This window comes from Pleurodeles waltl, chromosome 4_2 (assembly GCF_031143425.1).
Source record: "Pleurodeles waltl isolate 20211129_DDA chromosome 4_2, aPleWal1.hap1.20221129, whole genome shotgun sequence".
NCBI classification, from domain to species: Eukaryota; Metazoa; Chordata; class Amphibia; order Caudata; family Salamandridae; genus Pleurodeles; species Pleurodeles waltl.
Window position 1 is genome coordinate 997,763,940 of NC_090443.1, and position 144,179 is coordinate 997,908,118.

Sequence of the window (144,179 nt, forward strand, 5' to 3'; positions counted from 1 at the left end):
AAAATGTGCTATGTACAGTGATGTTATGGTTGGTTGCCCTCACAACCGACTTGGTGGCAGGCCTGTTTGATTTCATAGTTGGGTCCTATTTGTAGTTCTGTACATTATTTAGCCCTCAGCTAAGTGCAGTTTGTAAATTGATGGGTTGGTTGCTTGGCAGTAGCAGCAGTGTCAATTGTTGGTAGGGGGCTTGTTCATAGATGGGTTTCTACTGCCATATCTTGGACTGAGACTACGTTTGGGCGCCTGCTGTGAAGCTACTTGGGGTGACATGGTCGGCCCTTGTGATTCCTGGGAGGGTTTTTCCTGTGCTTTTTCAGCTGCTTGGGACAACTGTTGCTGTTTGTCCAGGGCTGTTGTGGGGGCCTCTTGCCCGGTGTGGGCATCTGAGGGTTTGTTGACCAACTGCAGCAGTGCTCCAGCAATGGTGGCCTTTGTGGCATTGTGTTCTTTCTACTGCTCCATGGCCTGTTGGTGGTGTTCCAGCTCCATCCTCTGACTTTGCTCCAGGGTGGTTACAATCTGTCTTGGGTATGTTGGTACGCCCCCAATACCTCTGCAATGATGTCCTGGGCTGCTGCATCTATCCAGTGCCCTACCCCCGACCCACTTTACCTTGCCCTGGCCCCCTGTGCCTGTGTCCCCTGCGCAGGTCTGGACGTGCCACTAGTACTGGGGCCCTCGTCTTCCTGCATGTTGGGGGTGGGAGACTGTGGCCTCTGTTGCTGTGGTCCACCTGTTTGTGCCCTGGGTCCACTGGTGTGGGCACGCCTCCCCTGGCCTGCTGGTCTTGACTGGGTGTTAGGGGTGACAGTGTTTTCCTGGGTGGAGCTGCTGCAGGGTGAGCATCTAGGGCTGTGTGAGGGGCCTGCCTGCTCATCAGTGTCCAGGGATCCTTCACCAGTGTCCTGTGATGTGCCTCTGTCTCCCTGGAATGCTGTAGCACTCCTTGTTCCCTCCATTATGTTTGCATGGGTGGTGGTGCCTGTTGGGGGTTTGTGTTTGTTACATATGCAGGAGGGTCTGAGGTGGGCAGTACTGTACAATTTAGTGCTAGTGTGCCTTTCAGTGGCCTTCAGGGGTGCCTTTGTGAGGTGGACATAGCATCTAGTGCCATCTAGTGGCGGTGTTACATTGTGGTGGGGGTTATTATTCCATTGTGGGAACGTGCAGGGGTGGGTGGCTGTGCACAGCGGGAGTGATGTGGGCCTGGTAGTGAGTTGTGGGTGTTGCAGGGTGGTGGATGTGGTGGATAATGGCTGGGAGGGGTGTGGGTCTAGGTGGGTGTGGGTGGAGTGGGGTGGTGCATGCATTACAGGTATATGGGGTAAATGTAGACGACTTACCCAAGTCCATTCCGTCAGTGAGTCCCTCTGGGTGCAGGATGGCGAGTACCTTCTCCTCCCAGTCGATGTAGTTGGGTGGTGTTGGTGGTGGCCCTTCCCCAGTCTTCTGCACTGCGATGTGGTGCCTGGATGCCATGGCCCAGACCTTCCCCCGCAGGTCATTCCATCTCTTGGGGATGTCGTCCCTGGTGCGTGGATGGTGTCCCACTGCATTCACCCTGTTGACGATGGTCTGCCACAGCTCCATTTTCCGGGCGATGGGTGTGAGCTGCACCTCGGAGCCGATTTGTGGCTCCACTTTTAGGATTGCGTCCACCATGGTCCTTACCTCCCTTTCGGTGAAGCGTGGATTATTGGGGAAGGACATGGTGAGGGTGGTGGATGGCGTTGGGACTGGGGATGGTGTTTGGGTGCTCCTGTGTGGGTTGCTATGCGTGTCCTGTCTGCTGGCGTTCTCTGTCTGGCTCTGGTGCTCTTCGTCTTCTGGTCCTGGTTTCCTTGCAAAGGATTGTGGGGTGTGTCTGGGGGTGTTTTATGGTGTTCTGGATGTGTGTTGGGTGTGTGGGTGCTAAGCCTAGCCAATGTGTGCAGAGGTTGCTGTTGGGCCCACTTGCTGCCCGTGGCAGTCACAGCCGCCAAAGGTCGTCCGGCCTCCACTGTCTGCCGAGGTGATTTTTGCATCTTTATTTGGAGGGCGGGATGTGGGTGTGCGTGGCGGTGGCAGGGTGGGGTGGGCCGTGATTCCTGCCGACAGGGTCCTGGCCGCGAGTGGTAGTGTGGGAATGTTTGGTGGGGTTGGGTTTTTTGTTCATTATATGCTGGGTTTCCAAACACCGCCGCCGGCAGGATTCTGTTCACCGCCGCCACTGCGGTCAGCGGTCTTTACCGCCATGTTATTTGCATATCTCTGAATTTGTGGGTCCTTATACTACCATGTGAGTTACAGGGCATTTCTCAAATACACTTCTCTCTTACACACTGCCTAACATTTGGAAGGAAAAAATGTAGAGAAAGACAAGGGGCAATAACACTTGTTCTTCTATTCTGTGTTCCTCCAAGACTCCCGATAGAAATAGTATCCACTGCAGGAAACATCCCAAAAAAAAAACATGGACACATCACATTTCTACATTGAAAACTGATGTGTTTTTGGAAAGTGCCTAGCTGTGGATTTTGGCCTCTAGCTCAGCCGCCACCTAGGTAAACCTACCAAACCTGTGCATTTTGGAAAACTAGACACCTAGGGGAACCCAGGATGGGGTAATCTGTGGCACTCGCACCAGGCTCTATTACCCAGAATCCTTTTCAAACCTCAAAATTTAACAAAAAGAAAACACCTTTTCCCCACATTTCGGTGATGGAAAGTTCTTGAATATGAGAGGAGCCACAAATTTCCTTCCACCCAGCATTCCCCTAAGTTTCTGATAAAAATGGTACCTCACTTCTGTGGGTAGGCCTAGTGCCCACGACAGGGAAGGGTCCAAAACACAACATGGACACATCTCATTTTTCTTACAAAAACTGAGCTTTTGTTTGCAAAGAGCCTTGCTTTGCATTTTGGCCTCTAGCTCATCCGGCACCTAGCAAACCTGGGCATTTCTGATAAGTAGGCACCTAGGGAAACCCAGGATAGGGTAACTTGTAGCGCACTCACCGGGTTCTGTTTCCCAGAATCCTTTGCAAACCTCAAAATTTGACCAAAAATAATTTTCCTCACATTTCAGTGCTGCAAAGTTCTGGAATCTGAGGGGAGCCACAAAATTCCTTCTACCCAGCATTCCCCCCCTCTCCCAATAAAAATGGTACCTCACTTGTGTGGATAGGTCTAGTGCCACGACAGGAAATGTCCCAAAACACTATGTGGACACATCAAAACGATCAATTACAAAACTACCTGTTTTTGCAAGGGGTGGCGCCTGCGTTTTTGGTCCTGGGCTCAGCAGTCATCTAGGGAAACCTACTAAACCCAGACACTTCTGAGAACTAGACACCCAAATTGCGATACCGGCCCCCATTTGCATCTATGTGCCTGTAGGCCCATATTTGCGAATTTTTTACATTTCCAAAATTGCGATTTTTTTAACTGGAAATCGCAATTTTGGAAATGCAAAACCCCAGGGTGCTGGGGGCTGCTGCATCCCAAAACATTTTTTAGGACATGTAAGGTGCACACATGCCAAAAGGGCATGTGTGCTTTACATGTACATTGTAAATGCATTTTTAAAATTTGCACATGGTTACCACCAAGTTCAACTTGGTGGTAAATAGCGAGTCCTTAATGCCCAATTTGCATTAAGGAATTGCTTCTCACATGTGCTTAGAAATCGCAAATAAGGAATCCTTATTTGCGATTTCTTATTTAGAGAGTTGTAATTTGCGACTCTCTAAACAGGGTCGCAATTTTAAGGAATCCCTATTTTAGCGATTCCTTAAAATTGCTTTCAGAATGCCTTTAATACATTCTGAAATGGCTTTTTGCATTCGCAAACGGGCATTTGCACCGTTTGCGAATGCAAAAAGCTTTCATACATCTGACCCCAAATGTCTTGTCCTCTTGGATAAGATCTTTTAGTGTGAGGGGGAGAGAAGAAAGACTGTTACCCCCTTCAGTTAGGGTGGGGACATAACCATGCCCATACTTGTTGGTAGCCACTACCCCACAATGTTTTCTTTTTTTTATTCCCTGCCATCTAGCAGGCTTTCTGCACCCCTCCCTGGAGAGTGGCTCGGGGGTAATTGCCCCATCTGCCCACCAGTGGGCAGAACAACTTTGTCACCATTTATTTGGGGTGTGGTATATTCATGGCTCCACCCTCTGTTTTTTTTTTAAGTATTCCCTGGTGTCTAGTGGACTTTCTGTCCCATCTTGGGGGCAGATGGGCCTTACAGAAAGCTGCCACTGGGGCTGCCACTGCATACAAAACACGCACATCAATCCCTGGTGCCTAAGTGGTTTTTACCACCCTTGGGGGCAGATGGGCCTAATAGAAATAGACCAATCTGCCCCCAAGGGGGGCAGAAATGGCCTAAAATAATTTGCCCCCATGGGGAACGGCCCTTGCACAAGGGGCCACTCAGCTTATGTAAAATGGTAAAAGAAAAAATATCTTTGTTGTCTAGTGGTTTCTACCCCCCTTGGGTCAAGTTCGCATAATAAAAGTAGGCTTATCTGCCCCCAAGGGGGGCAGAAATGGCCTAAAATAAAATTGCCCCCTAGGGGAGCGACCCTTGCCTAAGGGGTAGCTCCCCGTGTGTAACAATTGGCACAAAAAAAAATCTCTGGTGTCTAGTGGTTTCTGCCCCCCTCGGAAGCAGATTGGCCTAATAAAAATAGGGCAATCTACCCCCAGGGTGGGTAGAAATGGACTATTGGGAAGGAAAAAAAGGGAAAAAAAGATCCCTGGTGCCTAGTGGTTTCTGCCCCACTCGGGGGCTGATCGGCCAAATTTAAATAGGCCGATCTGCCCCCAAGGTGGACAGAAATGGCTAAAAATAAATTTACCCCCAAGGGGAGAGACCCTTGCCCAAGAGGCCGCTCCCCTCATGTGTTTACAAAATGTAAACACAATCCCTGGTGTCTAGTGGGCATTCCTGCAGCACGATCGCTGTGCGATTGTGCTGCAGGAATGCTCAGAGAGACATGAAAGGAAAGGAAAAGCCTTTCCTTTTATGCTTCTCCAATCTCCCCCACCCCATCAATAGGAAGAGAAACGAAAGCGTTTCTTTTCCGATCGTGCTGGATGCTGTACTTCCAGCACAATGGGGGTGACCTCTGATGAGGTCATCTTGCAATCGCGCGCTGACATCATCAGACGTCACTGGGGGGGATCAGGGGTGGCAGGGGAAGCGCTTCCCCTGCCATCCCTGCTCATTGAAGGGGGTAGGTGACCCACGGTGGTCGTGGATGAGGGCGAGACCAGCTCGTCCTTGGCACCCAAGGGGTTAAATTTTAGAAGTTTATTAATGTTGAAATTATAATGTGAATGCTAAATGTTTTACTGGTATGATTTAATGTGCTGTTTAATTCACTCACATTAGCCTAAGTGAGTCCTGTTAGGCCCTGTATTTTTGACTATGCATGAAAATGTCAAGTCATCTTGCTAACGTGTATCTTTCTTCTAGATCTCGTTTCCATGAGAATACTAGTTTGGTAATAGATGTCTAGTGTTTTACACATAGTTAGTTTAGTAAGTCATCCTTGAGGATGGAACATTTAGGACTGTGGACTGACAATTTATTCAAATGTTGCAATCTTGCATGGAAGAGAACAGACGGACACCGTTCTCATGACAAACCTGGGAAACACACCAATGTTTCAAGTTGGAATTGCATGATCAATTTCTATTGGATGTAACCCCTACATTCAGGTGGACTGATAAATTGACAAATCATCTTTCCTGTGAACTTTAATATACGATTCTCAGCTGCATTTGGTCAGAATCAAGAGAAGAAGAACGAAAGGCAAGGGTGGAACCGTCTTTTCCCAGCTATTTGACCCATCCCATATTGCTTGCTGAGCCCCGTGTACCGCATCTCTCTGCCCTTGCCTCTTTGAAATGCCTTTCTGAGACTTAGAGATTCTTCCCTAACTCAAAGAAGAAACCTCCAGACCGAGCTTCTGAAATGCTGACACCTTCTTTTTCTTTACCTTCTACCATCTGTCAGTAACTTATTGCTCAAGATTACCTTTTTCCAAATTCTTTTGCCCTTTTTTTCCTTTTTATCTTTTGCCTGCATGCTTTCCACCCATCACATGTTAATCCCTGTTTGGCTAATCTGTAGGATCTTCACTTGTTTAAAGTCAGTTGAACCTTGATGGTTTGAATTTCCTTAATTCTTATCAAAACTGAGGAAAGCTTGTTTTCCATTCATCAGATAATTCTGCTGATGTCCTATATTGTATTTGTTGAATGTTTAGTTCTGTTAATATTAGTTTGCCGAACCTATTTCATCGCCTTGGTCATCCCTTGGTAATCCGTTACAACTTTGTCTTGAGTATTTTCTACATGACTTTGAGCTTAAGTTTGTAATAAAACACTCAACCTTATTCCATATTGGAGCTTTCCTTGTATATCCAAATTGGTCATACTGTGTGAATTGGCTAGTATTGAAATGTGTCCACACCCTTATGCAGGGTCCAAAGATCCATTGACCTCGTCGGGCATTGATTCCTGTGAAGGAAGCAAATGCTCCAGCAGCTCTGATCCCCCTTGACCTCTCAGCAGCCTTCGACACCATATCAGATCACACTTTGATCAAAAGACTGTATCACATTGGTATTCAAGAAAATGCCCTCAAGTGGATCGCCTCTTTCTTTACTGGAACAACACAGAAGGTCTGTAATAAAGTGAATCCACACCAGATGAAGATATGTGGTAGGAGGTATTTATTACAGCCTCAACCAACAGCCAGCATATCAACTGTCATGCAGAGAACCCTGCATCACAGAACCTCAGAACAAGCTGGTTCCATGCCCAGTGTTCTGGCATGGAGCCATGTTACATCATTACACTTCTTCCTCTTTACATTAGAACAGAAGTAACATGAGAACAAAAAACACATTTGAACAGAAAGAAAAAGAGGGTAGAAAGAACTACACAAAATCACGCAAATGTAAAGGAAACCTGCGTGTTCTGACCCTCCTACGAGTATTATCAGACCTTAAATCAATGTCAGAGGGAAAACGATAAGAAGTATCATCTCTCCTGTCGGCCACACCACACCCCCCAAAATGTGCTACACGACTATGATTCCAGATGCGACCATCATCCGTCTTGACAGCATTTTTAAACAGCTTAATGATAGTTTTTGGAGAGGTATATTTTGACCAATTTTGACACCCAACAGGAGCTTTGACCTTTACTTTATCTCCAACCTCAAAATTTGTAACTTTCGCATTATTCTTTTATCAACATAAATCTTCCTTTTGCTTTGCAGAGACACTTCTTTGTCTCTCCATTCCCCAATACCATTGTTTTTCAAACCCTTCCCAGCAACCATCCAGCCAGGACACAAACAAGTATTTGGAGACCTTCCCCTAAGCAGTTCAAAAGGAGTCTTCCCCGTTGATGCATGAGGAGTGTACCTGTAAGCTGTTACACGACCCTGCAGTTCTTTTCTCCAATCTAAACAGTTTACCTTTGCTAATTGTATACTCTCTTTTAAAGTCCTGTTAAATCTCTCCAAAGCACCATTCGCCTCTGGATGATATAACGCAATTTTTTTATGTACAATTCCACATTTTACAAAATACTCCTCCATCTGAGCAGAACAGAACTGCGGACCATTGTCAGAAAGAATAGAGTTAGGAAAACTCTCGCGTTTGAACACAGATTCTAAAAAACTGATCACAGATTGAGAAGTGATCTCTCTCACCAAACTCACCTCCACCCATCGTGAATACAAATCCAGCAACACCAACAGGTAAGGAGTCTGATGTTCTCCATGCAATGGCCCCACAATATCGATAGCTAATTCATCCCATGGACTTTTTGGTAAACTTCTACAAACCATAGGTGAACATCTTGGTTTGAGCACCTTATCACTAGCTTGACAAGGTGTACACTCCCTAACAGTACGTTTCACCATCAAATCTAATCCAGGCCACCAGAAATCCTGACGGATGCGCTCTTTGGTTTTAGAAATGCCCATATGCCCTTCATGAGCCATGTTCACGATGACTTCTCTCAAACTCAATGGGGGAATCATTCTTGTGCCCCTCATTAGAACACCATCAACAACGGCTAACTCATTCGCAACTAACAACCAAGGTTTAACCAGACTTCGAGACTTATGCTGTTCCAAAAGAGACATCACAGAACACAATTCACTATCCTTTTGCAACTCATCCCTCCATTCATCTTCCTTTACAGCCCCCAGCGTAACATCACAAACTCTTATGCCACACTCAGCATCACATTGATCATTTTCATCCTGAGATTTATCATTCTCTACCACCTCCACCAATCTCGACAGACAGTCTGCCGTTACATTTGTCTTTCCCGGAATGTATTCAAACATGAAGTTATACTCCTGTAAGGAAATGACCCATCTCCTGATCCTCAAGGAAATTGAGTCCAAACCCTTCTTCTCAAAAATTTCTTTCAGGGGTTTATGATCAGACCTGACTACGAAAGAAGATCCCCACACAAATTTTCTGAACTTGTTTATGGCCCAGAAAATTGCCAACGCTTCCTTCTCTATAACAGAATACCCTATCTCTGCCCCTTTCAAGCATCTTGAAGCACAAGCTATTAGCACCTCTTGGCCCTTCCTGATCTGAAAAAGAAGAGCACCCAGCCCCTTTATACTCGCATCAGTAACAATGAAAGTGGGATTCCCAGGTACAAAAGCTTGTAAGTTTGGTGCATTCCTGAGATCATTTTTTACTTGTTTAAATTCTGTACCACACTCTTCCGTCCAAACAAACTCTGCATTCTTACACATCAACTTCCTTAGATTTACTGTCTTATCTGCAAAATTTCGTATAAATTTGTTATAAAATTCTGCCATACCTAAGAATGAAGAAACCTCATCTTTTGTACACGGTTCTTTTAACATTTCGATAGTGTCCACCAAATCCTTTTTAGGACTCACCCCCTGCCGTGAAATATGATGACCCAAATAGTCCAGTTCAGTGACTCCAAATTTACATTTGCTTCGCCTAAGAGATAACCCAGCATCAAGCATCCTTTTAAGCACAGCATGCACCCTCTCATCATGTTCTCTCACGTCTCTCCCACATATTAATACATCGTCCTGGTAGCACTTTACGCCTGAAATGCCTTTAAAAAGATCTTCCATAATCCTCTGGAATACTGAGGCCGCAGAAACCAGCCCAAACGGCATACGCAAAAACTTGAAGGCCCCCATTGGCGTAATAAAAGCCGTTAATTCTTGACACTCTTTACTCAACGGAACCTGATGGTATGCTGATGCCATATCCAGAGTGGTAAAATAACAAGCACCATCCAACGATGATACTAATTCCTCAATATTGGGAAGTGGGAACTTGTCAACCACCACTTCTTTATTTAAGGCACGAAGATCCACACATAGACGGATTTCATTATTTGGTTTACGTGCCACAACAATGGGAGCTAACCACTCCGTTGCCTCAACAGGCTGTATAACACCAGTGGACAACAATTTATCTATCTCTTTTTGTACAGCGTCTTGGACACAAATGGGAATGCGTCTAACTTTTGCCACAACTGGTACTGCGCCCTGTTTCAACTTAATATGGTGATTGTACCCCTTTAAACACCCCAAGGTGTCACTGAACAATTCACCAAAAGCTCTCACAAACTTGTTTTCGTCACCCTCAATAGATTGTACCTGAACAGAGGGATGTGCATTAGGATTGAGAATGACACCCAAACGTGCTTGATGACTCCAGCTCAACAAATTATCACCCCTCTCAGCAACATAAATCCTAGCATCAGTGAACCTACCATTGTACTCAATGCAGTCATCAAAATAACCTAATAACTTAATTGGCAACCCACCATAACCCGTAGGTTTAATATTAGGTTTGAACAGTTTCTTCCTTCCTTGAAAATTCTTCATAAAAAGATCCTTTGAGAGAAACGTGATGTGAGAGCACGAATCAAATTTCATTTTGACTCTAACATCCCCCACCAAAACCCATTCAGAGGGATGTTCCACCTCACTCTCACTAACTTGAAAACTGACTTCCTTTATTTCTGATCTAGAATCTCTCCTATTCCTCATCCTACAATTTTTCCCAAAATGTCCTCTCTTTCCGCAAACATTACAAGTAATCCTATTAGCAGGACACTCACTTGCATTAGCCATGTGTCCAAATCTTCCACATCTGTAGCAATTTCCTTGAAAAGGTGTTGCAAACCTCCTATTCCCCTGTGTCTTTTCTGCGCTATTTTCTATTACAACACCTTTCTCACGGACACCCTCATACTTTTTTTTCTTCTCATCTTTTTGTATGACTTGACACTCCACTTCTTGTGCTTTTACACTGACCTTGTCTTCTTTATGTGCTTTACTTAGTTCTCCAACACACTTTAACATATGCTCTACCCTTTTTGCAATACTAACAACCTCATCCAACGGTGGCTCGTCCTTTAGCCAGAGTTCTTCCCTCACTTTATCACTGCAACACCTCAGCACAAACTGATCTCTAATCCTTTCTTCTACCAACGCCCCAAATTTACAACTTGAAGCCAACTTCCGTAAAGCCGTAATATATTCTTCAACACTCTCCTCTTTCCCTTGCTCCCGCAAACCAAAATGGTACCTTTCCATAATAGTACTAATCTTTGGCAAGTAATGTAAATCTAGTTGTCTTGCACATATTTCAAATTCATTCAACCCCCTCTGATCAGCTTGCGACAATGGAGGTAGATTTTCCAACACCTCCTGTCCTTCACCCCCTAAACAATGTAACAAAAGTTCCTGCTTCCTTTCACCACTCAAATTCGTACCACACACCCTGGCATAATTCTCAAAAATCTTTTTCCATTTCTTCCACTTAATAACCGGTTCTCCTGGATCTGACAAGAAAAACGGCGGCGCCGTAACATTCTGCATACTCACAAGAGGTGTAAAACACTTCTTCCCCACAATATATTCCAAGCCCTACTTGTTGCTAAAAGTACTTAAAGTCCAAAAGGTGTGCCAGTCACCGTATGTCCCAGCACGATGCCGCTATATCAAACACGGGTCTTCAGGTGTGTTTGTCACCGCAGAGACGACCTTTTCAGTTTAATTCATTTTACAACGCCCAATACTTGTATTCCACAAGTGCAATAAAGTTTCCAAAGAAATGTATATTCCCGTGACCACAAACCAATATAGTGATCCTTATCCAGTCTCCGTCTAAGTTTCAACTTCCAATAGACCGTCGATGTTCTTCTTCGATGTCCTCCAACAATTGCGCTGTAAAAAAAATGTTTAAAAAAAATAATAATAATAATAATTCCTTCTTCCTCATCTAAGATGGCCGCCACGAAACATTTAGTCCGTTTTCTTCAGGCAGTTGGCCTTGCTTTCTCTTTGAGCAATCTCGGATCGTTTTCCTCACTCAAAATGGCCGCAACCAAACATCCAGTCTATTTTCTTCAGTCAATCTGGCTTGTTTTTCTCCTTTCACCACACTCAAGATGGCCGCCAACAATTCCCACAGCTTACAGTCCTTTTTCAATTGCTCACTGACCTTCTGACGTCGTGAAGCATACAGAGACCACTTTGATCCTTAGTAAATGCTCAAACAGCTTTCCACAAAGCCCCTACAACCACAATTTCACACTTTTCTCCGCTAGAACATGCTGCAAGACGCTCGATCCTCTCCCAGCACGTCTCTGTAAGTTATCTCCGTTTTTCTCTTAAATAATCCAAGCTCTTCCTTCTTTGTTGTTGTTGAGGCTGTCCCTTCCTCTGGGTTCCTTTCTCCGCCCACTCGTCGCCAGTGTAATAAAGTGAATCCACACCAGATGAAGATATGTGGTAGGAGGTATTTATTACAGCCTCAACCAACAGCCAGCATATCAACTGTCAGTGTTCTGGCATGGAGCCATGTTACATCATTACAAGGTCCACCTACCACTGTTTACCTACGAACCCAAGGACATCATCTGCAGTGTTCCTCAAGGCTCCTCCCTCTGTCCTACCCTTTTCCACACCTATGTGATCCCCTTGGCTAACATCATTAGAGCCCATTAACTAAATATCATATACTACACAGATGACTCCCAGCTCATCCTCCGGCTCTCAGAAGATTCTGCCAACACCAGAATCCACTTCCTCAGCTGCAAAACAAGAGTCGCCAACTGGATGAAGGACAACCTCCTGAATCTCAACATGGACAAACCTGAAAGTGCTGATCCTTGGCAGCAACTCCACCTCTTGGAACGACTCCTGGTGGCCCTTGCATCTACGACCATCAACCAATCTGACGACCATGCTAGAAACCTCTGCATAATCCTGGACAGCAAACTGACCATGAAGTTCCAGATCAACGCAGTCTCTTCTGCCTGCTTATTCACACTTTGCATGTTACAAAAAGTCTTCAAATGGCTCCCCTTGAACAGCAGATGTACTGCCACTCAGGCCCTAATCGTCAGCTGTCTAAAGTATGGCAAAACCCTCTACTCTGGGATCTCTACACACTTTCTGCAAAGACTTGAGACCATACAGAACTCCATTGCCAGACACATTCTAGAACTACCCAGGAGGACCCACATCACCCCTTATGTCACAAAACTCCAATGGCTCCCTATACAGAAACTACGCTATTTCAAACTGATGGCCCACACCTACAAAGCACTGCAGAACCAAGGACCAGCCTACATCAAACACTGCCTAAACTTCCAGCAACCTACCAGAAAACTACTGTCCACCTCCTTTTCACTTGCCCAGACACCCGTCATACACCAAAGCAACAGTGGAGCACTCTCTTTCTCCTATCTCACAGTGAAAACGTGGAACGACCTCCCCCTGCAGCTATTGACCTGGACCACCGCTATTGAAATTCTGGAGAGCACTCAAGACTTGGCTGTTTAACGGAGTCACCTGAACCCTTGTGACCCTCAAGCACCTGGATGCCTCCTTGGGTGATTAGTCACACTATATAAGTCCACTGATTGCATTGTTTGATTGAAGGGTGCTGTGTCGCTTTCTGCCACGCAAGAGGGCATAAGGGGACACAAAACCTATAATGAGATTTACCAAGCCACACAACATCACCTTGTATGGCTTGGCAAATCTGGAGTGATGGAAGGCAGTGCAAGTCGCTACCTTGTGTTATTCTGCCTCAGGGAGGCGTTCCAACGATGGAGCATGGGTGTTCCCAGCACTGGTAAGACGTGGCAATGCGTCAGAATACTGTCTTCCCAGGGGAGGTGTAACAAGGAGAAATATCTTTATTTCTCCTTGTTTTTTCTTCTTTGTATGTGTGCTGCATTCTGCAGCACACGTGAAAAGAGTAAAAAAGCCTCAGAGGATTACTTTTGTGCAGGAAGGAGTCCCTTCCTGCACAAAAACAATCCTGTCTGTAACGCAGTCACCCTTGCACCATAGTGCAAGGGTGCCTCTGTTGGTGCTAGGCAGCAGTTTGTGTGCCAGCGCAGGCAGAGATCAGGAATGCTTCATATCTTGATAGATATGGTGCATTCCTGCCTTTTTCCTTTCAGGCAGTGCAGCAAGGTGTCTTGGTCTGTTGCATTGTGTGAACTAATACTTAGAACATTGGAATGTTGGGAGCTCCATTGAAAACAATGGAGTGCTGCAGGTTTCTAATGGCCGGTAGAAGCCTGGAGCGCAAACATTCCAATGTTTTTGTTCATAACTGTTGCTGTGAACAAAGGCCTCATGGAGCCCGAGGAAACCGAAATCCCCTCAAGCTGCATGAGGCCTTTGTTTCATTTATTAGAACATTCTGTCCTCTAGTAGATGAATGTTCTAATAGCCTTATAGCCCTCCGTAGCTGGGCTATATTGTCCTTTAAAGTCCCACTCCCTAGCTAAAGGCCCTCGCTTTTAACACTGGAACGGGCCTTTGATAGCTGGTATAGCTCGCTACGGTGGGCTATAAGGCTACAATATGGCTCTGTTCCAGGAACATGTGTAAGGGAGCACCGCAAAGTCCCATAGGTTTAGTCATGCATGCCAATAGATCCTATTCAGGAGGGAGAGCCCTAATGTTGGAAGCCAAAAATTGCTTTATTTTAGCTGTCTCCCGCATGAAATTGCATCTGTTTCACTAGAAGTCAATGTGGATGTCCTGATAATGTTTTAGAAATCTCTCACTTAACTCTTCTAAAATATTGGCATGTATGGTTTACTTAACCACCACACTATACCAGAGAGCAGTACCACAGTCATCACTAGGTGTCCCACTCCAGCCAGACTCTGCATTGCAGAGTGCTAACTACGCCCTCTGCTAGATAAACACTGAGACGTTAATGTACCTGCTTTTTTTAGACCTCTTGTATATACTATTTAGGTCAAGCATTTGAGACCTCTTGTACATACTTTAGTATATACTTCTATACTTATATGTGGGCTGTCAGCTTTATCACTGGCTTGTTTCAATGTCCTTAAAAAATCTTTGCTTGCTAGTGGTCAATCCTTGCTCTTTGTCCCACCTTTTCCAGAGTTGTACACTCCCCTGGAGCATGGCCCCAGTACTTGTACTCTTCCACCTGGCCAATGTAGCATGTGCTTGGGGACTACTTTTTCTGAGGCTAATAGCATTTGACCAGATGTCACGGTCTGCACGATGCTTCTCACCTTCAGGATTTGAAAGGATACCCGGTTTTCTGCTGATTCTGGATAGACCAAGATAGGAGCGACCCTTTCTAATAGCCACGATCCTCTTTGACAGGACAACGCCTAAGCAGACTGTACCCTCCAGAAGGAGTCCCAGAGGGAAAAACCCAAAATGTGGGAAAAATCTCAAAAACAGGAACTCCTGAAATAGAGGAAAAAACAGGAGTGAAAAAAGGAAGAAAAGGAAAAATCTCAATCAGCAACATGAACAGAAAAAAGAAAAAATCTCAATCAGCAACAGGAACAGGAAAAACCTTGATGAACAGGAATGAAAATTACTACCAAGAGGAAGTGTTTGCAACGCAAGGCAGATCAGGACTGAGTGACTTATATACTGGAAGATAGGAAGTGACAACACAGGAAAGAGAAGGAAGCACCATATTGGATTGGGAAAGACACATAGAACAGATTGGGAAAAAGGCAGAAGTATAAAAGAAAAAGGCATGCAGGGAAAAGGAACAGAAAGAAGACAACATGGAAACCAGTAAGAAGACAACATGGAACCCAGGAGAAAGAAAAAACGAAGTGCATAGAAAACAGAAGAAAAAGAAGGAAAAAAGAAATCCACCACCAATAAGTAAGAAGAATGTTAAGGAAACAGGTAAGAACGACGCGACCGGGAGCACAAAATGTGCATCGTGAAACGTGTTGTTAAATGTGTGCAAAAATGCAGAGGACAGTGCTCCACTAATCGGAGTCGCGATCCGACCACGGCTGAAGAAAGAGACACTGCGGTTAAGCGCGGCGTCTCTCCAGAGCATTGGATGTTTCCAGTGGCTCCAGTGTGTTTTTGTTAACAGGGCTCTAAATCTTGTTCTTCTCTGGTTAAATGTGCTGTGCACTTGAAAACCAATGTCAAATGTTAGCGGCTGTTTTATGGGGGCGCCTATTTCTGCCCCCTGCCTTCCTGGTGAAAAGACAATTGATTTTCTTACGCACTGCTGATGTGTAGAGAAAATCACCACCATTACAATATTTAAAGTAAATTTCCCCAATTCAAAGTGGCCACCGCAGATCATGCGCGATGAATTCATTGATGTCATGACGAGGCTGTCTCTTTTCCTTCACCGTTGCTTGTTCTACACTGGGAGATCCAACAAAGAACGTGGGCATCAGAGTTAAGAAAAAAGACTGAGGCTGAATATTTACATTGCTTTGTTGCACCGCAGAGGGTGAGCAGGTTTCAATCCATGTGGACTCTGTTGGAAACGCCCAAAAACAATGCAGTCTTCAAATCCCTTCTCTTTCTTGAATCTCTATTCCTGTGTACCTCTAACCTCTAATTATCCCAACCAGCTCGCAAACATAAATACAAAAGCGCATCAACAAACTGAGACACTAAGGACTAACCTGACTTTTGGCTTTTTGTGATCCACAGCACAAAAATGCTTCACACTCATCATACCAGCTCGGAAGAGCATGTTTCAAAAACCTGCGCTTATCACAATGCAAACGTGTGCAGCTGATGTTTTCAACCACACCCTTTTTTTTATTTCAGAAACCGACTAATTACTTTGATTGCCGCGCTCCGCTAGCAGCATTTGTTTTTCAAACACACACGGCATACACATTTTTTTTATTTATGAAACACACTAGGGCCCGTATTTATACTTCGTTTGCGCCGAATTTGCGTCGTTTTTTTCGACGCAAATTCGGCGCAAAACTAACGCCATATTTATACTTTGGCGTTAGACGCGTCTAGCGCCAAAGTATGGGCAAATTGCGTCATTTTTTGGCGTGAACGTCTTCCTTGCGTTAATGAGATGCAAGGAAGGCGTTCCCGTCTAAAAACAGACGCACATAGCGGTGCGTGGTATTTATGCTCCAGGGCAAAAATCACTCCTGCGCGGCAGGCGGCGCAAAAAAATGGCGCAAAGCACGAATAGCGTGAAATTTTAACGCCTGGGTCAGGGCAGGCGTTAAAATGGGGCAAACACACCTGTACTTAATCAGAACACACAGAACAAACAACAGAGCAGCAGAGCAGCAGAGCAGCAACAGGGAGACATGGAGGTGCTTTTTCTTCAACGTGCACGTAGACGCAGAGCCCTGCAGCAACAACAGCAGCCACAACAACAACAGCAGGGACCCCAAAGACAGCGCAGAAGGCAGGAGAGGATATTCCGCCCAAGAACAACCCTGCATGGCCTCAGGGAACGAGACATCATCCAGAGGTACCGGTTGAACTGGCAGGCCATTCAGCAGCTGCTGACAAATATTGAACAGCAATTGGCCCCCACTTTAGTGACTCCACGCACTATCCCAACAGAAACAAAGCTGCTTGCCGTACTTCACATGCTGGCAAGTGGCTCCTTTCAGACAACTGGTGCCCTGGTTGGTGGAATCTCACAACCATCTTTCTCCGCATTCCTGCCTAAAGTACTGGATGCCATCATTGGACTGACACCCCGCCACATCTGCTTCCCTAACACACTGCAGAAGCAGCAGGAAACAAAACAGGGGTTCTACGCCATCAGTGGCTTTCCGCACGTCCTTGGTGCAATCGACTGCACACACGTACGCCTTGTGCCACCTGCTGCGAGTGAACACCTCTACCGCAACAGGAAGCACACACATTCCATCAACGTGCAGGCCATAGTCGATCACCAAGGACTGATCAGCAACATTGTGGCCAAATATCCTGGGAGTGTACATGACGCATTCATCTTCCGTCACTGCACCATCAACCAACACTTCCAGGATGGACGGTATGGCAATGGACTACTTGTTGGTAAGGAGTAAAATCTACTTATATACTCACTGCACAGAAACCCTCTAGGATAAACAACACATACACCACAATAGCAACACCTAGACAGGGACACACTGAGGTACTCACATCACTAGCCATGTGTCACAAGTCACCATTGAACCTCTCACACATTTGAATTTACTCCACAGCTTAGTGTGAAGACATTCATGTCTGTGGTTGCCTAAATGTCACCTTGCAAATTGGAAGTCTCACAATAACCTGTACACTAATACAATGCATAACTTTTAAGGGATGGGATGGCCTGGCTATGTTCATATGGACGTTTCTAATACCCTTTCATGTTTCAACTCTGCATGGAACTATCATCACACCCCCAGTGAGGACACACGGACACCTGTGTCACAAGTCACAATGCAAGGGAGGGCACACTGTACTGGAGAAACCAATACATCCTGCTGACAAACAGTTAGACAACAAACACTTGCTCAGCCAAGGAAAAAAAACAATGCCAAAGTTTCCACCAACAACCATAGGTTGTCACATTAGTACACAAAATAGTCACAGACAACACAACACAACTACTGCCATCAAAGATACGTACAACAGTGCCTCCTACGTCTAATTGATACCATTCTGTGTTTCTCTTTCAGCTGATCAGGGGTATGGCATCCAGCCTTGGCTAATGACACCATATGGGAACCCAAATACTGCTGCTGAGCGGGCATACAATGACGCCCACAAGAGGACACGCAGCATTGTGGAGAGGACCTTTGGGATCCTAAAGTCAAGGTTCCGCTGCCTTGACATCACTGGCGGAAGCCTACTATACTCCCCAGAGATGGTATGCAAAATCATACTCACTTGTGCCATATTACACAATATTTGTGTACAAAGGAACATTCCCCTCCTTGAACCGGACCCAGACATGCCTGAGGATGATGATGAGGAGGATGCTGGCCTGCAACAGGAGGGGGAACAACCTAACACCGCAGCAGGAGTGCGTAGGCGCCAACAGCTTGTGAACAATTTTTTTACTTAAGTCATTATAATCACTTGTATTCCACACTTGTAAATAAACACAGATCACAAACACCACATCATGCTTTGGCCTATTCATTTCTGACCACCTTTAGTTTGAAATAGCTGAAGATGAATGTCGTCTCATTGATCAAGAATGCCATTAAAATTCATCACACCAAAAATAAACATCACAACTGTATGCACAGAGGGTAGGATGTGACATGTTACATTACCATACACAGAGCCCAACAAGAGTACAAATGTGACAATTAGACATGCCGGATCCAAACAACTGAAACAGTCTCTCATCCAGCCCAAAATTGGAGATCATTTGAAAGTCACATCACACGTGTTCAGAGACAGGGTGGGACCATCCATGTGTACGTGAACATGTCATCAATGGCTTCTCTCAAGTGTATGATGTGAGCAATACACAATTGGAACAACATCAGCTGACACTAACTCAGGAGGAGACCTTGAAGTTACAGTGACAACATACACACAGACAGGTCATACTGGATCCACATTCCCACACACATGTACACATATGTCATACAACCAACCTAATATTTGAAAGTAGACCATCACAGTTGTGTCCCAGTTTGAACCGAGCAGGAAGATTGTAACATGACACTAAACCAGTTTATGCAGAAAGGGACACAGACAAGCAAAACAATCTTCGCATTATCACATCGTGAACGCTGAGAGTCTTGCAAACTTAGGGGGTCATTCTGACCCTGGCGGTAATTCCCACCATGGCGGAGGTCGGCGGTAGCACCGCCAACAGGCTGGCGGTGCACCGATGGGCATCCTGACCGCGGCGGTTCAGCCGCGGCCAGAAACGGACTTCCCGCTGCCCTTGAGAATCCGCCATGGCGGCGGAGCGCGCTCCGCCGCCATGGGGATTCTGACACCCCCTACCGCCATCCTGTTCCTGGCGGGTCTTCCGCCAGGAACAGGATGGCGGTAGGGGGTGCCACGGGGCCCCTGGGGGCCCCTGCAGTGCCCATGCCAATGGCATGGGCACTGCAGGGGCCCCCGTAAGAGGGACCCACAAAGAATTTCAGTGTCTGCTTTGCAGACACATAAATTTGCGACGGGTGCAACTGCACCCGTCGCACCTTCCCACTCCGCCGGCTCCATTCTGAGCCGGCGTCCTCGTGGGAAGGGTGTTTCCCGCTGGGCTGGCGGGCGGACTTTTGGCGGTTGCCCGCCAGCCCAGTGGGAAAGCCAGAATGACCGCGCGGTCTTTCGGCGGGAACCGCTTGGCGGGCGGCGACCGCCGCCCGCCGCGGTCAGAATGACCCCCTTAGTCATATGACAATGGTATGCAACTTAGCTCCAAATCATCAATACTGCAAACGTCAAATGGGCTAATGAGATGAATGAATGGTCAACAGTCATTCATACCATATGGCCTTACATTCGCCCGCTGCTGCAGGTTTGCCAGGATATGATAAAAATACTCCATGGATACAGTAGCTATTCTGGATGGTCAAATCCTAGGGTGCTGGGGGCCTAACTCCACCTCTACCACCCCCAAAACATACAGGAATCATGTACTTGTGAACTAAACACATGCATAAGGCACATATGTGGCCTCCATGTCACAAGTCCTACACAAATATGAAACACAAAATCATAATGGGACATGGTCAGCCCCCTAAAAACTGAAAGTGACTCTCCCACTCCCTGTTAGGACTACAGATAAAAGCATCCCCATCATAAAGGTGGGGACATTTTGGAGACGGAATACATAATGGTATCAAAAACCTCATTTCAAAATAGCCATCAGCAATTACACCAAATATGTTGTCAAATATGGTCAATACATTAGTTAACGTATCCCAAACATCACAGTGTGAAGGCCGTCTATACATAAAAGTAGGGACATTTGTCATATACAAACACAAATGTGTCTCACATCGCACCGTTTTACCATGACAAATCACCTTTCCAAAGCTAAACACATGAAGACATTTGGATAAATTTGCTCCATATTCTACGCATACAGCATGGCCGTCATAATTTGTTTATGTACATGAGTGCACACAATGCAGAGTCAGATACAAATGTATCCAAAAGTGTCTTGATATTTCACCTTCAAATTATTATTTACATCCACAATATTTTTGACTCTGCATCATGTGCACTACTGTACGTGTAATAAAAACCACGCACATGATGTATGCGTGGTCAACATGACGCTATATGCACAATATATTCCTCATTTCATGTACAGTATTAATTATTAATATTCATACCATTTTTTTTCACTCCGCATCATGTGCACCACTGTACGTGTAAAAAAAATGACGCCCATGATGTATGCGTGGTCAAAATGACGCTATATGCACAATATATTGCTCATTTCATGTACAGTATTAATTATTAATATTCATACCATTTTTTTTCACTCCGCATCATGTGCACCACTGTACGTGTAAAAAAAATGACGCCCATGATGTATGCGTGGTCAAAATGACGCTATATGCACAATATATTGCTAATTTCATGTACAGTATTAATTATTAATATTCATACAATTTTTTTTGACTCCGCATCATGTGCACCACTGTACGTGTAAAAAAAACGACGCCCATGATGTATGCGTGGTGAAATTGACGCTACATGCACAATATGTTGGTCATCTCATGTACAATTTGAAATATTAATATTCATAGCATATTTTTACACTCCGCATCATGTGCACTGTAATGCGTCAAAAAAATATGACGCACATCTGTGTATGCGTGAAAATATGACGCATTACGCGAAAATAAAAACGGCGGCCATTTTATGCAGGAAGTGATGTAATAGGATATCCTGTTTACCAAATCTGTACTGGGAGTTGACTTTCACTTTCACTTTGCAGTCTCAGAGTTATCTAGACTGTGTGGTTGTGTGAAAGGTGTTGTCCTGTGTTTTACTGCTTTAGTGTCCTGTGTGCCTTGTATTTTGTCTTTGTGTCAATCTTTTATTGTTGTCAAACATTGTCTCAGTCTGTTTAGTGTTGTTTTGTCTATACCTGTGAGAGTTTGTATTGTCTGTGGGAGTCTGTTGTGGGTAGCATAGTTTGGGGGGTTAGTTGGGCTATTTTTCTCCTTCTTCTTTTTCTTTCACACCTCTACCTTTCCCCATTTCCCACTTTTTCTTTCATTTTTCTTTGGTACTTTTTTTACACCTCGCATCATGTCAGGTAGGCCTCGCCTGTCCAGGATGGGTGAGGACGAATTGGGGGGCTTCATATGGCTCGTAAGCCATTTCCTCCCACTGATGCTGGAGGCTGGGGGCCGTGTGATACAGGGGTATCACACGGAGGCGAGGAAAATCCGTTGGGAGAAGGTGCGCCATCACCTGGTCCGGGTCTACGGGAGTCTGAGGAATATCCATCAACTCAAGCACCGCTGGGCAGATCTGATCAGCAGGGAACAGGACCTGCTGGACCACCTGGGACTCCGGATTGGTGGCTATGTTGGTGAGTAATAATCAATTACATGGGAATAATAGGAATGTGTGCATGAACATGTGATGATTGGTAGCCAATCTGCAAAATAAGTAGCTGACTGCGTGTTATACTAGGGAAACCTAGGCCCATGGGCATACACATAAATCCCCATTTTTGCTACACATGTACACCCAATAACAGCAGTAAAATGCAACATCTATTTGTATTTTGCTAAGTAGCCCCCTCTCTGCGTCACAAAATGATGCAAATGCTGCGCTACAAAGGTATACATATGTGTCCAAATGTGTATTTGTTGCCGGGTGTGTATGAAGACCTATGCTACCAGGCCGATGCCTCATTTTTGCAACACATACCAGATGGCTGTAGCTGCATGGAATGTAGTGTTGCATTTGTGTCTGAAAAGCAACACCTGAACTGCTCTATTTGTACTCTACTGGTCATAATGGCCAGTGAGTACGTCATGTAGAAACAACATACCTACATATGTAGACGCCATAGCTAGACCGAAAATTGCAAACACATGATGATGCAACACCTGTGTGTTGCCTTCACGTCACATGAAGTTAGTCATGTTGTCCACACATATGTCACATGTGTGTCTGGTTGCTGTGTGTTGAACCTGTCCACATAGCCTGTTTGATTGTGAGTGGTCATGCAGTCCTCAGGGAACCAGTTGTGGAATGTTTCTCTCTGGGATGCACATGCTGAGATGTATGGATCACATGATTGTTCGGGCCTACTAATGGAGGAGTAACTTGGACGACACATGACTGTCCTGGCCACTGCATGAGTGTAGTAGGGTGTGTCACTGGAGCAGGAGACTCATCCAATGATAATCTAGAATACAAAGTCAGCCAGGCAGGATGAGCATGTGTGAAAGTGTATCATTACCATGTAATATTCACACACTGTCATTGTAACAGAAATTATTTGTCTGTTCACCCAGTCTGAGAATAATCTTCCTTTCATGCTTTACAGGTGGACCAGCCCCGTACACCGTTGGTGAGGTAGCCCATTTTGACGACCCCGATACCTACAGTGAGTGTTGCCTAAGTGCTATTTACATTGTTTGGAAATGAAGCATGATGGATTACTGTGTGTTCAGGACAATTCATGATATGATGTGCTGGCCGTTCATTGGCTTTGTTGTTTTGGTGTGATATCAAATTGGAATAATGTTTCGGTAAAGCAATACCTAGTCATCTCTCAGATTGAGGGGCAGTAGGTCATTCAATTAGTGCGACAATTGGGAATAGCATGACTCATTTTGAATACACTGGTCAATGTTAGACTTGGTCAGGAACTTGCCATTAACTGAGTCAGCATATCAGACTGACAGTCTCCCAGATAGCTTAGGCACATGGCTTCAATGACAAGTGCTTCTTCCTAGTTGAGGATGGACTGTGTACACTGTAGGTCGGATCTTCCGGGGGCATGTACTTCCACAAGGTGACCTCGAAGTGTGTGTGACTTGAGTGCAATGGCCTAGGTGTTCTGTTGAATCATGTGAATGGGTGTTCTACCTCCTCTGTGTGTGTTGTAAAACATGCCTCACTAATAGTATGTTCTGTTGGGCTAAGTCATATCATTTTGACATGTGTGGACCTGGGATGTGACAAGGTTGGGCTGACTCCAACGTGTTGCTAGCCCTTCATAGGTGTTGTGTGTGAAGGCACATGCTTGTTGAACTTTCTGTACACTCCTGGTTGTGCATTGATCATGGGATTGTTGTTTGTTCTTCCCACACCACCCACAAAGACTGGGATGTTACTGTGAAACAGGGTACCTAGGACTGTAGCAAACAGTATGTTACACGTACTTAACACCTTTTGTGACTTGAGTTTGTACCTAGGTCCAGATGTAGCAAAATGTCTCCACATTGCAAATAGCATAATTTGATGTTAGTGAGTTGCAAACGTCTGTTTCCTAATCCAAAATGTTTTTGGTGGTCATGTACATATTCGCAAAATGCTTTTCTAAAGTAAAAAAATAAAGGAGTTTACCAGCCCTACTTGCAAATCACAGTGTTAGGCAATCCCATTTGCTAACGAGTACGTGGTTGCAAAGTGAGTAGCTGTTATCATCCACTTGAAGTGGCTGCTAACCAACTTGCTGACTGGAAGGGGTCCTCATTGTGAACCTTCACCTTTGTGAGTGGACCAAAATACTCCTGCACAAAACAGCCAGTGGTCTAAGGGAGCAATAATTATTGTGTAAATTACGAACAATCAATTGTTGTGAATTTAAACAAATCGCAGCTCATTTTCCTTTCAGATAAAGGGCCTACACTTGGTGAAAAATAACTTGCTTCATTTAAAAGCAGTCACGTCTATGGAGTTCTGCTGTTCCCAGCAGGCCTCCATCCCCGTGAGTGCCCATAGTTGCTAAGGTGGTGCAAGTTGGAACCACATCATTGATGTTCATGAGGTGGGATTTAGGGACCCCATAGTGACTCGCAGACGGTGTCAGAGACACCGTTCAGCTTTGCAATTTGCTAGTTGATTTCCCATCAATTCCTACATCTGGCCCATAGTGTCGACATATGATTCATGGCCAGGGGTTCAATCTTAGCACACAACTCTTTCGAAATGCCATTGAGTGAGGAGTGTGATTCTTATCACATAGAATGACATATGTAGTGAAGTCAGTATGCGGACGAGCTGGTGCCATAATGTATAATGGCTTAAGTATGAATTGTAGGAGTAGTTTAGGGTGATGTCATCCATCATGTAGAGACATGGATATGCTATATGTGATATGCCCTTCAGTATGCATGATTCACATGTACTTCCTCTGAGCCTTCCCGTGAACTATGTTGTATCAATTGCTGCAACCAATACATTGCTAGTAATGGACAAATTACCCATTGTGGTATTCAACCCACTGTAAATTCTATGCTCAATATTTGCCTTTTCCCTTCACAGCTGCAAACCTGAGTGCCGCAGCTCGCAACCAGTTTGAGCGCCGGGCAATGAGGTACAGACACATCCTGCAGGTGCAGTGTGGGTATCGGAGGATGGCCCGCAGGTACAATTCGGAACGGGCCTCCGGGGCGTGGTATGCCACACCACAGGCTCCCCCAACGGTGCCCCCAACAACCCCCGCCACTACATCCACCAGGTCTGGCCAAGTGGACCCAGCAACGGACCAGGCATCCTCATCCAGACCTGGACCCAGCCGTGTGGTGGGAGCAGGGCAGTCCCGTGCCCACACCACTCCACCAACACAATCCACCTCCACCGGCACCCAGACCTGCATTGACCCTCCGATCAACCCAGCGGACTTCCACGCATTGTCAAGGAAATTGGACAGGTTGATTGCAAAAGTTGACACCCTGACGGAGGACATGGCTGAGGTGAAAAAGAAGGTGCGCTCCATCCGGCGAACAGTACGGAGGCAAAATCCGTAGACATTTTGCCCTCCAGAACTTTTACCCCTCCCCTCTCACCTCTTTCCTATTTCATACTGTTAGTTGGGTTTGGGGGGTTAGTTATAGGATAAGTGTAGGTAATTAGCTTAGTTAGTGTTAGGTAAGAGGGTGGGGGGTCCTTCTTCTTTATATCTTATCTTTTTGTGTGGGTGGGTGGGTGGGGGGCAATGTTGGGATTCCTGTTTAAAAATAAAAAATAAAAAATAAAGTATAAAAACAAAAAAAATACTGCTTGAGCATGACTTTCCTTCATGGTAGTATACGCTGTAAGGGTGATTGATGCAGTGTAATTTGGTTATCATTCCTTTCATTTTACAGCATAATGTATTGTTTTAGTATCGCAAGGTGCCTACATTTCTCATCCACCATTAGTTGTCTCGAATGGCTATGGATGGGGCCTCATTCTGTCCAACACAGCATGATTGTGTGTGCTTAGTCCCTACATCAGTTATTTTCCTCAGTCTAGTAAAGCTATGATGCAATCCTGGCCACTGCACAGATGTTTCAGTATACATGAAATCAGGACAGTAGTATAGAGAATCAACATGGTTGCCACACAGCCACTTTGGAGTTATGTACTGCACAGTTGAAGTGTGAAATGACACAGAGACAGAATAGGTGTGCAAGTGATATTTATTTTTAGGTGGAGTAGTGCAAAAAGTCCATTGACAATGTTAGGTGAGTCCGTTCTGGTGCATTCTTAAATGGTGATCCTATTTACAGGGTGTGGATGATGCTCCTGACATGCTGGGGTGATGTCACAGACGGTGCAGAGTAACAGGAATTGCCAAATGGTAGGAGAGAAACATTTACAGCCAATGTGGAGAAGTTAAACAGTAGATTGCCGAACAGTCATTGAGGGTAGTTTGAGTGAGGCTGGCATGTGTCAAAACGTAGGACCTTGGTCAGAGTGGGGCATGGTGCAGGGACTAGGGCTTCCGGGTACTCTTGCGAGTGAATGTTATCTGTTCCATGTCTTCTTCTTCTGATGTGTGTGTTGCCTGGTGTGTCCTTGTTGTTGTTGGTTTTGAAGGGGCAACACACACCTCAGTGTCAGAAGACATGGAGGCAGACATCCCGGGGGCTGATCCCTGTCCAGTTATGAAGGGCAGTACTGCAGCAAGGAGAGCGTGCTGGTTTTTCAGAATGGCAGCCACATCCCGATGGTAGGCAGCCAGGTCTGCCCTGAGGGGTTCGATGTTGCATTCGTGCACACGCTGACTGGCTTGCTGTTGGAGTTGTTTGGTCAACTGGATGACAGCTGTGCAGATTGCCTTCTGTGTTACTAAAAGTTCCTCCAACAGCGATGTTCTGGCTTGCATTGCAGCTGCCTGATCAGCAGTTGACAGCATGCACGAACGCACCCCCTCAAGGCTGGCTGCCATAGTTTGCATCCCCACCCGCACCTCCTTGGCCAGCTCCCGCTGGACCCCAACGACTGTTCTTTCGAAGCTGGTGCCAGTGTCGTCAGAGTCCTCAGCTGTGTTGGAGCTGGCAGGTCTTACAATTGGGGTGGCGGGTGGTTCTACTGTGGTGGCTGCTTCTTCTTGGCTCCTCCTTGTTGCTGAAGGGGGGGTTTGGAGGCTTTCGAGGACCATGTCAATGGTCTCTTGTGTGAGGTTGATGTTCTCGTCATCCATGTCATCAGGGAACTCATGGACAGGCATATCGGCAGGAGATACGTGTTCCTCTGCAAAGAAACAGGGTACAATTAGTGTGTCTGTGTTGAGATCATTTAGCACTAAGATACAAGCCTTTGGATGCCTTAACTTTGTACTCTGATTTTGTCTTGGTATCTGCTGTCTGTCATAGGGCATTGTTGTAGGCCTATGGCCCACCTGTGTGTCACATAAATGATATGGAGCTATCAGACATGCCTGCCAGGTCATCTCTAGGTGTTGATTTGTAATTATTTCGGAATATGCATTTTTTTGTCCTACTCCTCCCTCGGTGTTTCACTATTGTTAGGGAGGGACATTTGTTTGGGTGGGCTCTCATTATCCTACATGTGATTCTTGGCTTTCTAGGCAGCAGGATAGCTAATGGTGTGGGGGACTAAGTTTGACCCACTTGTAAATAACTCGGTCACCCAGATATTCTATTTAGCTCAGACAGACTAGCAGTGCCTCTGGTCTCCCACAACAGAGGAATGTTTAGAAGTCCAAGCCCATGACATCTTTGGAACTTCTCAGGGAAGTGGTGGTCACTCAGGTCCTACACATTTCTATCTTTTCCGGTATGTTCCCATACACAAATGACACAGACAGTATTTGTTTGATATGAGGTTTCATTGTACAACTGACTTGTAGGAATTTAGGTGTGAGCCCCAATAACCAAAACAATACACACAGTTAGAACTGAAATAGTCCGCAGGAGAGTAATACATTGGTACACAGCTATCATGGTGCCTAACAGTTTCTACTCTCCCTCTGCTTGTTCTATATATAGCACAGCATGTTAAGTTTGGAGCTTGGCTGTCTGAATCACAGGGGAGACATCATCCCTCATATCAGAGGAATGGGCTGGGATCTGGTTGTGCATCAGCAGCAAGGCAGGCAGCATCTAGATGTGATTTTCTGTTTGTAAACTCCCCCATGCGTGTCTTGGGACGAGGAAGTGAATTTAAAAGACATATGTCATTGTGATGACAAAGTTTCCCTACGCAGGAATGGCAAACCTTAACCCCTACCACATCTATCATCAACGAACCAGACGGTATCCTTGACTGGGGCACAGAGTGAATATGTTCTGGCAAACTCCAGTGCAGAAGTAGGCAAAACAGGGTGATTTGACTAATTGCCAACACCTTAGGACTGACTATTTGCTACATTAACTGATAGGAAGGGCAATGAGATTCATTTAGTGCAAAGTGCTCTGAGGCACTTAGATGTGAGCAAATGAGTATAAGTACATTCAGGGTAAGATGCACAAAGGCCTCCAGCCTGAGGCTATTGCGCAAAGTATACGTTTCACTTGCCACGCTACACTTTGACTGACTGTGGGTGTTGTGACTGCCCTGCCAGCACACTTGCCTCACAGGCCCTGCACCATACACTTTTTATTCACATTGCATGATCTGTACATGTTAGGGGGCATGACCTATGTATGTCAATGTTAGGATGTGGTATGGATGTAAACATTGTTGATGTTTGTATCTGATGGGGTCTCATGTGTGTCTTACTGGATTGGCCTGTTTATCGTATGAATGTCCTATTTTTTGGTTAGACTGTGCAGATGTGTTTCATTGACCAGTTGCCTGTGTCCCCTCGTCAAAGTTGTTGTCTGAGCAGTATGACATTTGTGATGTAGCATTGTTAGGCAGGCACGTGAGGGACCCTGACGTATGCAGCATGTGTGTGTCGTTAGTGCTGTGTGGCTCCTATTGCTGTTTACTTAGGCTTATGTATGTGTCAGTTATGGACATTCGGCATTTAAGTGTACTGGTACCTTTGTCTTATTTCTAGGAGTAGTTGCAGATGTCATCCTCACCCCCTAATTTAGGAATGTATGTTCCAGGGTGGGGTTCCTGCCATTTGGTACTATAGCTGCCCAGAGATGAGAGGTGTTATTGTCAACTGTGGTGGCAGTTAAGTTGCAGTTGTTGTATTTGCTACTGCATTACAGGTAGGGACCTAGTTGATGGGGAATAGTTTGTGCAAAACAAGTGCCTGGATGTGGATTCAGGGTAGTGTCCTTCCCACCTGTCACTGGTTTCCCTTGGCTCTCTTGTTGTAATTACAGGATGTCCCCGTGGGACTGTAGTGGTGGCAGTATTTTGTCGTGCCCCGGCTATGGTCAGTACTGGGCATTCCCCCCTGCCGTGCCCCTTTCCCCATGCCACTTCATATATGTGCTAAGTTACATGCATTGTGTAGTAGGTATCCCCCCCTGCTTACAGTCCCCATTATTGCATTGTAATTCCCCATGCGACTTACCCTGCATGTGCGTTGTGTCGTGGTAGTCTGCGCTGTCCAGTCCTTGTATCCCTGTGACGATCTCCTCCGGGATGACAGCTGCAACCATCTCCTCCATGTGGTCCAGAGCCTCCTGTTGTGCTGGACTCCCCCCTCCAGTCTGCATTGCTGCCTTCCTGTTCCTGGCCATTTTCTCTTTGGTCCTACGTTTACAGTCATGCCAGCGTTTCTTACACTCGGTGACTGTCCGGCGTTCTTCAGCCACACTGTTTATCTTGTCCACAATTTCTTTCCAGATGGCCTCTCTCCTACTGAGTGGCAATTTTGAGGATATGAAAAGTTGGTGCTGGTGTTCCGTCACCTCTTTCACCAGGATTTCCTGCTCCTCTGCACTGAAGCGACACTTTCTTTTTTTCTTTAACATGTCCTGGTTCCTGTATGCTTCCTCCTGGCTGGGTCCTGGTCTGCTCTCATCCTCCTGGGGTCTGTTGGGGCATCTGGGATCCATTTTGGGTCTCCTCTCCTGCAAGTGCAGTTTTCGCGCTAAAATGTCACACAATAGCGTGAAAAAAAATGGCGTTTTCACGATTGCGCTGTCGTAAATCGACCCACAGTGATTTGCGTCCCTTTTACGTGGGTTTCCCTTACGACAGACTGACGCTGTTTGCGTCACGAAATAATGACTCCCACCTGTTGGTTGCGCCGCCGTACGTCAAAGTATAAATTTGACGCCCGAATGGCGCATCCAAATGGCGTTAGACGGCGCAAATTTTTTTGACGCAAAACTGCGATAGCGCAGTTTTGCGTCAAAAAGTATAAATATGGGCCTAGATACTTTCATTGTTGCGGTCCTCTACATTGACATGCAAGGTAATGAATCCGCTATGCGAGAGCATGCCTCTTTCAAATTTGGAACCATAATTTTCCTGCAGTTTAACTTGGCATCTTTGTTTATTCCACAGCTTCCACCTTAATTTGGCATAGCTGTTTTGACCACTGTGGGTGTCATGGCTTGTGGCAAGTTGATTAATACAGGAGGCATTTTGGTTTATATTGCATGGCTGCTACCTTTTTAGGTCGAGCATTCGAGGCCTTTTGTATATACTTTAGTATATACTTCTATACTTCTTTGTGGGGGTCTCTGCTTTTTCACTGATTTGTTTCAGTGTCCTCAAAAAATCCTTGCTTGCTAGTGGTCAATCCTTGCTCTTTGTCCCACCTTTCCCACAGTTGTACACTCCCCTGGAGCATGGCCCTAGTACTTGTACCCTTCCACTTGTGCCTATGAAGCATGTGCTTAGGGATTACTTTGTTCAAAGGCTAATAGCATTTGACCAGAGCGCTGGATGCTTCAGTGGCCCCAGTCTGTTTCTGTTAACAGGGCTCTAGTCTATTACTTACTTTTCATCTGCAGTGATGTGTTAAATGCTTGTTCCTTTTGTCTGTCTGCGAGCTCTCAGCAGCGCTTTGAACTGGCTGCTTATGTCAACTGTTTTACTTTTTATTTTCAGTTTGTGGCAAGAAAACGCTAATAGCTGAAACTCGAGCGAACACGAGAGCTATTGCAGTTCAAATGTTTGTTTTGTTTTCAGTCTGTGGAAATAAAAGTCCAGTCAGTAATTTACAACTCTATGAGCTCTAACTCGAGCAAACGCGAGACTATTACATTCCAAATGCTTGTTTAGATTGCCTCGGCTCATGTGTTTGGAATGATCTTAGTTAGTTACTTTTCGAAGCAAACGCGCACAGCTGATGTTTTCAACCACACACGTTTTTTTTATTCGATTGCCGATCCCAGCTGACGGCATTATTTATTTACAAACACACCGTACGCTGTGTGACCCGGGGAGCATACTTGAGTTTGTGTGGTTGTTGCAGTGCCAGCACCAGCATGGCCCCTGCCTCTCCCATCTGTAGGTCACGAGCCCCCTGGAAAGGAGAGCTGAGATCTGTCCGAGAGCACACTGCAAACATATTTTTTATGCCGCTGTTAGAAACAATGAGCAATCTCCAGCCACACGAACACATGATTTAAAGTGAGCGAGGGTCCCAGTGGGCAGACCTGCCTCTGTGCCTCTTTACCAGTACTAGGCGGGCGCAAATCTGTAGCTGTCTCGTGCCAGGGTGAATAACTTATTCACCATCTTATGTTCTTTTTATTCCTAATTTATGACAATGGTAGTTTTGATTTGTAATCCTCTAAAAACCTAGGACTTCAAGTACCAGGATGCAGTGCAACACTAACAACAGGCAGAACTTCTCTTACAGTGAAGCTGCAAGAGTCAAAGCAGCCTGCCAATGCTGCTTGTTTACAGTCTGTGCTCTTCTGAAGGCAGATTTAGTCCCCGCAGCCCATGTGGTGCAGCGCGGAGTGTGATCTTTACACAAAGCATTGGTGCTATCCGAAGAAAAGATCGCCGGGGTTTATGAATCATGGGCCATATTTATACTTTTTGACGCACAACTGCGCCAACGCAGTTGTGCGTCAAAAATTTGAACGCCGGCTAACGCCATTCCAAAGCGCCATGCGGGCGCCTTATTTATGGAATGACATTAGCCGGCGGAGCTGACTGGTGTGCGTCAAAAAAAATGACCCACACCAGGCAGCGCCGGCGTAGGGGGAAATGGAGCTTGGGTGCCAAAAAATGGGGCAAGTCGGTCTGAGGCAAAAAATCTGCCTCAACCCGATTTGCGCCATTTCTTTTGACTCCCACCCTCCATTGACATGACTCCTGTCTTAGCAAAGACAGGAGTCATGCCCCCTTGCCCAATGGCCATGCCCAGGGGACTTATGTCCCCTGGGCATGGTCATTGGGCATAGTGGCATGTAGGGGGGCACAAATCAGGCCCCCCTATGCCACAAAACAAATAAAATAAAAATACTTACCTGAACTTACCTTAAGTTCCCTGGGATGGGCCCCTCCATCCTTGGGCGTCCTCCTGGGGTGGGCAAGGGTGGCAGGGGTGTCCCTGGGGGCATGGTAGGGCACCTCTGGGCTCCTTCCGAGCCCACAGGTCCCTTAACACCTGCCCTGACCAGGCGTTAAAAAATGACGCAAAAGCGGCTGGATGTCATTTTTTTTTACCCGCCCACTCCCGTGCGTCATTTTTGCATGGGAGTTTAAATAAGGCGCACATGCCTTGGAGTCATTTTTTAGACGGGAACGCCTACCTTGCATATCATTAACGCAAGGTAGGTGTCCATGCTAAAAAATGACGCAAACTCCAAGATCTTTGGCGCTAGACGGGTCTAACGCCAAAGTATAAATATGGAGTTAGCTTTGCGTCGGATTTGCGTAAAAAAAAACGACGCAATTCCGGCGCAAACAGAGTATAAATATCCCCCCTAGTGCGTTGTGCGATTCTTGTGTTTATTTGCAGTTACTGCAGTATAGGGTTTCAAGGCTTAGTGGGTCCCATTACAGGATGTAGAGTGTGCACAGTGTTATAGTTTGCCTCAGGCAGTGTATGTTTCGGCACCCCGCCCGTGCACGCTTTACGTGTCTCCTATAAGCATCCGTATCCTGCTGTGGCATCCAAAGCATTGTCAAGTTGTGCTTAACTCACTGAATGTCGCACATGTAGCTTTAATGAGAGACTACGTCCAGGCGGAGCTGTTTACTCCCTTCCCTAGTTTCATTTTAATTTGACACCCAGGTGACTTCTAGTATGGACTTGGGAGCAATTTGTGATGCAGCTGTGCCACTGGGGGTAGCTAAGACAGTTTCACGTAACTATGATGTCAGGAATCAGGGGCGTAGGTATTCGTCGTGCAGCTGGTGCAGTGACACCGAGGTCCATCCTTCCCAGTCATGATTCTCTTTAATTACCAAACCATTCATGGGAGAGGAGAGGGGACATTAACTCTCTTTGCATTATGGCCGGTGGCTCCCTTGCCAGTGTCTCCCACCATTAATTTACCACAAACTTTGATGTATTTAATGGCTTATGTAATGGTAATGTGCTGCATGGCTAAACACTTATAAGGTCCCAAAGGCGAGACCTATTGGCTATGCCAATGCTTGTTTTGTTTCAGCATTGCCTCGATTCGGAGGTATTGTATCATTAATGCTCACATATAGATCAAGTCACGCAAGGGTGTTGGCTCGGTCTAACTTTTGTTTCATTTTTGTTCTTCAGAACCTGTCCATTAATGTCAATAGCTCAAATATGTAATGGCATAGTGATGGTTCTTCTCTCCGTTAATAGTGTTGGAACCACTGATTGGCGATAGGGGCATAAGTGCTCCATTCTGACAACCACCCTAACTGATGCATGCTGGATGCCGTAGTTTCTGTAAATCTCATTGGTTACGCCCGAGCACGTGATAGTGATAAACAGATATACCTTAAACAACACATGCAAAAAGGCACCACATACAAGGAATTCAGACTATAGAAACTTCCCCTCTTTGTTCAGCCATGCTTCCAGGCGCACACACCAAAAGCGTAAACCAGCCGTTTATAAAGCATTGTGGCAATGAGTGTGGGTGATGAGAACAAAAGGCAGCGCCTCTAGGCGCTGCACCGCACAAGCTTAGTGGGGCATCTCGCAGTTGTTTAGGGCCATATTTATACTTTTTGACGCAAAACTGCGCCAACGCAGTTTTGCGTCAAAAAATTTAGCGCCGTCTAACGCCATTCTGAAGCGCCATGCGGGCGCCGTATTTATTGAATGGCGTTAGCCGGCGTTAGCCGACCGGCGCTGCCTGGTGTGCGTGAAAAAAAACGACATATACCAGGCAGCGCCGGCGTAGGGGGAAAATGGAGTATGGGCGTCTAAAAATGGGGCAAGTCAGGCTGAGGCAAAAAAATCGCCTTAACCCGATTTGCGCCATTTTTTTACGACGCCCAACCCCCATTAACATGACTCCTGTCTAAGCAAAGACAGGAGTCATGCCCCCTTGCCCAATGGCCATGCCCAGGGGACTTATGTCCCCTGGGCATGGTCATTGGGCATAGTGGCAGGTAGGGGGGCACAAATCAGGCCCCCCTATGCCACAATTTTTTTTTTACAAAAATACTTACCTGAACTTACCTTAATGTCCCTGGGGTGGGTCCCTCCATCCTTGGGTGTCCTCCTGGGGTGGGCAAGGGTGGCAGGGGGTGTCCCTGGGGGCAGGGGAGGGCACCTCTGGGCTCAATCTGAGCCCACAGGTCCCTTAACGCCTGCCCTGACCCAGGCGTTAAAAAGAGGCGCAAATGCGGGGTTTTTTGCCCCGCCCACTCCCGGGCGTCATTTTTGCCCGGGAGTATAAATACCACGCACATGCCTCGGAGTCATTTTTTAGGACGGGAACGCCTACCTTGCATCTCATTAATGCAAGGAAGGTGTTCACGCCAAAAAATGACGCAAACTCCATGAACTTTGGCACTAGACGCGTCTAACGCCAAAGTATAAATATGGAGTTCGTTTTGCGTCGAATTTGCTTTGAAAAAAACGACGCAAATTTGGTGCAAACGGAGTATAAATATGCCCCTTAATCTTTAATAGCACCAATGACTAGTCAACTGTGGAATAAATAAACACTGCTTCTTATCCTCACTGCCAAGTGTTGCCATGCGATCTTGGGCGCATCAAATAATGCACGTATACCAAAGTAGCTTTGTCGGCCAAAAAATGGCAACATTTATAAACTGCTATAAAGTGCTATATGTGGAGATGGATATCTCGACTCACTCATCTGCAAGATCGGGAACACTTACGCTTTTCGACACTCCTAGTTATTCCAGTGTATGTCACAGATACTTAAACAGGGACCTGTCCATTTTACATTTTCACAGCACGTGGCTGAACCTCCAGTGATCACACCTCCACTATCCGTCCACAATACAGCACACAAACATCTCACTCTCGTGGCACTCGCCAATTACCTCACTTCAGTAATACATCTTTATTTCACAGCTCTACAAAGCCAAGAAAATGCACAAACGTGCTATATAGATACATTTATTTACAAAAAAAGGCAGTGGGACCCCGGTACACAGAAAGGTCAACCAACTCCGCCCATTATTCAAATGAATTTGTCCCACCTCTAGGCTGCAAAAGGCATGGAATGTAAGTGCTCTGCAAAGCGCTGCAGAGGCTGCTTCTGTGTGCTGTAGATGTTCTGGCAATGCTTGGAAGTCCAACAGGGGAGTAATTGGTGATAAATGGGTATGCCTGTGCCTTTCATGCAGCATGAGGTTGACGGAACACTAAAGCAAATCTGCACATTCTTAACACCTGGTCCGACGCCTTGTGGAAACTATTCAAGGTATCAATCTATTTGATGGCTTTTGTTGCGACAGCATATTAATTGTGTGTTCCGCCATTAATTTACCACAAACTTTATTACCTTTAATGGCTAATGGAATGTAAAGCATAATCTAAATATTTTCTAGCTTTCGCAACAAGAAGTTTCAATTTTATTAAGGACACGGAGGCGAGGATTATGCTTATCACTATCTTTACTGCAACACACAGCAGCCAATAAAAATACAATAAAACAAAAAACTACATTTCCCACAAACATAAAGCCTCGTAATGACCCTCCAATCAGGCTCTACTATCCCATATATAGCACAAAGCATGCAAAGTCCGTCCTCTTTCTTTGCTGCTTTGCACACAAGAGATAAGTGCCTCAATGTATTTCGCGATTATACGTTACTGTTTTGGGATTATTTCAGGTGCAGCAGGTTGCCTTCAAGCGCCTTTGTTCATTCTATACTTAGCGGCGTCTGTCACGTTGCAGGGAAATGGTCTTTTTGACCGTTTCAGCAACAGCCGGTAGGGGGGCCTCAGGGGAAGTGCAGCCTCCGCGGAGCAGTCCGCTTTCTGTTGCTGCGATCGCGCTTGCTCAGAGCTCGAGTTTTTCGAGTTTGCGAGCCCGCGATCGTCAGCGGTAGGAGCTGGAAGCCTGTTGATCCCACGCTCCTCTTCCTACGCCCGTTGAGGCTGAAATAATACAAAGAGAGCTCTGCTTGAGGGCATAAGGTGTCAGGCCCCCGATTCCCGCATTTCTGCTAATTGTTCCTGCTTTTTTCACCGGCAAAGGTCTGCTTGGACCTTTTTTGACACCAGGGTTTTCCCCACCTTGCTAATTTAACAGCAGTGTATATTGGGACCTCTAATTGACATTTACCTTTACACTGCCATCATGGCCAATCAAGATGATTATTATGGGGAATATATTGAACAGCCTGGCCAGCACATGGAGGAACGCCTAGTAGAGGCTCTAGATTATCATGTGTAAGACTCTGTAAATAAGGCATTGGTGAAAGCGTCCCTTTGCGCAACCTATCTTTAATTTTGGCCGCAGGAGATTTGGCGGAGGCTCGGGGAACCACACCCCAAATGAAGTCGAAATAAATGAGCCTAGCCTGTCTGATTTTGACCCCTTTGAGCACACTATTAATGCGGTGTTAAACAATCACGAATATAGCATTTTTTTCGATCAGGGAGCTGATCCAATGATGCAATCAGTGTGCATTTCCACAGACGCCTCCTCAACTTCTGATTCTGAGGACAAATCCCCTTCTGATAAGCACAAGGGCAAACGTAAATGCAAAACGCGCCATTATGAGAATTCTGACCTTTCTCCCCCTCTGGCTAAAAACCTCCTATTCGATCCAGACAATATCATACATCCCAGGTCATCAGAGTGGACTCTGTGTCCCGAAGTGGCTGCTTACGTACAATCCAGACTCAGGAAGAGTTTTGAGAAAGACATTCGTAGTACTCTACGCTCAGAGTGTCCTCAGCCAGCTCTCAAAGTGAAAGTGGCAGAGACCCCCGAGTTAGACCCGCATATGATGACTTTTCTTAAGAAATTCTCTAAAGATCCAAAGAAGGGTATTGACAGGACCTGGCGCAGATGCCAAGAGAAACTTCTGGATAGCTCTGGCCCTCTAACCAAAGTCCTGGATTTGGTGGTCCAAGCCAAAGAATCGCAAGAGCCCATTGACCCAAACACTTTGCTGGAAAGGGCACAAAGAGCCATTTGCCTGCTGCTAACTGTTCAATGTCCACCGAACAAAGGAAGTCGGTTTTATTACGCATTGATCCAAAACTCACAGAATTGGCTTTAGCGGATGCTGGACAGGCTGCTAAGGGCCTTTTGTTCGGCTACAGGTTCGTCAAGGACCTTGCCAAATACGTTGCTACTTTTCAGTATTAGACAAGGCCCAGACTTCAATTAAAAAAGTGTTTAACAGTGGCCTTTTTCACAGGGCTGGGCGTTTCAGAGGTCGTTCGTCAGGCCGGTTCACTTCCCAGACCTCTCACCCTTATCAGAGAAACCGTGGAGAATCCAATTTCCACTCCAATTCCAACTTCTACCCAAACAAAGGTCATGGATACAGAGGTCTCAACCCGAGAGGACCTCACAGAGGAGGATGTTACAGTCAGAATGCCTCTCAAACAGGTAAATCTCATATCTTACAGGTATGTTTTTTTCGGGGGAAGAGTGAGTCTATTTGTTCAAAATTGGCTTTTGATAACTCAAGACGCTTGGGTGTTAGACACAATTTCAGGTTATCATCTAGAGTTTTATTCAGTACCCCAACAAACTGAGATCCCTCCTCCTCTCAGTTTTTCCCATCAAGAGACAGTTTTCATAGATCAGGAAATAGAGACCCTTCTCCAAAAAGGTGCAATTGTCGAGTCGTATTCTCACCCAAGAGGTTTCATAAGTGCAATTTTTCTGGTCCAGAAGAAGGAGGGGGCTCTCGTTTAGTCCTCAACCTGAGACATTTCATGGATAGTTTATCGACACTTCAAGATGGAGGGTATCCATCTTCTCAGGGATCTCTTACTAGAAGGAGATTGGATGGTCCATCTGGATCTCAAAGACGTGTATTTGACCATTCCAATATTTGCTCCACATCGCAGATTCCTTAAATTTCTTTGGAGAAACCGATGTTACGAGTTTTCCGCTCTTCCTTTCGGCCTTTCTTCGGACCATTGGTGCTTCACAAAGGTGATGCGACCGGTGATGCAATGGTTACGAGAAAAAGGGGTTCGCCTGATAATTTATTTAGATGACATCCTCATTATGGCTCAGGAGGAGCGTCTGGCGCATCTCCATCTTTCATGGACAATGCAACTCCTACAAGATCTAGGTTTCATAATCAATGTGGAAAAGTCTCAACTACAACCAGTACAAAACATAGAATTCTTGGGGTTCTTGATAGATTCCATCTCAACTCAACCAAAAGACTAGCTATAAAGAAAGAGTTAAAGAAAGCTTTGTCTGCTCATTCAATTTCCTTGAAGGTACTTGCCCGATTGGTGGGCCTCCTAGCATCATCTATTCAAGACATATTTCCGGGACCCCTACATTATCGTGCTCTTCAAAGGTTAAAGATTCTTCATCTTCGCAGGGGTCTGACATATTCTGAACTGATTGTTCTGTCTTAAGAAGCCCGGACAGAGCTTAAATGGTGGCTGAATCTTATGGACGCTTGGAATGGCAAGGTGATATTTGCCTTGCTTTCAGAAGTGGTCATAGAATCAGATGCCAGCAGATGGGGCTGGGGTGCCAGGTGTGGACAGGTAGAGATGGGGGGTCGATGGTCCCCCGAGGAGCTTCAACTGCACATCAATTGCTTAGAACTTCTGGCGGGTTCTTTTGCAGTGAAGACGCTGTCCCCTTCCAAATCGAAATGTTGTATTCTCCTGAAAAAAGACAATATTTCAGCAGTTCAATACATCAACAAATTGGGGGACACTCGGTCCCAGATGTTGGCAGAGATTTCCAAGGACTTCTAGCATTTTTGTCTAGCCCATCAGATTTTAGTTTCAGCTGAATATATTCCGGGGAAAGTGAATATAGTCACAGACTGGAATTCTAGATATCTGAGGGATGCCAGTGATTGGCGTCTCCACCCCAGAATATTTATCTTCCTGAATTATCTCTGGGGTCCGTGCAACATAGACCTGTTTGCCTCCTGGCTGAATACACATCTTCCACTTTTCTTCAGTTGGAGACCGGATCCGAATGCCCTCAACTCGTATACCTTTCTCCATGATCTACCGAGTTCTCTCTGAGGTAATTCGTCAGAGAGCAGAATTGGTTCTGATAACCCCGTGTTGGAAAGCGCAATCATGGTTCCCGGTGGCGCTGACACTATGTTGTGCTGCTCCAGTTCAAATCTTCCCTTCAAAGGACCTGTTATTGGATCCAATGGGGAGTCCACATCCTCTGGTTCTGGAGGAGCAATTATTACTCATGGCCTGGAGGATATCAGGGGATCCTCTCAGAGTTCTGACTTTTCAGAAGACACTAGGGCCCTGATTTATACTTTTCAAAAAGTTTACAGCTGGCTAACGCCATTTCAACGCGCCAGCCAGGCACCTTATTTATGAAATAACATTAGCCGGCCCTGTGGCCTGGTTAGCGTCAAAATAAATGATGGTAACTGGGCAGCGGAGGTGAAGGGAAGACTAGGGGTTGTGCGCTAAAGAATGGTGCAAGTCAGCTTAGAGTCAAAAATATTGGTTTAAACCTGACTAGCGCCATTTTTTGGTGCACAACCCCCATGGAAATGACTCCTGTCTTAGCAATGACAGGAATCATGCCCCCCTGCCCAATGGCCATGTCCAGGGACCTCTGTCTCCTGGGCATGGCCATTGGACACAGTGACATGTAGGGGGGTAAGCCTCCGATCTTGGCATAGAATTTGCTGCATGGCTAAACACTTAGAAGGTCCCAAAGGCGAGACCTATTGGCTATGCCAATGCTTGTTTAAAAACTTCAGCAACGCTCCTAGGGCAGCACTTCCTGTACAGTGTGATAGACTCTGATGGACATCCTATTGCCCATAATGCATTGGAAACATGACAATTCCATTTCCTCTAACAAAATAAATTACTCTCATCATTAATAAATCTTTTATGTTTTCATTTTTCTTACACTGTATATTTGATACTTTCTTCTGCGTTTGTCCACGTGAACTCTGAAGACTTCTTCGCCCTAATATTTACAAGAGCCCAGTCAGAACACAATCAGGTTCAAGCCTTACCTTTAAAGTTTAAGGGCCAGATGTACCAAGAAGGCTTTTTGCAAGTAGGAAATAGTGATTTTTAAGAAATCACTATTTCTGATTCGCAAAATGCAATGTATCACATTTGCGATTCGGTAATATCGATTTTTTTAAAATCGCGACTGCTATTACCGAATCGCAAATTGCAATACCGGCCCCCATTCGCATCTATGGGCCTGTAAGCCCATATTTGCGAATTTTTTGCATTTCCAAAATTGCGATTTCTTAACTGGAAATCGCAATTTTGGAAATGCAAAACCCCTCTGCTGCACCCCAAAAAGTTTTTTAGGACATGTAAGATGCACACATGCCAAAAAAGCATTTTTAAAATTTGCACATGGTTACCACCAAGTTGAACTTACCCAATTCGCATTAAGGAATTGCTTCTTACATGTGCTTAGAAATCGCAAATAAGGAATCCTTATTTGCGATTTCTTATTTAGAGAGTCGCAATTTGCGACTCTCTAAACAGGGTCGCAATTTTAAGGAATCGCTATTTTACCGATTCCTTAAAATTGCTTTCAGAATGCCTTTAATACATTCTGAAATGGCTTTTTGCATTCACAAACGGGCATTCGCACCGTTTGCGAATGCAAAAAGCTTTCATACATCTGACCCTATGGCCCTTATTACAACTTTGGCGGTGTTCTCAGAAGACCGCCGAAGCTGCAGGCGCCAGTAGACCGCCAGTGCTGGCGGTTTTTGTGGCTCCCTATTTGGAATTTTCTGCTGGGCCAGCGGAAAAGTCACATCAACATTGCTGCCTGTTCGTATTAGAGCCAGCGGCAATGCTGATGTGCAGTGGGTGCAGTAGCACCTGTCACGCATTTCACTGCCCGAAACTCGAGCAGTGAAATGCGAGCTGGGGCTGTGCCTGGCGGCCCCTGCACTGCCCATGTCAAGTGCAGGGGCACCCCAAGTCCCCCTTACTGCCAGCCTTTCCATGCTGTGTTTACCGTCGTGGCCAGGCTGGCGGTTGGGGACTCATAATCCACAGGGCAGCGGTGCTTACACCGCTGCCCTGGGGATTATGACCACCAGGCGAAAGTCTGGCGGTATAGTGCAGAGGCTGGCGATACGGCCGTGGCTATTGCACCACGGTCATAATAGCTGGAGGGACACCACCAGCCTGTTGGCGGTGTTACCGCCAGCTTACCGCCGGCCACCAGGATTGTAAGGAGGCACTAAATGTCCTTTCTATCTCATGCCATATCTTGAATTCAGTTGCACAGAGTGTGGTGGCTGATAAAAAGATTTTGGAATTTTTGGTAAATCTTCATAGAAGATGGATTGAAAGAGGGTATTCATAGAAGTTGGATGTAACAATATTGCATGTAATACTGCAGTTATTTTCTCGCATTTTTTACTGATGGGCAAGGTAAAGGACGCAAGGTGGCTTTCAAAATCAGGTATTTATTCATCGTGGTGCTGCCCTGCATGAGGGAGCAATACAGTATTCCACGGCTATTGATGTAATCTGCAGGAGTAAGGCTAGCTAAACCCAGGGGCCATTGTATTCAATAGGATGCCCCCTTTTAACGCCTGCTCAGAGTTGGTGTTAAAAGTGCTGAAAACAATAGCACAAGGAAATATTTTCATATTCCTTGTGCAATTTATTCAGCCCCCCCAGCATACATTATGGCTGGCACAGGCATAATATGGCCTAAGAGTTTACAAAGTGGCGCAATTCATGTGGCTTGTGTAAAAAGCCACTTTAGCGCTGTCTTAGCGTTAAAAATTAAATGGCCCTATGGGAGCACTAAGTTGACGCTAGGTACTCCTAAATCAGGCTCTAAATTTTAATTACTATTCTCGGCCTAGTAAGCAAAAATCTTTACTTATGTTGTGGGTTTGTATTTGAAGTTGGAGTTCTTTCAGGGAGTTTCTTTCACAGGTTGATTGGAATTTGTAGCCGGCAGCACAACTTCAAATGTCAGTGATAAAGAAAAAACAAGCATTAGCAAAGCCAATAGGTCTCGCCTATGCAATAGCTATTGGACCGGGCTACCCCAAATCAGGGGAGCCACACATATTGCAGGTCGTGCCGGGCTGAGTGCCTGGGTGGGGGCAACGGCAACCCGCGACAAGAACCTACTTGATTGGTGGACGGCCAGCCCGGCACCAGGGAGGTTCGCGCAAATGTATTGTGTGTGTCCTCCCTGCCCATATAAGGGGCCACAGGGCAGCTAGTGGGTCTGCTTCTCCCACTCACCGACCCGCAAAGTATACAGCACAGCGTGTCCCACTTTGGATTTTTTTTTTGTCTCTCTTACAGGTTTTACAAGCTCCAAAAACGCTGATTACAAACTCCGGATTGAGCCCTACATGTAGGGGGAGCTCACCAGACCCAGGTTTCACTCCGTAGCGGCTCCAGCAGAGGCCCTGGTGCTGTAGGTGAAAGCACAGCGATTTTAAGGGGTACAGCTGAATTTTGGGCTGTGTCACCCTGGTGGCCTTAGGGGCATATTTATACTCTGTTTGCGCCGGAATTGCGTCGTTTTTTTTACGCAAATCTGACGCAAAGCTAACTCCATATTTATACTTTGGCGTTAGACCCGTCTAGCGCCAAAGATCTTGGAGTTTGCGTAATTTTTTAGCGTGGACACCTACCTTGCGTTAATGATATGCAAGGTAGGCGTTCCCGTCTAAAAAATGACTCCAAGGCATGTGCGCCTTATTTAAACTCCCGTGCAAAAATGACGCACAGGAGTGGGCGGGTCAAAAAAAATGACGTCCAGCCGCTTTTGCGTCATTTTTTAACACCTGGTCAGGGCAGGCGTTAAGGGACCTGTGGGCTCGGAAGGAGCCCAGAGGTGCCCTCCCATGCCCCCAGGGACACCCCCTGCCACACTTGCCCACCCCAGGAGGACGCCCAAGGATGGAGGGACCCATCCCAGGGAACTTAAGGTAAGTTCAGGTAAGTATTTTTTTTTAAAAAAAATTGTGGCATGGGGGGCCTGATTTGTGCCCCCCTACATGCCACTATGCCCAATGACCATGCCCAGGGGACATAAGTCCCCTGGGCATGGCCATTGGGCAAGGGGGCATGACTCCTGTCTGTGCTAAGACAGGAGTCATTTCAATAGGGGTTGGGAGTCAAAACAAATGGCGCAAATCGGGTTGAGGCTAATATTTTGCCTCAGACCTGACTTGCCCCATTTTTTGACGCCCAAGCTCCATTTTCCCCTACCCTGGCGCTGCCTGGTGTGGGTCATTTTTTTTTACGCACACCAGTCAGCTGCGCCGGCTAACGTCATTCCATAAATAAGGCGCCCGCATGGCGCTTTGGAATGGCGTTAGCCGGCGTTAAAATTTTTGACGCACAACTGCATTGGCGCAGTTGTGCGTCAAAAAGTATAAATATGGCCCTTAGGGCCAGATGTAGCAAACGTTTGCGACTCGCAAACGGGCCCAATCGCAATTTGCGACAGTGCAAAATCGGAAATGGGATGCAAAAAGCCCATTTCCGACTCGCAAAAAGCGATGTGCCCCGTTTGCGAGTCGCACCCGTTGCGACCCCCTTTTGCGACCCGCAATGTGCAACCCATATGCAATTGCAACTCGCAAATTGCGACTAGTCGCAAAAAACCCAGTTTGCAAGTCGCATTTACCACTAACTCAGAGCAGGTGGTAACCATTACCAAAGTATAAAAGGAGACCCAGAAGGCATCTGGGTCACTCAAGATGGCGGACATATACCTGATAGCAGTGAGGAGGAGAGCCTACGCAGCCCAGCAGAGGAGGAGGAGGGGCCACAGACAGGAGAAGATATATAGAACAAGGCAGACCCTTTTCCAGCAAACTGAAGAGGAGATCTATGATAAATACCGCCTTAGCAGCGCTGCCATTCTAGAATTAATAGATTTACTAAAACCACAGCTAGAACACAAGACTCTGCGTGGCTGCCATCCCTACGCATGTGCAAGTACTATGCGCACTGCACCTCTTGGCCTCAGGGAGCTATCAGGGGGTCATTGCCGTGGCAGGTGGGGTATCCCAAAGTGCAGTGTCAAGGTTCCTCAGGGCATTCCTAGATGCCTTAGTAGCGCACAGGTCTCAGTTCATATACTTACCAAGGAATGAGGCAGAAATTAACAGCACGAAGCTGGACTTTTACCGCATTGCCCACTTCCCCCATGTCATTGGATGTGTAGATGGGACACACATTCAAATATGCCCCCCGCTAATCTGGAACATATTTTCCGCAACAGAAAGTGTACCCACTCACTCAACATACAGGTTGTTTGTGATGCCCATTACGTCATCACGGACATCGTAGCTAAGTTTCCAGGCAGTACCCATGACTCATACATTTTTAGACATAGTGGGATACATCAACGCCTGGAACGTGGGGAGTTTGGAGACGGATACCTCCTAGGTAGAGCTGCATACACCTTGCAGACATACACACAGGTCACTGTGCACGACTATCTGGACTTACTAACAGTGTACTTTTGTGCCCAACAGGTGACAGTGCATATGCTCTAAGGCCATGGATCATGACTCCATTTTTAACACCCAGCAATGATTCAGAGAGGCAATACAACAGTGCGCATAAGAGGACCAGGAACCTCATAGAGCGCACCTTCGGACTCCTGAAGGCAAGATTCCGATGCCTCCACCGCAGCGGAGGCGCCCTCCAATACACCCCCATTACCGCCTTCAAAATTGTGGTCGCATGCGCCATCCTCCACAACATAGCCACCAGACGTGGGCTACCTCTCACCCCTGCAGACCCAGATCCTGATGAGGAAGAGCAAGAACAACCACACCGCCATCATGGGGATAGGAGTCTAGCTAATCAAGGCAGACTGAGACGGGAACACATTGCAACGCAATATTTTGGACGGTACGTGTAAACTCCCACCATACTCACCCATTAACCAAACACTCCTTTTGTTAAGTGGAAGAAAAATAACTGTTTTAATAATGTAATGCATGAACTATATACAAGATGACATTGTCCATGGGCAGGGAAATGCCAACCACTCATGTGGCACATTAAAGCCATGTGCCACATTTGTTTGTCCGGGATGTTGGCTAACTTCTCCTGCCCCTCCTGCCAGCCTGGCTGGTCCCAGCCGCATCTATGGTGCTCTGCCTCCCACTCCTTAGCACCCTACTGTCAGTGGCAGATACACTGCTCACTGTGGAGCCCTCTTCACTATCTTGGGGTGTTTCCCCGGTGGCCCTCGACATCTCACGTGTCTCCATTAGTTCTATGAAATGTGTGAGACGTCCCAGGCCCCTGGCAACATCCCCAGCAAAATGGCCCATCTCAATTTGCAGGCCAACTGTCCTCCTCGACAGGCCTGTTGTGTTGATGGCTAGCCTGCCGATTGATGTGGCCATCCTGTCCAGTCTTAACATAATCTGCCGATCCCTGCGCCGCCCAGCCTCTGCCTGACCCAGCAGTCCGGCCGCCAGTTCCCTGATGGCAGAGGCAATGTCCCCAGTGTTCTGGCACATCAGGTCCATCCGCCTGTTGAGGTGCCGCATGCTTGCATGGTTTTGTCTTTCAATGCGGTGCAGCACCCCACTGATCCTGCCCAATATTGTGTTCTGCAGGCGCTGACCCCGCAGCAGATGTGCCTCACTGCTGGTTGGAGGATGAATCCGGAAATCAGACGCTCTTGCCCTGCGATGCCTGCGCAGTGGTGGCTGCCCTGTCCTCGCACCTGTATCCTCCCTGGCTGTTGCTGGGGCAGCTCCTGGCGTTGCTGTTGCAGCAGGCGTTACAACTGCAGGAATGCTGCTGACTGTGCATGTGGGGGTGCTGGAGGGTCCTGGGGTGTCCTCCTGGGCCTGGGTGCTTGGGGTGTAGGGGGTGTCTTGCTGGAGACCTGTGGGACATGGGGAACACACTGTCAGTGTCTAGTATCTTTTGCACAATTCCTAATAAACATTTGCCTATGCACTGCCTATTGGACTACATTTCCCATAATGCATCATTCTGGCTTGTTCTACCCTGAAATGGAGCTAATTTGGTTGTGCATGCACATGTGTACATGGTGGGTGGGGTATGACATTGATAGGGGTACAGGCTTATCACATGGTACTCACCGGTTTATGTGCTGGGCTCTGAAGTGTCCAGGTCCCCAAATCCACACACTGCCTCCGGCTCAAAGGTTTGCTCAATCCTGTCTTCAAGGGGTGTGGGTGGTGGCACAGATGATGGTCCCCCTCCAGTGCCTCTCATCTCCCGGAGCCTTTCTGCCACCCTCTCCTTGGTACGGGAGCGGAGGTCATACCACCTCTTCCTTATGTCCTCAATTGTCCTGTGGCTCACCCCCAGGGCATTGATTTTCTCTTGCATTTCCTGACAGATTTTCTTTTTGGTGGCCTCTGGAACAGTGAGGGCAGCTCTCCCAAAGAGCTCATCATGGTGCTGACAACATTCTTCGGTCAGCACCTCAAGCTCCCTCTCAGAGAATTTAATTTTCCTTTTTCGGGGGGTTCCCTCCATGGCTGCTGCAGCTCAGTGTGCAGACTGGCAGTTGTAAAAGGGTGTGGTCCAGCCTCCTCCCAGGTGTATTTGTTAACTTCCTGGCTGTGATGTCATCATCATGTGCCAGGAAGTGTTTCCAGAGTGTTTTTGTGTGCTTTCTGGAGTGTTCTGCTGCACCTGCAAGCAATTTTGAGGGAACTCGCAATTTGCGACACCAACTCGCTAATTGCGAGTTCGTTTTTTGCACACTCGCAAACAGCGACCTCGCAATCTGCGGACTCGCACACAGCGTTGCGAGTCCGGATGCGAGTCGCTAAATCGGACCGGTTTATTTCCTGGCATACCAAATTGCGAGTCGCATTTTGCGAGTTGCATTGACTCGCAAAATGCGACTCGCAATTTTTATTTTTCCTACATCTGGCCCTAGATGCTTTCTTGGGTGCCATGCGAAACAGAACTGCTTTGGGTGTGTCCAGAACTGCGGGCATATTTATAATGCCCTAACACCACCTTGCACCACATTAACATCAATATTTTTTACGTTAATGAGGCCCAACAAGGCCGAAATCCCTGTGCCGTATTTACAGAGTTGCAAATGCAATGCGCCACTCTGTAACCCTTTGCATTACATTATGCTTGCACCAGGCATAATGTATGCATAGGGGGCTTTCCCCCACTAGGGGAGCTGGAAAAATGGTGTAAGGAAATCTATGAGATTTCCTTGCGCCACTTTTAAGGCACTTTTAGCGCCTGCTCAAGAGCAGGCATTAAAAGGGGGCTTCCATTCTTTAGAATGGGGCCCTATGTACTCTGCAGGAGTAGCGCCAATGTTTTGGAGCTACTCCTGCGGAGTAAATCAATAGCATCATGAGAAATTATGCTATTGGCCCCTACTCTGCTCCATGGTGTGCCATATTTTAAATACTGCGCACACATGGTGGCGGTAGTGGGGTGCTAAGGGGCACAGGTCAGCACCACTGAGAAAAGAACAAGTGACGGTGAGAATGCTGACAAATGTCAAACATTCACCCCAACTACAGAGATCTGGGTCTAACACCAGCTTTTTTTGTTACTCACGCCATTCTAGTTGGAATTGAGCAATTTACAAGTCAGTCTTGATCCTGCTCCCCCATGGGAACAGTCCAGACTGAACTGCCAAGCCAGGTCTTCCCAGGACAACACACAAGAATCCTGGAACTGGTTTAAAAGTATCACTCTCCATCAACCAGGCTAGCTTGACACCAGTGGCAGGTGTAGCACGGGACCCACATCTGGGCATAACCGTCCCACTTAGCGAAACAAATGCAAACAAGGGATGGACAGAATGCTGAACAGTCGAACATTCACGCCAATTACAGAAATCTCTGCCTAAATCCATTGTTTTTTTGTTACCATTGTCATTCCAGATGGGACCCCGCCATATGGAAATCAGTCAGCTAGCCTTGCTGATGAGGGGTGATACCCTGAAACCAGTCCCAGGATGCTTGTTTCCGGTCCAGTGAGGACCTGGCTTGGCAGTTAGTGCTGGACTTGTCCCTTGGGGAACAGGGTCAAAACTGATTGCCATATGGCTGGGTCCAAACTGGGGTGGTGTGATGGGCAAAAAGCAATGGATTAAACCCAGATCTTTGAGACTGAGGGTGAATGTTTGCATTGTTCAGCATTCTGGTCACACTGGTGGGTCTGATCCCGATTGCTGATAATTCAGGCCATAATGGAGTAATTCCACAGCAGTAAAGGGCTCAGCAGCCTCTGGTGGCATTGCGCAGAACGTTGGTGCGGGTATGGCCATAGGGGTGACCTCTGCGGGAGGGTAGGCTCAACAGGATCTGGTTGCAAGCTTACCATCTGTGTTGCCGTTGCTCTCAGAGGTGGGAATGCTCTCCGCACCCCTAGTACAGGCACCTTGGCAGGAGTCGGCGAGAGCGCTGTTTTAGAGGTGGTGAGATGCTTAGTGGATCACTTGGTTAATATCAAGAGCAGTGAAGGATCACAAGTGGTGACTGAACCAAGGCCTACGGGGGCATCAGGGAGCCTCCTCCGCTACTGGTGCAGCCCTGTCAGGGAATCAGATGAAGCGTGTTATGGGGGTTCCAGCACAGGTAGCAGGCCAAATACCTACCCTGCTTGATACCTCGTTGAGTGCCAGCACTCCTAGGATGATTTGTTCCCCCGCTCAGGGAACAACATCTTTGGGTACTGGACGCTCGTTACCACTTACAGGTTTGGACGATATTCGCTTTGAACACAAGCAACTGGGTTTGCACGTGTCAATGGAGGTGAAGGGAAAAATTTGGAAGGGGTGTATGTTGACCTTTTTGAATTATCAGTGGATAAGTCTGGGAAAGAAGAGGCTAAGGGGCATATTTACAAGCCTCTAGCGCCACATTAGCATCATGTTTTTTTTACGCTTATGTGGCACAAGGAGGCAATTTTTGCTGCACCCGATTTTCAAAATGGCGCAATGCATGCATTGTGCCACTTTGCCCTCCTTGCACCACGTTCTGCTTGTGTCATGTGAGGGAGAGTGTCCCAGCGTTAGGAGGCCCCCAAAAATGGCATACATTTTAATCAAAGCTCAAAGCAGGTATTAGAATGAGGCACCCCTAGAAACCTATGGGCCTCCTTGCACTTTGCTGCACTAGCATCAAAATGTTGACACTAGCGTAGCAAAGTGCCACAATAGCGTCTAAAATGTTGACGCTGTTGGCCTAACAACCGCCATGGTGCACCATATGGTAAATACGGCGTACACATGGTGTCATTAGGTGGGGCAAGGGCGACGCAAAAAAAGTGGTACTGATGCGACCGTTTCTTGTAAATATGCCCCCCAAGCATTGTAAGGAGTGTTCACACCCTGGGGACTGTGGCAATTGGACTTATAAGAAAAAAGTTGACAATACTCTTGTAAATTAGATCTGGGGGTTTTAATCAACCAGGCCATTATGGCAGAGCATTTTAATGATCTGGGGGCACAGTTAGCTTGCTATCAAACAGGATTGTGGGGGCTCATGACAAGTATGGTGAGACATCTTAGAAGGACTATGATAAGGAGTTCACGAGGATTAAAGCCAACAGGTCCACCCTGGGATGGAATCAGACTGACGTCATCACATGGTTGCATTATGTGAAGCATTCAGACAGTAGCAGCAGCCAGCCCTTTTGGGATGGGACTGCGTGCACTGGATGCCCAGCAGGGGGAACAAGGAAGGGGGCTTGTTTGGATTTCAACCGGAGTACCTGCACCCAAGCCCCCAGGAACTTGCAGATTCAAACACTGTTGTTCGCTCTGTGGCAAGGTATCCCTTCCGGAAGCTAAATGTGTCAAAAAGTACAGAGAGAAGGGCACTAAGAAACAAGAATAACCATTTTAATTTTTTTTAAAGCTTCCTCCCCAGTTAAGTTGATGGCTATGGTCCTTTGGCTCTTCACTTCCTCCAACCACTCTGCGGCTCAGACTTTATATTTGTAGGAAGGATTCAGAATCCCAGCAGCAGACTATGGGCCTGATTTACAAGGCCCTATCACCACCGTATTTACAAGGTGGTGTTATGCCACTTTTTTTGGCTTAACACCAACTTGTAAATATGGCTCCTTCACACGCAGCACTTTACATAGAAGGGGCATGCAATGGGTTTTGCTGAGAGCTTGCCACATCAACACCCATTGCATTTTGTACACCTGAGGCAGTGCCAAAATCTAGCGCCACCCCAGGTGTGGCATTGGCATGTGTTAGAAATGGGGTCTTTGGTTGACAGTCAGGTTACCTCCTGTTCAAGCAAGGACCCTCACTCTAGTCAAGGTAAAAGAGAATCACCCTCAGCTAACCCCTGCTTACCCCCTTGGTAGCTTGGCAGAGCAGTAGGCTTAACTTCAGAGTACTAGGTGTAAAGTATTTGTACCAACACACACAGTAACTTAATGAAAACACTAGAAGAAATGACACAACACCAGTCTGGAGAGATAGGAAATATTTATGTAAACAAAACAAGACCAAAACGACACAAATCCAACATAACCAAGTCAAGTTATGAATTTTTAAAGATTAAACTCGAAAATAGCGCTTAGAAACACAAAATGCTTCAATGAGGTGTTAACACGGCATCGTGATGGAGTCGTTCCCAACAAGCCAACACCAGCGGCAACGGACACGGAGTCGCGTAGACCCTCAATTACAGTACCTTTGGTGAAGAGTGAAAACAAGTTGATGTGGTAAGTCGGGGATCGTGGCGTCTGTGCGAAACGTTGAATCTATGCACTTCGAGCGGCGTCGGTCACAACGTGGTGCGGCGACTTCCACGGAGACGCGGACTTCAGCGGGGCTGCAGCAGCATCGGGCCTGCGAAGGTCGTCGCGTTCCAGCGAAGATCACGGAGTCAGTTGCAGGCAGCGTCACCGGATTCAGCAGCGCTGTCGGTCCGAAGTCGGTTTCCTTGGATTTCCACCAGCTTTCCTTTCAAGGGCCCTGGGACTGGATAGGGCACCACTTGTCAGAGCAGGAGTCTCTCCAGAGACTCCAGGTGTTGGTAGAAAGAAGTCTTTGCTGTCCCTGAGACTTCAAACAACAGGAGGCAAGCTCTAAATCAAGCCCTTGGAGATTTCTTCACAAGATGGAAGGCACACAAAGTCCAGTCTTTGCCCTCTTACTCTGGCAGAAGCAGCAACTTCAGGATAGCTCCACAAAGCACAGTCACAGGCAGGGCAGCTCTTCTTCCTCAGCTCTTCAGCTCTTCTCCAGGCAGAGGTTCCTCTTTTTTCCAGAAGTGTTCTAAAGTCTGTGGTTTTGGGTGCCCTTCTTATACCCATTTTCTCCTTTGAAGAAGGCCTACTTCAAAGTAAAGTCTCTTTTGAATGTGAATTCCGGCCTTGCCCAGGCCAGCCCCAGACACTCACCAGGGGGTCGGAGACTGCATTGTGTGAGGACAGGCACAGCCCTTTCAGGTGTAAGTGACCACTCCTCCCCTCCCTCCTAGCACAGATGGCTCATCAGGAAATACAGACTACACCCCAGCTCCCTTTGTGTCACTGTCTAGTGTGAGGTGCAACCAGCCCAACTGTCAAACTGACCCAGACTGGGAATCCACAAACAGGCAGAGTCACAGAAATGGTATAAGCAAGAAAATACTCACTTTCTAAAAGTGTAATTTTCAAACGCACAATTTCAAAGTCAACTTTACTAAAAGATGTATTTTTAAATTGTGAGCTTAGAGACCCCAAACTCCACATGTCCATCCGCTCCCAAAGGGAAACTACACTTTAATCAGATTTAAAGGTAGCCCCCATGTTAACCTATGAGAGGGACAGGCCTTGCAACAGTGAAAAATGAATTTAGCAATACTTCACTGTCGGGACACATTAAACACATTATTATGGTGGTCATTACAACCCTGGCGGTCGGTGTTAAAGCGGCGGTAAGACCGCCAACAGGCCAGCGGGAAAAAAAATGGAATCACGACCGTGGCGGAAACCACGAACAAAGACAGCCACTTTAACATTCCGACCGCCACGGCGGTACAAACAGCGCGGCGGTCACCGCCAACAGACAGGCGGGAGACAATGTACCGCCCACAGTATCACAACCTACCAATCTGCCACCTTTTCCGGGGTGAATTCACCGCAATCAAAAACACGACGGAAACAGGACTTCGAAGGGAAAACGCTCACCTCTACACACTCCATGAGGAACTAGGACGCCATGGAACCAGAGCTTCACATTTTCCCTGCCCTTATCTTCTTGCTCCTCTGCCAGGAGCACGAATGCCGAAGGAGAAGACCACAGTGAGTACTGCACCTACGACACAGGGGAGGGAAAAAACAGGGACACACACATGCAACACCCCCACCCCCACCCTCACCCACGACAACACACACTGATACAGCATGATACATTACAGTTACACCCTCCAAACCCCCCGGAAGAATGCAAAGACAAAAGGAAATGAGTGTAACCATTGTAATCTATTAAAATCCAGTACGCAAAAAATATATACACTATAAACAAATATATACACCAAGAATAGTAGTCCAGGTATTGCTCCATTGAAGTCCGTGGAACACTGGGCCCACACTGCATGGGCGAGGCCCACACTCAATACCCGAACATGAGGGAGAGAACACTGCAAGGGGCATCATATAGCAATAAAACAGGCACCTCAGGGGGACGGAAAAGGGGGGACACCTCAGCCGGTTGAGTGCACAACACCAAATCCACGAGGGGGCCCCATGCCCACTGTTCAATCCTGGGGAGTGCAAAGCCACAGTCTCTCAAGTCTCTACAGTGGGTGGCTTGCCCACTGTTCAATCCTGGGGAGTGCAAAGCCACAGTCTCTCAAGTCTCTACAGTGGGTGGCTTGCCCACTGTTCAATCCTGGGGAGTGCAAAGCCACAGTCTCTCAAGTGGACAACAGTCTCCACTGGTTCTGGAGGGGGCTTTGTACCCAGAGTGCTTCATCCTGCCAAGGACTGGGGTAGTGAATGTATCTCTCCACTGGTTCTGGAGGGGGCTTTGTGCCCAGAGTGCTTCATCCTGCCAAGGACTTTGTGAGTGGATGCCTTTCTCCACTGGTTCTGGAGGGGGCTTTGTGCCCAGAGTGCTTCATCCTGCCAAGGACTGAGGTAGTGAATGTGATACTCCACTGGTTCTGGAGGGGGCTTTGTGCCCAGAGTGCTTCATCCTGCCAAGGACTGAGGTAGTGGATGCCTTTCTCCACTGGTTCTGGAGGGGGCTTTGTGCCCAGAGTGCTTCATCCTGTCAAGGACTGTGTGAGTGGATGCCTTTCTCCACTGGTTCTGGAGGGGGCTTTGTGCCCAGAGTGCTTCATCCTGCCAAGGACAGAGGTAGTGGATGTATCTCTCCACTGCTTCTGGAGGGAGCTTTGTGCCCAGAGTGCTTCATCCTGCTCATGGCGGACTCAGTAGCGTCAGTGCCCTTGGCGCTCATGGGCCAGCGGTGCTTGTGGCGGTGGTGTCCTGTTCAGCGGTGCTTGTGGCGGAGGTGTCCTGTTCAGCGGTGCTTGTGGCGGTGGTGTCCTGTTCAGAGGTGCTTGTGGCGGCGGGGTCCTGTTCAGTGTGCCTCAGTCGGCGGTGTCCTGTTCAGCGGTGCTTGTTGCGGCGGGGTCCTTGGCAGCGACTCACCTGCTGGTGGTCCTGTCTGGCCCAGCGGAGCTGGTGCTGGCGGTCCTCTCTGGCCTAGCGGGGCTGGTGCTGGCGGTCCTGTCTGGCCCAGCAGGGCTGATGGCGGTGGCCTCCTGGCCAGCGGGGCTGATGGCTGTGGCCCCCTGGCCAGCGGGGCTGGTGCTGGCGGTCCTGTCTGGCCCAGTAGGGCTGATGGCGGTGGCCTCCTGGGCAGCGGGGCTGGTGCTGGCGGTCCTGTCTGGCCCAGCGGGGCTGGGGCTGGTGCTGACGGTCCTGTCTGACCCAGCGGGGCTGATGGCAGTGGCCTCCTGACCAGCGGGGTTGATGGTGGTGGCCTCCTGGCCAGCGGGGCTGATGGCGGTGGCCTCCTGGGCAGCGGGGCTGATGGCGGTCTTCTCCGCCGTGCTGCACTTCCCAGACTTGCTGGGTTTCTTGTGCCCCTTCCCCACCTTGGAAGGTGTCGCAGCTGACTCCACACTCCCACCTGTACCCCTGGGAGCGGCTTTGGTGGCTGGAGTCTTCCCCCTCTCCCGCCGGACACTGGCCAACTTTTTATGCTTGACATTTGGGGGACTGTCCGTGCTGTGGCTCCTTGCCACACTGGCTGCCCTGCAGCCTGGTACCCTCCAGAATCCGGTGACTACTGGCACCACTGGTCCGGGAGATGTTGAGGCTGAGATGCTAGGTTGGGACCTGGAGAGTCGGGCCCTAGGAGACTGACAGGGTGGGGGAGGTGAGGGAAAGAGGTCAAGGGTGTCCAGGAAAAGTTTCTTGGGAACACTGGGATGGGTAGCTGAAGGGGGTTTGGGAGTGGAGGAAGAGGTTGTGGTTGCAGGAGGTGTACGTTTGGTGACTTTGGGTGAAGGTGCATGCGCTGGAGGCTGTTGTGAGGTGGATGGCTGTTGGCTGGGTGTGTGCCTGCGTTTGTGTACCTTGGGAATTGGCGTCACTGACACACTGGGAGAGGACACAGGGGACGTGTGAATGGTAGTGGGGGTGGTGACTGCACGTGAGCGGAGTGTGGTGGTGTGTGTGCTGGTGATGGAAGTAGTGGCTGTAGATGTCGTGCATGCAGGTGTGAGTGGAGACGAGACTGGGAGGGAGGGGGGAGACGAGGAGGAGGGGGACACAGTGGAGGCAGTGGATGTTGGTGTGTCTGCATGTGTGAGTGCCTGTGGGATGTGTGGTGCTTATGTTTGCCTGAGCTTCCTTTGTGTGTTGAGGTGTGTGCATGCTGGTCTGATGGTGTACTTGGGGTAGGCTGAGGTACAGGGGATTGGGTCTGGGTGGAGGAAGTTGGAGAGGGGAGGCTAGAGACAGGGACAATGGCTACCATCAGTGCTGAGGCCAGAGTCTGAAATGCTCGCTGAAGGGCTGCCTGACCAGAATGAATGCCCTCCAGGAATGCATTGGTTTGTTGCAACTGCCTCTCTACACCCTGGATGGCATTCAAAATGGTAGACTGCCCAACAGTGAGTGACCTGAGGAGGTCAATGGCCTGCTCACTGAGGGAAGCACGGGGGACTGGGGCAGGGTCTGAGGTGCCTGGGGTGAAGATGATGCCCACCCTCCTGGGTGAGCGGGCACAGGGCAAAGGCTGAGGGGCTGCTGGGAGGGCGGTGCTGATGGGGAGGGTGGCGGCTGTACCTGTAGATGCGGGGGGCACAGATGTGGCCGCCACCACAAGGGAGCTCCCATCAGAGGAGGAGTCCGTATCACTCTACAGTGGGTGGGTTGCCTGTCCCTGCCGTGGAGCTCCCCTCGCCCTCCGTCCCACTGGTGAATTCAGACTCCGTAGTGTTGCCCTCCAGGGCCATGCGGGATGCAGCTCCCTCCTGCTCCGGTGCCACTGCTCCTCCGCCTGATGATGCTAATGCACACAAGAACAGGGAGACCACAAAAAGGGGGTGGACGACAGAAGAAAGACATGTTGAGGGCATGCATTACCGCTACCTTTGGCGGACACGACAGACACAGAAGCCCCCTGCACTACGCCGCGCATTTGGGGTCCACTCTTCAATCCCTGGGACATAGCCTACAAGGCTATGGCCGACAGCTGCACACATGGATGTCACAGGAGCCTGACTAGGTGTAGTTGGCACTGTACACAGGTGGGGTGGGGTGCCACAGGGTCTGCCAGAAGAAGGGGACCTAACTAGCACACTCGCCCTGGCCTAGGGAAACCCACAGCCCATCTCCCCCACCCAGACACCTCCACTGTACGTTGAATCAGCTGAATGTGAGTGTACTCACCCCCTTGTGGCTGCTGTGATGCCCTCAAGCGCCCATCCAACTCTGGGTACGCCAGGATCCTGAACATCAGGGGGGTCATGGTGCGATGGGCACCCCTCCCAAGTTGGGAGGCCATCCCCAGCTGGGCCTCCGCCGTCTTCTTGGTCCAGCGGAGAATGTCCTCCCATCTCTTACGGCAGTGGGTGCTTCATCTGTGATAGACCCGCCGGGTCCGGACGTCCTTGGCGATGGCACGCCAGATGTCCTTCTTCTGGTGGACGCTGACCTACATGAATTGTACAGGGGAAAAAGAAAAGTTATTACCAACTGCACCTTCTCAGTCATTGGCCCCCATCCCTACCCTTGCCATGTGGCACATGCACTCACCGTCGTTTCATGCACGCCTCATTCTCCCCCCCCATTTTTCATCCACCCCACTCCACACAGGCATAGCCCATACAGCATGCTCCCAGTGTACTTACATGTTTGTCTGGAGGACCGTACAGTAGCGTGTACTGGGGAGGACCCCATCCATGAGTTTCTCCAACTCCTCCGATGTGAAGGCAGGGGCCCTTTCCCCAGACGCACAAGCCATTGTCTCTTCCAGACTGAGGTCACAGCAGCACTTACAGTGTAGGTCCTCTCCTGTCAAAGATCAGGTATCGAGTGATTGAACAGATAGAAAATGGCGGTCACGTCTGCGGCGGTGCGTACCGTCATCGCCGGCGTACATCGTCATTGGCTCCTGGGATCCATAGGCTCCAATGTTAACCAATGCAGAATTGCGCCGCGATCTTCGACTGCCTACCGCGACGGTGTACAACGCCAGCGCAGTTACCTCACATCCCATTGTCCACTTTACAAGTCAGGCAGCCGCCATTTCAGGGGCCCACATGGCTTGATTTTTAACTGCGTCACACATACCTAGGCCTTGCCTAAACAACCATACATGCACATTTTGGATTATGAATCGTGTTCTGTGTACACTGTGTGTACGTACCTCTGAGTTGGTTGATTCTGTGCTCGCTGTTGTCCTTCATAGGCACCGTCCGCTGGGACATGTGAGGAGATGGCAGCATCCTCCGGTGTACAGACCGCTTGTGGACCTGTCGACAATGGAGGAAAGACATGAGATCATCACCTACAGGCTTGATCGTGCCACAATCCTGGAACTGTGTGTCCAGTTGGAGCCAGACCTGATGCCAGCTATCCGCCATCCCACAGGAATCCCCCCTCTAGTGCAGGTGCTGTCAGTACTCCATTTCCTTGAAAGTGGGTAATTTCAAACAACAGTGGCCATAGCATCAGCGATGTCCCAGCCTGTTTTCCAATGTGTTGTCCAGAGTGTTGTCTACCCTGCTGAAACACATGCGGAGCTACATCGTTTTCCCTCAGGTGGAGGATTTGCCTACAGCGAAAGGTGACTTCTATGCCCTGGGACATATCCCCAACATCATAGGTGCCATTGATGGGACACATGTGGCTTTGGTACCCCCGCCCCCTCCACAGGAGTGAACAGGTGTACAGAAACCGGAAGAGTTATCATTCGATGAATGTGCAGATGGTGTGTTTGGCAGACTAGTACATCTCTCATGTGAATGCCAAATTCCCTGGCTCAGTGCATGACACTTACATCCTGCGGAATAGCAGCATCCCTTATGTGATGGGTCAACTCCAGAGGCACTGTGTGTGGCTATTAGGTGAGCACCTGGAAGCAAGTCAGAGGGAATGGTTGTCTGGGTCTGGGGATATCCCTACGGGTTAGTGTGTGTCTAACAGTTGTCCCTCGCTATTTGCAGGTGACTCTGGCTACCCCAACCTGTCATGGCTACTGACCCCAGTGAAGAATCCCAGGACAAGGGCAGAGGAACGCTACAATGAGGCCCATGGGCGAACTAGGAGGATTATAGAGCGGACCTTTGGCCTCCTGAAGGCCAAGTTCAGATGCCTCCATATGACAGGTGGTTCCCTATTCTACTCACCAAAGAAGGTGTGCCAGATCATCGTGGCCTGCTGTATGCTTCACAACTTAGCTTTGCGACAATAGGTGCCTTTTCTGCAGGAGGATGGTCCAGATGGAGGTGTTGTGGCAGCTGTGGAGCCTGTGGACAGTGAAGATGAGGAAGCAGAAGAAGAGGACATCGACAACAGGAACTCTGTGATCCTGCAGTACTTCCAGTGAGACACACCTACTACATGTACTTTAACACTACCACCTCTCTACTGTCTGTCGTTTTCACCCAGTGTATGGTCACTGAGTTTTCACTTTCCCTTACGATTTCACAGATGTCGCTCCCACTGTGTGACATCTGCTTTGTTTCCCCATGGACTAGAGCTGTCTGACATAGGTATGTTGACATTACAATTGAAAGAACATTTTGTCACTGTAATTGCTAATACACTATTTCAAAATCACAGACTCCAGATTGTTTTGTGCTTTAAGGGTGTTTATTTAAGTGTTCAATATTTGAGGGTGCTGTAAAATGGTGAGGGGTGATGCTGGAGGAATGTCCATGGCAGAGTCAAGTCTATTAGTCTCACAGGTGCATTGTCCAAAGGGGCATAGGAAGTGGAGCTGGGGCAGTTTGAAGATGGACAGGGTGACAAGGTGGGACAAAAGGATGACGTTCAGGGTGGTCTCATTTCTTGGCGGGGGTCTTGGCATCATTCTCTGTCTTTGTCCTGGATCTCAGGGACCGTTTGCGGGGTGGTTCTCCCTCTGCAGGGGGTGGGGTGCTGGTGTGGTGGTCCTGTGGCGGTGCCTCCTGTCCACTAGTGCCGACGGAGGTGGTGGGCAGTTCATCGTCCAGGCTAATGTCAGGGGCCCCTTGTTGTGCCACAGTGTCCCTCCTGGTGTTGAGGACTTCCTTCAGCACCCCTATGATGGTGCCCAGGGTGGAAATGAAGGATCTGAGTTCCTCCCTGAAGCCCAAATTCTATTCCTCCTGCAGCCGCTGGGTCTCCTCAAACTTGGCCAGTACCGTTGCCATCGTCTCCTGGGAATGATGGTATGCTCCCATGATGTTGGAGAGGGCTTCATGGAGAGTGGGTTCCCTGGGCCTGTCCTCCCCCTGTTGCACAGCAGCTCTCCCAGTTCCCCTGTGTTCCTGGGCCTCTGTCCCCTGGACCGTGCGCCCACTGCCACTGCCCCCAGGTCCCTGTTGTTGTTGGGGTGGTGGGTTAGCCTGGGTTCCCTGTAGTGGTGGACACACTGCTGCTTGATGTGTCCTGGGGACAGAGGTATGGGCCCACTGGGTGGGTGCTATGCTGGTGTTTCCAGAGGGGGGAAGCTCTGTGGTGGCCTGTGCCAGGGTGAGGGGAACCAGCCGTCCCGAGGTCCCAGATGGGCCGGGCTGGTCATCTAGATCCAGTTGGACAGAGCTGCTGTCATCACTGTGGGCCTCGTCTGTTGGTGGTGTGGACATGTGTGGACCGTCCTGTCTGGTGACGTTGGGTAGGGGTCCTGCAGGGGTATAAAAGGATGTTTATTGCATCTGTGTGTGCCATGGTGTTCAATGGGTGGGTGACCGTGTACCCCAGTGCTTGCATTCCTGTGTGGGACCTTGTGTGATGGTGGTTTAGGGGTGTGTATGGGTATGTGCAGTGGCCATGCTGTGGTGATGGGTGTCCATGCTTTGTTGTTGCATGCAGGGCTTGGTGTTGGGATGTGTGGTTTGTGATATTGGGACATTTGTGAGGAGTTGGAGTGATGGGGGTGAGGGCGAGGGTGGGGGTATGTGATGCCATGCAGGTAGGGTGGGGGATATAGTAGTAAAGATTTGACTTACCAGAGTCCATTCCTCCATCTACTCCTGCGTGGCCCTCAGGATGCAAAATCGCCAAGACCTGCTCCTCCCATGTTGTTAGTTGTGGGGGAGGAGGTGGGGGTCCGCTGCCAGTCCGCTGAACCGCAAGGTGGTGTCTTGATACCACGGAATGCACCTTCCCCTGTAGGTCGTTCCACCTCTTCCTGATGTCATCCCTATTTCTTGAGTGCAGTCCCACTGCGTTGACCCTGTCCACTATTCTTCACCATAGCTCCATCTTCCTAGCTATGGAGGTGTGCTGCACCTGTGATCCGAATAGCTGTGGCTCTACCCAGATGATTTCCTTCACCATGACCCTGAGCTCCTCCTCAGAGAACCTGGGGTGTCTTTGCCGTGCCATAGGGTGGTGTGGGTGATGTGTGGGGTGGTGTGTGTTGTGATAAGTGGGGTGATATTTAGTGGTGTGTTGTGTGAGATGCATGGAAGTTATGTGGGTGATGGTATTGTGTGCCTGTGGATGCTTGGTAGTAGTTTGTAGTGTCTCTCTCTGGCCTTCTTTCGGTATTTTGGTTGTAGGGGTTTGTGGGTGATGTGGGTGTGTGTTTTATATTGAAATGGGTGTGTGGGAGTGGTGTGTGTATGTGTATCAGGTGTGTGTATTTTGATTTGTCCAATGTGGCTGTGTTTTGTAAGAGTGTGTGTATTTTGAGCGCGGCGGTGTGTACCGCCAATGGAATACCGCGGTAAAAAGACCGCCGCGTGGATTCGTGGGTCGTGATAGTGTGGGCGTATTTCTGTTGGCGTGACGGTGGAGGTTTTGTTTTCGCCAGTTTATTACTGACCTTTGGTGTGGCAGACTTGTGTGGGTGTCTCAATTTTTGGCAGATTCCGAGCAGTGGGTCAGAATGACCGTGGCGGAATTCCGCTGCCGCGGCGTTGTGTTGGCGGGTCTTCTGTACGGCAGTAAGCGGCTTTTGCCGCCAATGTTGTATTGAGGGCCTATATGTCCTACTTTAACCATACACTGCACCCTGCCCTTGGGGCTACCTAGGGCCTACCTTAGGGGTGTCTCACATGCAGGACAAGGGAAGGTTTAGGTCTGGCAAGAGGGTACACTTGCCAAGTCAAATGTACAGTTCAAACTGCTCACACAGACACTGCAGTGGCAGGTCTGAGACATGATTACAGAGCTACTTATGTGGGTGGCACAACCAGTGCTGCAGGCCCACTAGTAGCATTTGATTTACAGGCCCTGGCACCTCTAGTGCATGTTACTAGGGACTTACTAGTAAATCAAATATGCCAATCATGGATAAACCAATTTCATACAATTTTACACAGAGAGCATATGCACTTTCGCACTGGTTAGCAGTGGTAAAGTGCTCAGAGTTCAAAAGCCAATAGCAACAGGTCAGAAACAATAGGAGGCAGGAGGCAAAAGGAATGGGAATGACCCTACATACGCAAAAAAGTCCAACAGCATGGTGCAACATTGGCAAGTGCTTTAATTTCTCCTAGTTTTTTACTCTAGGGCAGCCTAGGACCAATGTGGAGCTGAGTCTCTCAGCAGATGTTCCATGTTTTCAGTGCACTTATGAGTGACATTCAACTGTCAATATCTAACATTTGGGGCCTCATTTACAAACCCTTTGCGCCACTGCTGCGTAAATGTGGCCGTAGCTGTGCTCCTTATTTACAAACTGATAAATTGGGTCCAATGCATCAGTTTGTAAAGTTCTGCATCACATTACATGTACGCTAGGTATAATGTAGGAAGGGTTTGTGTTCCCATGGAAAAGCCACACTGAACCGACACACTGAAATTTTCAACATTTCATTGCGTCATTCTGCAACTTCACTATGTCACAATTTTAATGCCTGCTCAGAACAGTGCTTTTCCCTATGGAAGACTCCGGCGCTGGTTTGCGTAAAAATTTTTACCACCACCAAAAATTTTACCATGCGGGCACCTCATTTAAGGAATGACGTAGGGGAAAATGGGGGTTGTGCGTCAAAAAATGGTGCAAGTCAGGTTTGAGGCAAAAATCATGCCTCAAACCGGACTTGCACCATTTTTTGATGCACAACCCCCATTGAAATGACTCCGGTCTTAGCAAAGACAGGAGTCATGCCCCCTTGCCCAATGGCCATGCCCAGGGGACTTCTGTCCCCTGTGCATGGTCATTGGGCACAGTGGCATGTGGGGGGGGGGGCAAATTAGGCCCCCCTATGCCACTTTAAAAAAAAAAAATACTTACCTCAACTTACCTGTACTTACCTGGGATGGGTCGCCCCATCCATGGGTGTCCTCCAGGGGTGGGTGAGGGAGGCAGGGGGTGTCCCTAGGGGCAGGCAAGAGCACTTCTGGGCTGCTTCCATGGTCAGAGACCATGGAATTGAGCTCACAAGTCCCTTAACACCTGCCCTCACCCAGGCGATAAAAAACGGCGCACATCATGCTGTGTGCCGTTTTTTAAGGGCCGACCCCTCCTGTGCGTCAAAATGACGCAGGAGTATAAATAAGGCTCACTGGCCTTAAAGTTATTTTTTCGGCGGGAACGCCTACCTTGCATGTCATTAACGCAAGGCGGTTTCCCGCATCCAAAAAATGATGCACACGGAGGATTGTTGACGTCTGCGGGGTCGAGCGTCATAGTATAAATATGGGGGGAGGTTTGCAATGTGCGTCAACATTTTTTACGCACATTCAGCGCAAACAGAGTATAAATATGTCCCTCAGTTTTGCACCAAAAGGTTTAGCACTGGCTTGCACCATTTCTGTGCACCAGCTGGACACCATATTTATGGAATGGTGCAAGCAGGTGTGAAGGGCCAGTATGGAAGAAGGAGGTTTTGCACCAAAAAATGACCTTAGGCAGGTTAGAATAAACAAAAATGACCCTAACCTGCCTAGAGTCATTTTCTGACCAAAACTATCCATACCACATGACTCCTGTCTTACTCACAAGAATACACATTTTAATTAAATTGTATATTACAAAAACCAATCTAAGCAATATATTACTGTATAACTTCTTTTCAACTCTTGTATAGGTTTTCTGTAGAAACAGATAACCCTCCAAAAAATGTGCGTAATTACTACCCCTATCACTACCACACACAGTGCAGTGACTCAGAATAATAACACCATAGGAATCAATAACAAAATAGTTACCAATATGTGTAGGACTAGAACTAATATCCTTTCATTGTTAGGGAGATACAAACACATCTTTATCTGTAAATGCAAGTCTTACACTTTGCAATCTTAAAAAAGGTATTTCTTTTGTTCGGTGAAATTTCGCTGTGAATTCTTGCTATGCAGATTTTGAAGAGGGAATTGTGGGTGTGAATGTTTTTGCAGCGCGGGAGCTCCGGAGAAGGCTGAGCCCAGCGGCTTTCTCTGATTGGGTTGTTCATTGTGGAGTCAACAAAGACCCGTGTCTGCATGGAATTCCGGTCCGTTTCCTACTTCACTTCTCATCGTCTTGAAAAGTATATATTTTTTGTGTGAAAAGTATAGGATTTTTTATGACTCACTACAATTAAAATCGACATTGATTTTGAAAAGCAAACACTAGCCTATCCTTCATCTGCTTCTTTTACTTAGAGCACGAACCCGCAGACCGGCTGGATGTTCTCCTGTTAAGAGCGCGAGCGTGCAGTACTGCATGGTGACCACTAGATGTCCCTGTAGAGCACGGTACTCACAACTATTTTCCCAGGGGCCGCAAAGTGAGGTCTGTGGTGCTCCGAGAGCCGCATTCATGCCAGCATAGCAGCCACGTTTTCCCATTGCTCACGTGTGACGTTTCAATGTTTTCAGTGCACTTATGAGTGACATTCAACTGCCAATATCTAACATTTGGGGCCTCATTTACAAACCCTTTGCTAAATTTATTTTGACACAGCAGTGGCCCTAGCTGTGCTCCTTATTTGCAAACTGATACGTTGGGTCCAATGCCTCAGTTTGTAAAGCTCTGTGTCACATTATACCTACACTAGGTATAATGTATGAAGGGTTTGTGTTCCCATAGGAAAAGCCATACTGAACTGCAACTTCACTATGTCACAATTTTAATGCCTGCTGAGAACAGATCTTTTCCCTATGGAAGACTCCTCACATTCCTGGAGTTGCTTCAGTTTAACCACGGGATGCCATGGTGTCGTTGTAGTGAATCCTATTTCATTTTAATGGGATAACAGGAGTTAGCTTAGCCTCTGGCTTGCAGACTCGTGCCCCCGTCACCTAGTGACTTTAAACCTACTTAGCTTGCTCTGTCTTAGCTCACTTAATTATTTATTTCTTCTAAGATGGCTGCCTTGTTTGTAGTTAGGCCACTTGTTATGAGCTACATTATCAGTGTCACCTCGCTAAGGCGTCAAGATGAGACAACAAAGACAAACAAACAGTAGGTGTTCACACTTAGGAATTTTCCCTCTCTATACTTTCGAGGGATTGTTTATATTAATTGCCGTCCCAAGCATGTCTGTTATCTATTGTTTGGGAACACACCTACGTCAGGAGTCCTTCTACATCACACTGTAGACAGATAATCAGAGGGATTCCGACCAGAGGGCATCGCCACCATCGCTGACATTGATGCTGCAGTCGTCTTGACGCTGACCCAGTCTTCGTGTCCCTGCGGAGTCTGAGATAGAGACCTCATTCCAAGGTAACAAGGGTGGGGGGCTCCTCTCATGGACATGGCATTGGCAGATTAGGTTTAACAAACCCAGCTCTCTTTTAGGTAGGAGGTTAGGCCTTTCACATTAGGGTATTAGAGCATATTACATCTCGTATGTCTTTTTTATGCATTGCAAGACGGAGGGGGTCTTTGTAATAATGACTCTCGTCTTCACAATTCTGTTTCTTGCATAATTCATTATCCTAATCATCGCAGCCCCTGCAACTTATCGCAAATTGCAGTTATGTTTAATAAAAACTATTGAAACATCACTGCATCTTTGTCATTGCCTGTGTTTGTATAAGATATGATATATCTGTGAGAAAGGGGTAATCTCCGTTTAACCACGACACTCCCTGAGATGTCTTATTCTCTAGTCCATGTGTAAAGGCTGCCGCAAATCACCTTTTACTATTGTGTTTCTGGTGAGGTGCTGCTAGTGAGCCGGTGAGATTGGGACAACAGTTGCGACTTGTTTTGGGAAAGGCGTAGCCGCCTACAAACAAAAGTACTGTCATCCTTTAACCAGCAGTCTTGCCCAGAGCAAGAGTCCAAACTACGGCATCGTTAAGGGATGTGTGGGAAGCAATCTGACACATCGATGCTTATGCATCAGATTCTTGTAAACAAGGCCCTTAGAGTGACATTTTCTCATGAGTAAAACCAAGTAATGAAGTGCACCGAAACAGATAAATATCAGAAATTGTACCCTTTTGAGGAATGAGAAGCTCCAAAGATCATGTAACTACTGCAAAACCTCAGAAACAGAATGTTTCCGCTTGTTTTACAGCACCAATTGAACACTTTGTGGCAGTCTATCCTCTACTGTGTGTAATACAAATTAAAAACAATGTGCATATTCATTGTGCTTTTAGTCGCAGACTGTGAACTTGTAGCACTATAATACAGAAGTGACTGTTTCCTACAGTGCCAACCAGGACTCAATTCTGTTTCGCTCTGGTTATGCACAATGGGGGAGATTTATGCTAAGTGGTGCTGCACTAAGTGCAGCGCCACTTTCCCAGCACCCCTTAGTGCCCCCCTACCTCCACCATGTGTGCACTGTATTTCTAATACAGCACACAATGGTGCAGGGTAGGGGGCGATAGGGTCACTTTCCCAGCGCCCCTTAGTGCCACCCTACAGCCATCATGTGTGCACTGTATTTATAATACAGCGCACAATGGCGCAGGGTAGGGGGCAATACCGTCATTTTTCATGACGCTATTGATGTACTCTGCATGAGTAGCACCAAAATGTTGGCGCTACTCATGTAGAGTACATAGGAGCCCATTCTAAATAATGGAAGCCCCCTTTAAACGCCTGGTCTGAGAAGGCGATAAAAGTGCCGTAAAAAAAGGCGCAAGGAAATCTCATAGATCTCCTTGCCCCATTTTTGCAGGCCCCCCAATTGGGAGAATGCCCCCTTTGGATAGATTATGCCTCGCGCAGGCATAATGTAGCGCAAAGGGTTGCTGAGTGGCACAATGTATGGTTTGCGCCACTCTGTAAATACGGTGTGGGGTTTTGGCCTCATTGGGCCACATTAACGTAAAAAATAAAAACACTAAGGTGGCACTAGGGGATTATAAATATGCCCCAACATCTGGGCAGTGATTGCATTAATCAATTGACATTTCATAAACTTAACAAGAAAGAATGAGTTTTCCCCCAATTTCTTTTAACTTCTATGATTTTATCTTTCATTTAAGTGTGTGCTTATTTTCTATGTAGTCATCTAGAGGTGGTAGACCAGCACAATAGTTCCAGAATACTTTTTCCTTATTTCGAGATTTGTTCTAAGACCTAGGATGCATTGGTTGCTCAAGCAGTCAGACCTAAAGACCATTTGTGCCTTAAAAGCACTGCAGTTTCAAATGCCACCAGATAGTTAAGACTGGCTTTAGTGCAGAGCATCTGAGCACATAGGGGCATATTTATAATGCACCACATTATTTTTTAATTTACTGTGGCCCAACGAGGCCGAAATCCCTGCTCCATATTTACAGAGTTGCGCGATGCATGCACTGCGCTACTCTGTAATCCTTTGCACTACATTATGCCTGCGGCAGGTATAATGTATGCAACGGAGGTGTTCCCCTGGTAGGGGAGCTGGAAAAATGGCATAAGAAAATCCATGAGATTTCCTTTTGACATTGTTTGTGACACTTTTAACGCCTGCTGAAGAGCAGGCGTTAAAAGGGGGCTTCCATTCTTTAGAATGGGGCCCTATGTACTCTGCAGGTGTAGTGGCAATATTTTGGTGCTACTTCTGCAGAGTACATCAATATCGTCATGAGAAATTATGCTTTTGCCCCCTACCCTGCGCCATAGTGCGCTGTATTTTAATACGGCGCTCACATGGTGGCAGTAGGGGGGTGCAAAGGGGTGCATGGAAAGTGACGCTGCCCCCAAGGATCTTCAGGAAATCCTGCTTGGTGGGGAATGGCAGTGGGTCTAGGGTGGGGGTCCAGTGGCCGAGGAGTAGGGTTTCTGACTTGGTGCTGTTGATCTTTGCTCCTGTCACCTTTCCAAACTCGATACAGGTCTTCTTCAGTTCTTTTATGGAACACACGTCCACACAGAATACTGAGACATTGTCTAGGTAGAGGGAGCAATTCACTTCGCCCTTCCCTTTGCTTCCTGACGCCGTCACTCCTCTGATGGTGAGAGTGGAGAGCCCTGCCTAATACCTGACAGGGAAGGGGTCGGTGTTCCATCCATTAACCAGCTCTGTGCTAGAGATAACTCTATACATTGTGGTCACCACGTCGCAAAATAAGTTGTCCAGTCCCAGTGCTCTGAGTGGCCAGTCCCTAACCTCATGGGAGACGCGGTTGAACGCCTTTTCCTGGTCTAGACTGACCAAGGCTGTCTGAACCTTTCGGCTCTAGACGTACTCGATTGTGTCCATAACCAGTGCCAGGCTGTCCGTGATCTACCAACCCGATAACCCACATGACTGGTCAGGGTGAACTATCTTTGTTATTACTTTCTGTAGGTGGTTGGCCATTGCTCTCACAGGGATTTTGTAGTCCACAATGAGAACCGAGATGGGCCTGCAGTTCTTGAGGTCCTTCCCCTCCCTTCCCCTCTCCCTTCTGTTTGTACAAAAGCGTTATCATGCCTTAATGTAGGGAATGCAGCATAATGCCCTTTCTCACCATTTCCTTGTGGAGGTCCAGCAAGTCTGGCCTGATCAGGTCCCACAGCTCGACATAACGTTCTACTGGGAGACCATCTTTTCTAAGGGTCTTGCCTTTCTTGAGGGTCGTAGCAGCCAAGTGCAGCTCTTCCATGGTGAAGGGTGTTCAGGCCCTCTTTCTCTTCCGGACCCAGACCCTCATTTATACTTTTTGGTGCAAAACTGCACCAACTCAGTTTTGCACCAAAATGTTTAGCACCGGCTTGCACCATTTCTGTGCACCAGCTGGGCACCATATTTATGGAATGGTGCAAGCAGGTGCAAAGGGTAGGCTAGTGTAAAAAAAAATGACGTTAGTCGGTGGGGCTGGCGGTATGGAAGAAGGGGGTTTTGCACCAAAAAATGACAGGTTAGAGTGAACGAAAATGCCCCTAACCTGCCTAGAGTGATTTTCTGACGCAAAACCATCCATACCATATGACTCCTGTCTTAGAATAGACAGGAGTCATGTCCACCACCCCAATGGCCAGCACAAGGGACCAGGGTCCCCCGGGCATGGGCATTGCACCCAGTGCCTTGTAGGGGGGCCCATTCCAGGGCCCCCATTGGCACTTAAAAAAAAAAAATACCTGTACTTACCTGGGATGAGGTCCCCCATCCTCCATTCTCCCTCTGGTGCGGGTGCCCCTAGGGTCTGGGGTGGGTACCTGTGGGGTTATTCCATGGTGTTCCACCATGGAGATAGGCCTACAGGTCCCCTAATGCCGGCCCTGACCCAGGCGTTAACAAAATGGTGCAAAGTAAGCTTTGCACCATTTTATGAACCCTCCTCCCCGTGCATGATTTTAGCACAGGGGGATAAGTAAGGGGCTAAGGCCATAGAGTCATTTTTTGCACGGAATGCCTACTTTGCATCTCATTGACGCAATGTAGGTTTCCAAGTCCATAAAATGACTTTAACTCCATAAATTTGGCTCTAGATGGGTCTAGCGACAAAGTATAAATATGGAGTTAGTTTTGCACTGAAATTGCGTGAATAAAAATTACGCAAATTCAGCGCAAAACAAGTATAAATATGCCAACTGGTCTCTTCTTCTTCCTTGGTCTCAGTCGCTGGCATAAGTTACGGGTCCCTTTGGTTTTCCGGTGGCACTGCGTCCTGTGGCGCTCCTTCCTCGGTTGTTCCCTTGGGGCCACTCCCCCCCTCCTGGTATCTAGTGGGTGGACCCCTGCTTGGGAATTGCCCTTTTGTGGCGATCCCCGAGCAGTTCCACTTGGGAGGGGTATCATTGGAAAGTTTAGATTTTCCCCTTTCCAAGGATATCTCTCCCACTTGCATTGGTAGTCAAGGGGTTGAGATAGCACCCTGAGCATCGAGGCAGAGACAGTGAAAAGAGCCATCAGCTCATTTTACTTTAATTTCCAATGAAATGACATCAGCACTGATCACCATTTGAGTGAAAACATAGAACAGCCTCAGGAAGCGGGTAAGTTGTTCGGAAAACATTGAGATTTTCCTAGCCTTGGTGTCAGAAAGGCTAGATTTTATTAAAGACAAGGAGGCAAGTATTATGCTGTTCTTTTTATACTTTATTCAAACAGCATCCAAGAACTACAAATCCCAGAATCCTAGGGAAAAAAAAACTATAAAACGCATCACAATGGGGCCAACCAATCACAGCACGAGCCCCATAATGACAATCTTGACTGAGAGCACCAAGCCCTCTTTTCTTGTGAATGTCAGGCAATGGAGTAACTTGAAAAAAGCCATAATAAACCATACAGAGTCAAAAAGGCAGAGAGGAAGTCTTTTACAGAAGGCCTTAAGGAAAGGATAAACCACTGTAGATCTGAATGATTCATGTGAAGGTCCAGAAAAAGGAGCCGATGGAAGGTGGTCAGCCAGAAGCTGTGTTGCTGGTTGCGGTTGAGGCAACTGGAAAAAAAGAACAGGGAGGGTTAGATGAGGAGGGATAATACTCACCTCCTTGTCTTTAATAAAATCTAGCCTTTCTGACACCAAGGCTAGGAAAATCTCAATTTTATTACAAGACAGGAGTCTCGTATTATGCTTGTTCAAAGCAATGAAATAACCGTTTACAAAGGATGATCAACAGGTTTACAATAGAAGGTTCTAAACGTACTAACGTTAGACCAATCTGCAGATCTAAGGATATCATGCAAACTAGCACCAGATCAAAAGGCACGAGAAGCCGTAGCTCCTCTAACAGAATAGGCGCCATAAATATTGGTAGGGACCCCAGCCAAAGACATCAGCCACTTTACCCAAAGAGCCAAAGTGGGAGATGAGACAGGTTTGTGGGGCTTCTGAAAGGAAATCAGCAAGTGAGATGAGGAAGGAACCCTGAGATCTGCAGTTCGTGAAACGTAAGTTTTCAAACAATTACCAACACACAATTTGGGTTGAGAGGGGAAAAAGGGATAAAGGACAGAGGACAAATTGGTCTTGGTACGTCTAGATACATTGAAACACACACCTAGAGCGGAAAAATGAAAGGAGGAAACATCCAGAGCCTGTACATCTGAAACACGTTTTATAGATACAAGACAGAGGAGCATAGTGAGCTTAGCAGGCAAAAATTTTAAGGATAGATCAAGATTATCGGGCCAAGAAGATGAAGGATGGAGTTCACATCCCACATAGAAATGTATTTGGGGGCTGGAGGTTTGGAAAAACATACTCCTTTTAGAAGACGACAAACTAAGGGGTGTTCTCCTACTGATCCACCATCCACCCTGACATGTTCTGAAGAGATTGCGGACCTGTAGGTATTGACGGTACGGTAAGCTTTGCCTTGAGAAGCTAGGGAAGCTAGGAAATTTACAACTAAGGTAACGTCTGCTGAAACGGGATTGGAATTCCTGTCAACACACCAGCTACTGACCAGGCGGAACGGTAGACCCTTGAAGTACCTGGAGCCCAGGATTGTTGAATGAATTGGACAGCCTGTTCCGAAATTCCTGGGGTTCTCCAGGAAGCCCTGAAATCCTCCAAGCTATGAGATACAGGGAACCTTGTAATACGAGATTGTGGGGAAGACCCTAGGGCTTCAAAAGAAGATCAGGGAAAGGAGGGATCAGGACTGGAAGATCTGACGAGAGTTCTAAGAGGGTCGGATACCAAGGTTGAGACTGCCAGAACGGGGTGACTAGAACTAGAGAAGAACATTGTCGGCAAACGTGTGCCAGGACCCGAGCAATAAAAAGGAAGGGGGGGAAGGCATACAGAAGGGAAGGCGGCCACGCTTGAAGAAAAGCGTTGGTAACCAAGGCCAAAGGATCTGGTCCCCAACTGAAGAAGTTCGGAAGTTGGGAGTTGAACCTTGAGGCAAAAAGGTCTTGTTCAAAGTTCATGGAGTTAGCGTCATTTTTTGGCGTGAACACCTTCCTTGCGTTAATGATATGCAAGGTAGGCGTTCCCGTCTTAAAAAATGACTCCGATGCATATGCGTCGGATTTATACTCCTGGGCAAAAATGACGCCCGGGAGTGGGCGGGGCAAAAAACACTGCATTTGCGCCTCTTTTTAACGCCTGGGTAAGGGCAGGCGTTAAGGGACCTGTGGGCTCAGAATGAGCCCAGAGGTGCCCTCCCATGCCCCCAGGGACACCCCCTGCCACCCTTGCCCACCCCAGGAGGACACCCAAGGATGGAGGGACCCACCCCAGGGACATTAAGGTAAGTTCAGGTAAGTATTTTTTTTTTTTTTTAATTGTGGCATAGGGGGGCCTGATTTGTGCCCCCCACATGCCACTATGCCCAATGACCATGCCCAGGGGACATAAGTCCCCTGGGCATGGCCATTGGGCAAGGGGGCATGATTCCTGTCTTTGCTAAGACAGGAGTCATTTCAATGGGGGTTGGGCGTCGTAAAAAAATGGCGCAAATCGGGTTGAGGCGATTTTTTTGCCTCAGCCTGACTTGCACCATTTTTGGACGCCCATACTCCATTTTCCCCCTACGCTGGCGCTGCCTGGTGTACGTCGTTTTTTTTCACGCACACCAGGCAGCGCCGGCGGCTAACGCCGGCTAACGTCATTGAATAAATACGGCGCCCGCATGGCGCTTCAGAATGGCGTTAGCCGGCGCTAATTTTTTTGACGCAAAACTGCGTTAGTGCAGTTTTGCGTCAAAAAGTATAAATATGGCCCTTTGTATTGACCAAGCTGGAGAATCGACTCGGTAATGTTGACTAGGAACCCCGGGAAGTTGAGAGTTTGTGAAGGAATTAGAGCGGACTCTTGGAGATTTATAAGGAAGCCCAGTCGAAAAAGTAGGTCTTGACAAAGATTTTGTTGAATTACCAGGGAAGACTTATCCTGAGCCATAATAAGGAAGTCGTGGAGATAGACGATAAGTCTTATCCCCTGAGCCCTGAGGAAAGCTACCACAGGTTTGAGTATCTTGGTGAAGCTCCAAGGGGTGGAGGAAAGACTGAAGGGAAGAGTTTTGAATTGAAGGAAAGTATTCCCTCACTGGAATTGAAGAAATTTTCTGAAAGAGGGATGGACAGGCACTAAAAGATAAGCGTCCTGAAGATCCATACAAACTAACCAGTCGTTGTGAAGGAGGAGATCCCTGAGATGGAGAATGGTTTCCATCTTGAAATGGTGATAAACTACAAAATTGTTGAACTCCTTTAAATTTATGACAGGGCGATGTTTTTTGTTCTTCTTTTGAACCAAAAAGATATTGCTGAGAAAAACGGAAGGGTTAAGAACCACTTCCTCGATAGCCTGTTTTGACAGGAGAGCTTGTATCTCGTCCTGAATGAGGCAAGACTGATTGCGAGAAAAAAGGAGAGGATGAGGAAGAAAGGGCTGACAAGCGGTTTCATAAAGATCTATGCAATAACCTTGAACGGTCTGAATTACCCAAGGGTCGGAAGTTATCGACAACCAAACGTTTAAACACAAAGCTAGTCTGCCTCCTACTGGAGGAAGGCCAGAACCGAAAGTTCTTACCTGCAAGTTGTTCTCCTTTGGATCTGTAACCCCTGTTGCGGCCACCGCGGCACCTGCGGGGATAGATTTGGGGTTTGTACCCATGGTAGACGTTGAGGTGGTTGGTATGGGAGTAGGAGCCTCTGTTGAGGGATTGTCCTCTTGTTGAGAAGCAGCCAGCAAAACGACTCCTTCCTCTACCGGCCCTTCCAAAAATCCGATTGGAAAAAAATATTTTCATAGAGGAGTGGGCTTTATCCAAGGAATTGAAGGTAGAGACATACTTACTCATCTCCTTTATAAAAGAGTCTCCAAAAAGAAGACCATCAGCATTAAGACCTTTCTCTTTGGAAGCAAGAGAGCTGAGCTTAGGATCAATCCTAAGGAGAAGGCTTTTGCGATGTTCTTGCGTAATGTTGGCATTGCCCAACATACAAATCGCCCGTTGGGCCCAGTTGGAAAGGATAACCGGATCTTCCTCAGCAAGGTCAAAAATCCTGGTGAGGGGACCCACCAGTTCCAGAAGTCTGTCCTGACAATTTGACCAGGCCCGGTCAACTCCTTTTTGGGGTCCTTTCCAAATTTAGTAAAGAAGAGTAGCATATTAGGGTCAATGGCAGGGGTGTCTGTAACTGGGACATTCAGGGCCATATTTATACTTTTTGACGCAAAACTGCGCTAGCGCAGGCTAACGCCATTCTGAAGCACCATGCGGGCGCCGTATTTAATCAATGACGTTAGCCGGCGTTAGCCGCCGGCGCTGCCTGGTGTGCGTGGAAAAAAACTACGTACACCAGGCAGCGCCAGCGTAGGGGGATATGGAGCTTGGGCGTAAAAAAATGGGGCAAGTCAGGCTGAGGCAAATTTTTCGTTTCAACCCGATTTGCGCCATTTTTTTTGACTCCCAAACCCCATAGAAATGACTCCTGTCTTAGCAAAGACAGGAGTCATGCCCCCTTGCCCAATGGCCATGCCCAGGGGACTTCTGTCCCCTGGGCATGGTCATTGGGCATAGTGGCATGTAGGGGGGCACAAATCAGGCCCCCCTATGCCACAAAAAATAAAATAAAAAATACTTACCGGAACTTACCTTAATGTCCCTGGGATGGGTCCCTCCAGCCTTGGGTGTCCTCCTGGGGTGGGCAAGGGTGACGGGGGTGTCCCTGGGGGCATGGGAGGGCACCTCTGGGCTCCTTCCGAGCCCACAGGTCCCTTAACGCCTGCCTTTTCCAGGCGCTAAAAAACGGCGCAAAAGCGGCTGTACGTCATTTTTTTTTACCCGCCCACTCCCGGGCGTGAATTTTGCCCGGGAGTGTAAATACGGCGCACATGCCTCGGAGTCAATTTTTTAGACGGGAACGCCTACCTTGCATCTCATTAACGCAAAGTAGGTGTCCACGCTAAAAAATGACGCAAACTCCATGGACTTTGGCGCTAGACGCGTCTAACGCCAAAGTATAAATATGGAGTTAGTTTTGCGTCGGAATTGCGTAAAAAAAAACGACGCAATTCCGGCGCAAACAGAGTATAAATATGCCCCTCAGACTTTAATTTGTTTCTGGATGACTTGTCAAGAGTATGGCGGAGATAGAAGGAAACATAATCCGAAACATGGTCGGAGGGAAACCACTCTGAGGAATTGGGATGATGGATGGAAGTAGGGTCAAACATGGAGTCACCATCAGGATCAATCAGATCTTCGGGTACTAAGGGACATATTTATACTTTTTGACGCACAACTGCGCCAACGCCGTTGTGCGTCAAAAATTTTAACGCCGGCTAACGCCATTCCAAAGCGCCATGCGGGCGCCTTATTAATGGAATGACGTTAGCCGGCGCAGCTGACTGGTGTGCGTAAAAAAAAATGACCCACAAAAGGCAGCGCGGCGTAGGGGAAAATGGAGCTTGGGCGTCAAAAAATGGGGCAAGTCAGGTCTGAGGCAAAATATCGGCCTCAACCCGATTTGCGCCATTTTTTTTGACTCCCAACCCCCATTGAAATGACTCCTGTCTTAGCACAGACAGGAGTCATGCCCCCTTGCCCAATGGCCATGCCCAGGGGACTTATGTCCCCTGGGCATGGTCATTGGGCATAGTGGCATGTAGGGGGGCACAAATCAGGCCCCCCTATGCCACAAAACAAATAAAATAAAAATACTTACCTGAACTTACCTTAAGTTCCCTGGGATGGGTCCCTCCATCCTTGGGCGTCCTCCTGGGGTGGGCAAGGGTGGCAGGGGGTGTCCCTGGGGGCATGGGAGGGCACCTCTGGGCTCCTTCCGAGCCCACAGGTCACTTAACGCCTGCCCTGACCAGGCGTTAAAAAATGACGCAAAAGCGGCTGGACGTCATTTTTTTTGACCCGCCCACTCCCGTGCGTCATTTTTGCACGGGAGTATAAATAAGGCGCACATGCCTTGGAGTCATTTTTTAGACGGGAACGCCTACCTTGCATATCATTAACGCAAGGTAGGTGTCCACGCTAAAAAATGACGCAAACTCCAAGATCTTTGGCGCTAGACGGGTCTAACGCCAAAGTATAAATATGGAGTTAGCTTTGCGTCGGATTTGCGTAAAAAAAAATGACGCAATTCCGGCGCAAACAGAGTATAAATATGCCCCTAAGTGAGGGGAATTATCATGAGGAGAAATTTTGTGCCTTTTCTCCGGAGGCCCATCATGAAAGTCATCCTTTAGTGTGTCTTGTAAGACATCGTCCCCATCACTGTCCGTGTCCCGTAAATGAAGAATATTAAGAAGGGAGGAAGGGAGCCCCGAAGAATTCGCCTTTCGAGTTGGGGGCCCAAATTTATTAGAAACGCCTTTTGAATGAGACACACGTTTCTTACCTCTGAAAGGAGGATTAGCCTTAGGTGCGTGAAGCATTTTAGAAATGGAGGCTTCTAAATTTTTTGAAATGTCCAACATAGACACTGAAACAGCGTGTTGGACTGAATCCTTAATAAAGGATTTCAAATTATCCTTAATGGATTGGGTCTGATCATCCTCTGACATAATGGGGGGAATAAATTAGTATTTGTGAGGAAAATGGGTCAAATTGAATGTAAAGGTGGAGAAACAGGCTGCAAACCTGTTAAACGTGAGGAAACCAGTGAGGAAGGGGTTAAAAAGCCGGTGTGAAAAAGGGGGAGGGACTGCCTTGGAGAGGCTGGCCGGGGGTGTGTAGAGGGCGTGCCACTAACCTTTAAACAAAAATGGAAAACCCTCGCCGAACCAAAGCGAGGGTAAACACACTTTAAATGCAGCCGAGCGTGACTAAACTGAAGAAAACACGCTTGAACGAAGCCGAGCATGTGAATCAGAGGATCGGGCGAAGCGAGGTGAGAATACCTCAGGCACCACTCTCAGAACATTGATTAGAACGTTCCGACAGCTGGCCTAATGCGCGAAAAAGCGCAAATGAGGAGGCGCGAGCACGCATAAAGGAAAACACAGAGTGCAATAAGAACAACAATATCCACAAAATATGTATAAATACAATGTACTACACAGACAAATATCGGTAAAAACACTATCAATAGAAATATATAATTGGCGAGCAGGGTACTTATCTTGACTGCGAGCAGCAAGAAAAGAGGGCTTGGTGCTCTCAGGCAAGATTGTTATTATGGGGCTTGTGGTGTGATAGGTTAGCCCCATTGTGATGCATTTTATAGTTTTTTCCCCAGGGATTCCGGGATTTGTAGTTCTTGACTGTTGTTTGAATAAAGCAGGACAAGAAAAGCATAATAGAAGCCTACTGTCTTCCAATAAAAAAATTCTGGCAGCACGTATTAAACATTCTTCTCTTGGATTAAGCTTTAACAATCAAATAGAAAATCATTAAATTGCACTTTTCAAACTCTTAAATAGATCTTCTGTAAAAACAGACGACCCACCAAAAAATGTGCATGATTACTATCCCTACCACTGCCACACACAGTACAATGACTTAGAATAATAACACCATAGGAATCAATAACTGATAGATCAGCAATACGTCTAGGAGTAGAATCAATATCCTTTCACTGTTAGCAGGATGCAAAAATATCTTTATTTCAAAATGCTAGTCTTACACTTTGGAATCTTAAAGAAGTTATTTTTTGTCTTCAAGGGAATCCAAGTGTTTAACATTTCGCTGTAAATTCTTGCTATGCAGATTTTGAAAAGGGAATTGTGGGTGTGAATGTTTTTGAGGCGCGGGAGCTCCGTAGAAGGCTGAGCCCAGCGGCTTTGTCTGATTGGTTTGTTCATTGTAGAGTCAACAAAGACCCGTGTCTGCATGGAATTCCGGTCCGTTTCCTACTTCACTTCTCATCGTCTTGAAAAGTATGTATTTTTTGTGTGAAAAGTCTAGGATTTTTTATGACTCAATACAATTAAAAATCGAAATTGAGTTTGAAAACCAAACACTAGCCTCTCCTTCATTTGTTTCTTTTACTTAGAGCATGAACCCGCAGACCGGCTGGATGTTCTCGTGTTAAGAGTGCGAGCATGCAGTACTGCGGGTGACCACTAGATGTCCCTGTAGAGCATGGTACTCACAACTATTTTCCCAGGGGCCGCAAAGTGAGGTCTGTGGTGCTCCGAGAGCCGCATTCATGCCAGCATAGCAGCCAAGTTTTGCCATTGCTCACGTGTCACATTTCCATGTTTTCAGTGCCCTTATGAGTGACATTCAACTGTCAACATCTAACATTGTGGGCCTCATTTACAAACCCTTTGCGCCATTGCTGCGTAAATGTATTTTCAGGCAGCAGTGTCCGTAGCTATGCTCCTTATTTGCAAACTGATAAATTGGGTCCAATCAGTGCTTGAAATGGAAAAAATAAAGCGCTTTCTGAGAAGTGCCAGTACTCTCCAATTAAAAAAATTACGTTTTTCTTGAGATGTGCCAGTACTCTCCATCTCAAAATAAAAAAGTGCAGGTACTCAGTACCGGACAGTACCGGCCCATTTAAAGCCCTGGGTCCAATGCATCAGTTTGTAAAGTTCTGCGTCACATTATACCTCCGCTAGCTATAATGTATGAAGGGTTTGTGTTCCCATGGGAAAAGCCATACTGAACAGATGCAGTGAAATTTTAAACATTTCATTGCGTCATTCTGCAACTTCACTATGTCACAATTTTAATGCCTGCTCAGAACAGAGCTTTTCCCTATGGAAGACTCCTCACATTCCTGGAGTTGCTTCAGTTTAATCACGCAGCTCCAGCAATGTGTGAGTTTAGTGCCAAGAGATGCTTCCAAATTTTAGATGCATCTGTGAAAATGAGCGCGATGGAGCTCTGTATTTTAAATACAGCGTATCCATGGTGTCGTTAAGGGATGTGCGGGAAGCACAAGAAACCTGACACATCGATGCATCAGATTCTTATAAACAAGGCCCTTAGAGTGACATTTTCTCATGAGTAAAACCAAGTAATGAAGTGCACTGAAACAGATAAATATCAGAAATTGTACCCTTTTGAGGAATGAGAAGATCAAAAGATCATGAAACTACTGCAAAACCTCAGATATAGAGGGGCATATTTATACTCTGTTTGCGCCGGAATTGCGTTGTTTTTTTGGACGCAATTCCAACGCAAAACTAACTCCATATTTATACTTTGGCGTTAGACGCGTCTAGCCCCAAAGTCCATGGAGTTTGCGTCATTTTTTAGCGTGGACACCTACTTTGCGTTAATGATATGCAAGGTAGGCGTTCCCGTCAAAAAAATTGACTCCGAGGCATGTGCGCCGTATTTACACTCCCGGGCAAAATTCACGCCCGGGAGTGGGCGGGTCAAAAAAAATGACGTACGGCTGCTTTTGCGCCGTTTTTTAGCGCCTGGACAAGGCAGGCGTTAAGGGACCTGTGGGCTCGGAAGGAGCCCGGAGGTGCCCTCCCATGCCCCCAGGGACACCCCCTGTCACCCTTGCCCACCCCAGGAGGACACCCAAGGGTGGAGGGACCCATCCCAGAGACATTAAGGTAAGTTCCGGTAAGTATTTTTTTAAATTTTCTTTTGTGGCATAGGGGGGCCTGATTTGTGCCCCCCTACATGCCACTATGCCCAATGACCATGCCCAGGGGACAGAAGTCCCCTGGGCATGGCCATTGGGTAAGGGGGCATGACTCCTGTCTTTGCTAAGACAGGAGTCATTTCTATGGGGGTTGGGAGTCGAAAAAAATGGCGCAAATCGGGTTGAGGCGAAAAATTTGCCTCAGCCTGACTTGCCCCATTTTTTGGCGCCCAAGCTCCATATCCCCCTACGCCGGCGCTGCCTGGTGTACATCGTTTTTTCCACGCACACCAGGCAGCGCCGGCGGCTAACGCCGGCTAACGTCGTTGATTAAATACGGCGCCCGCATGGCGCTTCAGAATGGCATTAGCCGGCGCTAATTTTTTTGACGCAAAACTGCGTTAGCGCAGTTTTGCGTCAAAAAGTATAAATATGGCCCAGAATGTTTCTGCCTGTTTAAAGCACTAATTGAACACTTTGTGGCAGTCTATCCTCTACTGTGTGTAATACAAATTTAAAACAATGCACATATTCATTGTGCTTTTAGACGCAGACTGCAAACTTGTAGTACCATAATACATAAGTGACTGTTTCCCTCAGCGCCAACCAGCACTCAATTCTGTTTCGCTCTGGTTATGCACAACAGGGCAGATTTATGCAAAGTGGCGCTCCACCAAGTGCAGAGCCACTTTCACAGCGCCCCTTAGTGCCCCTCTACCGCTAACATGTGTGCATTGTATTTATCATACAGCGCACAATGGCGCAGGGTAGGGGCAATAGGGTCACTTTCCCAGCGCCCCTTAGTGTCTCCCTAACGCCACCATTTGTGCACTGTGTTTATAATTCGGCGCACAATGGCGCAGGGTAGGGGGCAGTAGCGTCATTTTTCATGATTCTATTGATGTACTCTGCAGGAGTAGCGCCAAAATGTTGGCACTACTCCTGCAGGGTACATAGTAATAATGGAAGCCCCCTTTAAACGCCTGCTCTGAGCAGGCGATAAAAGTGCCGTAAAAATGGCGCATGGAAATCTCATATATCTCCTTGCCCCATTTTTGCAGGCCCCCCAATTGGGGGAACGCCCCCTTTGGATACATTTTTTTCTGAGACCTAGGATGCATTGGTTGCTCAAGCAGTCAGACCTAAAGAACATTTGTGCCATAAAAACACTGCAGTTTCAAATGTCACCAGATAGTTAAGACTGGCTTTAGTGCAGAGCATGAGCACATAGTGGCATATTTATGATGCCCAAGCGCCACCTTGCGCCACATTAACGTAATAATTTTGTAATTTAATGTGGCCCAACAAGGCCGAAATCCCTGCTCCATATTTACAGAGTAGCCTTTCTGTAATCCTTTGCGCTACATTATGCCTGCGGCAGGCATAATGTATGCAACGGAGGTGTTCCCCTGGAAGGGGAGCTGGAAAAAGGGCATAAGAAATTCTATGAGATTTCCTTGCGACATTGTTTGTGGCACTTTTAACGCCTGCTGAAGAGCAGGCGTTAAAAGGGGACTTCGATTTTTTTGAATTGGGGCCCTATGTACTCTGCAGGTGTAGTGGCAATATTCTGGTGCTACTCCTGCAGAGTACATCAATATCATCATGAGAAATTGTGCTATTTTCCCCTACCCTGCCCCATGGTGCGCTGTATTTTAAATACGGCGCACACATAATGGCAGTAGGGGGGTGCAAAGGGGCGCAGGGAAAGTGGCACTGCACTCAGTGCAAGCCACTTTCCATAAATCTTCCCCCAAGGATCTTCAGGAAATCCTGTTTGGTGGGGAATGGCAGTGGGTCTCAGGTGGGGGTCCAGTGGCCAAGGACTAGGGTTTCTGAATTGGTGCTGTTGATCTTTGCTCCTGTCACCTTTCCAAACTCGATACGGGTCTTCTCCAGTTCTTTTATGGAACACACGTCTGCACAGAATACCTAGACATCGTCCAGGTAGAGGGAGCAATTTACTTCACCCTTCCCTTTGCTTCCTGGGCTGTCACTCCTCTGATGCCCCTGTTCTGCCTGATGCGTTGGGCGAGGAGCTCTATAACACAAATGAACAGAAAAGGTGAGAGTGGAGAGCCCTGCCTAATACCTGACAGGGAAGGGGTCGGTGTTCCATCCGTTAACCAGCGCTGTGCTAGAGATATCTCTATACATTGTGGTCACCACATCGCAAAATAAGTTGTCCAGTCCCAATGGTCTGAGTGGCCGGTCCCTGTACTCATGAGAGACGCGGTTGAACACCTTTTCCTGGTTTAGACTGACCAAGGCTGTCTGAACCTTTTGGCTCTAGACATACCCGATTGTGTCCCTAACCAGTGCCAGACTGTCCGTGATCTACCAACCCGATATCCCACATGACTGGTCAGTGTGAACTATCTTTGTTATTACTTTCTTTAGGTGGTTGGCCATTGCCTTCACAAGGATTTTGTAGTCCACATTGAGGACCGAGATGGGCCTCCAGTTCTTGAGGTCCTTCCTCTCTCCCTTCTGTTCGTACAAAAGCGCTATCATGCCTTAATGTAGGGATTGCAGCAAACTGCCCTTGCCCACCATTTCCTCGTGGAGGTCCAGCACGTCTGGCCCGATCAGGTCCCACAGTTCGACATAAGGTTCCATTGGGAGACCATCTTTTCTAGGGGTCTTGCCTCTCTTGAGGGTCGTAGAAGCCAAGTGCAGCTCTTCCAGGATGAAGGGTGTGTTCAGGCCCTCTCTCTCTTCCGGACCCAGGCCCTGATTCATACTTTTTGGTGCAAAACTGCACCAACTCAGTTTTGCACCAGAAAGTTTAGCACTGGTTTGCACCATTTCTGTGCACCAGCCGGGCTCCATATTAATGGAATGATGCAAGCCGGAGCAAAAGGTAGGCCAGCGAAAAAAAAAAGGACTTTAGCCGAGTTGGATTGGCCGTATGGAAGAAGGTATTTTTGCACCAAAAAATAATGTTAGGCAGGTTAGAGTAAAAAAAATGACTCTAACCTGCCTAGAGTCATTTTCTGATGCAAAACAATCTATACCACATGACTCCTGTCTTAGAAAAGAAAGGAGTCATGTCCACCACCCCAGTGGCCAGCACAGGGGACCAGGGTCCCCTGGGAATGGCCAATGCACCCAGTGCCATGTAGGGGGACCCATTTCAGCACCCCCAATGGCACTTTAAAAAATAAAATAAAATACTTACCTGAACTTACCTGGGATGGGGTCCTCCATCCTCCGCTGTCCCTGTGGTGTGAGTGGGGATGGCCTTGTGGCCTGGGGAGGGCACCTGTGGGCTTATTCCATGGTGTTCCACCATGGAAATAGGCCCACAGGTTTCCTAACGCCTGCCCTGACCCAGGCCTATAAAAAAGGGGCAAAGCAAGCTTTGCGTTTTTTTTTTACCCCTCCTTCCTCCCGTGCACCATTTTTGCACAAGAGTATAAATATGGCGTTATGGCCATAGAGTCATTTTTTGCACGGGAACGCCTACCTTGCATCTAAATAAGGCAAGGTATGTTTCCACTGCCAAAAAATGACTTTAACTCCATAAATTTGGCGTTGGATATAGCACCAAAGTATTAATATGGAGTTAGTTTTGCACCAAATTAGAGTAAAAAAAACAATGACGGTAATTTGGTGCAAACAGAGTGTAAATATGCCACTTAGTTGTTAGGACAATAGCGTCAGAATTTCTGACACTACTGTGGCGCTTTGCTGCACAAGCGACAAAAATGTTACCGCTAGTGCAGGAAAGTGCAAGGAGGCCCATAGGTTTCTATGAGTGAGTCAGGCACCTAATGCTGGAACACCCCCCTTACACACATAATGCCTGGCGCAGGCTTAATGTTGCGCAAGTGGATGCAAAATGGCGCAATGCAAGCATTGCGTCACTTTGTAAATATGAGGGCATATTTAAACTTTTTGGTGCAAAACTTCGCTAATGCAGTCTTGTACAAAAAAGTTTACCGTCGGTTTGCGCCATTCCTGAGTGCCAGCCGGGCACCATATTAATGTAATGGCACAAGCGGGCACTAAGGTTGGGCTAGCGTCAACAAAAATGGTGCTAGCCGGGTGGGGGTGGCAGTATGGCGGTTAGGAGATTGTGTGTCAAACAATTAGGTTAGCTTGGTTAGCAGCATAAAAAATGCCGCTAACCAGCCTTGCGTCATTTCCAGGTGCACAACCATCCTAAAACTTGACTCCTGTCTTAGAAAAGACAGGAGTTATGCCCACCCGCCCAATGGCCAGAACAGGGGACCAGTGTCCCCTCGGCATGGCTTTGCACCCAGACCCATGCAGGGAGGCCCTTGTTAGGGCCCCCAATGGCACTTAAAAAAACAACTTACCTATACTTACCCTTCTTACCTGGGATAGGGTCCTCCATCCTCTGGTGTCCCTCTGGTGGGGGTGGGGATGTTCCTGGGGCTTGTGTGGGCACCTGTGGGCCCATTCCATGTTGTCATTAAACACGTCTAGTGCCTAAATATAAATATGGAGTTTAGTTTGCGCCGCATTTGCATTAAAAAAATGTGGTGTAAACAGATTATAAATATGTCCCATGGTGCAGCAAAAAAGCCTTCCTAATGCCACATTAACATTTAAACAAATTATGCTAATGTGACCCAGGAAGGCGCTAGGGGCTTGTAAATATACCCACTAGTGTGCTACACAATTAGTATGACACACACCAGAGTAAATATAATATATGTCAAAATACATATGATATCTGACAAAATTTATCTGACATGTACAAAAACAAATATGAACATGGCAGAGTGAATATGCTGCATAGTGATTAAATTGAATAACATACACTCTGAATTAAATTAGAGATATACTGAAAAAATATAGATCATATTGAAATAAATATGGCCTTCACTTTAAACATTACAGCAAGCACTGAAATGGATAGAATATGCATCAAATAAAATGAGATATTTGTTGAAACAGCTGACAATTGCCAAGAAGAAAATGGGATTGATATAAATATAAGTTACTGAAGTGAATATGCTATGTTCTGGAACACTTCACATGCTGTAATGGATATGAATTGTTTTGGAATGTATGTTACTCAGATTGTAATTAATATGACACTTATTGAAATGTATGTGAGATTATTAAAAATAACTATGATTTATGTTGAAATTAATGTAAGCCTCATTAAAATAAATTAGCTATGCCTTAAAATGAATATGATCAATGCAGAAATTATCATGTCACTCACCAAAATCAGTATGACAGGCATTCAAATTAATATGATAAACATTGAAATGAATATGACATATGTTAAAATGGATATGATGCATGTTAAAAGTAAGATGACAGTGGTAATGTGACATACATTGAAACAAATATATCAATGATTAAAAGAAATATGATGCATGTTAAAATTAAATTAATATGATGTGTTAATTTGAGTATGAACTTAATTGAAATGAGGGTGATAGGCTTTGCAATTAATATGACTAGCTCTGAAATCCACATGACATATCGAAAGTAATGCAAATTGCACTGAAATTAATATGATACACATTGAAACTAATATGACTTGTCGAAATGGATATGACATGTTAAAATTAATTCAAGAATTGTTAATATGAACGCAACATCTATTGAAAGGAATATGATACATGCTGAACATGAGATGGATTGAACTAAATAAAAGTCCCATTGAAATGAATTCAACATACCTCAAAATGAATATGACCATTGCTGAAAATTCAAGGACTCTCATCAAAATGAATATGGCATGCTGTGCGAATAATATGACAATCATTAAGATGAATATGGCATGTATTAAGATAAATATGACATTCATTAAAAGGAATATGACATGTTAACATGAAAACGGACCACGTTTGAAATGAATGTGATACCCGCTGAATATATTATGGCCCACATAAAAATTAATTAGATATTCGTTAAAATAAATATAGCACTCTTTCAAATGAATATGAAACTGTGAACTAAAATGTGGCATGCATTGACGTGAACAGTGTACAGTTTGAAATGAACACAAGCCATGGTTAAATCATTATGCCCCAGGTTTAATGAATATGGCATGCATTGAACTCACGTTGATTTCCTTTAAAATTAATATTATATATTTAAATATTACCACATATTCTGTAAGGCTAAGATATAGACTAAAATGAATTAACAAAAAGCAATACAGCACACATTTAACATAATATAAAACAAGCATTAGCAATGCAGTAGGCTTCGCATTGTCATGAGTTACTGCAATTGACATTGTAAATTTACAACTGTACTTTTCTTGCCACATAATTTGGTCAACTCTGTTTCATAATTTAGGGCCCGATTTATACTTTTTGACGCAAAACTGCACAAATGCAGTTTTGCAGCAAAAAATATACCGCCGGCTTATTCAGTTTGGCGGCACAAAATATAGCACCAGCTTGCGACATTCCACAGCGCCAGCCGGGTGCCATATTAAAGGAAAAGAGCAAGCCGGCGCTAAACTTAAAAGAAGACGCTAGCCAGGTGGGGATGGCGGTAGAGAAAGTGGGGATTGTGAGTCAAAAAATGATGCTAGCCTGGTTAGAGGCAAAGAAATTCCTCTTACCAGACTAGCACCATTTTCTGGCGCACAACCACTAAAAACATGACTCCTGTTTTAGGAAAGACGGGAGTTATGCCCGCCACCCCAATGGCCAGCACAGGGGACAGGTGTCCCTTGGCCATGGCCATTGTACCCTGTGCCACGCAGAGGGCCCCAAGTAAGGGCCCCCAATGGCAATAAAAAAATAAAATACTTACCTGGACTTACCTGGGATGGGGTCCTCCATTCTCTGGTGTCCCTCTGGTGGCGGTAGAGTTGTTCCTTGGGCTTTGGGAGGGCACCTGTGGATCCATTCCATGATGTTTAACCATGGAAATGAGTCCACAGGTCCCCGAACATCTGGTATGACCCAGGAGTTAAATAATGGCCCCACCTCCCACAAGTGCTTCATTTTAGCATAGGGGATATATATGGGGCTATAGGGATAGCACAATATTTTAGATGGGAACGCCTACCTTGCATCTTATTGATGCAAAGTAGGTGCATACATCCAAAAAATGGTGCAAATTTTATATTTTGATGTTAGACGTGTCTAACATTAAAATATAAATATACGGTTAGGTGTCTGCCAAATTTGTGTAAAAAAGATGACGCAAATTTGTCGCAAACAGAGTATAAATATGCCCCTTAGTCTTTTCTTGCCATCTGAACAGAAATTGAAAAATAAGGCTGGAAAAGTATTTTGTTTTTAGTTTAACAGAATGAAAAGTCTTGCAAGCATTCTTGCCTCACATTTTACCGAGCAGAGCAGCCTGAGAAGATTTATTGCCCCCATAAAGGAGATAAGCAATGCTCTGTCTGGGATGTCCTGAGTGCTGGCAGGGAGGGGCACTGGAGAGAGGGAGACTCTAGCAAATTTAACATCATTGCTTCTAAGTTTAGCTACATTCTGCCAGAAAGGGTATTTTGTGGCTTTCCTGAGCAGTGAGCTAAACAACTGGGTGTCTCTTTAGTAAAATAAGCTTATTTTAGGAGCCAGAGGTAAACAAGGACAGCGCTGGAATAAAGCCAAAACAAATGTCAGCGGCATTAGAGGAGGTGGGAGGAAAGGAATGCTGCAATAAAACACAGGCAGCTACCTGCCTAAAAGACCCACAGTGAAAAGAGATCATCAGGAATTAAAAATATTCCTTCACAGCAACTGATAACAAAAAACAAAGTGTCGTAATACAGTAGTTGGTCACTGCTCTGAAACAGAAAAAGGAGAGAGAAAAAGGCATAACTAACCACTAGCGCGCAATAATTTTTGAAGGACACTGCAACCGACAAAAGAAATTGCTTTAAGCCGTATTAAGTATAACAAAAGGTCAATGGCTTACCCTCGACCTAAAAAGGAAATATCCTTTATAATGCACCCATTACCACAGAAGTGTTTATCTCACAGGTAGGTATCACACAGGTAAATACTTCTACCTTTTGCCAAACAGTACTGTACTACACAGGTACAATGTTTATTTAAATAACATTTTTAGGATGTGAGTAGAGGAAAAGGGAGGTAGAGGTGATTTTAGGCTTTAGAGGTCTATAAAGGTAAAAAGAGGTAGTGTAATTTTAGAGTTTAGGGGTGGGTAAAGGTAAAATGAGGTAAGGGAAATTTGAGAGTTTAGAGAGTGGGCAGAGGCAAAGGGAGGTAAGGAAAGAAAAAAAGGGTGCTCCCACTCGGAAAATAACAAAATAGACATACACATGCATGCACATACACACATACAAACACACTCATATATATCAATAGATTTATGCACATGCATATATAAATATGTGTGTGTATGTGAACGTATAAACAAATGCATACCACAAAAATGTGTGGTAAAGGTCCATGATGTGATGCTATATGTTGCATTGTAAAGGTTAGCATGTGGTATTACGTGTGTGGTAAAGCCATGTGTTGTATTTTCATGTGTTGTAATATCAAACAACCATAAAAACACAAAAAGGAACACAAAACTCATTAATTTATCATAGGTAATAAATGCATTGTGTGGAGATGAAATGTTAGGGAAGATGAGTAGACAGATTAGAAGTGAAGCAATGATGGATGTGGATAAGGACTGGGAGTGAGGCATGAGGATTAAGTAGTGAGAGATTTGGAGTGCTGAATGAGCTACAACTCAGAAAAGATGACAAGTGCAAGATGGGAAGTGAGTGATGGAAGTGATTAGTGATGGAGTGATGAAAGTGATTAGGAGTGGAGGCCAAGGAATGAAGACTGAAAAGTAAAAACCTAGGAGCATATTTAAGAGCCCGAGCACCTCCTTGGCCACATTTGCTTAATTTTATTTTACGCAAATGTGGCCCAACGAGGCCAAAAACGGCGCGCCATAGTTGCAAAGTGGCACAGTGCATGCATTGCACTACGTTGTAACCCTTACCGCTACATTATACCTGCGCCAGGCATAATGTATGCAAAGGGGGCGTTCCCCTGTTAGAGGGGCCAAAAAAATGCCACTAAGAAATCGAAAAGATTTCCTTGCACCATTTTTTTCAGCACTTTTAACGCCTGCTCAGAGCAGGAGTTAAAAGGATGCTTCCATTGCTTACAATGGCCCTCTGGGTGCTTTGCAGGATTAGCGTCAGAATTTTTTATGCTAATCCTGCAAAACACCGGACGAGTGTCAAAAATTCAGATGCTAGTTCCCTAACTACCACCATGGTGCGTCATATCTTAAATATGGTGGCGTTAGGGGGGCACTAAGGGGCCAAGAATAGTGACGCTGCACTGTGTGCAGCAACACTTTTCTTAAATATGCCCCTTAGAACCAAAGAGGAAAGGGGGAGGAATCATGAGTGAGGAGAGAGGGGTGAGAATTAAAGAGTGAGGCACGGGCGGTGAGTAAGACTGAGGGTTCAAAGATGATTGCAGAACAAAGGGTACTGAGTAAAGAGTAAAGGATGAAGAGCAAGAGAGGAGGAGTGTTGGACAAGGAGTGAGAGATGAGAGGTAAAGAATGAAGAGTGAGTGATGAGAGGTAAAGAATGAGGACCAAGGGTTGAGGATCAAACAGCAAAACACGTGAAGAGTAAAGGAAAAGGAATGAGGCATGAAGGATGAGAAAGGAAAGATGAGAAGTGAAATACGAGGGATGAGGAATGAAAAATGAGAAATGAGGGGTAAAAGGAGAGAGACAGGAAGCAAGGAATACAGAGGAAAGTGGGTGAGGTTTAAAGACAGAGGTTTGATGAATGACATGATGCATGAGTATTGAGGAGAGGTTACATTGGAGATAGGGATGAATGATAAGGTAATCAGAACAGAGGCATGAGGCGTGAGTGATTAGATTGTCCTTAAATAGACAGGATTGTGTACACTGTAGGACATCACCATTCGACAATTTAATTAATCACACAAAGTGACGTGAAAAGGGTGAACCGCAAGAGATATAGAATGAACAATATGGGGTGGGAGGTGAAGGATAATGAAAGGAGAGTGAGAGAAGAGGAATGAGGGATAAGATATATAAATATAGAAAAGCTTGCCAACATTGATAAAATCCTTTGACTTTAAGAACAGACAGGAGGAATCTTCTAAAAGGGTCACAGTAACTACAGAACATCACCAAATGTTCTAGGGTCTTAGACTAAACATTATCACGCGGACAAATCTTAATTGCAAAGGGGTCATAAAGTCCAGGCGGGAAAAATAAGTTGCATTGGACAGAACCTAATCTAAACCTGGTAAGAAGAAGTCTTTCACAATGGCTTCTAACAAAGGAAAGCTAAGGTTCCAGTCCAGGAGTGCTATTTAAAACCATCAAAGCCCTGGCTGAATGGGCAAACTGCTCAAGTAACATCTCTTTCACAGTCTTTCTATCTATCCGTTTTAGCGATTCTGTGTTATACAACAATTCAGGGCGGCCCAAAGATAGGGCTGTAGCTCTGATGTACTTAAGCTATGGCATTTTGTGGCCCAAGTCACAGCCTAAGCAATTCTCAAAGACGTCCCTGTTAAAAGCAGTCGATTTCCCACTACATACTGTTATCCATAACATCTAAGGGGCAATTTTTGCATGATCTTCTGCAATATCCAAGCCCAGTTCCTCATGCATAAACAAACTTGGACTGGCAGGACCTGCTCCGAATAACTTTCTACACAGGCGGTTTTCTTCACGGGTAGAAAGACTTACAATTTGAATACCCCCCAAATTCCTGCATCATATAATAGTACCTGTAAACACAGACATCGATTATCGAAACATTGAGTCCATGTACAGTGTTCACCAAATGTGACCCCCAGATAAGAAAAGGAGGCCACCCTTGTTTTCACCTCACCCTTGATTGTAATCAGTCTAAGTTTTGGATTCCACTTCCAACATATCATGAAATGTGTTTTTGAAGTATTTACATCCAGCTCCAAGTCACCCAAAAAAATCAACAAACTGATCCACCAAAGCTTTGAGGCTGTTCAGTGTACGAGATAAAATAACTGCATCATCTGTATATAAAAATGAGGGCACCGGGATGTTTTTGACCTTCAAAGGATCCTTGCCATGAGAATCCAGGTACGAGTTCAGGCCGTTAATGTATTATAAAAATAAAATAGGTGCCATGACACATTCCTGCCTAACACCCGTTGACAGATTAAAAACATAAGAACATTCCCCTTCTATCCCAAATTATACTGATGCATTAACATCAAGATATAGGGCTCCCGAGAAAATGTTCCTGAGGCTGGGGGACCCCAGACCCTCAAAAAATGTCCATAGCTTTGAGCGGATAACCCTGTCAAAGGCACACCTAAGGCCCATAAATGCCAAACATACAGCTCCCTTCTTGGCCACCAAATATTTGCCCATCAGTAGGTTGAGGTTAAGACAATGATCCATTGTCCCCATGCCCTCTCTGAATCCATACTGAGCCGGGCAAATAATATTATATGCTTGAATCCAATCTTCGATACGGAGAAGAACAATATGCCCCACTGTCTTAACTGTGGAGTCCAACAGAGAAATAGGGTGGTAACAGCAAGGATCTTGCCTACAACCTTTTTTGAAGACTGGCACTATTACTGCCAACTTCCAAGGATTAGGGATACCGATTTGCATGACAGCATTTAGTACGTTAGTCAGTAACCGGGCCCACATGTTGACATCTTCTTTATATAAGTCCATAGGGACACAGTCAGGGCCAGGAGCTTTATTAGAGGGACATGGTGAACCTCTTCCAAATTAAAATTTAGACTCAACGGAAAGGAGATTATTATGCCCGCCTTCAACGGTTGTTCTGCCTTGTCCAAAGAGTAAACCCTTTCAAAATTGGCAGCCCATTTTTGGGAGGTTATGCTAGTGCCTACATTATTCGGTGAAACCTGATAAGCAGGCTTGCCGTTCACTATGTCCCAAAAGGTCCTCACATCCCCAAACTTACATGCACCCACTAACTGCTCCCACCTCTCTTCTTTGAGGCATTGCTTTCTATTTTTAATGGCCTCTTTATTAGCAGCCCTAGCTATCCTTACAGATATGAGGTCCCTAGGCCTATCCTTCAGAGCTTTATGCAAGCGCTTGTTAGCACACCAGCAGTTTTTGTCAAGCCACCCCTCTTTTTGGTCCCCTACAGGTCCTTGCAAATCCAACATAATAGATCTAAGGGTGCTATTCAAAGCTGAAAGTCTGCCAAAACGGCAAGTGATGGGCCTCATACACTAGGAGGGAGCTAAAAAGCACACTCCTGCATCTCTTGACGACCTCTATCATTAAAGTGGGAGTGGGAATTTTCCGCCAGCTAAGTTTCCTGCCCTGGTCCTTTGGGGTCAGCCCAGGCACACCTAGGGCCACGTTCTTAATCCCTGGAATGGAGATTACCATTCTAGCGTCAACAGCATGATCACTTTGCACTGGGCCATGAACTCGCCCCTTGGTAAGGAAGTCTGCAAAGGTGCTGGAGGTAAAGATATAATTGATTACGGTCCCCATTCCCCATCCTACAAATGTGGGTTTCTATAGTCACGGCTAGCTACTCTCTCCAACATGTTACACAGGCCAGCCCGCCTCAGTTCGGTAATCAGCCGTTTACCTCTAGGGTCAGGAGGCACCCCAGTCAAAACCCCATCTTCCATAAAAAAAGGGTCTACATCCGTAGGGAGCGTGCCTATCTTGGCATTAAAATCCCCCGCTATGAAAAGATTAAAACAACCCAGCCTACCGGCAGCCCTTACCTCCAGAACCGATAGTATTTGAAATAAAATCCTAATCTGACATCCCATTAGACATACCGAATTATAGAAATTTACAATAAAAAAGAGAAAATCTGCGGAAACCCCAACCCATAATATCTGTATTCCACTTTGCCCAAAGGGAACCGGTGCAACTTGCAGCTGTGTGGATACTCAGAGCAATATAGCCAGACCCCCACTAGCTCTTAAGCCTGGTGAGGGGGTTGCTGGGATAGCATAGGTTTAAAATCCCTCCATAGAGAACAACTCCTGTGTCCACGTTTCTTGGAGGAATATGATATCATACTGGGAAATAAACATAACCCTTTGGGGGTCAGAGATTTTGTTCCCAAGACCTGCACAATTCCATGAGAGGAAAACTAAAGGCTCTGATTTATACTTTTCTGCGCCGCATTTCTGAAATTTTTTGATGCAAAAGTGGCGTAAACTTATAAAATACAATTGTAAGTTTGCACCGCTTTTGCTTAAAAAAAGATGCAGATGTGGCGCAAAAACAGCATAAATCAGGCCATAAGTTCCCTACCTATACACAAGGTATTACCCGCCTGTGGGCAATCAGCAACATAAATAACCCCAGCTGAGTCCCCAGTGGGCACAGTGATCATTTGTCAATCAATTTCACTCAAGTCAGACAGAGGAGAGAATCTATTCCTAATAGGGATGGTGCACGACCGCGACCTCTGCTCCAGGTGATTGAAGACCCCGGCAGTTGGCGGGGTCACAGGCTTATAGAAAAAGCCCAGTGGCAAAATCCTAGTACCCAATCCCGTCTTTAGTGGCTGCCTGGCAGTAAAGATCAGCCTCCCATCCATGTGAGGTGTTCTACAGTTGATCGCGACACAGTCTCCCTCCATGGACTTGATCTTTGGACCAATCCAAGCAACTCTTCGCACAAATGAAATATTCCTCGATTCCATAGGGTGAAAATTAGCATTTTGGCTCAACTAATGAGAGAGTTTATTCTGCAGGTTTTCAGTTGTCTCAACCTGGGGAGACTCAAGAGGGGGAATTCCTGCTAATACTGCCACACATGGACAGCATTCAGGTGGCAGGTTCAAACAGATATGAAATATGTCAAGCAACCTCTCCACCACTGTTTCTAGAGACCCCCTCTATAGACTGCTCCTGGCTTACCACTTCCCCCCTGGCATCCCGAGACAAAAAACATTTGAAATTGCCTATCAGTGACCCAGAGGCATGTGGCTGGGGAAGTTGCGCAGTGAGTAAAGCATTAGACAAAACTCCTAGGGTAGTATGATCCCTCCCCCTAGGCTCAAGCTCATTTGTGGCCTCCCCCGGCATGTGAGTTTCCTCACACCTTCTCCCACCCAACGCCGAGCTCCCATGGATGGTCGCTATGGGTTCAGATCTATTCAGGGTGAGAGTCAACATCTCCAGTTTGGATAACCTGTCTAATACAGGGGCCAAACACTGATCAACAATATGCTTGAATGTATCCAGGATATGATCCCACTCCCGAGGGGACGATGTCTGTCCCTGATTACAAAGCAGGTCCCACACCTTGCTACCCACGGGGCATGCTCTCTCTGGTTGCTTAGTCTGCCGCTTCCTTTTTGCTCCAATGGTACTTGCTTTGGTTTTTGGGGGGGGCCTATGCTAGTAAATGAACCAAATGATCCTCCCCAACTTCTACCTCCCTTAGATGTGTATTGTGAGGTCCCAGAAACATGTTTTCAGGGGGCACTATAGGATGGAGAGGAGAATTCAGTAACAGAGAAGGGCCTACATGCGCGACACCATTTGGACTCTCACTCGGATCCACTGATAGCCTCCTCTCAGCCAAGTCAATTTCTTTTGCAATCCCTCCCATGGCCCGAGTTAAAAAAGAGTTGATTGTAGTTCCTATTGAGGGCTTTGGGGATACTCCCTTACTCTCCTGCAGTTTACTCTTTCCCGTTATAGTGACCCCCAAGGCTCAGAAGGCCCCAAAATGTATATACGCAGTTTGAAGAGTGCAGATAAAAGAATCGGGCCCAGCCCAGACACTTCCGGGCGCTGACGGGCGAAGCCGGGCCCGTGCAGCGGGAGATTGTGGTTCCTTAAAGGCCTCAGGGTGTGGATGGTGTGATGCCTGGGGGCGAGCCTCCTGGCCGCAGTGCTGCCTGGGCCGTCCCCGGGAGTCAGGCTCCCATGTGGAGAAAGTGCTCTGTACATCCCGCTTTTTACACAGCTGCAGAACCTGATTTCCTGTCTGAGCGGCTCTTTCTTCAGTCTCCCCCCAGAAGACCTGAGCTTTTTCCTTCGACTCCAACCGACTTGTGTAGGTGAAGGACTCGACTTCTATAAATGAAGGCAGGGAGAGGCAATGATATTTACAGCAGCAGCACTTTCTCACTAGTCTTCCTTCATTTTTGCCAGAGGGTGTATTCTTTATAGCTTGCTAACAGCATTCAATAAGCCAAATTAGGCCTTTGGTCATTCCACCATACTAATATTGACTTCATGCTCAAGCAAATGCCTCCTTTTGTATGATTATGCTGTTTTTCGACTCTGAAGGTTCACTAGATCCTGCCAAAGAGGCCTCAGTGGCAGAACTCTCACCCTTAAAAGATGTATGTCTGATTGGTGCACTCAAAATTGCATTAATAAACTTGGCCTGCCTTAGGAGTGACTTACAAATATTAAAAGGGAAGGTTTGGGCTTTGCCATGAATTTAAATTTGAGATTACCTTACTACATCTTATGGGAGTTATGCACAATCTAGAAGAGAAAAACCTTTCGAGTTTGATGTTTCTGGAATCACAATTTAATATCACAATTTATGGTGAAGTTGGATTTTAAATTGTAATTTAGAAAATTGCAATCTTAGAAAGTTTCCATTTTCTTACTTTAGTCATTTGCGCCCATATTTATGAAAAAAAAGAACTATGCTAAAGCAGTTGTGCATCATTTTTTTTTACCCAAGCTAACACCATTCCATAGGGCCATCCGTATGCCATATTTAGGAAATGATGCATGATGGCACTAAGGACTGGCTAGCAGCAAGATAAAAGATGCTAGTGGAGGAATGGCATTAGGGGAAAAGGCGCTAGAGGGCAAAAAATGATGCAAAACTGGTTAGCGGCAAAAATAGTGCTGCTAGTCCGCCTAGCATTATTTTTCCACGCACAAGCAGCCACAAAACGACTCTAAGTATAGACAGGAATCATGACCACTACCCCAATGCCCACCACAGGGGACCAGTGCCCCTTGGAAAAGACCAACATACTCAGTGCCAGGAAAGCCTTAGGTAAGGGCCCCCCAGTGGCACACCACAAACATACACAAACACTTACCTGCAACTTACCCTGGATGGGCTTTCTCCTCCAGTAGTGTCCCTGTGGTGTGGGTGATGGTGGTGGTGGGGGTTGGGGTGGGCATCTTTGTGTCCATTCCATCTCGTTGACGAAAGGTGGGTTGGTGCTTTCTAGAAATGGTGCTAACCCCAATATTTTGACCCTACATGGTCTAGCGTCAAAATATAAATATGGAGTTAAGTTTGCTCTGCTTTAGTGTAAAAAAAATGACGCTAAGGTGGTGCAAACCTTCCATAATATGGGCCTTTTTGCCTGATGCCTGTCTCTGATCACTTGTCTGCAGTGGGTGCCAACTGTGCTTTGTGTATTTCCCCTAGACGGAAACACACAATGGGCTCGTAGGTGTGACGTGATGGCCCATTCGGGGAGGGTGGGAGGGAGAAGCTGGACCCAGACTCACTTACACCTGAATAAGCTGTATACCCCTCTGTAGTGATTCTGGATCCTGGGCAGAAAGGGCAGGACTTCTGTGCACTTATAAGGCTTATCTTTGACAATTCCCCCACTTCAAAGGCCCAATTGTTTATATGCACTGGACCTCTGACACCAACACTTCAGTACACTTCTGTACCTTTGCCTATTCTGACAGGAAGCAATACTGGTGTGCTGTTCAAGGACTGCCACTCTGACAAACTGCTGCTTTGATGGGCTCCTGCCTTGCTGTGCTGCCTGCTACCTGCTTTTCCCCTGCCTGGGTGGAAAGGACTGGGCCTGCATCAGTTGAAGTCAGAGTGACTCCAAGGGCTGGCTGGCTGGCCTCCTGATCTGACGTCTCAGAGACATAAAAGACTTTCAACCACCCTGCTTATGCACCTGGTCTCTGCCATCTGTAAGTCTGCCCTGCCCAGTAGTGCCATCCCAGTCGGACCTAAGGTGTTTGCTTCAGTGGAACCAATGCATCCTCTGCAGAACCGATGCATCCTCCGCAGAAACAACCCATAGCAGATGTTGCATGCTTCCACACCGATACTTCACCTTCGTAATAGACACTGTGCAACACTTTTCCTGGCACAAGCTCCTCAAATCCCAGTCGATGGCAGTCTCTGCGACACGACCAAACCTCAGCGCTCATCAGAACTGATGCATTGCCTTGAATACGCAACACATCCGCGCCATAAATCTTCCCCTCAATGCTACAAAAATAAAGGTACTTTATTACAGTAACACAGTTACCAAAACATTAGAAAGGCAATACTCCCATAGGAGGTAAGCAACACACTAAATATGTACACTAGTAATCAAAAATAGGCATAAGAAAAGTTAAAAAACAGTGCAAATAGCAATAGACAATAGGGACCCTAGGGGGAACCCGAACCAGATACTAAAATAATGGAATGCAAATATGGGACCCTCACCAAGGTAAGTGTAACGGGGAGCTGGAGGAACTAGTGCCCCCCAGCGACCAGGACGAAAGGAGTAAGTTGCTGGATGGAAAAGAAGAAAATACAACACCCAGACAAGACTGCAAGAAACCAGCACTGGATTCCTGAAGAGGAACACCTGTGGAAGAAGAGGACCAACTCCAGGAATCACAGAAGAGTTCAGCAGTGGTAGGAGCCACTACCAACCAGTCTGTAGTTGCAGGAGTTGGTCAATGGTAGGACGAGTACGGTCAGCACTGCTGCCATGGAGTCGGCAGAGAGTTCCTGAAGAATGCAGATGATGTCCCACGCTGGAAGAAGAATTCTGGTGCAAGGATTCCACCAACAAGCCTTGGTAAAGGCAAATGTCATGGTTGGCAGAAAGTGGAGCTGCCGGAGTCCAGCAAGGCCCAGGAGGACTTAGCCCTAGAGGGAGATTCACAGGGACCCTCAGCGACACAGAGTGTCCACAGGAACAGAGGCAGCACCCACAAGAGTCCCATTGGACGAAGACACAGAAGTTGCAGAGGAGCGCACGCAGCACAACTGGTGCCGGCTCGGAGAGGACTGTGCGTCGCAGGCTGGAGTGCTGGGTGCTGGAGCTGCTTGGAGCTTGGAGTTCCCTTGGAGGAGATGCCAACATGCCACGGCAGCTACAAGAAACGCAGTGCACGGGTACTGTCCTGCGTGGGAAATCAAAGACTTAGCTCCACCAAACTTGGACAGCTGGCAGAGTGGACCAAGAGGACTACTCCGGACCACCACCCGTGATGCAGGATCCAAGCAGCTCAGGATGAGAGGGGATCCATGCAGCCGGTCGTCGTTTGCAGTTGTTGCCTCTGGATGCAGGGGAGTGACTCCTTCACTCCAAGGGAGATTCCTTCTTCTTTCTTGTACAGACTGGAGACTTGTCACCCTCAGAGGATGCACAGCCAGGGACATGTTGCACAAGCTGGAAGGAGCCGTAGAAACAATGTTGCTAGAAGAGTCTTCTTCGTGGATGCAGATTGTTGGTTTATGGAGGGTCCAGTCGTGGTTCTAGTTGCTAGAAGTCAAAGTAAGATGGCAGAGGAGTCCTACTGAAATCTTGCAGCCAAGGCTTACCTAGGAGGCATGCAAAGCTCATGCAATACCACTGTAGTCACACAGCACTCACAAGCATGAAAGAAAGCACTCGTTATTACAGTAACACAAACACTAAAACACTAGATAGGCAATTCTCCAATAAGAGGTAAGTAAACACACTGTGGTCCTCATTACAACCCTGGTGGTCGGTGTTAAAGCGGCGGTAAAACCGCCAACAGGCCGGAGGTAAGAAAAATGGAATCACGACCACAGCGGAAACTGCCAACACAGACAGCCACTTTAACACTCCGACCGCCACAGCAGTAGCAACAAACACTGCAGCGGTAACCGCCAACAGACAGGCAGAAGATAATGTACCGCCCACTCCATTACAACCCGCCCATCCGCCAGCTTTTCTGGTGTGGTACCAACGCCATCAAAAGCATGGACGGAAACAGTACTCTGAAGGGAAACCACTCACCTTTCGATACTCAAGGAAGAGCCAGGACGCCATGGAGCCCAAGCTGCAGGTCTTCCCCATGCTGGTGTATCAGCTCATATACCAGCAGCACCAACGCCGGCGACGATGACCACGGTTAGTGCTGCACCTAGCACACAAGGGAGGGGGAGGAAAAAGAGAGTGACACACACACACACAACACCCCCACCCCAACCCCCACCCTCACCCCCAACACCATACACACAAAAACATGCAATAACATTACATATACACCCCGTAACCCTCAGGAATAATGCAAGGACAAAAGGAATGGAGTCAAATGTGTGTAATATTAGAAATACTTAGAACTACGTTTAGAAAGCAAAAACAGGATTTGCAATATATACAATATATGCAAAAGGCGGGACAATGTCCACACAAAAATTGTCCGTGGCCCACTGGGCCAAAACACAAAGGCCAAGCCCACACCTAACTCATGCCTCAATACGCAGAGAACACTGCAGGGCCATCAGGTTGAAAACACACAGGCACCTCAGGGGGACGGGGAAAGGGGGTGCACTTCAGCCGGAAGATGGGACAACGCCACTGCCCACTGCTTGGTCCTGGGGAGTGCAAGGCCACAGTCTCTCAAGTGGGTGGTTTGCCCACTGCTTGGTCCTGAGGAGTGCAAAGTCACAGTCTCTCAAGTGGGTGGTTTGCCCACTGCTTGGCCATGGGGAGCGCAAAGCCACAGTCTCTCAAGTGGGTGGTTTGCCCACTGCATGCTCCTGGGGAGTGCAAAGCCACAGTCTCTCAAGTGGATGCCTTCTCCCACTGGTTCTGGAGGGGGCTTTGTGCCCAGTGTGCTTCATCCTGCCAAGGATAAGGTGAGTGGATGCCTTCTTCCACTGGTTCTGGAGGGGGCTTTTTGCCCAGTGTGCTTCATCCTGCCAAGGATAGGGTGAGTGGGTGCTTTCTTCCACTGGTGGGTCTGGAGGGGGCTTTGTGCCCTGTAATGCAGATCTTGGGGAGTGCAAGGTCACAGTCACTCACCTGGGTGTCAGACCCACTCGATTTTCTGTGGGCAGGATGCATGACTCTCCATGGAGGCAGGACTACAGTCCATCCGCTGGCGGGGATGGCTGTACAGTGGTGGCAGTGCTGGTGCTGGTGTAGGTGCTGCTAGTGGTGGGGGGAGGCTCCAGCCCTTCCCCTGCAGTCTTGGACGGCTGCCCACTGGGGCTGCTGCTGCTGGCAGTGATTCTACTTGCGGTAGTGCAGGTGGCAGTGCTTGCGGCGGTGCAGGTGGCGCTGCTGGCCGCGGAACAGGTGGCTGTGCTGGCGGTGGTGCTGGTAGCCACCGGGCCTTCACCTGCAGCCTCGGACGGCTGAAGGGCCCTGGCCGGTGTTCTGTGCTCCTTCCTGCCCTTGGCAGATGGTGGTGTCTCCTTGGTTCTGCCAACTGGAGTCTTTGACTTGGCCTTGCTGGATGGTTTTGGCTCCTTCTCCTTGCTGGATGCTGTCCCCTTCTTGCCCTTGCCAGGTAGTGGAACCTTCTTGGCAGGTGTTGGTGGGACACTGGCTGGGCTGAAGGGTGCCTCCTTAGAGCCTCTGACAAAAGCAGAAACCACAGCGGACGCGGACTTGGTGGCTGAGGTGCTGGGATGGGTTCTGGCCACCCTGGCCCGAGGTGAAGGACGGGGGAGGGGTGGGGTGGGGCCGAGGTCAATGTTGGATAGGAAAAGCTTCTTAGGGACCTTGGGGCGGGAAGAGGATGAAGGTTTGGGAGTGGAGGAAGAGGGAGTAGTTGTAGGAAGTTTCAGTCTGCTGTGTTTGGGTGCAGGTGCATGAGCTGGATGTTGTTGTGAGGTGGATGGCTGTTGGGTGTGTGTGTGCTTGCATTTGTGTACTTTAGGAGGAGGGGTCACAGACACAGTGGGAGAGGACACAGGGGACTTGTGCATGGATGTGGGGGTGGTGACTGCCAGTGAGGGGTGTGTGGTGATAGGCGTGCTGGTGATGGAGGTAGTGGATGAGGATGTAGTTCATGCAGGTGTGAGTGGAGACGCAACTGGGAGGGAGGTGGACGAAGAGGAGGGGGACACAGTGGAGGGGGTGGATGTTGGTGTGTCTGGAAGGGGATGGTGCTTGTGTGAGTGCCTGTGAGATGAAGTGTGGTGCTTGCCTGAGCCACTTCTGTGTGTTGATTTGGGTGAATGCTGGTCTGAAGGTGTGCTTGGGATAGGTTGGGGTTGAGGGTATTGGGACTGGGTAGAGGAAGGTGGAGGGGGAGGCTGGAGACAGGGACAATGGCTGCCATCAGTGCGGAGGCCAGAGCCTGAAATGCTCTCTGTTGGGCCCCCACGCCAGAGTGAATGCCCTCCAGGTATGCATTTGTTTGTTGCAAATACCTTTCGACACCCTGGATGGCATTCAGTATGGTTGACTGCCCAACAGTGAGGGATCTCAGGAGGTCAATAGCCTCCTCACTGAAGGCAGCAGGGCTCAATGGGGCAGGGCCTTAGGTGCCTGGGGTGAAGGAGATGCCCACCCTCCTGGGTAAGCGGGCATGGGAAACATGCTGAGGGGCTGCTGGGAGGGCGGTGCTGGAAGGGGGGTGGTGGCTGTACCTGTTGTTGGGGTGGGCACAGAGGTGTCCGCCACCACCAGGGAGCTTCCATCGGAGGAGGCGTCGCTGTCTGTAGTGTCCCCTCCTGTCTCCGTCGTGGTGCTCCCCTCGCCCTCCATCCCACTGGTGCCCTCACTGTCGGTGGATTCGGCCTCCAGGTCCATGTGGGATGCAGTTCCTCCATCGCCAGTGCCTCTGCTCCTCCGCCAGATGAAATAATGCACTCAAGAACAGGGTGACAAAACAAAAAGAGGAGGGAGAGACAGAGGATACACTTGGTCAATGCCAGCAACAACACTACGGTTGGCGTACACAACACACAGGGATCAGCCCTACGCACTATGCCATGCACAACCAGTTACAAAGCTAGTCACCAGCCCATGGGTACAATGCCTAACACCATTAACTGCACACCTGAAACCAACAGGACCCTGCCCAGTAGTAGATGCCCACTAACACTATTGGGGTTGGAGTGCTTCAGAGCCTGACCAACAAGAGACCTACCCTGACATTTCGCCCTGGCCTACGGGCACCCACACTCCACATCCCCCACCCAGGTAACACCTTAACACGTGCAAAGTCATGCTTCAGAATCTGTACTCACCCCCTTGTGGCTGCTGTGATGCCTTCAAGCGCCCATTCAACTCCGGATAGGCCACCTCCATCATGCAGAACATCAGGGGGGCTCAGGGTACGACGGGCACCCCTTCCTGGTTGGGAGGCCAGCCCCAGGTGGGCCTCCGCCGTCTTCCTTGCCCAGCGGCTCAGGTCCTCCCACCGTTTGCGGCAGTGGGTGCTCTGCCTGTCAAAGAACCCCAGGGTCCGCACCTCTTTGGCAATGGCACGCCAAATACCCTTTTTCTGATGGGCTCTGACCTGCAGGAAAAATACAGCATAAAAGGGATTAGTCATACTGTCCGGACTCTCATACTCATGGCCCACCATATCCCTCCCGTTCCCTTAGGCACATACCTTGACCACCATACCTGCAGCACTCTGGCCAGGACCCCTCAGTCCCCCCCACATGAGGCTTACACACGCAGCACTCCATACATTCATGGCCCACGCTTCATGCTCACAGTGTACTCACCTGTTTGTCTGGAGGACCATAGAGTAAAGTGTACTGGGGTAGGATCCCATCCACCAGTCTCTCCAACTCCTCCGTGAAGTGAAGGCGGGGGCCCTTTCCCCAGACACTTGAGCCATTGTCGCTTCCAGACACAGGTCACAGCAGCACTTGCAGTGTAGGTCCTCTCCTGTTGAAGGTCACGTAGCAAGTGAGTGAGCACATAGAAAATGGTGGTCATGTCCGCAGCGGTGCGTACTGTCAACGCCGGCGTACATCGCCATTGGCTCCTGTGACCCATAGGGCCCAATGATAACCAATGCGAAGTTGCGCGGTGGTCGTCGACCGTCCACCGCAACGGCACACAACGCCAGTGGAATTAGCTCATTTCCACTTGTCTCTTCTCAGAGGTCAGGCAGCCGCCATTTCACGGGGTCATAGGCCATGGCACCTAACTGCTTCACAGCAGACACTGGCACATCAACTGACTCTCAAATTCACATACTGTTTCTGTAAAGGAAGAAATGCATTTTTTTTATCTGCTCACCGTTTTTCTTCCTAGAGTTCCTGAGGATGAATAGGAGATGGAGACACCTCCGTGTACAGACCCCTGGTGGACTTGGCGACAATGGAGGACAGACACATTGTGTGACCTACAGACTTGATAGGGCCACAATCCAAGAACTGTGTGCCCAATTGAAGCCAGACCTGATTTCAGCTATCCGCCTGCCCACAGGTATCCCCCCTCTTGTGCGGGTCCTGTCAGTGCTCCATTTCCTGGCAAGTGGTTCCTTCCAAGCGACAGTGGCCATGGCATCAGGGATGTCACAGCCTATGTTCTCAAACGTGTTGAACAGAGTGTTGTCTGCCCTGCTGCAACATATGCGCAGCTACATCGTATTCCCCCAGGTGGATGATTTGGCCACAGTGAAGGCTGACTTTTATCCCCTGGGACATATCCCCAACATCATTGGTGCCATTGATGGTACACATATAGCTCTTGCCCCCCACCCCGGAGGAATGAACAAATGTTCAGGAATAAGAAAAGCTTTCACTCTCTGAATGTGCAGATGGTGTGTTTGGCAGACCAGTACATCTCCCATGTGAATGCCAAGTATCCCGGCTCTGTGCATGATGCCTTTATCTTGAGGAATAGCAGCATTCCATATGTGATGTCTCAACTCCAGAGGCACCGGGTGTGGCTAATAGGTGAGCCTATGGTCCCCACCCAGTTGATGTAGGTATGTAGTGTGGGGTTGTCCCTAAAGGTGAGTGTCTGTCTAACTGGTATCCCTTGAATATTTACAGGTGACTCTGGTTACCACAACCTCTCATGGCTACTGACCCCAGTGAGGAATGCCAGAACAAGGGCAGAGGAACGTTAAAATGAGGCACGTGGACAAACAAGTAGGATAATTGAAAGAACCTTTGGCCTCCTGAAGGCCAGATTCCGGTGCCACCATCTGGCAGGTTGATCCCTGTACTACTTACCAAAGAAGTTGTGCCAGATCATCATTGCATGTTGCATGTTGCACAACCTGGCCTTGAGACGCCAGGTGCCTTTTCTGCAGGAAGATGAGCCTGGGGGAGGTCTTGTGGCAGCCGTGGAGCCTGTGGACAGTGAGGAAGAGGAGGCAGAGGAAGAAGAAGTGGACAACAGAAGTTCACTCATTCAACAGTACTTCCAGTGACACACAGGTAAGACACTGTCCACTTTCCATTGCAGTTTTGTGTTTGACATTGTACATGGCAGCCTGATTTTCCATATTCTATGGCCACTTACTGTACCCTTTGGCATCTCTATTTTCAGATATCTGTGCCCCACTCTGGATCCTGGTTTGTTTACTGCTGCCCACTACAGGTCATACCTATGTATACATGACTGTACAGTTGAATTGCAATGTTTACAGCTTGTTCAACGAATACATATTCGAATCAATTGACAGACTCCATACTTATATTTGTTCCAAGGGTGTTTATTTATGTGCTAATAAGTGGAGGGGGTATTGCAAAGGGCTGGGTTGCTGATGGAGGAAAGTCCAGGGTAGAGTCCAGTCTATTGGTGTCTCAGGTGCATTGTCCAATGGGTATAGGAAGGGGAGCAATAGCAGTTCATGGTGGACAGGGTAATGGAGTGGGACAGAAGGGTGACAATCAGGAGAGTCTTATTTCCTGGCTGGATATTGGCAATGTTCTCTGGCTTCTGCCTGGGTCGCAGGGTTTGTTTGCATGGTGGTTCTCTTTCTGCAGGGGGTGGGGTGCTGGTGACCTGTTGTTCCTGTGGCGGGCCTCCTGTCCACTTGCGCCGCCAGCGGTGGAGGGCTGTTCTGCGGTTTGGCAAGTGTCAGGGGCCTGTTTGTGTGCCACTGCCTCCCTCATGGTGTTGGCCATGTGTGCTAGCACCCCTGCAATGGTGTCCAGGGTGGTGTGGATGTCTTTGACGTCCTCCCTGATCCCCAGTTACTGTCCCTCCTGCAGCCACTGGGTCTCCTGCAACTTGTACATTATCTGGCCCATGGTCTCCTGGGAATGGTGGTATGTTGCCAGGATCCCTGCAAGTGCCTTGTGGAGAGTGGGTTCCCTGGGCCTGTCCTCCCCCTGACGCACAGCAGTCCTCCCGGCTTCCCTGTTGCCCTGTGCCTCTGTCCTCTGAACCGTGTGCCCACTGCCACTGACCCCAGGTCTCTGATTGTCTGGGCTTTGTGGGGTTGCCTGGGGTCCCTGTAGTGGTGGACACACTGCTGATTGACGTGTCCTGGGGACCGAGGTATGGGCCCGCTGGGTGGGTGCTGTGCTGGTGTTTCCTGAGGAGGGAGGCTCTGTGGAGGGTTGGGATTGTGGCAGGGTAACCGACTGTCCAGAGGTCCCTGATGTGCCAGGTTGGTCATCGTGATCCAGGCGTGCAGAGCTGCTGTCATCACTTTGGGCCTCTTCTGTGGGGGGACTGGATGTTGGTGGCACATCCTCTCCGGTGACGTTGAGTGGGGGTCCTGTGGGAATGAAATGCAGTGTTATTGTATCTGCGTGTGCCATCTTGTGCATGGGTATGTTTCCCTCTATGGTTGTTATTAGAAAGGCAGCTTTGGCTTGTGTGAGTTGTGATTCGATTGGCTAAGTGATTGTCACTAGTGTGCATGCTGTGGTGATGGGTGTCCATGCAGGTCTGTGATGGGTGTCCATGCATTGTTGTTGCATGCAGGGCCTGGTATTGGGATGGGTGGGTTGTGATAGTGGGGTATATGTGAGGTGGTGGAGTGATGGTGGTGAGGATAGGGGTAGGAGTTTGTGATGGCATGCAGGTAGGGTGGGGAATATAGTAGTAAAGATTTGACTTCCTAGAGTCCAGTCCTCCTGCTACACCTGCGAAGCCCTCAGGATGCATGATCGCCAAGGCTCTCCTCCCATGTTGTTAGTTGTTGGGGAGGAGGTGGGGGTCCACCGCCAGTCCTCTGTAACCACGGAATGCACCTTCCCTGTAGGTCGTTCCACCTCTTCCTGATGTCATCCCTTGTTCTCTGGGTGCTGTCCCACGGCATTGACCCTGTCCACAACTCTCGGCCATAGCTCCATCTTTCTTGCAATAGACGTCTGCTGCACCTGTAATCTGAATAGCTACGGCTCTACCCGGATGATTTCCTTCACCATGACCCTTAGCTCCTCCTCTGAGAACCTGGGGTGTCTTTGTGGTGCCATGGGCTCAGATTAAGTGGGTGCCCTGGCTTGTCTCTCTCTCAGTTGGCAATATATTTGTTTTCGTCGTGAAGGGTTGTGGGTAATGTGGGTGGGTGTTTTATATAGGATTGGGTGTGTGAGTGTGCTGTGTGTATGTGTGTCAGGTGTGTATAGTTTGAATTGTCCAATGTGGTGTAGTTTGGTTAGTGTGTGTGTATTTTGAGCGCAGCGGTGTGCACCGCCAATGGTTTACCACGGTTGAATGACCACTGCGGTGTTTCGTGGTTCCTGATGCTGGGGCGTATTTCTGTTGCCGTAACGGTGTGGGTTTTAGTACCGCCAGTTTATCACTGACCTTTGGTCTGGCGGACTTGTGTGTGTGTGTCTGTATAGTGGCAGATTTCTCTGTGTGGGTCATAATACCCATAATGGTATACTGCCGCAGTCACGGTATGTTTGCGTCCGTCAGCACAGCAGACGGCGGAATTTATCACCAGGGTTGTAATGATGGCTTATATATGTACAGTACAATCAGGGATAGGCATAAAAAGGTAATAGAAAACAGTGAAAAGCAATAGACAACACTGAAGCCGTAGGGGGGAACCAAACCATATACTAAGAAACTGGAATGAGAACATTGGCCCCCCCCCCAAAGAAGTGGAATCAGTAGAGGGAAGCTGGAGGACCTAGGAAACTCACAAGGTAAGTACCAGAGTGCACTCCAGCGACCACAAGAAAAGAGGTAAGTTACTGGTTCCCCCAAACCAACCCAAAGGGCTTCAGAGAAGGATATTGCAAGAACCAGGCAAGACTGCAAGAAACCAAAGTTGGATCCTGGAAGATGAAGACCTGGGAAAAGAGGGGACCAAGTCCAAATCTCGATGGAGTTTCCGGTGGTGGCAGAGGACACTACTCACTTGTCGGTGGATGCAGGAGATGGTCGCTGGAGGGACGAAGATGATCAGCACTATGGCGCTGAAGCAAATGAAGAGTTCTTGGGTTATGCAGACGACGTCCTTGCTGGAAGAAGGAGTTTAGTTGGTCTGTAGTGTTGAAAAACAATCAACAAGCCTCAGCAAAGGCAAATGCCTTAAATGAAGAAAAGCTGAGCTGCTGAGGACCAGCAAGTGGTGCTCAACCCATGAGGGAAGTCCCAGGTGACCCTTAGCAATGCAGAGAATTCAAAGAAGAAGAGGCAGTCCCCCCAGAAGACTCACAGGTAAGGAGCACAGGAGTCACGGTGAGGCTAATGCAGTTCACTGAGGAACCACGCAGAGGGCTGAGCATCACAGGGAAGAGTGCTGGGGGCTGGAGCTACACAGAGCCCCAAGTTCTCCTGGAGGAGATGCAAACAAGCCTTGGCACACGCAAGAGACATGGTGCATGGGGTCACTGTCCTGCGTAGGAAGACAAGGACCTAGCTTCACCAAAGTAGGACAGCTGGGAGAGAGGACCAAGGGCACCACTCTAGTCCACCACCCGTGATGGAGGATCCATGCATGCTCTGGAGGAGAGGAGATCCATGCAGCAGGTTGTGTTTGCAGTTGGTGCCTGCAGACGCAGGGGAGTGACTCCTTCACTCCAAAGAAGATTCCTTCTCGCTTCTTGGTGCAAACTGAGGATTTGCCACCCTCAGATGATGAAGAGCTGGGATAATGTTGCAGTGGCTGGAAAGTGCTGGAGAAACATTGTTGCACAGCAGAGGCTTAGCTACAGCTGCAGACTGCAGGTTCCTGTGGAGTCCAGTTGCAGTTCCAATGGCCAGGAGTCAAAGTAAACATTGCAGAGGATTCCTGCTGGAGTCATGCATGTCGAACCTGAGGACCCACCCAAGAGGGAGACCCTATATAGCACTAAAAGGGGGATTTGTCACTCTGCCAGGTGACCACCTATCAGGAGGGGGCCGTGACATCACCTGCCTGACCTGGCCACTCAGATGCTCCCAGAGGCCTCTGCCCACCTTTGATTCAAGATGGCAGAATCAAGGGGCCATCTGGAGACCACCCCTAGGGTGGTGATGGACAGGGGAGTGGACACTCCCCTTTCCATTGTCCATTTTCGTGCCAGATCGGGGACTGGAGGTCCCTGAGCTAGAGCAGACTGGTTTATACAAGGACGGCACCAAATGTGCCCTTCAAAGCATACCAGTGGCTTGGGGAGGCTACCCCTCCCAAGCCATGTAACACCTATTTCTAAAGGGAGAGGGTGTTATCTCTCTCTACAAAAGGAAATCCTTTGGTCTGCCTTCCTGGGCATGAGCTGGTAGGGAAGCAGGAGGGCAGAACCCCATCTGTAGGATGGCAGCAGCGTGGGCTGCCCGGGAAAACCCTTCAGACTGGTAGGAACAAAGCTGGGAGTCCTACAAGTTGCCCACAGAGTGCATGGAATCATCCAACCAATACTGGCAACAGTATTGGGATGTGATTCCGATTGTTGGATACCAAACATGCCCAGGTTGGTGTTTCCATTATGTAGCTGGGCATAGGTAGTGACCTATGTCCAGAACATGCGTAAAATTACATCCCCACACTTACGAAGTCCAAGAAAACGGAGCTGGAGTTTGTGGCGGCACCTTTGCTCATACAGGGGTTCCCTCACACACAGGTACTTGCACCCTGACCTCTAGGCTAGGAGGGCCTGCCATGGGGGTGACTTACAGTGACCTGGTGCAGTGACCTGTAGTGAAAGGGTGCATGTACCTTTACAAGCAAGCTGCAATCACATTTTAGTTCTTGAGTACTGCACACTTGGGAATTACATAGGAGCACGGGTATGCTGAATGTGGAGTGTGTGAAGTTCCAGCAACCAAATGTAAAGGGAGAGAGCACAGTCACTGGGGTCCTGGCTAGCAGGATCCCAGTGAACACAGTCAAAACATACTGACATCAGACAAAAAGTGAGGGCAACCATGCCAAAAAGAGGGTACTTTCCTACAGCCACCCTAGTTTGCGACCAGAAAAATACTTAGTACATCTGGCCCACAGTTCCTCTTCTGCCTTATGACAGATCTTGAGAGTCCTTTTTTACAAATTCTAAACAGCTCTTCCGAGCTCTTCACACGTTTGTGCATTTCCCTCCTTTAGCGCAATGCCCGCTAACAATAGGGACACACCCGCTGCTCACGTCACTTTAATTGTCTTCATTTTGCCTGGTCCATTTTGGGGTTGTTCTAAGCGTGTTTGTATAGAACTGCAAATGCAAATTCTAAATATAATGTTTCTTTTCTTCCTTATGACAGATCTTGAGTGACATATGGTATATTGCATTAATATGTTTGATAGTGTGATGTCATTTCGGCTCAGCCTATCCGTCCCCTGTCGCTACTCAGCTTAAGTCCTCGGAATATTTTGCATTGGCAGTGTGCTTTTTGCATGATGTTTACATTGCTTAATTGGCACTTTAGTGTGTCCCAATCAAAGCAATTATATATAAATTGTTACTTCTGAAACATACACCCTCTTGTACAGTGGCCGCTTGTGGCAGGGACTAATGAGAACACCACTGGATGCTGGATAAATAGACTAATTTATTCCACAAATGATAGTCCTTAAGTTTTGTGTTCGCCCATTTCTTTTGGTGGCCGGAAAAGGGAGGCTGCATACTTCAAGAGCACTAGCATGTAAAACTCCAGCAGCTGCACATTGAGGTTGTAGTGCTTAGGCCCTTGTCTATTTTGTGTCTTAGTATTTCCCATTCATTTGTTATATTTTCTCTATTTTATATACTGCTGTTTTTAAGGTAACATATTTGAAGGTACTTTAGAGCTTTATATGAGCATGCCCTGTGGCGGTGTGAAGGGAGGATTTGTTTTACATTTTGTTTTACTTCTGTATAATATTACCACAATAGACAACTGCATGGATGTAAACATGGCAATGTGATTGCAGCCCATCCCTTCTGCTAATGTAACAGATACATCCAACAAATTCTAAAGGAAATACCAAGGGGCATATTTAAAAGCCCCTAGCCTAGCGCCACCTTGCGCCACATTAGTGTCATTTTATTTTACACTAATGTGGCCTAACAAGGCCAAAATCCTAGTGCCACAATAATGAATTGCGCCACTTTGTAAACCTTTGTAACTCTTTGTAACCCTTTGCACTACATTATGCCTGCTCCAGGCATGATGTATGCAAAAGGAACGTTCCCCCAATAGGGGGGCCGAAAAACTGGCACTGCTACTCTGCATTAGTAGCGCCAATATTGTACCTGCATAGTACATCAATAGCGTTATGAAAAATGACACTATTGCCCCCTACCTTGCGCCATGGTGCGCCATTGTTTAAATACAGCGCACACATGGTAGTGGTACGGGGGCACTGAGCAGCACAGGGAAATCTCCCCCCAAATGTATAAAACAACGAACATTTGTAACAACCAAATAATAAATAGATATATAAAAATTTATGGAAATTAATTATGTGTGCAAAAATATAAAAGGTGATAATAAAAACACCACTTTCGTCTATTATTGCAAAACTACTAAGCACGTTTGCACTATACACCACTACACGCTACACCACTATACTGTACATCATTACACTCTAAAACACTTAACTCAGCACTACTGTGTGCCATTAGAATCTCCACTAATGCACTAAGCAGCACTTCACTCCACAATACTGCACACTACAATACTGGAATCTAAAATGCTGCACTCTCTACTAGTAACTCAAGCACTTAAATAGGCCAGTAAACTTTGCACAGCACTACTATATGCCAATAGAATATACACAACTCTACTATACGCCACTAATCTCTGCACCACACTACTATAAACAACTCTACAACCTCTACAGCAAAATATTTACAATACTCAAATCTACAGCTCACACATTTACACTCAGCTTTACCACTTAACACTATGGGGGTCATTATGACCCCGTCAGTCGGTGGAAATGTGGAGGTAGTACCGCCAACAGGCTGGCGGTACATACCGCCACATTATGACATTGGCGGGATGGCTGAAGCAAACCCGCCAATGTACCACACTGACCGCCATTGCGGTACCTGCCTCCGGCCTGGAGATTACAAGCTCCAACAAGGCGGCCCCTACTGTCCTGCGAGCGGCATTATGACCCTGCCTACAGCCATGGTTTTCTTCCCTGTCACTGACCCACCCACCCCCTAACACTCTCCAAACAACCACCACCCCCCTCCATCCACACTCCCCCTTTCCAATCCTCCCCCCATACACGCACACTCGCAGGCACACACCACACATTCACACACTCACTCACACAGGCATACACGCATAAATACACGCATGCATCAATTCATACATGCACACATCCGTACACACATCCAAACCTACACGCAGACACACATTCACATTTCCATTCATTCATGCATTCTCATACATGCACATACACACACACACGCAAGCAACACTACACACATCTGCATTCACGCACACACTCACACATTCATGCACACACCCCCACACACACACACAACACCCCCTCCCCTGTCGGAAACCCAACTTACCTGCATCCAGGTAGGGGACATGGGATGGGACGGGGTGCTGCTACCGCCAGCAGCGCCTGCCAGCAGAACACCGCCAGGAGTTATTATTTGTCATAATACTGCTGGCGGCTGTATATTGGCGTGGCGTCGCTGGTGGTAGCAGCCACACCTTAACACCGGCCACCAGCATGGCCACAGCCGGATTTTCACCCTTCTTGTGCATACTTTACTTTATATTGTTGTCACTGTAAACACATCTAGAGGCATATTTATAAGCCTCTAGCACCACCCTAGTGTAAGTTTTTTTTTTAATGCTAAGGCGGCATTAACAAGGGCTTTCTCCCATGCCACTTTTACAAAGTGCCACAATACTTGCATTACACAGCTTCGTAAACCCTTGTGCCACATTATGCCTGCGCCAGGCATAATGTATGCAAGGGGGGCATTCCGACACAGGGAGGTCCCAAAAAATGGTTCAGTGAAATTTATAAGATTTCACTGCACCATTTTTCTGTAATTTTTTAACACCTGCAAAGGGATGCGTTAAAATGACGCACCCATTGTAATCAATGGGGCTCCCTGTGCTTTGCTGCACTAGCGTCAACGTTTTTGACACTAGTGTGGGAAAGCGCCACAATAGTGTCAAAAATGTTGATGCTGTTGTCCTAACAACTGCCATGGTGCACCGTATTGGTGTCGTTAGGTGGGTAGGTGGGGTGACGCAAGAAAATTGGTGCAGATGGACCAATGTGCCACTTTCTTGTAAATGTGCCCCTTAGTCTTCTACACCACTGGACACTGATCATTTAATTTAATGAACTTAACAGCTCTTCTCAAATGGGCTGGGAGATCCGTTATAGGGGCCTCAAATCCTCTTGGTACAGGCTCGGCCCGGGTCTAGCTTGGGGTCCACAGTGATGCTCCTCTGCATTATTGATTGATTGCCAGGGGGAAGCCAGCGATCCAGTCGGCGGAGGCTGGTCAAGGCTGCCTCAGACCTGCCAATTCACATGGTGCCACCTTGTGACAAACTATATCAGCTCCTATCACATGGTCACCGGGTGAGAACCAGAAAAGCACATGGTAGCTGGGAAAACGAGCTGAAAACTAATGTAAATAGTGGATTTGCAGCTCATTTTTCAAGGCTTTGGTCTGCCGATGCCAATTAGGAGTGTGAAAACACCCCAGGACATCGTCATCACCCTCTGAAAGTTTCTTTTTTTGAAGAGGAGGAGACCACGGGAGCCGGGTCGGAGCAGAAGTGCCTCGAAGGCCCCGCTCCATCACAGTGAGCTTTTGTAGGTCGAGCGTAACAGTTCGACCTTGTGTTTATTTTTAGTATACTTCTTAGGGCTTAAAGCGATTTCATTTGTTGGTTGCAGTGTCCTTTAAAAATTCTTGTTCACTATGGTCAGTTCTGCCTTTTTCTCCCTCTGTTTTCTGTGTCAAAGCAGTGTCCAACTACTGTTTTATTCCACTTTGGTTTTTTTATCTGTTGCTTTGACAGACTTTTTTGTTATTTCTTTGTTGCTGCCTTTTCACTGTGCGTGTTTTAGGCTGGCAGCTACCTTTTTCATTGTAGAATTCCATTCCTACCACCTCCTTCCATGTCGCTGACATTTATTTTTACTTTATTCAAGGTTTACCTATGGCTCCTAAAGTAAGCTTATTTTACAAAAGAAACACACAGTAATTTAGCTCACTGCTCACGAAAGCCACAATATACCCTTTCTGGTGGAATCTAGCTAAACCTAGAAGCAATGATATGAAACTTGCTTTGTCTGGCAGAGTCTCTCTCTCCAGGTCCCCTCCCTGTTAGCACTCAGGACATCGCACACAGGTCATAGCTTATCTCCTTTATTGGAGCCATAAATCTTCTCAGGCTGCTCTGCTATTAACTTCATTACAGCTTTGTTGAAATGTGAGTCAAGAACTCTCGCAAGACTTTTTATTCTGTTAAAATAAAAAGAAAATATTTTTCCATCCTTATTTTCCAATTACTGTTCAGACCTTTCTGATTTCAATCTGGAGATGCACCAGCTGGAGCTGTTTTTGAGATAGGGAACTTGGAAAGTTACACAATTGCTCAATTGAAATAGTTCTGTAAGGATCTTGCCTGTGCCATTAAGACCCATATTTATACGTTTTGACGCAAATCAGCACTAGGGCAGATTTGCGTCAAAAGATTTCTAACATTAGCTGGTGCTGTGACCTGGTCAGCGTCAAAATAAGTGACGGTAACTGGGCAGTGGAGGCGAAGGGAAGACTGAGGGTTTTGCGTCAAAGAATGGTGCAAGTCAGGTTAGAGTAAAAAAATTGGCTCTAAACTGACTTGTGCCATTTTTTGATGCACAACCCCCATGGAAATGACTCATGTCTTAGCAAAGACAGGAGTCATGCCCAGTGCCCAATGGCCAGGCCCAGGGGACTTTTGTCCTGGGCATGGCCATTGGGCACAGTGGCATGTAAGGGGGCCCAAGTTAGGCCCCCCTATGCCACCTCAAAAAAAGAAAAATTATACTTACCTACACTTACCTGCACTCACCATGGATGGGTTCCCCCATCCATGGGTGTCCTCCAGGAGTGGGCGAGGGTAGCAGGGGGTTTCCCTGGGTGAAGGGAAGGGCACCTGTGGAATGCTTCCATGGTCTCCCACCATTGAAATGAGCCCACAAGTCCCTTAACGCCTGCCCTGACCCAAGTGTTAAAAAACGGCGCAAATCCGGCTGGGTGCCATGTTTTAAGGCCCGCCTCCTCCTGTGCATCATTTAGACATTGGAAGATAAATAAGGCGCACTTGCCTTAGAGTCATTTTTTGTACTGGAACGCCTACCTTGCATGTCATTAGCGCAAGGTAGGTTTTCACATACAAATAATGACTCAAACTCCATAACTTTGGCGCTAGACCCGTCCAGCGCCAAAGTATAAATATGGAGTTAAGTTTGCGCCAGTTTAGCATTAAAAAAAATCACGCAAATCCGGTGCAAACAGAGTATAAATCTCTCATGTGGGTGTCTTACCCAATGGTTCTGGAATGGACAGGCCGCACAGCAGCCCATGGATGCAGGATTATATACCGCCTGCCGGTGGTGACGGCTGCACAGTGGTGATACTGCTGGTGGGGGAGGCTCCTGCCCATCCCCTGCAACCTCAGACGGCTGCTCAGTGGTGGCGCTGCTGGTGGGGGGGGGGGCTCCTGCAGATCCCCTGCACCCTTGGACGGCTGCACAGTGGTGGTGGTGCTGGTGGGGGGAGGCTCCTACACATCCCTATGTGTTGCTTTTGGGTGCAGGTGCATGGATTGTATGCTGTTGTGAGGTGGATGGCTGTTGGGTGTCTGAGTGCTTGCGTTTGTGTACTTTAGGAGGGGGGTCAGACACAGTGGGAGAGGACACAGGGGACGTGTGCATGGCTGTTGTGGAGGTGTCTGCCAGTGAGGTGGTGGTACGGGGTGTTGCAGCTGTAGCTGGGGTGGTCGCAGAAGTGTCCGCCTCCACCAGGGAGCTTCCATTAGAGAAGGTACCCTCCAGTCACTGCCGTGGTGCTTCTCTCACCCTCCGTCCCACTGGTGCCCTCAGCGTCGGTGGACTCTGCCTCCTGGGTCCTGTGGGTTGCAGCTCCCTCCGTCACCGGTGCCTCTGCTCCTCAGCCAGATGTTGCTAATGCACATAAGGACAGGATGACAAAACAAGAAAGGGGGGGAAGAGACAAAGGATACACTGGGTCAATGGCTGCACCAAAACCACCGTTGGCGTGCACAGCACCCTCACAAAGGGAACAGGCTTACACAATATGCATTGCATTACCAGAGAAATAGTTAGCCATCAAGGCATGGGGAGGGGCACACACTGCCAAATGCAGCACACCTGGGATTATTAAAATTAGATGGATAACCAATTTTATTATTATTTTTCTCTCCATTATTGCTTGAGTACTTCAACTTAATTACTCATTCCATCTACAATACGGTTAAGAGCTCCCCTCGGGGAGCCTGTTAGGCATTGCAACACCGGCCTAACGAGGAGTGTTTCCCGATGATGAAACCAGACATCCAATGTGATGCTTGAGGGCTCTTACTCCTGCAGATATAGGTTCTCCTTACTTCTCTTTCTTCCTTTTGGAACAGTGTACTTCCGTATTTGCAGTACGTCAGTTGGGAGACTGTACACTGGACCACTAACCTCCCGGTCCCTCTTTTGTGATTTTCGTTTATGTACAGCAGGTTTGCTGTGGGACCCAATAGAAGTTTCTAATTAAGAAGCCTCTGAAATTACGTCACCTAACCCTGTAGAGGTTCCTACTATGGAAGACTTCCAGGGATTGAGTTATGATGACGATATGGTGTCAGCCATCTTACAGGCACCATCTATCCTCGATAATGATGGAGCTGCTCCTTCTGGTAGTCTCAAGGAAGACTGGAACAAACTCTCTGCCTTGAAACGAGAATTGATAAAAACAGTCATGCATGGGACCATCATGACTGAATACTTACGCGCAAATATAGCACCAAATGGCTTATTAGTTTCCAATGTACCTAGGATTTTTTTGCAAGATCTAGCGTTCAGGAAAGACTGGGCACAGATCGCATGGAAATGTACCAGGGACTGGCTGGTACTTATCATCAATACTTCCAAACGTATTGCTGACTCTATAACAGTACAAATCAGCATGATTGAAAACACCTTGAAGACCACGATCACATTGACAACATTTAAAAGTCGTCTTGCCGAAATCACCGCTGAGTTAAATACGACAAAAGAATTCTTAACTCAGCAAAAGATTACCAAACTCCAGAAGGATATCGTGAGATTCAGCCGGGAAAAGGTCTACCCTTATATTAAGGAAGACTGAAATGGATACTCAGTCCCGATCTTCTGATGATTCAACCTCCTCTTATAAAAAGCCACGAAAATTTAGCAATGGCTCATCATCAGATGGCTGGAGTACCGATGAGAATACACTGCAACCTTTTTACAACTACCCCAATTATCCTGTCAGCCATCCCATGCCATGGCAACACCCTTACCCTTTTTTCCAGCATTGTCCTATGATGCCGTTTGTAGCTTTTTTAGGCCGCGGCCGGGGCAGAGGAAGAGGCAGAAGAAGAGGAAGGGGCAGACGAGTTCAGTGGTCCCTGGAAGAACCACAAATGGTGACCAGGAGCCAAATAAAAAACCCTGTACAGAGAACCTAGTCGTCAATTTATCAAACAGACAACTCACATCGGACGAATCCAACGTTCTTAATAGAGGCCTAGGTTTTGTACCAACTCCCAACGAAGATTTTTTCCGTCTACATGCTGAACTAGCACAGTTTTTTCGGAAAATCTGTCTACATGTATTTTTCAAAAACAAACCGGCTGAATTATCCACAACGGATTCGGGCCTCAAAAGACCCTCAACTTTTGTACCGCCATCAGCTATGATGCCCAGTGAAGTGCTGACTTTTGAAAAAGCTGTTTTAGCTGATATATCCCATTTACGCCCGAAACAACCCTTTGTCAATATCCCTAAAAGAGAAAAACAAGCCTTACAACATCTAGCATCTGATCCAGACATTGTGATAAAACAAGCTGACAAAGGGGGAGCCATCGTTGTTATGAATACAGCTGATTACAGATGTGAGTGTTGTCGTCTCCTTAGTGACACTACTTATTACACTAAGATCACTAGTGATCCGACCAGAAGGTTACAAACACAGATTAGGTGTCTTCTTGAGGGAGCCAAGAACAATTGTTGGATTTCCCCTAAGGAAGCAGAATTCCTAGACACGGCAGACCCTAGAACCCCATACTTCTATTGTCTACCTAAAATCCATAAGGGTGTTCTTCCCCCTCCAGGTCGTCCGATAGTGTCAGGGATAGGCTCTGTTCTTGAACCCCTATCAATTTTTTTTTACCATTTCTTACAGCCCCTGGTAAAAAACTCTTCCACCTATTTACAGGACACCAAGGATGTCCTTAATCTGATAGACTCCATCAATCAATCTGGCAATATACAAGGTATTATTACCTTAGACGGGGAAGCACTATACACAAATATTCCTCAAGAGGCTACCTTACAGGTGGTGGAATCGGCTCTTTTGAACGATTCCACACCCACAACTACACCCATATCTTTCATTATGCAATGCGCCACGTTGGCCTTGACTGAAAACTACTTCCAATTTGAAGAACAATTTTTCCATCAGATACGAGGTACATCGATGGGAAGTACGTTTGCGCCTAGCCTAGCATGCTTATATATGTTTGACTTAGAGAAAAAATAAATTTTGCCTCTTTCCAATCCCTTTCACAATGAAATCAAATTATGGAAACGCTATATAGACGACATCTTGGTCATATGGCAAGGTCCTTTAGCTGCAGTAGATCAATTTACTACCTGGGTAAATTCCTTAGACCCCTTTTTGAAATTTACATCCACTGCATCATCGACCCATTTACCCTTTTTGGACTTGATGATTTCTATCGATGAGAATGTCTCATTAGCGACCAGTACGTATCACAAACCCACAGATCGGAATAGCTTGTTGCTGTACGAAAGCCATCATCCGAAGGCCCTTAGAGATAACCTACCCGTGGGCCAGTTTCTACGCTTAAGAAGAAACTGCAGCACCCTACTAGACTTCGATCAACAAGCAAGTACTCTACAAGCTAAACTCTGTGAACGTCACTACCCATCAAAAATTGTGAATTTGGTCCGCAAAAGAGCTAAAAATAACCAGAGGGAATGACTCTTGTCAACAAAAGAAAAAACTCCCCAGTCTCGGATCACATGTGTTTCCACCTTCACCCCGCTATCCAACGATATAAAAAAGTTGATTAATAAACGATGGCCGATATTGGTGAGCGGAGGAATCGTTGTACCAAAACCACTCTTTGCCTTCAAGCGCACCTCTAACATCAAAGACATAGTGGTACATACACGCCAACGTGACACACATGAAAACCCCACACAAAGAACACTGTGGGATCTCCCTCCAATTGAAGGACATTACCCTTGTGGGAATTGTAATGTGTGCATATTACCTAGACGAATAAAATCATTAGATCTTGACCCTATAGGGATCTGGTACTTAAAAAAAACATACGAACTGTAACTCTAAGAATTGATATACATGATTACATGCCCCTGTGGACTATGTTATGTTGGGATGACAACACGCCCGGTAAAAATAAGAATCAACGAACACAGGAGTAATATCAGATGTCGTAGGTTGACTACAAAACTCTCTACGCGTTTTATAGATGCCCCCCATACTCCAGATGAACTATGGTGGGTGATACTGGAAGCCCCTACAGTTAGATCTAACGATGCTAAATTTCTCTATAGACTGGAACAACGTTGGATCTTTAAATTAGGTACATCAGTACGGGAATTGAATGATGATATTCCTTGGACTGTACTTTCACTGTAATCAACTGCGTTAAGAACTACTTAGAAGACCTCATGAATTTTCAATCAACAAGATGTGGGTTGTCTATATCCTGTCAGGTCCATGATAACCCATATTCCAGGCTGAGTTGTTTTCATTTTTAATTTGACTTTCTTGAAGACTACTTTAGTCATCTCTATCAATTTATTGAAGCTGCGGTTTTACTAGAAACTTACTATTCAATTTTTGCTGAAGATAAACATTAATCTAATATACAGTAGACCCTGATACGTTTTTATCAGAACAACTCAGTCCCACCATTAAGTGGAACTGAGTCCGTTTTCAATATCTATGCCATCACCATTCACGAGTCCGTCTTCTCTGTTTATGATCCGCCGAATACGCGCGCCGTCTCACGACGCTAGATAAACACTGCCAAGGATGGCACTCGCTGTTGTTCGGGACACGGTCAGCAGGGTAGGTGATAAAACCTACGAACGACGTGTAATTGTGAGTAGGCTCCACGCTGACCTTTCTTCTTTTTACAGCAGAATCTGGCGGTTTCGATAACTCGCTTACATTTTAAATTACATGTGGCCATTGCGCTTTTGTTTCCATAGTGGCAATAGGTGACCGCGGTAGCTCGTATCTCATGTTGACTTTTAATGAAAAAGAAAGAGTGCTTCACATAGAACTTTGTAACGCTCGCTGAGCCGAGTTTGTCAGTCATTTGGAGGTGTCAATTATTAACCATTTGAGCACCCTTTTCACTTTGAAATTCAGGGCACTTTGACCAATTTTCCACAAACTAGATTGAATGGAAACCACTTACTCATACCTTAAATACTCAAACACTTACATTGATTGCTGGTTTATGAGACCGTGATTCTTAAAACTGATAATACAATAGACAATGTCAGACTAATGATGAATTTATTTTTGATGGATATACTAGATGTTTAAAGTTGAATCCCTGATTGAGATATACATTGAACCTGTGTTGAGACATTGTGCCATAACTCTTGTTATTTATGACTACCAATACTCAGAACGTCAGTTCCAGCTTCTGACTAGCGATTCCAAGGAGCACTATCCTAAAACCGGGGATGGTAAGCTGAATTCCTCTAATTTTTGACACGAGTGGTGCACCATATCACTTTGTTCACTATGTTGTTTGTACTATACAATTTTTATTTATTTCTGTATTTTCCACGATTAATTTTATTTGTAGGGCGACCTTTTTGACATAACAGACGCATCAAAGTAAGTGACTGTTCTATTGTCCTTTCCCGAGTAGGGTATAATTATTTTTGTTGGAGAAGTTCTTGTTACTTTTGGTCCTGATGAAGCGTCAGCGGACCCTATTGGGCCAATAGACGCGAAACATATAGACCTACCGTCAAGTAGGACAACAATTAGTTAGTTTCTCTTGCCTAAATGTTGAGAGCACGTGAGCATTACTACTCACTCTTTTGTCTCTCTCCCTGTTTTTAACCTTGGTCTCCATCTTATCAAAACTGATTAAAATTCATGATTATTAAAATTAGATGGATAACCAATTTTATTATTATTTTTCTCTCCGTTATTGCTTGAGTACTTCAACTTAATTACTCATTCCATCTGCAATACGGTTAAGAGCTCCCCTCGGGGAGCCCGTTAGGCATTGCAACACCGGCCTAACGTGGAGTGTTTCCCCATGATGAAACCAGACATCCAATGTGATGCTTGAGGGCTCTTACTCCGGCAGATATAGGTTCTCCTTACTTCTCTTTCTTCCTTTTGGAACAGTGTACTTCCTTATTTGCAGCACACCTGGGACCCACGTAGCCCTGACCAGTAGTGGATGCCTTCGAGCTAAGTAGATGAATGTTCCCTCCTGAACCCTAGCCACCAGGGGACCTACGCTGCAATGTCAGGCTTGGCCTAGGAGCACCCACTGACACACATTCCCCACCCGGATACCACCCTACCATGCGTAAGTAGTAATTATGGGCACTGTACTCACCCCCTTGTGGCTGCTGTGATGCCCTCAAGTGCTCATCCAGCTCAGGATAGTTCACTGGTAGTATGGGGGCCATCAGGGGAGTCGGGATTTGACGGGCACCCCTTCCTCGTTGAGAGGCCATCCCCAGCTGGGCTTCTGCCCTCTTCCGTGCCCAGCGTCTCAGGTCCTCCCACCGTTTGCAACAGTGGGTGCTCCGTCTGCCATAGACCCCCAGGGTCCGCATCTCCTTGGCGATGGCACGTCATATACCTTTCTTTTGATGGGCGCTGACCTGCAGAGGCAATACACACAGGAAAATAGAATTAGACAAACAGTCCTGCCTGTTACACATATGGCCCACCATACCCCTTCACATCACCATTTAAACACACATGTCCCAGCACACAACCTGTACGCCGCTAAGTGGACATCTACTCAACCCCCTTACATGAGGCCTTCACACACTCAATTCCATGCATTCATGCCACATGCATTGTGCTCACAGTGTACTCATCTGTTGATCTGGAGGCCCATACAGCAGTCTGTAATGGGGTAGGACCCCATCCACCAGTCTCTCCAACTCCTCCAAAGTGAAGGCTGTGGCTCTTTCCCCGGTCACACGGGCCATGGTAGGTCAGAGCACTGGTCACAGCAGCACATGCAGTGTAGCTCCTCTCCTATGGAAGGTCAGGTAACAAGTGAGGAATCATATAGAAAATGGCAGTCTGCATACCGTCACTGCCTGGGTAGATCACCATTGGCCACTGTAACCCATACAACCCAATGTTAGCCAATGAGGAATTGCACGGCGGTTCCGACCGCCTCCCGCAATGGCGCACAACGTCAGCAGAATTACCTCACTTCCACCTGTCCCTCCAAACAGGACAGGTGGACGCCATTTCAGGGTGGGGGGGCAGGCCCTGGAATAATGCTGCATCCCTGGAGATATTAGCCCATACTGGACAAATCACAATGACCCATTTCATGTTTACAGGATGCAAAGTTCTGTTGTAGTTCCATTGTTCAGTTTGTGACCAGCTCCTCACTCTTTTGTCCCTTAGATTCCTACCGCTGCGCATGAATAGGATATGGAGACATACCCCCATGTACAGACCCCTGGTGGACTTTGCAACACTGGAGAACAGGCACATTATCCTCACCTATAGACTTGACAGGGCCACAATTACAGAGCTGTGTGCCCAATTGGAGCCTGACCTGATATCTGCTATCCGTAACCCCACTGGGATCCCGCCTCTTGTGCGAGTGCTATCTGTACTCCATTTCCTGGCAACTGGTTCTTTCCAAGTGACAATGAGCTTGGCAGCAGGAATGTCACAGCCAATGTTCTCAATAGTGCTGCCAAGTGTGTTTTCTGCCCTGATAAAACACATGTGCAGCTACATTGTTTTCCCCCAAGTTGAAGACTTGGCCACAGTGAAGGACGAGTTTTATGCAGTGGGACATATCCCCAACATAAATGTGGCGATTGATGGAACACATATTGCATTTGTCCCCCCACTGCCAGAATGAACAGGTGTTGAGGAATCGTACGAGTTTCCACTCTATGAATGTTTAGATGGTGTGCTTGGCGGACCAGTACATCTCTCACGTCAATGCTAAGTATCCAGGGTCACGCATGATGCCTTTGTTCTGAGAAATAGCAGCATCCCAAATGTGATGGGCCAACTACAGAGGCACAGGGTGTGGCTAATAGGTGAGCCCTGGTTCCCACCCAGTATATGTTGGTGTATGGGTATAGTGTGGGCCAAATAGGTTAGTATGTGGCTAAATATTGTCCATCAAAGTTTGCAGGTGACTCAGGTTACCCACACCTATTATGGCTGCTTACCCCTTGAGGAATGCCAGGACAAGGGCAGAAGAACATTATAATGAGGCACATGGGTGAACCAGAAGGATAATTGAAAGGACCTTTGGCCTCCTGAAGGCCATGTTCCGGTGCCTCCATCTAACAGGTGAATCCATTTGCTACTTACCAAAGGTCTGCCAGATAGTGTTGGCATGCTGCATGTTGCATAACCTGGCCCTCAGACGGCATGTCCCATTCCTGCAGGAGGAGGAGGCTTGAGATGCCCGTGTGGCAGCAGTAGACCCTGTGGGCAGTGAGGACGAGGAGGCAGAGGATGAGGATGAGGACAACAGAACATATGTGATCCAACAATACTTCCATTAACACACAGGTAGGAAAGTGTTACTTCACATTTCAATGACATTTGTTTTAGTTTGTGTGGCAATGGCATGCTGATATTTTCAACTTCTATGCCCACTTACTGTTCCCTCTGGCAATTCATTTTTCGGATGTTGGTGACTGACATACTCCTGGTGTGATAACTACAGCCAGCTACAGGTCATTAATCTATGCTCATTCTCTGTACAGTTGATTTGCAATGTTTGTACCTGTTACAATGAATACATATTTGATATACATGACATACTCCAAAATAGTTTTTTTTTTCAAAGGATGTTTATTGAAGTGCTAATATTTGGAGCTGCAAGTGCAATGGGATGGGGTGATGATGGAGGAAAGTTCAGGGTATTGTTCTAGTCTGTTTGTAGCACAGGTGCATTGTCCATGGAGACATAGGAAGGGAAGCAATGGCAGTTCAAGGTGGACAGGGTGACAGAGTGGGACACAAGGGTGACAATCCGGAGAGTCTCATTTCCTTGCGGGGGTCTTGGCAAGTGTTTCTGGCTTCTGTCTGGATCGCAGGGAACGTTTGCGGGGTGGTTCTGCAGGGGTAGGGGTGCTGATGGCCTGTGAGTCCTGTGGCGGGGCCTCCTGGCCACTAGCAACAGCGGAAGTGGAAGGCTATACAGGCTATCTGGCTAGTGTCAGGGGCCCGCTGGTGTGAGACTGACTCCCTCATAATGTTGGCCATTATCTGCCAGTACCCCTGCAATGGAGATCAGGGTGTTGTTAATGGCCTGCAAGTCCTCCATGATCCCCTGGTACTGTCCCTCCTGCAACCGCCTGTTCTCCTGCACATTGTCCACGATCTGCCCCATCATGTCCTGGGAATGTTGATAAGCTCCCAGAATCTCTGCGAGAGCCTCCTGGAGAATCTGTTCCCTGGGACAGTCCTCCCCCTGGCACACAGCAGTCCTCCCAGTGTCCCTGTTGGCCTGTGCCTCTGTCCCCTGAACTGTGTGCCCACTGCCACTGACCCCAGGTCCCTGATTGTCTTGTGGGTGAGGTGTGCCCTGGGGTCCCTGTAGAGTTGGATAGACTGCTGATTGACCTGGTGACGCTGGGTGGGTGCTGTTGTGGTGTTTCATGATGAGGGAGACTCTGTGGTGGTGTGTGAGTGGGCCTGGGTAACACTCAGCCACTAGTGGAGTGGTGGGAGTGAGGGTGAGTGTGAGGGTATGTGATGGCATGCAGCTAAGGGGTGATAGTAGTAGAGAGTTGACTTACCAGAGGTCAGTCCTCCTCTGACTCCGGCCAGGCCCTCAGGATGCAGTATTGCCAAGACGTGCTCCTCCCATGCTGTGAGTTGTTGGGGAGGAGGTGGGGGCCAGTCCTCTAGATCGCGAGCTGGTGTCTTGCTGCAATGAAACGTACCTTCTCCCGTAGGTTGTACAGTTAGGCACCACACAGGGAACACATATAGGCCACAAACTATGAGCACTGGGGTCCTGGCTAGCAGGATCCCAGTGACACAGGCAAAAACAAAGTGGCACACATGTAAAAATGAGGGTAACATGCCAGGCAAGATGATACTTTCCTACAGAGGTGAACCACCTTGCTAGCGGTTCACCTCTGTAGAATGTGCACTGCCTTGCTAGCGAGCTTTAAAGGGCTTTCTATTCTTGAAATTCAACCCCCAAGCCTGCTGCTAGCAGCAGATGGCTCCAGAGTGACGGTATCACTCTCCAGCAACCAGAACCGAAGTGGCAGTGAAGTCCAGTTCCTAATGATCAATAAACCGGACATCACAGCCAGACCAAAATACACCCAAGTGACTTTGAGGACCTAACCTACCAGTGTGCCAAATATGGTGGCAATGCAATCTCCAGTGGCTGAACCATGCAGTAGCACTAGGTACTGACCACTCAACGATGAGCACTAGAAGAACAGTCCACTCTGGACTGAAAAAGGACAAGGTGGAAGCCCCCCTTGAGGGACTGCAGAAAACACCAGAACCTCCCACCAGAGAGCCCCTGCTGACCTGCAAGCGACCCTCAAAACCTACCACCTGCTTCCAAAGGCATCATTGCACACACCTCCTGGCTCACTGATTCACTCTGCACGTGGTTGCCCTGTGCCCTGCACCGAATATCCAGCTGTGTTGTTGGGGTCCACCACCACTTGCAACCTCGACACTCCAAGAGCACCCACCAGACTTACCTTTAAGTCCACCTGTGCAGTGCTTCTAGAAGTGGTCCTTGCAGTTGCCTTCCACCAGCCATAAAGACCTTCTCGAGCTGCTCCCGCCAAAACTGGGAAACGCTTAAACTTCTCCAGCTGGTCCATGGGGCCCACCAAAAACCTCAACCTACTTGCAAAAGAAAACATTGGTAAATGCATTGTCTGATTTTATATGCATTTTTAAAATCTTTCTCCATTGATCCCTATGATACTTAATTACGCACAGAACTGAGACATTTTTCAAACTTTGAAAAACCATAACTTAAAAAGTAGTTACCCAATTTTGATGATCTTGGTCTTAAAACTGTTCTAAAAATCCAAAGTATTTTTGTATTGGTCTCGAGTTATTGTTTTGAGTGTGTGTCTTGCTTTACTGATACTGTGAGAACAACAAATGTTTTGCACTTCTCTTAGATGTGCCTAACTGTTCGACTAAGCTACCATAAAAATCAGAGCATTAGGTGGTCTAATTTATACCTCTGTAAACCAACATGTGGTTGCCCGAACCCTCTGCACAGTGTGCCTGGTTTTGCAAACTACATAGAGTGCCAGCCTCCTACACCCTTGCCTACAGACCACCTGGGCCAGGCCCTAACTTCTGCAATGTCATCCGCAACTTCCTCGTCCCTCTCGCCATAGACTCCAAGAACTACATCTTCTTGGAGATCTAAACTTCCACCTTGATAACCTCAATAACACTTACACTGCTAGCCTCCACAGCAGCATGAATAACATCAGGCTCACCCAACTTGTCACTGACCCTACCCATAGCACTGGACACATGCTAGACCCTATATCAACCTCCAGCAACAGCGTCAAGTACAGCCATGTCAACAAACACCTGTACCAAAAACTCTATCGTCCACTTCAAACTCTCCAGCCCCTGCACCTCCACTGCTGAGGCGCTCAGCTACCCCCTCCGCAGCTGGAGGAAAGAATCACAGAGCCAATGGGCCGATGCACTAAAAAATCCTGTCCTAACATTGCATTCAAACCTGGGCCTATGCTGTCAAGCAATGCAACTCCTTGATTACCAACTGAGCTGATATCATCTCCCCCATCATGATTGGCAGACACCGGAGATCCACTAAGTAGGCAAGATGGTACAGCAAGGAACTGGGAACAGCAAACTGCCTCTGCAAGCAACTGGAAAGAACATGGCGCACAATCAAGACTTCTCAGACAGGACTATCTTCAAGACCTCCCTCAACTTTTACCACAGGCTACTGAGACTTGACAAAACTGAATGCTCTACCCGTCCTCATCGAGTCCAGCTCCAACCACAACAAAGAGCTCAATATCATCAGAGAGTTTGTCAACCTTGCAGCCACAGAAAACAGCATCACCCCCTTCGAAGAACTATGTGACAGACTCGCTGACTTCTTCCACAAGACCACCCCATCTGTAAGAACTTTTAACTCCAGCCTAAGCCCTCACTATATCTTACACTTTCATATACTCACCAAATTCAACCCGCACCACCGACTTACCTCATGTGACCAGCTCAAGAGAAAAAGGACCTGATGCATGAGCGCAGGATGTCCTTTTCCAGGTGTTTGCCCCATTCCATAATGCTTACTGAGCCCCCTGAACTTTGAGAGGTATTGCTGAGACTTAGAGATTCTTCCCTAACACAAGGAAGATGACTCTTGACCGAGCTTCTGCAATGCTCATGCCTTCTTTCTTTTCTTACCTTTGAGTCAGCCAGTGACCTGTCACCCAAGATTACCTTTTCTCCATATTCTTTTTGCCCTGTTTGTCCTTTGCGCCCTTTGTCCACATGTGTTTCACCCAGCGCATGTTAATCTCTGATTGACAAATCTGTAGGGTCCTCACTTGCTCAAAGTTAGTTGAACCTTGATGATTTGAATTACCTTAATGCTTATCAAAACTGAGCAATGTTTGTTTCCTGTTCATAAGAGGAGTCTGCTGAAGTTCTGAATTATATTTGTGGAATGTTTAGTTCTACTAATGTTAGTTCGACTGAACCTATTTCATCGCCTTGGTCAATCCTTGGTGATACTGTATCTTTATAACTTTGTCCTGAGGACTGTCCACATGACTTTGAGTTTACGTTTGTAATAAAACCCCTTAACTTTATTCCCCAACTGAAGTTTTTCTTACATGGACGAATTGATCATACTTTGTAGTTGAATTGACTGCTATTGAAATTTGTTGCCTGTTTTCCACACACTTATGCAGGGTCCAAAGATCCATTGAACTTGTCTAGCATTGATTCCTGTGAAGAAAGAAAATGATCCAGCAACTTTGATCCTCCTCCACCTCTTAGCAGCCTTCAACACTGTATCTCACCACACCATGATCAAAACACTGCATCACATTGGAATCCAAGGAAATGCCCTTAAGTACATTGCCTATTTCTCCACCGGATCCCAAGGACAAAGTATATCCTACGCAGTCAACACCCAGCTCATTCTTTAACTCTCAGAAGTCTCCTCCAACATGATTCCCACAGGTGCATGACAAGAGTCAGCAACTGGATGAAGGACAACCTCCTGAAGCTCAACACAGAAAAAACTGAAGTGCTGATCTTCAGCAACAATACCACCCCTTGGAATGACTCCTGGTGGCTCTCGCAATTAGGATCATCACGAAACTGAGCAACCATGCCAGAAACCTCAGAATAATCCTGGACAGCAAACTGACCACGAAGATGCAGATCAATGCTGTCACCCCTGGCTGGTTTCTCACACTTCACATGTTATGAAAAAACTTCAGATAGCTCCCCTCAACACCAGATGAACTGTTACTCAGGCCCTAATCACGAGCTATCTAAACTATTGCAAAGCCCTCTACTCTAGGATCTCTACACACCTTCTGCAAAGATTCCAGACAGTACAGAAATCCGCTGCCAGACTCATCCTTGATCTACCCAGGCGGGCCCACATCACCCCTCACTTCAGAAAACTCCAATGGCTCGCTATACAGAAGAAATGCAATTTGATGCTGATGGCTCATCCCTACAAAGCACTGCACAACCAAGAACCAGCCTATATCAACCTTCCTAAACTTCCACCAACCTACCAGACAACTGTGCTCTGGCTCCCTCTCACTCGCCCAAACCCCCTGCAAATGCTTCAGCAAATCTAGTAGCAGGGGTTTGGTTTGCCTCATGAGGGGGTGTTAGAAATGGGGTCTTTGGTTTGCAGTCAGGTGCCCTCTGTCCAAGCAAGGACCTTCACTTCAGTCAGAGTAATGGAGAAGCACACTTAGATAACCCCTGCTTACCCACTTGGTAGCTTAGCAGAAGCAGTCAGGCGTATCTCAGAAGCAATGTGTGAAGTATTTATACCAACAAACACAGTAATAAAGTGAAAACACTACAAAATGAACACCACACCAATTTAGAAAAATAGGTAATAATTATCTAAATCAAACAAGACCAAAACATCAAAAATCCAACATAAAAGGTTAAAGTGTGAATTTTCAAATGAATAAGAGTCTTACTCCATAGAAAACAATGGAAATGAGGATTTTGCACAGGTATCTGGTTAGCATAAAAAATAAAGCCGCACAGTCCAGCATGCGCTGAAAACAACAGTGATGCGTCGATTCCTTCCTCGCAAGGGAGGTCGTGCATAATTTCTTCTCCGGTCGGGTCAGCGATTTGTCATTTTTCTCCCTCGCGTGACAGCGATGCATTGATTTCCGGACGGGGCACCTAGGATCCACTCAGTCGAGATGACTTTGACACCCAGAGATGATGCGTGAAAAAACCTTTCGCACAGTGTTAGAAAACTGCATTGCGTGGGGTTTGCGTCATTATCAGCAGCCGCAAGCGGGTGTTGTGTGTTGTTTCTCCAGCTGTGATGCGCCGATCTCCCAGCCGCGATGTAAGTTGAGCGTAGATTTTAGCCGTGAAGCTGGGAGTGCATTGGTTATAAGCCACATTACAGATGGTCCATTAAAGATTTACCCACACGGCGTTCTGTGCATGCATTTTCAGCTCTTGTTTGCTAAATCCATCTTTCAAGGGCCCAGGGACTGGATAGGACACCACTTGGCAGGGTAGGAGTCTCGGCAGAGTCCAGATGTTAGCCGAGGAAGTCTTTGATGGCCCTGAGACTTCAAAACATGAGGCAAGCTCAGTTCAAGCCCTTGGAGATTCTTCACAACCAGGAATATACCACAAAGTCCAGTCTTTGTCCCTTTTCACAGGCAGAAGCAGCAACTGTAGGATAGCCCAACAAAGCACAGTCACAGGCAGGGGCAGCACTCCTCCTCAGCTCTTCTCCTTGGCAGAGGTTCATCTTGGTTCCAGAAGTGATCTGAAGAAATCTAAAGTATAGGGTTTTGGGTCCACTACTTATACCCCTTTCTGCCTTTGAAGTAGGCCTAGTTCAAATGAAAGTCTCTGTTGTTCACAACTGTAGGAATGTAGCCTCATTTTAGCTTAGTTACCCCCACGTTTGTCAGTGTGTTTGACTGTATTCACTGGGATCCTGCTAACCAGGCCCCCAGTGATTATGCTCTCTTTCCTAAATGTGGTTGCTGGTAACTTTTGATCCCCACAATTGACATACTGGTCCCCCCATGTAAGTCCCTAGTATATGGTACCTAGGTACCCAGGGCATTGGGGTTCCAGGGGATCTCTATGGGCTTCAGCAGTTATTCTGCCACCTTTAGGGAGCCCGTGGAAAGGGTTCTGTAGGACTGCCATTGCAGCCTGTGTGTAGTGGGTGCATGCACCCGTTTTTACAACGGGTCACTGCATCAGGTCACTGTAAGTCGCCCCTGTGTTAGGCCCTCTCAACTCAGAGGGCAGGGTGCAGGTGCCTGTGTGTGAGGGCACCCATGCACCAGCAGTGGTGCCCCCACGAGCCCCAGTTCCATTTTCCTGGACTTCGTGAGTGCGGGGACGCCAATTTACACGTGTACTGGACATAGGTCTCTAACTATTTCCAACTACATAATGGTAACTCTGAACCTGGGCTTGTTTGGTATCACACATGTCAGAATCATACTCCTATACTGTTGCATGTATTGAAAGTATGATTCCATGCACTCTGGGTGCTCCTTATAGGATCCCCAGCATTGCTATCACTATCTCTCTGCTTTTAAAATTGTCACTGCAGGCTAGTGTTTATTTTCACCAATTCTGATTGGCACACTGGAACACCCTTATAATTCACTAGTATATGGTACCTAGGTACCCAGGGTATTGGGGTTCCAGGAGGTCCCTATGGGCTGCAGCATTTCTTTTGCCACCCATAGGGAGCTCAGACAATTCTTACACAGGACTGCCACTGCAGCCTGAGTGAAATAACGTCCACGTTCTTTCACAGCCATTTTACACTGCACTTAAGTAACTTATAAGTCACCTATATGTCTAACCCTCACTTAGTGAAGGCTAGGTGCAAAGTTACTAAGTGTGAGGGCACCCTGGCACTAGCCAAGGTGCCCCCACATTGTTCAGGGCAATTTCCCCGGACTTTGTGAGTGCGGGAACAACATAACACCTGTGAACTACATATAGGTCAATACCTATATGTAGCTTCACAATGGTAACTCCGAACATGGCCATGTAACATGGCTAAGATCATTGAATTGTCCCCCCAAGCCAAATATGGTATTGGGGCGCCAATTCCATGCATCCCCCGGGCTCCAGCATGGACCCGGGGTCCTGCCAAACTAGCTGTCTAGGGATTTTTCTGCAGCTACTGCTGCTGCCAACCCTCAGACAGGTTTCTGCCCTCCTGGGGTCTGGGCAGCCCAGTCCCAGGAAGGCAGAACAAAGGATTTCCTCTGAGAGAGAGTGTTACACCCTCTACCTTTCGAAATAGGTGTTAAGGACTGGGGAGGAGTAGCCTCCCCCAGCCTCTGGAAATGCTTTGAAGGGCACAGATGGTGCCCTCCTCGCATAAGCCAGTCTACACCTGTTCAGGGATCCCCCAGCCTCTGCTCTGATGTGAAACTGAAGAAAGGAAAGGGGAGTGACCACTCCCCTGTCCATCACCACCCCAGGAGTGGTGCCTGGAGCTCCTCCAGTGTGTCCCAGACGTCTGCCATCTTGAATGCCGAGGTGTGAGTGCATAATGGAGACCTCTGAGTGGCCAGTGCCAGCAGGTGACATCAGAGACCCCTCCTGATAGGCTCTTACCTGGCTAGGTGGCCAATCCTCCTCTGAGGGGTATTTAGGGTCTCTCCTGTGGGTTTCTCTTCAGATAACGAATGCAAGAGCTCACCAGAGTTACTCTGCATCTCTTTCTTCAACTTCTGCCAAGGATTGACCGCTGACTGCTCCAGGACGCCTGCAAAACTGCAACAAAGTAGCAAAATGACTGCCAGCAACATTGTAGCACCCAATCTTGCCGGCTTTCTCAACTGTTCCCTGGTGGTGCATGCTCTGAGGGCTGTCTGCCTTCACCCTGCACTGAAAGCAAAGAAGAAATCTCCTGTGGGTCGACGGAATCTCCCCCCTGCTAACGCAGGCACCAAACTTCTGCATCACTGTCTGGATCCAAGTGACACCACAGTCCAGTGGTCCTTCTGTCCAAATTTGGTGGAGGTAAGTCCTTGCTTCCCTACTCAAGACAGTAATCCTGTGTACTGTGTGATCTGCAGCTGCTAGGGCTTCTGTGCACTTTTGCAAGGATTCCTCCGTGCACAGCACAGCCCAGGTCCCCAGCACTCCGTCCTGCATTGCTCAACTCACTAAGCTGAGCACCGACTTCGTGGGACCCTCTTTTGTTGTGTTGAGACAACCGCCGTGCTCAGATTTCTTGAATGCCTGTTCAAGTGCTTCTGCTGGTGATGCCTGCTTCTGCATGGGCTCTCTCTGTTGCTGAGTGCCCACTCTGTCTCCTCTTCCAAGGGGTGACCTCCTGGTCCTTCCTGGGCTCGGTCAGCATCCATTTTCTTCAACCGCGACTCTTGCAGCTAGCAAGGCTTGTTTGCGGTCTTTCTGCATGGAAACAACTCTGTATCCTCAAGCACACCGTGGACATCTTCTGACCAAAGGAGAAGTCCCTGGCACCTTCCATTGTTGCAGAATCTTCAGCTTCTTCCACCCAGAGGCAGCCCTTTTGCACCTTCATCCGGGGTATAGTGGGCTCCTGCCCCCCCCGGACACTTGCGTTACTCTTGGACTTGGTCCCCTTCCTTTACAGGTCCTCTGGTCCAGGAATCCATCTTCAGTGCTTTGCAGTCAGTTGTTGTCTTTGCAGAATCCCCTATCTCGACTTCACTGTCTTTCTGGGGTAGTAGGGTAACTTTACTCCTACTTTTTGGGGGCTTGGGGTGGGGTATCTTGGACACCCTTAGTGTTTTCTTACACTCCCAGCAACCCTCTACATACTACACTAGGCCAGGGGTCCATTTGTGTTTCGCATTCCACTTTTGGAGTATATGGTTTGTGTTGCCCCTAGGCCTATTGTCTCCTATTGCATTCTATTGTGTTCTACAGTGTTTGCACTACTGTTCTAACTGTTTATTTACCTGATTTTGGTTTGTGTGTATATTTTGTGTATTTTACTTACCTCCTAAGGGAGTATATCCTCTGAGATTCTTTTGGCATATTGTCACTAAAATACCTTTATTTTTAGTAACTCTGAGTATTGTGTTTCTTGTGATATAGTTCTATATGATATAAGTGGTATAGTAGGAGCTTTGCATGTCTCCTAGTTCAGCCTAAACTGCTCTGCTATAGCTACCTCTATCAGCCTAAGCTGCTAGAACACTACTAATCTACTAATAAGGGACAACTGGACCTGGCACAATGTGTAAGTACCATCAGATACCCACTATAAGCCAGGCCAGCCTCCTACAACCTCCACCCAGGAAAGGCTTTGCTCTGGGACCCAAAGAGCAGGATATCTCAGCCCAGAGATCCATAATCTTGTCTGGTGGTGGTAGGCTGGTTGTGACCGTCCAGCAACCATGCCAGTGTTAGTTAGACTTGCAAAGGTCACCTCTACAGCGGCCCGTGTATACATTTTGCAATAAATCCTATAGTGATACCAGTTTGGACTTATCATTCTGAGTTGCATGATACCACACAATCCAAGTTTCAGAGTAGCCATCATGTAGCTGTGAACCTTATACTGACCAATGTCCCGCACATGCACTCCAAATGGCTGCTCTGTTCACTTACTATTTCCCAGGGTTGGCAAGGACGCAGTAGGGGCATATTGCTCATGCATCTATGCCCACACATGTAGTTTAGTGTACCCTGCCTTACGGCTTGAAGGCCTGCAAGAGGGGTGACTTACCTATATTGCACGCAATGTGTAGTTGGCAAGGCACACAGGCTGTGTGCCATGTCGACTTTGCATTTTAGGATTGAACCAGGAAACTCCGCCTGCAATGGCGGTTCTGGGTGCATCTGGATGCATGGCCCATGAGGGAGGTACAATCTGTGCTGCTGCCCTGGGTACCTTAGTATCATTTACTAGGGACTTATAGTGGCAGACTACGGTGTTGCCAATTGTATCAATACCTTTGCAGTTCTAGGGAAAGAACACCGGCACTGAGGACCTGGTTAGGGTTAGCAGGATCCCAGTGCACTCCCATCCAAGTTGCATCCAGGAACCAGGCAAAAAGTATGTTTGAGAAGTACTGCAACAGGCTGCCAGTTTCCCAGAACGTGCCTCTGATGGTGGATTTTCCATCTGTTTGAAGTTCAGGTCTTCCATGGTCTGGATGGTACCATCTGCCTCTGTTGTGCAGTTGATGTTTTCTTTGTGAATGATGGTGATCCCTCTTCAGGGGTTTACTGATGCGGTCTCGGTATGTGATCTTCTATATGTCAGGAGTCACTGTGGCGATGTCGGGAGCAGAAATGGGGGTGAGCCAGGTCTTGGTGTGGAAGATAATTTTGGGGGTGAGGGTGGTGATGAGGTCCCAAAACTCAGTGGCGTGTTTACTGAGTGAGCGGTTGAACTCTTGATAAATATCAGCATAGTATTTAGGCTCATCAAGGTTCAGAATAAACACTTTAAGCAAGCTGCAAAGGAGAAACTGCCAGTCATCTCGGAGCTGCTGACATATCCAGATCTTCCCTCAACTGTGTGCGAACGCCTCTCAACATTCCATTACAGAATTCTGATACAACATACACTTCACATGTCCACCTTCCTCATGATTGGTCACGGGAAGAACAAAAATATAAAACTATAAACACAATATAAACATTAAAACAAAAATGACACATATTCCCACTCCTAAGAAAACATTCACTACACCCTGGTGACTTAACCAAGTACTGTCCCATCACTCACATACCATTCATCAGCAAGATCTTTGGAAACACGGTGTATGCTTAAGTCCAAGACCACATCAATGCTGAGCAACTCCTCAGCCTCAGTCTGATTTCAATTAATGCTGCAGCACGGAAACTGGTAACACAGATGATGCCTCTTCACCACAGATAAAGGTGCTCACTGCCTCTTGATATTGCTGGACCTCTCAGCTGCCTTTGGCGTAGTCAAACATTCCACTGCATCTACACCTGGAGTCTCGAATGGGATTCACCGCAATGTCCTTGTGTGGTTCTTCACATACTTTTCCAATTAAAACCTTTTTGTTCACATGGGTGTGTCCAGATAACAAAAATCCTTATGGTATGTGGAGATGACAAGGGCCCCATACTGTCTCCTATCATCTTCAGCCTATACATGGAACTGTTTGGTGCTGTACACATAGATAACTGCATCAAGAAGCACCAATATGTCAATGATAAACAATTCTACTTGAATTTCTCCTCTGTTTCAGACATCATGCCTCTTAACACTGTTTGCTCATCAACCAGACCTGGATGTCCAGTCTACCTAACGCTCAACTCAACTAAGGAAGAATCCTGTAATTCCCTAAGAACATTAATCAAGATACAGTACAAACTCTGCACAATGAAATGAACATTGACAGCTTCGAATCTCAACTTTCACAGAATGCAAAGTCACTGGGATTTACCCTGGACATCAGCATCACAATGAAGAAACACATATATCTTTATAATGCCTACATACATACATATATGCATACATATATTTTGGCAAAGCAAGGAGCAGCCTTAACAGCTCCGGGGAATGTGTGAATTCTAAGTTAGAAGCTTAAGATCAGAGCAAACCAAAAATACAGAACCCCACACACATATTACCTACATTTCTCCATACCCCACACACAATCTAACATTTTTCTTTCAATTGTGGAGTATTTTCCTCAGAGAGGAGAAAGAGAGCTGGAAACAAACAATATGATTACTTCCCATCCACAATGTTTTATTTGGGACAAAGCAGCATGCAACCCTTTCCCACGGGAAACTGTTGTAACTACACTTCTAATACTTGAGATAAACTCTCAACACAAGACTTCTGGACAGGGCAAGAGTCCAAAGCCCACAATCCCTGGTGTTTCCCTGGAGGCGGGGGCCTTATCATTGTGCCAGACAACCCCATAAAATGCTAACACAGTGCCCCAACACAGGACACGTCTGGGCCATGAGAGGAACTGTCTTTGCCTTTCATTGCCAGGTAGAGGCTGGGCTGGGCAACCCTTCTTGTCTCCTGATTTTCCTTCCACTTGTTCTCCTTCCACTTTTTGTGGTTGAGACCTTATTTTAGAGGCTCTTTCCTTTTTATCTCTGTGAACAATGAGGAAACATAAGACTTACCCTACCTAGCCTCTGCAAGGCTCAACAATTGATGGATTTTTGGTGAAAGTGGAGGGGGTCAGATATAAAGAAATCAAGCGTGCTGAGAGATGCCTCCTTTCCACAGTAGACTTCTTTCTGCCTACGCATGGGTGACTGCCACAACAAAAATCTCCCTCTCTATTTGTCAATTCTTAGTGAAGTTCAAGCAATTCCTGAAGTATCTGTACCTTTGCCCCAACCTAGTGAGGAGTTATCTCCCTTTAATTGTATCCTCCAAAACACTTTGAAATCTCCTGGGGTGGGCTCAGTGGCAAAGCGCAGGAAAAGACCTGTGAAGACAAAGGTGACCGTGGTCCATAGTAGCACTGCAATGCAGGCGAGGATGGATTTTCATTATTAATCAGATCTGACTGAGATGGATTTTAAGCTCCATGTCCTAATAGAAAACAAACTCAACACCTTTTTTGAACTGCTGAAGGCTATCACACTCAAACTGGAAAACTTGACAGGGATGGATGTTGAATCAGCCTGTGTTCTGGTCTCAATTGTTTCCTGGAGCATGTAAGTAATGATATTAACATTTGGATTTGTCTCTTACCTACTTAGGGGCATATTTATACTCTGTTTGCGCCGGAATTGCGTTGTTTTTTTTTACGCAAATTCGACGCAAAACTTACTCCATATTTATACTCTGGCGTTAGACGCGTCTAGCGCCAAAGTTCATGGAGTTTGCGTAATTTTTTAGCGCAGACACCTACTTTGCGTTAATGATATGCAAGGTAGGCGTTCCCTTCTAAAAAATTACTTCGAGGCATGTGCGTCGTATTTACACTCCCGGGCAAAAATTATGCCCGGGAGTGGGCGGGTAAAAAAAAATGACGTCCAGCCGCTTTTGCGTCGTTTTTTAGCGCCTGGTCAGGGCAGGCGTTAAGGGACCTGTGGGCTCGGAAGGAGCCCAGCGGTGCCCTCCCATGGCCCCAGGGACACCCCCTGTCACCCTTGCCCACCCCAGGAGGATGCCCAAGGATGGAGGGACCCATCCCAGGGAACTTAAGGTAAGTTCAGATAAGTATTATTTTTTTTTTTTTGTGGCATGGGGGGCCTGATTTGTGCCCCCCTACATGCCACTATGCCCAATGACCATGCCCAGGGGACATAAGTCCCCTGGACATGGCCATTGGGCAAGGGGGCATGACTCCTGTCTTTGCTAAGACAGGAGTCATTTCAATGGGGGTTGGGAGTAAAAAAAAATGGCGCAAATCGGGTTGAGGCGAAAATTTTGCCTCAGCCTGACTTGTCCCATTTTTTGACGCCCAAGCTCCATATTCCCCTACGCCGGCGCTGCCTGGTGTACATCATTTTTTTTGACACACACCAGGCAGCTCCGCCGGCTAACGCCGGCTAACGTCATTGAATAAATACGGCGCCCGCATGGCGCTTCAGAATGGCGTTAGATTTTTTGACACACAACTGCGTTGGCGCAGTTGTGCGTCGAAAAGTATAAATATGGCCCTTAGCCTCTATGTCATTGTGAGCTATCACAAGAGGGAGTTCTCTTGTGATAAAGTTCTGGTTGGGGAGGGCAGGAGTGAAGGGGAAGGCAGGTCCCAGGAACTTGTTGCGAGCGAGCTTGGGAGAAGAGGTTACCGACTGTACCCGTATGTTGTTGTTATAGCAAAAGTCCCGGCTCTGAGGCCTCAATCTGTGGAGTTCACAGATCAGCTAAAAAATGATGGCACCCATGGACTTAGTAGCGATGTTAGACCCAGATTTATAGTGGCCTAGCGCCATTCCAACCCCACATTAGTGTCAATTGTTTACGTTAATGTGGTGTTGGAAGGGCAAAAATACAGCACCATATTTACAAAGTCGTGCAATGCTTGCATTGCGCCACTTTGTAACCCCTTGCACCACATTATGCCTGCACCAGGTATAATTTATACAAAGGGGGGATTCCCGCACTAGAAGGACCATGAAAATGGTGCAAAGGAATTTCTGAGATTCCTTTTTGCCATTTTTATCAGCATTTTCTAATGCTTGCTAAGTGCAGGCATTAGAAAGAGGCTCCCATTGTGTTCAGTGGGCCTCTGAGAGCTTTGCAGGATAAGCATCAAATCTTTGATGCTAGTCCTACAAAGCTCTGGACTAGCGTAAAAAATTATGACTCTAGTCACCCTGAATTATATATATTATTTGACCAGTACCCTGGCACATAGCAAAAAAGTTGCAATAGTTATCTGACAGCTTGCTAAATAGCTGAAATAATGTACTGTATTGCTGGTGGCCTTGCAAATTACTTCAAAGGAAACTTCATTATTCACCTGGTGGCTGGCTAAATAGTAGACAGAGTGCATAACTTGTCCAATAGCTATGCAAATATCAGAGGAACTCAACTATTTACCTGACTCCTGTCTAAACAGCTTAACTTTTGTTTTATAGTACCTTTCATAGATTTCAACAGGTACATACACCAGGTAGAACTGAAAGCATGAAGTGAAAACAAAAGGCAACTTTCTCCCTATGAAAGTTAGGGTTGTGATGTAATAATATTTCTTTCATAAAAAATGGTTGAAAATTCTGGAAATACTTTGTGCGAATAAAAAATGTTATTTTGCAAACCCATGTATGTACTGCTCAGTCATTGTACAAAATACTCAGGTCCTCATTTACGAGGGTTGTGGTGCATGGCAGTAAAGCAAGTGCCTTGCTGCGCCTCCCTGCGCCTTTGGGGAAGGGCAGAACTGTGCCTTATCTACAAGATATAACGCATGTTGTGGGTTACCCGAGAAAGACATTAACAGCACTCGGGAGGCTCGATAAAAACGCTGCTACAGCTCATTTCTGTCCTCTCCCCCTACTCTGGTACACAAATTGCTGCCCAGCACCAATGCAGGGACACCTTCCTGCACAACTACAATCACAAGGGGTATTGCAACATACATACAGGAAAGAGTGGGGAGAAATAAAGATATTTCTCCCCATTGTGTCATTCTTACGCCACCCCTGAGGTGACGTAGAAATCTGACGCACTCCCAGACTTTTAAATCTGGGAATGTATCAGATTCCTTCGGGTTCCATGGGTGTTGAATGGGAACAGCCCTAGCAACCCCCAATGGACTTTGCGGTGTTAAGCGTGAAAGGGGTCCATATTTACAAGGCCAGTAAAAGCCACACAAGGTGGTTTTGCGTGGCCTTTTAAATGTGGGCTGGCACACTGCACCATTGGAGCGTCAAAAGAAACGGCGTTCCGGTGGTGTAGTGTGCCTCTAGGGTAGCTTAAATGAGGCCCTGAATCTCAAAGGGTTGCAAAACGACCCGCCTAATTAATATTCATTAGGCAATGACAATTTGCGATCTTCTGGGATTGGCTGTAATCACAGGGATGGCGGCCTGCAAGGGACATCACCCCAACTATGACATTCCAAAATGGAAAACATTTTTTTCAAGGCAGTACCATCACCAGGCTGGCGGTGAAGACCGCCAAATAATGAACATGGAGGTGAAAGGGTCGAAAGACATCAAAAACAGCTTTATTTAATCCAGAGGACAATGGCATGATTGAGCGCTTCAATTGAGTCATCAAGAACAACACTCAGCATTCTTTAGCTAATGGTTTGAATTGGGGTGGAGCAACTCAAAACAAAAGTGTGCACATACAGGATGACTTTGCATTTTTCAACAAGAGTTATTGCTTTTGAGTTATTTCGGAAAATAATCCACAGTCATTTAATAGTTATGGCATGGATGAATAGAAGGAGATTGCATGGTGCTCCAGGGGTTACTAGAGGAAATGATAAAATGGATGGATAAAGAAAATAAGAAAATCATGAAGGAGTATTTTGACAATTGCATAGTTGTTAAGGATACCAAGGTGTGTGTTGGAGTTTGGGTGAAGATAAGGAATACAAAGAAAGAAGGTTTATGGACAAATTTAGGGGGTCATTCCGACCTCGGTGGTAAAAGGCGCTTACCGCCGGTCAGAAGACCGCCATAACACCGCCGCGGTCGCAGTAAACTACCACGGTCATTCTGACCTGCAACTGGCAAACCGCCAAAAACCCGACACCAACAAAAGTCCGCCACACCAAAGGTCAGCGGGAAACTGGCGATGACCAAACCTCCACCGCCACGCCAACAGAAATACGCCCATACCATTCCGACCCACAAATCCCCGCAGCGGTCTTTCAACGGCGGTATTCCATTGGCGGTACACACCGCCGCGCTCAAAATACACACTCCTTTACAAAACACTACCACATTGGACAAATCAAAATATACACACCTGAGACACATACACACACCACTCCCACACACCCAATTAAATATAAAACACACACCCACATCACCCACAAACCCTTACGACCACAATTGCGACTGAAGGACAGAGAGAGACAGCACAGCATAGAGTAGACCATCATACAGAGGCAAATCACAACATCACCCACACAATTTCCATGCACAAAACACCATACACCACCACACTCACCACACTCTACAACACATACACCACCCCTCCCCTCATCCACACCACCCCATGGCACCCCAAAGACACCCCCGGTTCTCTGACGCAGAACTCAGGGTCATGGTGGAGGAAATAGTTTGTGTAGAGCCCCAGCTCTTCGGGGCACAGGTGCAGCACACCATCATTGCCAGGAAGATGGAGCTATGGCAAAGAATAGTGGACAGGGTCAACGCTGTGGGACAGCATCCACGCAATCAGGAGGACATCAGGAAGCGGTGGAACGACCTACAGGGGAAGGTGCGTTCCATGGTATCAAGGCACAACATCGTGGTACAGCGGACTGGCGGCGGACCCCCACCTACTCCCCCAGAATTCACAGCATGGGAGGAGGAAGTCTTGCACATCCTGCATCCTGAGGGCCTTGCAGGAGTAGGCGGAGGAATGGACTCTGGTAAGGCAAATCTCCACTACTTCATTCCCCCACCCCACCTGCATGCCAAATCATACCCCCACCCTCACCCCCACCCCCATCACACCAACTCCTTGCAAATGGCTCACCATCACATCCCACCCATCCCAATACCTAGCCCTGCATGCGTCCCCAAAGCATGGACACCCATCCCCAAAGCATACCCACTGCACACACCCATCACCCCCACAAGCCACCATCACAAAAGCCCCCACAAGGGAATGCCAGCACTGGGGTACACAGCCACCCACCCATTACACGAAATGCCACACACAGAAGCAATAACCATACTCTTATACCCCTGCAGGACCCGAACGCCACCACACCGCCACAGAGGGTCCAGAGATGTCCATCCCACCCCCAGAAGAGGCCCCCAGTTACGACAGCAGCTCTGTCTTTCTGGACCCAGATGACCAGCCCGGCCCATCGGGGACCTCGGGACAGTCGGTTACCCACAGAAAGCCACAGGCTACACCGGACCTAACCCCCTCTGGGAACACCAGCACAGCTCCCACCCAGCGGGCCCATGCCTCTGTCTCCAGGACACGTCAATCAGCGGTGTGTCCACCACTACAGGGCACCCAGGTTGACCCACCACCCCAACAACAACAGGGACCTGGGGGCAGTGGTAGTGGCACACCATCCAGGGGACAGAGGCCCAGGGAAACAGGTGAACTTGGAGGGCTGCTGTGCGACGGGGGGACAGGCCCAGGGAACCGACTCTCCAAGAGGCCCTCTCCTCCATCATGGGAGCATACCACCACTCCCAGGAGACGATGGCTACGGTACTGGCCAGGTTCCAGGAGATCCAGGTACTGCAGGAGGAACAGTACATAGGGTTCAGAGAGGAACTGAGGAACATTAGTTCCGCAATGGGGACCATTGTCGTGGCCCTTAACCAGATAGTCACCACATTGCGGGACCATGTGGCACCACAAAGGGCCCCTGTCACTAGCCTGGACCAGGAACAGCCTACCACCTCTGCCGGCGCTAGTGGACAGGAGGCCCCCACACAACGACAGGCCACTAGAACCCCACCTCCTGCAGAAGAAGAACCACCCCGCAAGCGGAACCTGAGATCTCACAAGAAGACAGAGTAGGATGCCAAGACCCCCGCCAGCAAACGATACCCCCTGATGTCATCCCACTGTCCCACATTGTCACCCTGTCCAACCTTGAACTGCCCCTGCTCCATCCTTCCACAGGCATATGGACAATGCACCTGTGAGACTGAGAACTGGAATCTGCCATGGACATTACTCCACCATCACCCATCACCGTTTTACAATCATGTTCCTAAATGTAGCACTTTAATTAAATTACTTATTGCACTTAAAAAATCTGGAGTCTGCTTGTATTTTGAACAAATGTATTAGACATAACGGTGCAAAAATGTTCAGTTACATTGTGATGACAACATACCACTGTCACACAGCTGTAGTCCATGGGCAAACAAAGCAGAGGTCACGCAGTGGGGCCCACAGCTCTGAAAACGGAAGAGAAAGTCACAACTCAGTTAACAGGAACTGGGGGGGAACTCAGACAGTAGAGAGGCAGGAGACTTTAAGTAAATGTAAAATGGCGGGGTTGAATCCTACCTGGGTGCTACTGAAAATACTGTTGTATCACAGTGTCCCTGTTGTCTGTGTCGTCCCCATCGTCTTCCTCCTCTTCACTCTCCACAGGCTCCACAGCTGCTACAACACCACCATCTGGACCATCCTCCTGCAGGAAAGGCACCTGGCGTCGCAAAGCCAGGTTGTGAAGCATACAGCAGGCCATGATGATATGGCACACCTTCTTTGGTGAGTACATTAGGGATTCACCTGTCATATGCAGGCACCTAAACCTGGCCTTCAGAAGGCCGAAGGTTCTTTCTATAATCCTCCTAGTTTGCCCATGGGCCTCATTGTAGCGTTCCTCTGCCCTTGTCCTGGGATTCCTCACTGGGGTAAATAGCCACGACAGGTTGGGGTAACCAGAGTCACCAATTAGCCACACACGGTGTCTCAGTAGCTGTTCCATCACGTAAGGGATGCTGCTATTTCGCATGATGTACGCGTCATGCACTGACCCAGGGAACTTGGCATTTACATGGGAGATGTACTGGTCAGCCAAACAGACCACCTGGACATTCATCGAATTATAACTTTTTCTGTTCCTGTACACCTGCTCACTTCCACTGGGGGGAACCAAAGCCACATGGGTCCCATCAATGGCACCAATGATGTTGGGGATATGTCCAAGGGCATAGAAATCACCCTTCACTGTGTCCAAATCGCCCACCTCAGGGAAAACAATGTAGCTCCGCATGTATTTCATCAGGGCAGACAACACTCTGGACAAAACCTTAGAAAACATAGGCTGAGACATCCCAGATGATATGGCCACTGTTGTTTGGAATGATCCACTTGCCAAAAAATGGAGTACTGACAGAACCTGCACCAGAGGGGGAATCCCTGTGGGTTGGCGAATGGGGGACATCAGGTCTGGCTCCAGCTGGGCACACAGTTCCTGTATAGTGGCTCGGTCAAGTCTGTATGTCAGTATGACATGTCTTTCTTCCATTGTCGACAGGTCCACCAGCGGTCTGTACACGGGAGGATTCCTCCATCTCCTCGCAAGTCCCAGCGGACGGTGCCTAGGAAGGACAACATGGAGCACAGAGTCAAGCAACCCACAGGTACGTAACCACAGCTTGCACAGTACACGATTCGCTATGCATTGAATGGCTTGTATGAGTGGCAATGCAAGGCCTAGGCCTGTGTGACGCAGTAGAAATTAAGCCATGTGGGCCCCTGAAATGGCGGCTGCCTGACCTGTAAAGTGTGACAATGGGATGTGAGGTCAATGCGCTGGCGTGGCACACCGTGGCGGTAGGCGGTCGAAGACCGCGGCGCAAAGCAGCATTGGTTAACATTGAACCCTATGGGTCTCAGGAGCCAATGACGATGTGCGCCGGCGGTCGCGGTACGCACCGCCGCGGTACGCACCGCCGCGGGCGTGACCGCCATTTTCTAACTGCTTAATCACTCGAGACCTGATCATCCACAGGAGAGGACCTATACTGCAAGTGCTGCTGTGACCTCGGTCTGGAAGATACAATGGCTGCTGCGACTGGGGAAAGGGCCCCTGCCTTCACATCTGAGGAATTGGAGAAACTTGTTGATGGGGTCCTCCCCCAGTATGCGCTACTCTACGGTCCTCCAGACCAACAGGTAAGTACACAGGGAGCACGTAGTATGGGCTATGCCTGTGTTGAGTGGGGTGGATGTAAGATGGTGGGGAGGGGAGCGAATGAGGAGTGCAACGCACGACAGATGAGAGCATGTGTCACATGGCAAGTTTGGGGAGGGGGGCCACTCACATCGACCATGCAGAAAAGTGATGATATTTCTTTTTCCACCCTGTACATGTCACATAGGTCAGCACCCATCAGAAGATCGACATTTGGCGTGCCATTGCCAAGGACGTCCGGGCCCTGGGGGTCCACAACAGACGGGGCACCCACTGCCGCAAGAGGTGGGAGGACATCCGCCGCGGGAGCAGAAAGACCGCCGAGGCTCTGCTGGGGATGGCCTCCCAACCTAGGAGGGGTGCCACACGGCAATTGACCCCCCTGATGTCCCGGATCCTGGCGGTGGCCTACCCCGATTTGGATGGGCGCGTGAGGACATCACAGCAGACACAAGGGGGTGAGTATCAGCACATTCTGCTATATTAGCGCACAGTGGAGGTGTCTGGGTGGGGGAGGAGGGCTGTGGCTATCTCTAGGCCAGGGCGGTTTCTGTAGGCTAGGCCCCTCCATTTGGCATGGCCCTGTGCCCCCGCCCCCCACCTCTGTAGGGTGCTAAGTACAGCTATCCATGGTCCGGGCTCACCTATGTGTGCATTTGTCGTCCATAGACTTGTAGGCCAAGTCACAATAATTGAGTAGTGTACCCCGAGTGCGCGGCGTAGTGCAGGGGGCTTCTGTGTCTGTCCTCTCCGCCAATGGTGCCGCCAATGCATGCACTCAACATGTCTTTCTTTCTTCTCCCCCCCCTTTTTTTTGGTTTTCCTGTTCATGTGTGCATTAGCATCATCAGGCGGAGGAGAAGTGGCATCGGCGCACGAGGGAGCTGCATCTCACATGGCCCCGGAGGGCCATGTAACCGACTCCGGTTACACCAGTGAAACGGAGGGCGAGTGGAGCTCCACAACGGGGACCCGTGGAGACGTCAGCGACACCGACACGTCCTCGGAAGGGAGCTCCCTTGTGGGGGCGGCAACATCCGTGCCCACCGCAACAACAGGTACAGCCGCCACCCAGCGCACCAGCTCCGCCCTCCCAGCAGCCCCTCAGCTTTCGCCCTGTGCCCGCTCGGCCAGGAAGCCGGGCATCTCCTTCGCCCCTGGCACCTCAGGTCCTGCCCCAGTTACCCCTGCTGCCCTCAGTACGGAGATCATTGACCTCCTCCAGACGCTCATTGTTGGGCAGTCTACCCTTTTGAATGCCATCCAGGGGGTAGAAAGGGAGGTGCATCGGAGCAATGCATACCTG